Source organism: Daldinia childiae (genome assembly GCF_008694065.1).
Source record: "Daldinia childiae strain JS-1345 chromosome Unknown Scaffold5, whole genome shotgun sequence".
Classification (NCBI taxonomy): Eukaryota; Fungi; Ascomycota; class Sordariomycetes; order Xylariales; family Hypoxylaceae; genus Daldinia; species Daldinia childiae.
Window position 1 is genome coordinate 415,359 of NW_022984646.1, and position 119,086 is coordinate 534,444.

The 119,086-nt window shown below is 45.1% G+C and overlaps 28 protein-coding genes across 28 annotated transcripts; 20 read left to right on the top strand and 8 right to left on the bottom strand.

The window, feature by feature from the left end:
• Positions 1–365: 365 nt before the first annotated feature.
• GL218_05275 (uncharacterized protein) lies at positions 366–953 on the top strand (the record flags this gene model as incomplete). The annotated part of the gene is made up of 1 exon (XM_033581926.1): positions 366–953. The coding sequence occupies one exon, from the start codon at positions 366–368 to the stop codon at positions 951–953; it is 588 nt and encodes a 195-aa protein (XP_033434846.1).
• Positions 954–1,592: 639 nt separating this feature from the next.
• Positions 1,593–2,396, bottom strand: GL218_05276 (uncharacterized protein; the record flags this gene model as incomplete). The annotated part of the gene is made up of 1 exon (XM_033581927.1): positions 1,593–2,396. One exon carries the CDS (start codon positions 2,394–2,396, stop codon positions 1,593–1,595), a length of 804 nt encoding a protein of 267 aa, XP_033434847.1.
• A 2,246-nt stretch (positions 2,397–4,642) lies between these two features.
• On the top strand, positions 4,643–5,703 carry GL218_05277 (putative 4-hydroxy-2-oxoglutarate aldolase, mitochondrial; the record flags this gene model as incomplete). The annotated part of the gene is made up of 2 exons (XM_033581928.1): positions 4,643–5,094; positions 5,172–5,703. The coding sequence occupies 2 exons, from the start codon at positions 4,643–4,645 to the stop codon at positions 5,701–5,703; spliced, it is 984 nt and encodes a 327-aa protein (XP_033434848.1).
• Positions 5,704–6,180: 477 nt separating this feature from the next.
• On the top strand, positions 6,181–7,406 carry GL218_05278 (uncharacterized protein; the record flags this gene model as incomplete). The annotated part of the gene is made up of 3 exons (XM_033581929.1): positions 6,181–6,506; positions 6,614–6,855; positions 6,958–7,406. The coding sequence occupies 3 exons, from the start codon at positions 6,181–6,183 to the stop codon at positions 7,404–7,406; spliced, it is 1,017 nt and encodes a 338-aa protein (XP_033434860.1).
• A 1,411-nt stretch (positions 7,407–8,817) lies between these two features.
• GL218_05279 (putative dihydrofolate synthetase) lies at positions 8,818–10,047 on the bottom strand (the record flags this gene model as incomplete). The annotated part of the gene is made up of 1 exon (XM_033581930.1): positions 8,818–10,047. One exon carries the CDS (start codon positions 10,045–10,047, stop codon positions 8,818–8,820), a length of 1,230 nt encoding a protein of 409 aa, XP_033434861.1.
• Positions 10,048–11,099: 1,052 nt separating this feature from the next.
• On the top strand, positions 11,100–12,611 carry GL218_05280 (uncharacterized protein; the record flags this gene model as incomplete). The annotated part of the gene is made up of 2 exons (XM_033581931.1): positions 11,100–11,110; positions 11,282–12,611. 2 exons carry the CDS (start codon positions 11,100–11,102, stop codon positions 12,609–12,611), a joined length of 1,341 nt encoding a protein of 446 aa, XP_033434390.1.
• Positions 12,612–13,901: 1,290 nt separating this feature from the next.
• GL218_05281 (Cytokinesis protein sepH) lies at positions 13,902–21,592 on the top strand (the record flags this gene model as incomplete). The annotated part of the gene is made up of 16 exons (XM_033581932.1): positions 13,902–14,087; positions 14,160–14,294; positions 14,357–14,386; positions 14,450–14,514; positions 14,568–15,006; positions 15,070–15,439; positions 15,507–16,009; positions 16,067–16,552; positions 16,615–16,758; positions 16,813–17,091; positions 17,145–17,355; positions 17,405–17,861; positions 17,916–18,136; positions 20,033–20,338; positions 20,414–21,252; positions 21,335–21,592. The coding sequence occupies 16 exons, from the start codon at positions 13,902–13,904 to the stop codon at positions 21,590–21,592; spliced, it is 4,929 nt and encodes a 1,642-aa protein (XP_033434389.1).
• Positions 21,593–22,767: 1,175 nt separating this feature from the next.
• Positions 22,768–26,192, bottom strand: GL218_05282 (uncharacterized protein; the record flags this gene model as incomplete). The annotated part of the gene is made up of 4 exons (XM_033581933.1): positions 22,768–22,938; positions 22,998–23,344; positions 25,334–26,076; positions 26,140–26,192. The coding sequence occupies 4 exons, from the start codon at positions 26,190–26,192 to the stop codon at positions 22,768–22,770; spliced, it is 1,314 nt and encodes a 437-aa protein (XP_033434392.1).
• A 2,699-nt stretch (positions 26,193–28,891) lies between these two features.
• GL218_05283 (putative transporter C11D3.18C) lies at positions 28,892–36,057 on the top strand (the record flags this gene model as incomplete). The annotated part of the gene is made up of 6 exons (XM_033581934.1): positions 28,892–29,429; positions 29,493–29,583; positions 35,167–35,398; positions 35,455–35,590; positions 35,657–35,692; positions 35,774–36,057. 6 exons carry the CDS (start codon positions 28,892–28,894, stop codon positions 36,055–36,057), a joined length of 1,317 nt encoding a protein of 438 aa, XP_033434391.1.
• A 1,071-nt stretch (positions 36,058–37,128) lies between these two features.
• On the top strand, positions 37,129–38,032 carry GL218_05284 (uncharacterized protein; the record flags this gene model as incomplete). The annotated part of the gene is made up of 4 exons (XM_033581935.1): positions 37,129–37,324; positions 37,406–37,633; positions 37,698–37,767; positions 37,843–38,032. 4 exons carry the CDS (start codon positions 37,129–37,131, stop codon positions 38,030–38,032), a joined length of 684 nt encoding a protein of 227 aa, XP_033434386.1.
• Positions 38,033–41,849: 3,817 nt separating this feature from the next.
• GL218_05285 (Ferric/cupric reductase transmembrane component 7) lies at positions 41,850–43,435 on the top strand (the record flags this gene model as incomplete). Its single annotated transcript, XM_033581936.1, has 3 exons — positions 41,850–42,155; positions 42,229–43,258; positions 43,317–43,435. 3 exons carry the CDS (start codon positions 41,850–41,852, stop codon positions 43,433–43,435), a joined length of 1,455 nt encoding a protein of 484 aa, XP_033434385.1.
• Positions 43,436–44,196: 761 nt separating this feature from the next.
• GL218_05286 (Homoserine kinase) lies at positions 44,197–45,447 on the top strand (the record flags this gene model as incomplete). Its single annotated transcript, XM_033581937.1, has 3 exons — positions 44,197–44,620; positions 44,748–45,046; positions 45,106–45,447. The coding sequence occupies 3 exons, from the start codon at positions 44,197–44,199 to the stop codon at positions 45,445–45,447; spliced, it is 1,065 nt and encodes a 354-aa protein (XP_033434388.1).
• A 1,497-nt stretch (positions 45,448–46,944) lies between these two features.
• On the top strand, positions 46,945–48,512 carry GL218_05287 (Bifunctional solanapyrone synthase; the record flags this gene model as incomplete). Its single annotated transcript, XM_033581938.1, has 2 exons — positions 46,945–47,440; positions 47,494–48,512. 2 exons carry the CDS (start codon positions 46,945–46,947, stop codon positions 48,510–48,512), a joined length of 1,515 nt encoding a protein of 504 aa, XP_033434387.1.
• A 521-nt stretch (positions 48,513–49,033) lies between these two features.
• GL218_05288 (N-terminal kinase-like protein) lies at positions 49,034–51,127 on the top strand (the record flags this gene model as incomplete). The annotated part of the gene is made up of 1 exon (XM_033581939.1): positions 49,034–51,127. The coding sequence occupies one exon, from the start codon at positions 49,034–49,036 to the stop codon at positions 51,125–51,127; it is 2,094 nt and encodes a 697-aa protein (XP_033434394.1).
• Positions 51,128–51,871: 744 nt separating this feature from the next.
• On the bottom strand, positions 51,872–53,154 carry GL218_05289 (WD repeat-containing protein wat1; the record flags this gene model as incomplete). Its single annotated transcript, XM_033581940.1, has 4 exons — positions 51,872–52,375; positions 52,450–52,945; positions 53,052–53,073; positions 53,133–53,154. 4 exons carry the CDS (start codon positions 53,152–53,154, stop codon positions 51,872–51,874), a joined length of 1,044 nt encoding a protein of 347 aa, XP_033434393.1.
• A 6,774-nt stretch (positions 53,155–59,928) lies between these two features.
• GL218_05290 (putative fha domain protein) lies at positions 59,929–62,585 on the bottom strand (the record flags this gene model as incomplete). Its single annotated transcript, XM_033581941.1, has 7 exons — positions 59,929–60,570; positions 60,699–61,060; positions 61,116–61,208; positions 61,269–61,918; positions 61,970–62,178; positions 62,249–62,472; positions 62,546–62,585. The coding sequence occupies 7 exons, from the start codon at positions 62,583–62,585 to the stop codon at positions 59,929–59,931; spliced, it is 2,220 nt and encodes a 739-aa protein (XP_033434799.1).
• Positions 62,586–64,828: 2,243 nt separating this feature from the next.
• GL218_05291 (uncharacterized protein) lies at positions 64,829–66,220 on the top strand (the record flags this gene model as incomplete). Its single annotated transcript, XM_033581942.1, has 1 exon — positions 64,829–66,220. One exon carries the CDS (start codon positions 64,829–64,831, stop codon positions 66,218–66,220), a length of 1,392 nt encoding a protein of 463 aa, XP_033434800.1.
• A 3,534-nt stretch (positions 66,221–69,754) lies between these two features.
• GL218_05292 (uncharacterized protein) lies at positions 69,755–75,146 on the top strand (the record flags this gene model as incomplete). Its single annotated transcript, XM_033581943.1, has 4 exons — positions 69,755–70,484; positions 70,847–73,251; positions 73,299–75,024; positions 75,085–75,146. The coding sequence occupies 4 exons, from the start codon at positions 69,755–69,757 to the stop codon at positions 75,144–75,146; spliced, it is 4,923 nt and encodes a 1,640-aa protein (XP_033434797.1).
• Positions 75,147–76,324: 1,178 nt separating this feature from the next.
• GL218_05293 (Zinc-binding alcohol dehydrogenase domain-containing protein cipB) lies at positions 76,325–77,391 on the top strand (the record flags this gene model as incomplete). The annotated part of the gene is made up of 2 exons (XM_033581944.1): positions 76,325–76,579; positions 76,651–77,391. 2 exons carry the CDS (start codon positions 76,325–76,327, stop codon positions 77,389–77,391), a joined length of 996 nt encoding a protein of 331 aa, XP_033434798.1.
• A 1,188-nt stretch (positions 77,392–78,579) lies between these two features.
• On the bottom strand, positions 78,580–79,131 carry GL218_05294 (putative mynd finger protein; the record flags this gene model as incomplete). Its single annotated transcript, XM_033581945.1, has 1 exon — positions 78,580–79,131. The coding sequence occupies one exon, from the start codon at positions 79,129–79,131 to the stop codon at positions 78,580–78,582; it is 552 nt and encodes a 183-aa protein (XP_033434795.1).
• Positions 79,132–83,501: 4,370 nt separating this feature from the next.
• On the top strand, positions 83,502–84,518 carry GL218_05295 (putative 3-hydroxyisobutyrate dehydrogenase protein; the record flags this gene model as incomplete). Its single annotated transcript, XM_033581946.1, has 1 exon — positions 83,502–84,518. One exon carries the CDS (start codon positions 83,502–83,504, stop codon positions 84,516–84,518), a length of 1,017 nt encoding a protein of 338 aa, XP_033434796.1.
• Positions 84,519–86,335: 1,817 nt separating this feature from the next.
• On the top strand, positions 86,336–88,575 carry GL218_05296 (Protein argonaute 1A; the record flags this gene model as incomplete). Its single annotated transcript, XM_033581947.1, has 4 exons — positions 86,336–86,696; positions 86,752–86,999; positions 87,057–87,105; positions 87,170–88,575. The coding sequence occupies 4 exons, from the start codon at positions 86,336–86,338 to the stop codon at positions 88,573–88,575; spliced, it is 2,064 nt and encodes a 687-aa protein (XP_033434793.1).
• A 678-nt stretch (positions 88,576–89,253) lies between these two features.
• GL218_05297 (uncharacterized protein) lies at positions 89,254–91,650 on the top strand (the record flags this gene model as incomplete). The annotated part of the gene is made up of 1 exon (XM_033581948.1): positions 89,254–91,650. The coding sequence occupies one exon, from the start codon at positions 89,254–89,256 to the stop codon at positions 91,648–91,650; it is 2,397 nt and encodes a 798-aa protein (XP_033434794.1).
• Positions 91,651–92,230: 580 nt separating this feature from the next.
• On the top strand, positions 92,231–94,247 carry GL218_05298 (Vegetative incompatibility protein HET-E-1; the record flags this gene model as incomplete). Its single annotated transcript, XM_033581949.1, has 2 exons — positions 92,231–92,655; positions 92,705–94,247. 2 exons carry the CDS (start codon positions 92,231–92,233, stop codon positions 94,245–94,247), a joined length of 1,968 nt encoding a protein of 655 aa, XP_033434801.1.
• A 2,097-nt stretch (positions 94,248–96,344) lies between these two features.
• GL218_05299 (Endo-1,4-beta-xylanase A) lies at positions 96,345–97,187 on the top strand (the record flags this gene model as incomplete). The annotated part of the gene is made up of 3 exons (XM_033581950.1): positions 96,345–96,622; positions 96,700–97,040; positions 97,114–97,187. The coding sequence occupies 3 exons, from the start codon at positions 96,345–96,347 to the stop codon at positions 97,185–97,187; spliced, it is 693 nt and encodes a 230-aa protein (XP_033434802.1).
• A 766-nt stretch (positions 97,188–97,953) lies between these two features.
• GL218_05300 (Regulatory protein wetA) lies at positions 97,954–99,989 on the bottom strand (the record flags this gene model as incomplete). The annotated part of the gene is made up of 2 exons (XM_033581951.1): positions 97,954–98,888; positions 99,023–99,989. 2 exons carry the CDS (start codon positions 99,987–99,989, stop codon positions 97,954–97,956), a joined length of 1,902 nt encoding a protein of 633 aa, XP_033434684.1.
• Positions 99,990–105,592: 5,603 nt separating this feature from the next.
• On the top strand, positions 105,593–114,342 carry GL218_05301 (Riboflavin transporter MCH5; the record flags this gene model as incomplete). Its single annotated transcript, XM_033581952.1, has 11 exons — positions 105,593–105,863; positions 105,972–106,131; positions 106,201–106,514; positions 106,586–106,757; positions 106,823–107,605; positions 107,668–108,607; positions 112,728–112,986; positions 113,044–113,379; positions 113,442–113,659; positions 113,706–114,215; positions 114,277–114,342. 11 exons carry the CDS (start codon positions 105,593–105,595, stop codon positions 114,340–114,342), a joined length of 4,029 nt encoding a protein of 1,342 aa, XP_033434685.1.
• Positions 114,343–115,534: 1,192 nt separating this feature from the next.
• GL218_05302 (putative NADPH-dependent methylglyoxal reductase GRP2) lies at positions 115,535–116,617 on the bottom strand (the record flags this gene model as incomplete). The annotated part of the gene is made up of 3 exons (XM_033581953.1): positions 115,535–115,828; positions 115,902–116,362; positions 116,422–116,617. 3 exons carry the CDS (start codon positions 116,615–116,617, stop codon positions 115,535–115,537), a joined length of 951 nt encoding a protein of 316 aa, XP_033434686.1.
• Between the last annotated feature and the right edge of the window lie 2,469 nt (positions 116,618–119,086).

The window sequence follows — 119,086 nt, forward strand, 5'->3', positions numbered from 1 at the left end:
GCATAAATAAGGAAACCCTAATCTTTGAAAACCGGTTGGATATTTCAAGAGAAGAGGACCATTTCCGTCTAACTTTATAGATAGTATAAGGGAAATGCATATAATGAAGCATAATACTATGCTATTAGTTGCTAATGTTTGTATTAAAATATACCTCTTTTTACCTAACCTACCTACATACCTATGTACCTCCTTATACGTCGCCAAATACCCTAGGTTAGGTAAGTGGATTAATCCCCACGGCGCCAAGCCAACTAAAGTACGAAGCTGAAAGACATTATCTTCCACCATTCATTCCTTTCTAGAAAATAAAAGTAAATAGAAAATTAATCGAAAGAAGTAGCAAATATATCCTAAAGATTAAGATGCCTTTATTCGCCGACCCAGCTATCTTCCCATCATTCAATGAACTGCCATCTTCATCAACTCCCCCCGCGCCAACTGCAGACTGGTTCCTATTGGCACAGATCAAGGAGGACATGACGATCACGAAGCCGACGGTGATCGTCCGGGACCGGACCGGAGTAGAGTTCGCCGTCACCTTTGAAGACGGCGACCATCGTGGTCTCGGACAAGGCGGCGTGCGCTTCCGGAAGGGTCACACGTTAGTTGTCCCGCGCGCGACACGCACGGACCGTGGTGAGGGGAAAAAAGCTATCGTCCGCGTGCCGCCGGGGGAAGGAGCTGGTGTTCGAATCTTACCTGCTGGCTTGGATCAGGTATTTGAAATAGGGGCGATTTTAGACGGGATTGAGGGGGCCGGGCGGGGGAAGAGGTGTGCGGCGTGCGGCAAGGAAGAGGCGGAGGGAGAGGGTGAACATCCGCTAATGCGATGTACGGGATGTGGCGTTGTTGCATACTGCAGCAAAGCATGTCAAGTCCAAGGCTGGAGCGAATTAGGACACAAGGCGAATTGCAAGGTGATTCGGTCAATTAAGGAGATATGGTCGTGATATCATGTGCGGTATCATTCGCGTTGGCACTCCCCGCCAGGTGCAACCGGAAGGTTAGTGACTCAGGCTGCAACCGAAAGCCTCATATATCCGAGCAACAGATGGACCTTCAACGAAAAATACCCGCTCTGTGCAGCTGATGGTTTAATGGTAAAGACTGTCTTTCCAATTACCGGAAGCATAGACCATGGAGAGGTATTTGCCATGTTGTAACTTGACCTTTGCCACCTCATATTTGTGAGAACACACCACAGTTTGATGGATGGCGGGGCGGTTCAACAATGGCTATTTTTTTTTTATTTTTTTTTTTTGGTTTTTTTTTTTCTTGCCCGAGGATATTGTCTGTTTTATTTTAAATTTTCAATTGTTAGGAATGAAAAGTCTTAGGCAGCACTGGGATGATAATCTAAGAGGACAAAACCAGCATTTTACTTGGGCTATTTTGTAAGTTATCATTACTGGAATGTTATGCTACTAGTTGAAGTTCTAACGTATAGATCTAAACAAATTGAAATAGAGATATCCGGCCATATGGAATAAAATAAATGTTCAAGTTGTTAGCTTGAGCTAAACAGAACATCTCGGGGGTAAGCGAAGGGTGCGACGTTTTAGCTAGTGTTCACGATCGCCTCATCGAGATTAATCCCGAATAGTATACATAATATCCGTTCTCATCGTATACTTGATCCCATCCAAGACATCATCTCCCGCATGATACAGCCTCCGGTGCTGAAAGATTAGGATCCGACCAGCTTTAGGATTCACGTCGAGTTTCCGCTTTTGATTAGACGATAGGAAGGACGTCGCGCCGCCGACTAGATCAGCCGCGTCACCAACCTCCTGCTTCGAGTCGTTCAGGTATAAGTGCAAGGTATAATGCGTAAGCACCGATTTCCCATCTTCTCCAGTCTCGCCGTAAGGGGAGTCGCAATGCGGCCTGAAAAACTGGCCCTGGCCGTACTTTAAAAAGCGCATGCGCTTGTTGAGGCGCTGGAAATCCCACACCGTTCCCTTTGGCTGCTCCGACGTGAGGAGCGCGTCTTTGATCTCTGGGACTTGCTCTAGACGTGCCCAAAGACGATCGACGATGTCCTGCTGGTCCCAGATAATGCGGTCGCTGTTGCGATAATCCAATACCTCGGCCTCGTATCCATCACCAACATTGACGAGCGCAGGTGCCCAGGAAGACCCGTTTATCTTGTTTTTGTTCTTAGGGGGTACACTAGCTTCGGCCAGCTCAATGAGCTTGGCACACTCGGACGGGCTGATAACATGGTCTAGCACCACGGCGTACAGGCCCTTGTACTCTGTCAGCACGGTATCAGCGAAGTCTATCTTTTTGAAAGCGATAGGCTGTGCATCGTGCGGCTCCGAATTTAGGAAGTCTTCCGGGATGGGGATGTCGTTGGACTCGTAGGATGTTTTGACGGGTAGCTTATACATCTTGAGCCGTGTTTGTGATGATACGGAATACGCGTAAATGATTGGCTGAAATGTGTTTACAGAAACTTGAAACTTGTAACTTGATGATATCACCAATACCAAGCGGCTATGCTACCAAGACAGATCTTAAGATATCGAAATACAAGAAAGAAGAGTAAAGAACTTCCTAAGAAGTAGAATAGAATAATTCAACTCTTATTCAATAACTAAAAGGATGCCTAATTTTCTAACAGCTAAGCAAAAGCTATGACCCAATGTATTTCGTATTGGGGGCGGAAACTGAAAACACCCTAACCTACAGCTTTGGGATCAACGGTCTAGACTTCTAAGCAGACGATCATTTCTCTCTTGTATAACAGGTAAACAAAGGACAGTTCTCATAGATACCTAGGTAAACAGTTTGAGGCTCCGGATGGTGGCATGTTAAGGATATATTCAACAGCCGACTCAATCCTTGCCGTGAGAACTAGCAGGGATTCTAGTGGAATTTAGTCCAGGCAGACAGCATAAAATAAAATACCCTGTAGCACAACGAGTTGTGCTAATTGGAAAGCTTGCCGGCGAGGCTTTCCAATTAAATACGTTGAAAACCAAAGCCGATGGCTTCGGTTTTTAAGAGAGGTACGTACCTGATTTTAGACTAAACTATATTTGTACACTTCGGGTAAACTTCAGCCAATAGGGTAAATGCAAAGTCGTAAGGTTTTACTAGCGTGAAAATCCGATCCCTCTACAACTCTATATAGACAGACTAAATTTAACTTAGGAAAGCAAGCTTTCCAATAACAGATATCCATTTTGATGCACCATCTAAAGATGTTAAATAGGTAATTACTATAGCGAGATAGACATTATCATGACTAAGACTATTCAAAACATCGGAGAGGTGTAAAGCAATGATAGGTCCGTAGGTATAGAAAACCCCATATTGTCACAGCCAATTATATCCAATGGCATTAGTCGACCTGTGGATGGCGAAAGACTAGAAAAGGGGGTTTTAGAGCTATTACGGTGGACTATTAATCCAACTATGCCAAAATCAAGAAAATGGGTGGGAGCTATCCAAAAAGGGTATTTTAGTAAGCAACGTTAGGTGCACAGTATCTTGAAATACCTGAAATATAAGATTTTCTATTATTTTATTTTTTTATTATGTAGTTATCATATATATATATACGTACATACAATACGACTTATACACCAAAATAACTTTACGAATATCTTGTTTTAAAAATTATAATTGGTATTATTTTATAGCTTTAATTAATACGAAAATAATAATCTAAGTTGCATGTTTGTAAAATACGTATTGGATAGTTTGTTCGTTGTTGAAATATTTATCTATAGCATTTTCAAGGTGGTTTTAAAGGGTATCACGTGTTAGCTTTTTAACCTTATTTAATATTGATATTAGTATGAATTGTTAGTTTAGGTAAAGATATATATAAATGTAATTTAGATTAAAATTTTCGCATTAATTAAGGTTATAAAACGATATTAATTATAACTTTTAAAATAAGATATTCGTAAAGTTATTGCGATATATAAGTTGTATTTTGTATATTTACGTATTTGTAGGTATATATTTAAGGTTAAAATAAAGGTTGAATTTTATTGGTTATTATTTTTAGTTTATGGGGAAAGGGAAAGTAGCCTGCAATGTATTTAATAATGTTTATAATTATATGGTGTTTTCAATATTTTTACGAATTTAGGGTTAAGTTATATGAAATTGGGATTGAAATTTTTATTTTTTTAATAAAAATATCAATACTAATTTTAGGTAATTCGAACGTATATTAGTAAATTTATCCCTATATAAAAGGTATGTATTACCTTATAAATTGTGTATATAGTAGGAATAACCGAACTTATACTGTAATATTAATGTTACTATTACCTTATTTGATATAGTGCGATTGACTTTTTTGATTTTGGCACAGTTGGACTAATAGTCCACCGTAGCTATATTTGAACCCCATTCGTTCGCCCGAAAAAGCCGATCGCTATAGACTCTACCGAACTACCGGCGCGTCATGGTAATGCTAACTTGACCCCGCGTCATTCGTCTCTAATTTATAGGAGCGAGTGTCTGCCGTGATAGTTGACATAGAAGTATCAAGCAAGTTTATATAAATAAGTCAAGGCAATTGAGAAAAAATCTCAAGGTGTAATTATAACTAGCGAGGGAATAATCTCGTTAGATAAAGACTTACCCGGTATACGCAAAGCTCGAATCCACAAAAATGGCTGCCCCTCCCCCACATGGAATATACGTCCCCGTACCGACCTTCTTCGTGAGCAAGAAGGCGGCCAACTACGACCCCGTTGCGGCGCCGGTCGACGTTGATACGCAGGTTGCGCACTCCTTGTATCTGGCGAGAGCTGGTATTAGGGGATTGGTGATTCTGGGCAGCACGGGAGAAGCGATACATCTCACGAACAAGGAGCGCTTCGAGGTCCTGTCCGGTGTCAGGCAAGCGTTTGAAAAAGAGGGCTTTAAGGACTACCCCATCATCGCCGGCACTGCCACACAGAATGTCGAGGAGACGGTTGAGCAGTTGAAGGGCGCTAAGGAAGCCGGTGCGCAATACGGTTTAACTCTGGTACCGGGATACTTCGCTGGAGCTAGCACGCAAGAGGGTATCATCAAGTGGTTTACTGCAGTGGCTGACCGAAGCCCCATACCCGTCTTAATGTGAGTTTTCTTTCCTCGGCTATAATTGACCAGTATTGGAGAATGTGGATACTAATAGAGGGGGTTCCGGTAAATAGATACCACTACCCGGGCGTCTCGAACAACGTCAAGGTCGTCCCGGCTACGTTCGAAACTCTGTCTAAGCACCCCAACATCGTTGGCTGCAAGCTCTCGCACGGCGACGTATCATATCACACGCAAATCGCATCCAACCCCTCCATTGACCACTCTAAGTTCGCCACTTTCACGGGGCTAGGCCAGCAATTGCTCCCAGTCGTGACTATCGGCGCTGCCGGTGCCATCGACTTCCCCTCCCCCTTCCCCCCCAAAAGCGTGGTGCGTCTATACGACCTGTCGGTGAAGAACCAGCCCACAGACGACGAGATCCGCCAGCGCCGCCTTCTGCAGTTTAAGATCAGTGCTGTGGAGGAGCTGATTGCAAAGTTTGGTACCGTTGGCATCAAAGAAGCTATCAGCAGGCTGCGCAAGCTGGGTGATCCCGACGGCACGCGATTGCCCCTGTTTGGCGGTATCCCTGGTGGCGATACTGAGTGGGCTAAGTGGCAGACATTGATCGATGCGTTGGAGGAGGAAGAGCTGAAGTTGTAAGTCTTGGTGTAAAAAGGTCCGTTGGATAATGGCTTGTTGGCACTATGTAATGACGAAAAGTGGACAATTGGGTCCATAGGCTAGACCGTTGAAATACATAGCCATTCAAAATGTAAATACTATACTTTACCCACATATCAATAAGAGAAGAATGATGATATGTATCTAAGTGTAAATATGTGAAATGTCGGTTTAATTATGATGCCGTTTGGCGTGTTATTACGCTTTCGGGGATTAAATGGGCAAATTCGGATCCGAGGTGTTGCTGCCGTCCATCCATTGAACTCGTTATTCGTTATGCAGGCGCTAATCTGACGAGGAAGGTACCGATTAGTAACACTTCCATCATTAGCTACATAAACTCTCTCATGAAATAAATAGTATTAATAATGGAGACACTCTTCCTTTACTAATTTACCTTTCAATCGCCTTTACCGCTGCTGCTGGACTCAATCCCATTTGATAGTACTTCAAGAAATGGCCGAGACAAGCAACCCGGCTCCGGGCGCCGTGCCGAGTGTCTCGCGCGTTACGTTAACGGTCTCGGGCCTACAAGTCGATGTCTACGGGTTGACGGAACTACCCGCAACCGCGGCTAAGGTATCATGTCTATGGCTGCATCACGGACGACTACGAAAAAAAGAGGATATGATCCCTTTCGCAAACCAGTTTCTCTCCGCTTATCACGAGAAGTCAGAGCCTACGCGCGGTTTAATCGCTGTCGCGCTTGACCAAAGAAATCACGGTTCGCGACTCGTTGACAGGCGAGCGAATGAGTCCTGGGTGGACGGAAATGAGACTCAGTACGTAATACCAGGAGTCAAACTATTTCTATAGTATCATTGGATTTTATCACTTGGGAATGTATATAATGCTTCAGATCAGGGTTTGCTAACTCGCATCTACGTAGCGCCCAAGACATGTTCGGCCTCGTTACGGGTACCGTCATGGATACAATAAATCTGATGGACCTAATTGAGAGCCACCTATTTAGTACTGATAAACATGTACTAAGTGACGGCGGGAGAAGACGTATTGACCACAATATCGTTCTTGGTATCAGCTTAGGAGGCCATAGTGCGTGGCAGCTCTTGTTCGCAGACCCTCGAGTTACAGCGGGGGTTGTAGTGATTGGATGCCCCGATTATATGGGTAAGTGCAGACCCCCAACCCCAGTCGAATAAAAAGGGAGAAGGATATTCGTTAGAAGGTGAAGTAAGTATCGTGGCGTTAATATGTACTGACGATTAAAAGTTCTCTTGAAAGACCGTGCGCGACTATCACAGTTGCAGACATTTAACGAGTCAAAATACGGTGCTTCTTTCATCGGCAGCAAGGACTTTCCAGATGCTCTGGTAAATGCCTGCAAGAAATATGACCCCAAGGGTATCTTGTTTGGAACTGATGAGATCGTGCTGCCTACCACAGCGGAAGAACAGCAGAGGCTGCGTCCTCTACTCGAGTCTAGAGTTTCGGGCAAGAGATTCCAGATTCTTTCCGGAGGGGCGGATAAACTCGTACCATACAGCATGGGCGAACCATTCATCCGATTCTTCAAGACTGCGACCAATAGCTGGTATACAGACGGTAGAGTTTATGTAGAGGACAATGTTTATCCGACTGCAGGGCACGAGTTCAGCGCTGAAATGAGAAAGGATGCCGTACGGTTTATTCTTGATAGCGTAGCTTTAGCTAATAATTAGGGGAACCACCCTTCTATGGATGTAGGCCGATTTTGCAACTTAAGCGCTTAGATGTCGAGACCATGGGTGGGTGACTCCTTCAAGGAAGATGCTCCTCTCCCTCCCTAGCCGAAGTTGACTGTACGCCACTGCGAATCCGATCGTCTTCATTAAGGAAGAGTGTCTGAGGTATGTTCCATGGGTTTCTTTTCCTACGCTTACCAGATAGAAGCTCGCCTTTTCCATGGGGATCCTCTTTCCACTGGGTAATCGCTTCAACGATACCTTTCATAGCAGCCTCATTTGTTCCGTCGACCATGGCAGGCGGATCCACGCCGACGAAATTGGTTCGGTCTAGGGGAAATCCAATAGCACCGCAATGGCAGTCGACCAGACGCTGACGTTTAAATGCGTGGCTAACTATTGTAATCGTCGCTGGCCATTTCCCGTAGTTAGACCAAAACATGGTGAGCGAAAATAAGACGTTGCAATAAGAATCCAATGCTCGCTCTTCGCTGTGTAGCCGGTCTACAATTTCATCTTCGGTGAGGATCCCGAAGAAATCATTAGCGATAGCAAGATTTGCATAACTGCGAGCTTCAGATAGGCGTGTTTCTTTTCTCGTGGGCCCGCTAAAGAAGTACGGAGTCAGCATTAGATCGAACTGGATAATCTAAATATAGCTATCCCATGGTCTCAAAAACTGATAATTTGATATGCACTTTTTATCGCCTGAGTCTTACGCGAGGGGTCGTATTCCTCAATTATATATGAGTGGTTTAAAATAAACTCACCCGGAAACATTAAGATGGCATTCTGGCTCTCTTTCAAGACCTGTAGCCCAGTCTTGATATGCTCAATGAAAGTTGGTGTTTCGCCTTTTTGAAACCCGGCGATGAGCCATTCATTTTCGGCATGACCTCGTGCGGGACCACCAAGCCAGATTCCATGGCAGCATACGATGATTAAATGTTCGGGCGGTTTTGGGGACATCGTGTGGCTTATGATAATTGTACATTCGTTATTCGAGCTGAAGTAGAGAAAAGTCGCGTCTGGATTTGGTGTCTTGGATGGGTGATTGGCTGGCTATGTGCATACATGATATTGCAATTATAAGATCTCACCCAAACTCACCGTAAAACGTATCGTGGAGATCAGTTAAGAATCACCATCGAACACTCAATCGACTAATTAGTGTAGGTATACATCAAAAATGGCCAATGTATTGAACCGTCCCTTAGACAGGGCTGGTTTTCCTTTTTTATTTTTTTTTATTTACGAGCCGGTAAATAGTCTGAGAGCTGGGAAGAGTTGATCGTCCCTGTTTTTAGTTGTGACTTCACCACGCGCCTAACGAATTGTAGTTTACAACGTCTCTGATGAGATCATTGTAAGTTTCGCATAGGTATTATCCTAGACCCTAATATTATAGTCACTTCTGCAGTTCAGTAGACCTGAGCTGTTTGAATATTTCAGATACTAGATAGAGACTTCCTGCAATAACCAGCGGTCCTTCTTTTGCGGTCTGGCTTGCCCATTCGAGAGCCAAGCGTATATTTGTAGATGCATTGAACTGTGACGAAATCGCAACGCCACATTTGCTTGCGGTGTCAAGCAGATCCGTCGAACTTGTCGGCTGGACCCAAGGCATTTGGTCAACAGGGCCGAACTCGACTGCTGCTATAGAATCACCATCGCGTAGTATCAGTTTCAGCATTTCCGATACGTCTTTTCCTCGAGTAGCCGCAAGTACCCAAGTGACTGGCTTGTTTTGGGACCGTAGGTGCTTTTGAACAAAGCCGGCGAGTGCTTCCGCGGATTGAGGGTTATGAGCCCCATCAAGTAAAATATTACCCTTTCTATTTGTAACCTTTTCAATGCTCACCCACTGTAACCTGCCTGGCCATACTACATTCCGGGCAGCAGAAACGAGACTATCAATAGAGATAGCATGCTGCGGAAATGCCAACCTGAAGGCTTCATATACACATGCTAGATTTTGTTGTTGATGTGGTTCCAGGGTATCTCGTAATTTATTCACAAGCTCGTTGGACTCGGCATCTGCAAAAATAATGCTGCTACCTGTCTCCTCGGCATGTTTCTGTAGAGCATCTAGAACAGACTTTGAGTTGCTGCCATCAACAACACAAGGGACATCTTTCCTCATGATGCCTGCCTTTTGACGAGCAATCTCCTCAATAGTATTGCCCAGAAATGATTGGTGGTCGAGACCTATTTTGGAGATCACGGTGACACACTTGTGTTTTAATACGTTCGTAGCATCAAGGGTTCCGCCCAACCCTACTTCGATTATGCCAAACTCAACCTTTTCGGATTCGAATATCTCAAAGGCCGTGGCTGTGAGAAGCTCGAACTCGCTAGCATCGATCTTCTGCTCCGTGTTTCTCCTCTTGACTAAATCCTCAAAGTATCTGAACTTGCTCTCAGACACGATGCTATCATTAATGGTGATACAATCCCGAGGGTCTATGAGATGAGGCGAGGTAAATCTACCACATGAGATTTGGTTGGCGCGCAACATGGCAGTTAAGTATGCGCATATTGAACCCTTGCCGTTGGTTCCAGCAACATGAATGGCTTTCCATGTCTGTGGCGTCGACTTGAGCAGAGCACTAATTCGTGCTAGCCCAAGGCTCACCATGATGATGAGTGTTGACGAAGCAGAGGTTGGCTTGGCATGTAATTAGATCAAGAGTAAAACCCTGGGTGAAGTAAATAGCCTAACATCTCTATAAGATCTATAATATCTGTTGTAGAGTAAAAACACATGAAGAGATGAGTCATATGCCGAAGTATTGTATATATGGTGAGAGTGATGACTGAGAAGTTAAGGGCGCAACAGAATGGGCAAATCTCAGCCTGTGGATTTTGATACTTTTGTCATTGTAGATACATGCTTGGCGTGTTAATTGGTATCGATAGCAGGGGTCAAATAGTACGTATCTGCATAGATGCCTGCTAGACTGGACTATGTACATATGTACATATAAGCTTGAAGTTGATGGAGTTAGTGAAATACTTAAATTATAGTATAAATATATAGTGTTTAGCCTGTACTCATATAAAACGGTTTATCATCCCCCGGCACGAAGATAGGCTTAGATTGCTCGCATGAACTAACGCGCTAACATACTAAAGCACTGTCCACTTAAAGGATCGGAGAGCAACCGTCACATCTCCCGTCTCTTGACAACCAAAGACAACCTGGGCGTTCTTTCAACTTTCCCAGTCGTCTTTTTGTTTTCACTCCACAAGACCGTCAACCCGTCAACCCGTCAACCCGTCAACCCGTCAACCCGTCGACCCCACGAGGCAAGTGAAAGTTAACCTTGCACGCCCCCCGTTGCAATCGACGTTTCCCAACATTGTGCATCGTCGCGCATCATTCATATTCTATCAATTTCCCGTCTCTGATTTCCGATCAACTTCCCGATCAACTTTCTACAAACATTTGAAAACTTTTTTTTAAATTAGTACTTTGTACTTGTGACTATAACTTTGTCGCTATAACTCGTGCTGACGACGCGACAGTCTTTTCACCTTTATATTTCCGCCCTTCTATACCCTTTTACATTTACTACATTCCTTTAACTACCTACTCATCAACCTCATCCACCACTCAGGTTTATTCTATCTTGACTCGCCTGTCAACTTAGTTATATTTTGCCACACGCGCATCAACTAATACCAAAAATGGGTCTACCGTAAGTCTATTGTCGCAACGCGTTTACATATATTTGTATTATCACAAACAACACCTATGACGATTTTATGACCTATTATATTATAGCTCTACCTCTATTTTCTTTATTAATATATCTATATACATAAACCACCTAACATAGCATTTGTTCCTAACTCTTTTTCACTATTAGACTATGGGTTGAGCCTGACGAGTCTGGCTCTCGCGCCAAAACAGCGCCGAAATCATCTACTGATCCCGCAACTGGCCGATCTCCAATTCGCCGCTCAACTTCACCGCGTCGCGCTAGCAGTTCTAGAAATACTGACCGACGCCGTCAACTACGCGAGATTCGAGCTCAGCGTCTTAATATGCTCATGGCGCAGCAAGCCAATAATGCCGAAGACGAATTAAACCTCAATGGCCCAGCTGCTATCCCCGAGAGCGGTTCCAACCCCTTTCGCGTTGTAACCGCACCACAGGCACTACGCGCTCCGGATTCTGAGGTTCCTATCGACCTAGCTGCTTTCTTCCGCCCTGTTCGCCCTGGTCGCCTTGTCTACGCACCTCACCTTACTCGGGAAGATCATACCCAAGCTTTAGATGGTTCTGATGATGACGATGATGACGAAGATGAACTCCCTACCCTTGAGGAAGAGGGCGCCCCCAATTCTACTCGGGTTGGAAATACTCAACCTACTCGAACCCTTCGCTCTAACAGAGGTGACAATGGTACATCGCCAGCCGATTCAGATGACTGGGAGCCCTTTCCACCTAGGGATGATTATTATCGAAGCCGTTCTCGACGAATTTCGCCTACAACAAGAATAAATCGGTTTGTAGATCGCTTTGGACACCTCCGCGAAGAAGATCGAGAGTTTGAACCGACCCAGGACCGAGCATCTGGCAATCTCAATTCTCCTGGTTCAAGCATGGATCAGCACATTCATACGGCATTGCGAGAGATGAACGACCGCCGACGCCGATCTGGTGTCGATCGACGTCGAGCACATCGAGTTAGGTATGTCGATGGATTGGGCGATCGAGACCGCAGTCTAAGCCCAGAGGGGGATGGGGTTTGGTCTATCCTACAGTCAACTTTAACCGTCGATCCTCACCCACCTAGTGTTGGTTCCTCGTTTGCTTCTACTACAGCTTCGACTATAGCGTCTCTAAATCCTACTGTTCCTTCATCTCGTACCTCGATTACTAGTCCGACCGAAGAGACCGAACCTCCTTGTGACCCTGTCGGCGAGCCGGAAGCCACTACCGAAGGTAGTAGTGCTGATATTCAAGGAACGGATCGTTCTAGACGGCCGACACCTCATGGTAGACGATCATATGCAGCAGTTGTTGCGGACACATTATCTGGCACAGGGCTTTCATCTGACGATCCCGAATGGCTTTTGGTATGCATCGAATTGTCAGCGGGCTTGCATCTAGACAGGATATCCCTGACGAATGGTGGGAACAGGCTGGCCTCAGCCGTTCGATGTCGTTGGGATGGCCCCTTTAAATTTTGAAGAGGATGAATGGATATTAGGGGTTTCCTAGAACGATGTACGATCCCGGTTAGTGAAAGGGGCAAGTGAAGTTAGGATTTTAAGAGTTTGCATTATGGTTTATTTTGACCTGAACTTTGGCGTTGCAGGAAAAGAAAAGGATATGCGTTATGGCGTGAGGATATCGGAGGACTATGCTTAAGCGGAGTAAGCCTGAAGTTATATGGTTGGCGTTGTATTATACTTGTATGAAGGTGTTATGTGTCCATCGAGACCAAGGAAGCAAGGGGAATGAAGAAGCTAGGTTGTAACCAAGCTTGTTACGATATGAGAGTAAGGGTTCGATTGTGGCAGCTAATACGTAGCCCAAGAACTATGAGAGCCGTTTTATCTTTTACTACCTATCTATACTGTATGTTTGATTAGTGAATTCAATTCTTTTCTCCATGTGCTGTATATTTATACAGATCTTTGGTATATGCCTATGTGTGTGTCATGTTCCCTGTTTGGTATTACACATTTTTCTTATCAACAAGTCCTACTTATATATCATACACGTGGTTAGTGGCCGAGTCGACGTCACCTATTCCATTATATATGTACTGGGTAGGTAGGTACCTAGGTATGGTTTTTTTTTGTCTCATGGCAACTTGCAGTAGCCGCTTATTCTAATTCCCTGCCGAACCAGTAAAGTGGCTCTTCTAGCTGTGCCTGAATGCACCTTATCCCGGAAGGCACAATAATTCAATTTATTAGCACCAAACCAATACTAAATCAGTACTAGACCAGTACCGAACTATGCTATAAAGTGCTTAGCCAATTAAGCTGAATCCTCTTGAAACATTCCAGGAACAGCGAAGGAAAGTAACCTGAGCTATCTTGGGCGCCTAAATTCTTTCCCGCACAAATACCACAAATACAACACATGCGCTTCTCTTTCTCCCCCACATTGGGAATCCAAATTTTGGGGAATTTCATAGCAACAAAGCTTCTCAGCCCTAGTTAACCCCCGACCTCGACCTGGTCTAGTCCAACCTGACCTGACTTGACCCGACCGCCTTCTCCCTTTTGAGTAAATATTAGTTCGACTACTACCGAGTCCGATACTTGCCCAACCATCGACTGGTCCGTGCTCCGAGAGTATATATCGTCCTAACGTTGGTGGGAGAACAGCTGGAATGTGAAAAGTAACTTGGGTCTGCACCGCTGACGACGTGTGCCACCTCTTAACACATTTCTCTCTCTATATATCTTGACGGACAGTTCTTTTTTACGTCAACTAGAGGGGAATAACGTGTAGACCGCTTGGTCATGGCGCCTAGCTCCGGACACGCCCCTCACCCCTCCAATGGTTCCTCCTCGAGCGACCGACGTTACAGTCCTGCAAACGGGAAGGCCGCCGTAATAGCAAGCAGGCATGATAGGACCCCCAATACCCCGAGAAAGGAGGCCAGCAGACGCGAGGCAGCTTTACAAGATCCGGGGTTGAGAGACTACGTACGTGCATTATCTATACCTGAAGAGTATGGTTGTACATACTTTATATTAGGCTGACTGGGTTTGCTATAGCGGCTAGGAGAATGTCTAGGCAAGGGAGCATTCGGTTCCGTATACAAGGCAATCCATTGGGGTACTGGTGAAGCTGTTGCTGTTAAGCAAATCAAATTGGTCAATTTGCCAAAGAGCGAGCTCCGAATGATTGAGGTATGCCGGCATCATAGCAATATTCACTTAATAGGGGGCTAAGCTGAACTGATGTGATGTAGGCTGAAATCGACCTTTTGAAAAACTTAAACGTAAGTAACCCTATTATCGAATGGTGAGATCATGCCTCTGCTCTGTACTCTAACAATTGCTAGCATGACAATATTGTCAAGTATATTGGGTTTGTCAAATCCGTGGACTGTCTCAATATTATATTAGAGTAGGTTACCCCCTTAGATCTAGTACGGCGTTTCGGATGCTGACCAATATCAGATATTGCGAGAATGGGTCTTTGCATTCAATATGCAAGGCGTATGGGAAATTCCCGGAGAATCTGGTTGGGGTTTATATGACCCAGGTTCTCCAAGGTCTTCAATATCTACACGATCAAGGTGTGATACATAGGGATATCAAGGGAGCTAACATCCTGACAACGAAGGATGGTAAGGTAAAGCTCGCAGATTTCGGAGTGTCTACCAGCACAGTCGCCGGCCCCGATAAAGAGGCTCAAGTAGTGGGAACGCCATACTGGATGGCCCCTGAGATAATTGAGCTATCCGGTGCCACGCCGGCCTCTGATATCTGGAGTTTGGGTTGCACCGTTATTGAGCTATTGTCTGGTAAACCTCCGTATCACCATCTACAAGCTATGCCTGCTCTGTTTGCCATTGTTAACGATGACCATCCGCCACTCCCTGAGGGCGTATCTTCGGTCTGTAGTCCTGCCACAGTGTTGGGCTTGTGTTCCTAAGAGTTGAGACTGACTGTGGATTAGGCTGCGCGTGATTTTCTGATCCAATGCTTCCAGAAAGATCCCAATTTACGTGTTTCCGCAAGGAAATTACTGAAGCACAATTGGATTGTAGGTTGTCGACGGAGTGATGCGCCTGTAGCCAAAGCCCCAGGAAATTTCAGCCAAGCCGTCGAAGAAGTCAAGCAGTGGAATAAAGCCCTCACCTCTTCCGAAACCAATCTTAGAGTTTCAGCAGGGTCCGATTCGGCATTCCCTTTCCACCACGGTCTTCAAACTTCACGATTTTCATCCCAAGAACAACCTAGATCCAATGTGCCTACTCCAGCAAAGGCACCCTTTGTATTAAAGCCAAGACCCACTGCCGAGGACTTCCGTTCTCCTGAACTTGCAGGTACGTATTTGTGCATAGTTCAGTAAATCTATTAGACCTACCACATGGCAGCTTACACTTTCTTCAGATGATGATAACTGGGATGACGATTTTGCAACTGCAATTTCGCCCAGTGCCCTAAAACTCCCTCATGTTAAACCTCAGGACCACTTCGGCGGTATGCTTTCGGCTGACCGTCTGAAAGCTTTCGCGTCTATTGATAATTCGCGCGATTTTTCGACTACCTGGGAGAATGATTTTGATGGGGATCTTCTAACAACGATACATAAGCTACAATCAGTTCAAGAAGAAGATCCGCAGGAGAGGACAATTCGTCCCAATTGGAAGTTCCCAGAAAAGTTTGAGAAGTTAGCAGAACAAAAACCGCAGCCATCGAAATCATCCCCTCGCAAGCGAACAGGAAGTGGTCATCAGAGGCAAAAGTCTCAATCCAAAAGTCAGCTCGGTAACAAATTCGAACTACCCTCCCGACCCGATTTATTATATAGAGAACAGACGACAGAGGACTATTCGGATATCTTTGACGACAACGAAAGTGTCTTTAACCAACGATTGGGTCTATCTAAGAAGGTACGTATATTTAACCATATCCACTGCATTCTACCCCATCGCTCACCAAGCTTGCAGCCTGATGCTCCCCAATTATTTCACCCCTCAGATCTCACCAGTTTGCCGCGGTCTATGCAGTCGCCCGTGGCGAGTAGCATAAGGAGACCAGCTTCAGCACGACCTTCGGCTCTTCCCGACCGACCGTTTCAAAGATCTAAATCATCTATTGAAATCCAAAAGTTTGCGGAGGACGAAGAAGATGAGGACTTCTCTGATATATTTGGCCTTGCTGAAAACTTGACGGAGAAGGAGGAAAGTGACCGAGGTTCCGAGGACGGGAATCTTATGGTGTTGTCCCGACTTTCTAACAACTCTTGGTTAGGTGATGACGAGGACGAGGACGATCCATTCGCGTCTATGGATCCAGACTGGGATGAGATGGACTTGGAAGCCAATATTGCGCGTGACCGCCACGCTAGACTTGCAGAGAAGATTGAAGAACTTGTCCGCTCTCTCAAAACGACTGAGGGCGAGGACAAGTTACTCGAACTTTCAGAGGATCTGGTTAGTACCTAGCACTACCCATTCCTTTGATTTATAGCTACAATACTAACACTTAACTCTAGCTGGGATTACTTTGGGAAAATACTGAAGTTAAAACCCTAATTATCAGTGCCCATGGATTACTACCAATTCTTGAGATTCTTGACCTAGGTACCATGAAGAGCAGACAGCAATTGATCCTACAACTATTGCAAGTTGTCAATACGGTGTGTACACCCAGGATTTACGTGCAACGTTTCATTTAACTAACTATTTGCTAGATTATTCTGGATGACGTAGAACTGCAGGAGAACCTATGTTTTGTTGGCGGGATCCCGATCATCACTAAGTTTGCAGCTCGGCAATACTCGAACGAAATTCGGCTAGAAGCTGCGGCTTTTGTAAGACAGATGTATCAAACATCCACCCTTACACTGCAGATGTTTGTTAGCGCTGGTGGTCTCAACGTCCTTGTCGAATTCTTAGATGAGGATTATGATAGCGCAAGAGACTTGGTGCTTATTGGTGTGAACGGTGTTTGGAATGTCTTCGAGCTTCAAGTTGGTAACCGTCGACCTTGCTACATATACGTTTCTATTAACACTCTTTCTAGGGTCCTACTCCGAAGAACGACTTTTGCCGAATATTCTCGAGAAGCAAAATCCTCGATCCGCTAGCCCTTGTACTTCACCGCGTTCTTGACGAAGACGTCGAGAACGAATTGACAGAGCTAATTGAAGGACGTATCGTCAACATATTCTACTTGTTCTCCCAAGCCGAAAACTTCGTCAAAGAGATGGTGGCTGACCGGCAAGTCTTGAAGAGTAAGCGCCTCCGAGTTAGTACTGGTAGTCTAAGCTGACAGGCAACTAGGTGTCCTGAAGGACCTTCGACGCATGACACCTGCACATCAAATTACGATGCTTAAGTTCATTAAGAACTTATCTATGCTCTCAACAACCCTTGATGCTCTTCATTCTGCGGACGCCATTGACTTTCTCATTGAGCTGCTTAGTGGTAGTATGAAAAGAGGACATCCCCATTTCCGCGAGATCTCTAATCAAGTGCTCAATACGATGTTCAATCTCTGTCGCTTAAGCAAGGACCGTCAAGAATACGCTGCTGTAAATGGCATAATCCCCTTATTATTAAAAATTATGAAAACAGATCGGCCTCCAAAAGAATTTGCGTTACCGATCCTATGCGACATGGCCCATTCGGGAAGCAAGGGGCGGCGATTCTTATGGCAAAATAAAGGCCTCGACTTCTATGTCTCGCTCATATCAGATCAGTACTGGCAGGTCACGGCATTAGACGCTATTTATGTTTGGTAGGCAATTGTCAGATCTTAGCGAATGTTGTAGGAGTGCTAACGAATTCAAAGGTTGCAAGAGGAGACGGCAAAAGTTGAGGGCCATCTCTTGAATTGCCAATTTCCGGAGGCAATCCTATCCTGCTTCAATACCCAGAAGACGAATGCTTTTGATCCCAACCTTTTGGAACCCCTATTGAAGCTCCTCCGGTTATCACCATCTTTAGCCGCGTCCTTAGCTAAATCGGAGATGTACGCCGGAATTGAACAGAAACTCGCAGAAGAAGGCCGTCGTACGCCTAAATCTTCTTCGTCTCGTTCGGAATATACTAGAAGCACGAGAAACCGATTACTTTACGAATCTGAAAGATAAGCAACTCCGACACTTACTCGACTCAATCAAAATCCTGGCCGAGAAGGACTCTGCCGTGCTTGTGCGAAACCTAGCATCCGATCTTGTAGTTTCCCACATAGATCCCAATTCGGATCAACTCGTCCCCCCCTTATCTGCTTCAACGACATCAACCGGATCAAATCGTGTACGGTCTGGGAGACGTATATATACGCCCCCATCCCTACATTCCGCTTCCTCAACACCCCTTACACCAACACATGCGTCTCGCCAGTCCCAATCCAATGCATTTATTGAAGTAGCATCGAGTCCTAAGCGCTCAGGCGTATCACTAGCTCAAGAACGAGATCCTGTTGCATACCGTCCTAGGAGCAAAGACGGCATCTCGGGTATTCCTATCAGTTCTCCTCGTAGACTGAGCGATATCCAAGCTGGTGGTGGTTCATCCGGTGGCAAGAGCAGATTACCAAGAAACTCTGGCCTATACGCGCCACGGCCTAGTCTTAGCGCTCTTGGAATAGGTTCCCGGAGTGAAGGAATAATATCAAATAAAGAAAATGTTGGAAGCACTACAGATGAGCTTTCTAGATCTGCAAGGAGGACTTCGCCTCCGGAATCTAATGGCATGCGCAATGGAAGCGTCTCCTCACTTCTTCATCTGTATCTGGGTCAGGGAGGCCAAAGAGAAGCCGGGCGCCGAGTGAGGGGAAGCAGAAATAGAGCGCATAGTATCGCCTCATCAATTGATGACTTAGATACTAAAGTACATAAATGATTTATATGGGTGAATACCAGCCCGTCGGAGTCCAACGAAGAGCCGTATACGAGGTTTATGGAAATGATGAAAATATCGCATTTGTTTCTTCTGCTTTTATAGAAGGAAAGAAAGAAGCCTTTGCATCTCGGGGAGCATTTTAAGGGGTTCTGCTTCTACGGTTTTTTCTTCTTCTGTTTCTTCTACCGTCTTAGGGGAGTGTCTATCTGCATAGAGATATCGGCGCGGGAAGGAGTGTGGTTTACATAACAAAAAGTCAATGCAGTAGCAAGGTTCACGATGGACCTTGCTGCCTCCCAGGTGTGTTACGTAATTGCGTGGTGTTGTGTGAATGAATGACATTCATCTTGCGGATGTGATATGACAAATTGACGATAATGTATGATGATGGCAGTTATAATATGAATGAGGTTCAGGGAAACGAAGCATGATTGATGAAGGACAGGTTGATACTTGCTTATGATAATGATGAATGCATAGGAGGGGTTTTGGTAGCAAGTGAGGATAGGGTCTCTTTTTAGTATCTAATATTAGCAAGTCAACCTCTATTAGCTTTGCTATATTTCCATTTAGGGCTATCTCTATAATGAGTGCTGAAAATAGTGACTAGAGAATACTCTAATAAGTTCTAAGCAATATGATTCTCTAGATGATATTTCTTGCGAATCGTAAATCTTTCCTCACTAATTGTGGTTACACTTTAGAGGCTTCCCCCTCTCATCCCCCACATGAGAAAGAACACTTGACCTGCCTCACTGAGCCAGGAGAATTACTACGTCTTCTTGGCATCGCCATGATAAGTCAATTAATACTACCTTATCGGATTTATTTTCACTTGCGCTATGCTAAATTGTAACTATATCTGCTTGGTACCTGACGCCATTGCAGGCGTAAATTGGTGAGATGGGCGCTACCCTATGAGTGGTCATGCACTTGTGTATGAAGTATCATTTGCTTTTTGAAATGATATAGCTGATATGAGAATTTTTAAGGTATGAACTTGCTAATTACTCTTAATTACCTATTGGTATAAATGAGACGCTCGTACGTTATGTTAGCCAGGCGATTTCACGCGGTGTCATTCAAAGCGCTACTTTCCTAAGTACTGTAAACGCCCTTTTAAGATGAGTTCCTTGGCGCTCAAGCGTTGGACACTGTTCCAAACACTCTTGCTTTTATGCAGTCCTTTTGCTACCGCAGTCAACTATGGCGAGAACCACGCCCCGGTCGAGAAAGATGAGGAGCTTGTGGCAGCAAATTTCCCCAACACTAATGAGACGCTGTTCTCGCCGGCGTTTGCGGACCTAGGGAGCGTCTTACCGGGGTTTGCTAATGGTACGGATGGCCCGACTGATGATGCGACACTTGGTATGTACCTAAGGACAGAGGCCTTTATAGGTGTCTAAATATTTCACATGTAACTATTATACTAATAAAAGATAGACTTATTTCTACGCTCAATAGCAGAGCGTAATGACTGGGTGAAATATAAGGTTGCGGATTTCACCTCCGAGGAAGGGCGCGCGTTCCCCTACGTGGTTCTCTCAAGTCCGTCCTCGCAAGGTGTCAAAGAACCAAAACTCCGCGTCTGGATTCAGGGTGGTGTACATGGGAACGAGCCGGCGGGAGACCAAGCAGTCCTCGCACTACTAGGCAAGCTGGACGCAGATCACAGCTGGAGGGAACGTCTACTCGAGCGTCTGGATATCACGCTACTGCCCCGGTATAATCCTGATGGAGTCGCATACTTCCAGCGTGCTCTGGCAAGCAACTTAGATCCCAATCGCGAGCATACGAAACTTTTCCGGGAGATATCTAGGGGGCATAAGCGTCTCCTTAGTTCCTTTGCGCCGCACATCACAGTCGACATGCACGAGTTCACAGGGACCCGACCCTCCGGCAGCGGCGGGATATACAAGCACGGTATGGACGCGCTGATCGCCGCGGGCAAGAATCTCAACACGCACCCCGACATTCGGAATATCTCGGAGGTGCTCTTCTCCGCAGGTATCGGAAAGCGTCTGGTGCAGAAGGGGTTCCGATGGGAACCGTATTTTACAGGAGCGTCTACGGGAGCAGATATCGTGCTAGATGAGGCGGGGAGCGATGCGAAGAGCGGAAGGAATAATTATGCGCTGGCACAGAGTGTGACGATTCTATGTGAAGTGAGGGGGATTAGGCTTGCGGATCAGCATTTTCAGAGGAGGGTTGCTACGGCGCTGAGTATGGTTGGGGGGATATTGGATATTGCGGTGGAGAACTTTGAGGAGGTGTATCAGACGGTGAGTCTCTTTTATTTTGATCGTTACAGTTGTATGTTCCGGGGTAATTTGAGGTAGGCTCGATACTAACTAATGGCAACAGGTCGAGGGTGCCATAGACAAGTTCATCAACAGCAATGATCCTATTGTACTAACAGACTACCCCAACCCGACCAACCGCAACATTACCTTCATCAACCGCACCGACGGGCAGCTTACTCAAGTCCCTGTCACCTTTCTCAGCACAACACCCACCACCGCCAACCAAACACGCGCCCGCCCCGAAGCATACCTCATCCCACGCACATGGTCCGAACTAGCATCCCCCTTCGCGACTCCGGAGTCGTCGTCGAGACCCTGAAAGATGGGTACCGCGGCCCAGCCGAAGCACTCACGATTACATCAGCATCAGTCGCGAGGGGGTACTACGAGGGCGCGGGTGCAAGTCACAGTGACGACGGAGTCGTCGCAGAAAGAGGAGCTTGTGCTCCCGCCGGGAAGCTTCCGGGTTAGTACCAGGCAGAAGAATGCCGCGCTGGCGTTTGTCGCGCTCGAGCTGGAGAATGTCGATTCGTATGTGCGGTTTAACCTTGTGCCGGTGCAGGCGGGGGATGAGTATCCGATTTTTAGGATTCCAAGGGTGGGAAAGCTGATGCGGGTGAGATGGATGAGTTGAACTAAGAGTGAGGCATTTATTAACTTCCTGTTAAGTAGGGATTAATGGGATAAGCACCGAAGCCACGAGTATGTTAGTAATAGACTACACTCTATGTCTGTGATAGTTCGAGGCAACGATGAGGGGTTGTTATGATTGATAATTCCGATATACATAAGTGAGAGAGCTAATCCCGTCGTAGAATACCGAAGGGGCGGATATCTAAGACAGGGGTTACGAATCGACCCAGTAGTCTTAACTAACAAGCCTTTACTAGAGAAGTGTATACGTAGGCATCTAACCTGTTTATTCTAAGAAAGCAACATTTCACTTAGGTAAGTGAAAATAACTAGTCCTTTCTTAAACGTTTTTTTCTTTAAACCTGGTTGCTATATTACTGTTTTTATTATTATTTTATAATCCCCTCTTTTGGCCCCTTCTTCATCAACCTCGGATTACGTAGGTAGAACATAGGTAGGTAGGTAGGTAGCTATTTCGAACTAGATTATTAAGACATTATCGAAGATTGTAGAATATTGAAACAGCGTCATGTTTAATAGCCTTTTTCACTTTGTTTTTTATATCTCCAAAGTCGATATGTTCCAAATATTTCATCGGGATTATTATTTCTATTATAGAGTGTCAACTTATAAAGTGAATGTTGTCTCGCGTCAAGATAGAATACGGCTAAGAAGCTCGCAAAGGCAATTCGCTACCACAAAAGAAGATCAGGCCATTAAACACACGCTTTTACCAACTCAACACCACCTCAAGAAAGAAAATCAGTTCCTAACCCGACTCCGCATTAGATATCCGGCATAGCTGCATGATGTGGGCCCCCGTATCCAATTAGTACTGCCCGACGTAGTAATGACTCCGGACTAAATCTTCTTCCAGTACCACATCACTTGGGTATGTCCCTTGGGAACCTCCGTCTGCTGAGATCCCCATACATACTCCCAGACGGGTGCGATGGTCGTGTCTCTAGGGATAGTCTTAACATCGTAGTAGCAGTTGGTATCCCCGTGGCACAGGAATGCGTAGTTGAATCCCTAGTAAAGTCAGTATGTAATATAAACGTATAGTATAGTATAGTAGGAGCATGACGAACATTGATGGTATATAGAGAATCCGCAACTGAGGCTACGTAGTCTTCCCGACAGAAGTAGGAGTACGACCTAGAGCCATACGCACTGTCCGTGTTGGCCGGTTGCGTAGAGTCTCTGAACGTGCAGTTACCGGCGCTGGTGGAAAGCGTGTTGGGATAAGTGTTGAGCCTGGTGAAGGTGGCACAGTCCGACTCGGAAAAGCCGCCCTTCGCGTTTAGACACCCGATGCTATCGGCGGGAGAGGCATTCTGAAAGCTGGTACTGTTAAGGACGTAAATCTGCCCCGAGCCAGAGATGTCTTGCGGAGCAGCTGCACTAGTAGCGACTAGGGCGCTGAAGGCTGTATAAACTGCGAACTTCATGGTTACTGGTCGATGGTATAGATATTGTGCTAGAATGTGAGGAGAGGAGGCTCGTCAATGAATAATCAAGTTACCTATGCACTCATATATACTTGGATGAGGTTCGTTCTAGATCATGATAGCTATCAAAGGCTTACTCGAAAGAGCAAAGCCGCCCCATTATGTTGCCACAAGCCATACATTCACTTCCAAAGCTGATATTAATACTCTAACATTATAACTGCATAAGCAATTGCTAATCAGGTGGACCTACCGTATATATCACTTGATGGCAGGGCAGTATGTCGGTCATTCGCTTAAGACTCGCGCCATTTCACATGTGTCAAAACCCACGAACATGGTAACATCTTCCTTGATTTTGTACCGCTGATAGCCTCCCGTGCCCTCGGGGGCGGTGAGATCCAGTCAACTTAATCTTGCGTTATTACCCCTCTCAGCGCATGGCGCATATATCTGTGCGCTTACAAACAGATCCATAATGAACTTATAATAACTGGCTTGTATTTAAGATAATGTTAGAATAAGTGATGGCTTGTCGGGCGATTGCCCCTAATTGGCTACCAAATTAGAGTGATGTGCGGCAGGGGTAATTTAGAAGCTTCCTCACATAGGTTACCTACCGAGTGCGTCGCGGGCAAAGGTTGCGTACCGCCCGCGATGGAACGGAAGAGGTTCCATAATTAACCAAATCCGGACAACTGTCAAGTTGGGGGGTCTGGAACTGGACCGTGCCATGGCTTGTAACATTGTGGTTTACCAATTAGGAATGTGTAGAAATAGGTAAGTATGACGATGTCGTAGTGGGTTAACCTAGGGCGACTGAAGTTGAATTAATCGTAGTCATTATGAAAGCTGTTTATATTCAGAAGCTTGATTATTCAAGGAATGAGGGGTATATCTCTTCAAGTAAGACTATAAAGTGGGCGGAGAGTTGTTATGCGGAAATGTATGATAATAATGCGGATTAGGATAGGTTTTCGTACAGTCGAGAGGCGCATAAATGAAGCACGAATATATAAGCTGGCTTAGACCTTTGGGTTGTACTGATAGAACATAATTATCACAAGTCCACCAAGCCCGTATCTATTCCGGATGAATGAAGAATAAATATTTTCATTGGCCAGCGATCGAGTTTCATGTTCTCTCCGGTTTACTTACCCAACATCGAGTCTTAATATCGCATACGAGTTCCCTAGTAATCATCTCCCAGTTAGAATCGTCGAATTTCCGTTTACACTGAAACATGGCTGTCTCTTCATAGCCGTCAGGTAATTGTACTTCAATATCGTGTAGTCGATGCGACTCGGGAAGTACTGCTTTGTCCGTATTAGAATGAGCGTAGAAGTCACCCTCTTCAATATTTATCAGTTCTTCAATCATTCGTGCTGCTAGGTGCGAACACCAGATCCCTTCTTTATGAGTTACTGTAAGTAAGAAAACTAGGGCTTCGTGTCTAATACTGTGTACCCGGCATTTGAGAGCTACATAATAAAGGGCGGGGATAGCGCCTAGATCTGTTATAGAGCTAGACGCATCCGAGAAATGAAATACTGGGGCGAGCTGTGGGGAAAGCGAAAGACTCCGTATGTAGTCCAGCTGATCCATAACGGTCTTGAATGATTTCGTATGCGTATCGTATCTCATCTGGTCTTCTGGACGGAGACAAGTATCGACCATGATCTCGGCGATCATATAATATATTCGTAATATTATATAGGCTATGGTGCTGTGTGTGATTTTACTGGTTACGAGGCTTGCCCTAGATGCCTTAAATGCGTTGTACCACGAATCAAGTTTGGTTTTGAGGCGTCGCTGCCTAGAAGGGAGACTCCGAGGGTCTAATTTATCCAAAGGTTGCACCTGGCGACGGCATTCATGGCTTAGATAGAATATCTGACTGAGTATTCGGTCAAGATGTTGTCTTGCTTGATTGGCAGATTGGAATATTAGCGGGGTGACCGGCATATCTGAAGAACAATCCTCTTTGGTAATATTCAAGAATTGTGACCCTTGACACTGAAACTTTGCCTGCACATCAAGCCTAATGAAGGCTTGGATGATCCAGGCATCCACCGAATCGCAACACGGTTCCTGGAATAGACTGTAACTATCTATTGCACTTGAGCGGGCTTGGAACTCGTTCAGAAGTTTCAACCCGTTTTGGAGATGATCGTAGCCAGTCTTGAAATGACCCCGGAGATATTCCATTGTGACAAACATTAGACATGTGATAAGTGCAACACGGACTGACTGATTACTTCTAGAAGTGAAATGCGGCTGGAGGTGGGCTATTGCTTTGGTGTAGTGTTCCAATGTAAAATGTTCCTGCTTATCCGGAGCGACATCTGGTGAGGTATCCAAAAGAAGTCCTTCTTTCCTATGGGCTGAGCTCAAGGCGAGAATAGCATGTAAAACGGCTGGCTCGCTTGAGGCGGCTTGGAATACGAGCCTGTCCCAAAATTGAAAACTAAAAACCCCAGGAAGCTTCAAGACACTTCGGTATGTAAACCACTCGAGATATCGGGTCTCCTCTTTGTTCACCGTGTTTACTAGCGTTGGTGTGTAGAAAGATGTTAGGCTTTTGCGATTAGAGCTGATGGGACGGCAGCCGTAATCGTTACCACCTCCGCCCCATATTCCGTAACCTTCGCAGACGCGACCCGTGGAATAACATCGGAAACATACGGGCTTGCCTTCGTCGCATTTGACCTTTCGGGCTCTTTGGTAGTTAGAGTTAACAAAGCGGCTAAGGAATACGCGGCTATAACCGAAACTAACTCACTTGCAGGTTTGGCAACCCGATTTTACTTTGGACTTAATTGCGCGGGGTGCCATATGGGGGTTTGATATCTTAGGTATCTCAAGTATCTCAGGTAGGGTTTAGATCTTTGGATAGCAGCCAATGGTAGCCTTGGATTGTCATTGTAGTTGTAACTTGAACATCTAAGAAAGCTGAAAGAAGGCTGAAACATGGGGGGAATAAAATTGATGTGGAGAATTTATTCAAGACTTTATTATTCTTATTCGTTCTCTTACCGCACAGTCCCCTGTACCCTGTAAGATTTTATTAGTTAATCAACTCTCATTCTGACTTCTTTGATTGGCTATCTTTACTCAGTCCTCCTCAAAGCATCTATATGCATTTATCAAGCTAGTATATTTCCATAGACACTTAGACTGGTTATTTGCATGCAAGTTCTATCCGGTGGTTGTCTTGTATCACATTCTTGGATTTCGTTCGAGAGGCAACTACTTTAGTCTTCTCTAAAATTTCTTACCTTTGCTAATATTAGTTTTGGTATATCTTAGACTTAAGTATATATGGTAACTACCTACTCATTTAATGACTTATCTCCGTCTTAAACACTTCACCCGTACGAGTTCCAGAACTAATTCTAAAGACAACCTAGTATAAATGAATTATCTTGCTTTTCGAGCTCAGTCTCACGTAGTTTTAACTATATATGATTTCTATATTATTAGTATAAAATGGTTTGCCTTTTAATTTTTTAACACTAGGAAATTCATAATATTCATCGTCATCATATTTGTCAAACTCATATACTTCCATTGGAATACCATAAAAGAAATCGGTAATCATGTCCGTGAGATTCGCCGATGTCTCCCATTCCGGGAAAACAGATACTACTTCAACTCGTACATCTGGTTCCATCGTGTGGGGAACCACTAAAGCCAAAGAATTAGTTTCTGGTGTACGGTTCTCTCATGGGATAGTTACCAGAATGCAATTTTTGCAGACTTCTTGAAGGCTGTCGGACCCAATTACAAGGACGCCGATATAGAGCCATTACTTTACGAGCTTGATCTTGACGGGTATGATAATATAAGAAATAAGTTTGGACAGAGTGTTTACCGCTTAATCAAGGAAAAAGTTATGAGAAAATTGAAGAGAACCGCCGATAAAATGGAAATCTCCACGAATTTTAAATCTGATATAGAGTTAGTTGATTATATTTTTTCTATTTCTACTCGCGTTACTGAAATATCTAATCCTCCTAGGTCAAGTTCAATCGACCCCAAACACAATGCATTTGATCGCAAGCGGGATTCGATTGATCCAAGTGTAACATCGGAGTATACCAAATTTACACAGCCATGCCACCCCTTCCTAAAGATGCCCCAACAGAAGGTCCATGATGGAAATCTAAAAAATGCAACTTATGAGAATTCAACGTACATGAATCAGACTTCATATCCTGGTTCGCGAAACCTACGAACTTCGCATGTTTCTCATCCACCTCCGCAAAAGAACGGATGCGGAATGGCTTTTGAAGAGGCTAAGTACAAACGCGCTCGAGATTCTATGCTGAATCTTGTACTTGAGTTATCTCGTATTGAAAATGTACTCTTTGAAGCAGCATCTGCATTCAATGACCTACAACCAATCAAGGACGGTAAAAAATGGATTGATGTACTCAACAACCTAGTACAAACGTATCACGATATACTACTAGACGGGAAAGAGCTGTTCAAATTCACCAGAAGCATACGAATGGAATCATAGTGTTTTTGATATTAGCTACATGAATCTAGGATGGTAGCTTGGGGTGATCGGCCTACACTGTTGGATTAGGCTTTAGCTGATAAAGTATTGCGAGAGTTGATAGCGTTTACAGAGACACCACTAGAAGAGGTATCCTCTTTAATGTAAATCATTTGATATCTGAATGAAAAACATCTACACCTGGATGTTGCATTTGTGAGCTATCGTGATGATTGTTGGCCTTATAGGAGAATTATATGACATGTGGTCCCTGCAGAAAGGGCACTGTCAACCACAATACGACGAGAAGGCTAAAAATTCTCCGCGTATACCTCAGTATGGCTACAGAAATAGCATAGATATTGCTAGCGTTAGATATAGTAAATATTTCGACCTCTCTAGAACGTGTCCTAGGACGAATAATAGTTAGCGTAGACATGATTAGCATCCCCATGGGGACTCAACAAGTTCAGCTCCCTAGCTCGTTATATTGCCAAGCATGGGGAACTCGGGAACTAGTCCCTATTGGCATCGCTTGGATAATTTAACGTTGGGGGAGCGCCTTGGCTTGCTTGCGGGGTCGGGATCGTGAGAAAGCAGGTTTGATGCTTCATGAATAAAGGACGACGCCGTATTGCTACCCCTCGGATAAATAATATGGCCTATTTATGCAAACTACCTAGGTAATAGGATAGTATCATTTTGACTTGGAAGGACTTTGACAAGACTAGAGTACATCAATACGTCTTATTATATACACTTGGGTTTTCCAGAAGGTTAAATTGTCGCCCTCAGCGAATTCCAGGGGTGTAGGCACTGAGTGGTACATACAACCTTGGCGCGCCGCAAATGTTGGATTGGGGAAATGCCGACAGACTGTGGAATAAAATTTACTGCCGACCAGTCTAGATGGGACGTCGGGGTAGCTTGAATCCTTTTACGCATGGTATATAGCGAAGTATTCCCTTTCTGTCGAAGCTTAGCTCCGTAGATAGTTCTCCGTGAAGTCCATGCATCAAAATTGAACACCATGAGTGTCCATCGCGAGTCCGAGGATCTTCCCGCGAAGCCGGAACTTGATTCGCAGGCTCAACAGGTCGAAACCGCGACGCTTGCTGAGGATGCCGAGTTCAAGAAGCGCGAAGCCCGTGTCGTCGCGAAGCTCGACCTTTACGTCTGCCCGATCCTCGTCATACTGCAACTTATATCTTTCTTGGATAGAGGTAACATTGGATTTGCAGCGACGCAGGGCATGACTACCGACTTGAATCTCGTCGGCACGCAGCTTAACACCGCCGTATCGCTTTTTTACCCACTATACATTTTGTCGGAGTTCCCAGCCGCGCTGATCGTGAAACGCGTGGGCTTCAATCGCGTAATTCCTGCGGCTGCGGCATGCTGGGGACTGTGTTGCTTGGGAAATGGGTTTGCTAGGAATTTTGGGGATCTCATTACATGTCGCTTGTTGATGGGGATGTTTGAAGGATTCTTGATGCCTAGCTTGACCCTTATGTTGGCAAATTGGTACAAGAGAGACGAGATTGGGTTGAGGATCAGCTATCTTTTCAGTATGTTCTGACCAGAGTAAATATAACCTTTAGTTCGAGGTGTGAGCTAATATGCATTTTCAGTCGCTTCGGCTATTTCAAGTGCGTTCAGTGGTTTGATCGCCTACGGCATTCTATTCATGAATGGAGCAGCTGGATATCCGGGATGGAGATGGTACGCCATGATTCAATGAATTGCGTGAGCTTATACTAAAGACGAGTTGCTAGGTTATATAAATTGAAGGTTCAGTAACTGTCGCCGTTGCCGCCATTTGCTACTTCGTCATTCCATCATCTTATACCACAGCCTACTTTCTTAACGAGGACGACCGAGCTGTCATGAGAAAGCGAGCAGAAATCACCGAAGCATATAACGGAGGACAAGGGCACTACACTCGTACCGAGTTTATGATGGCTATAAAAGATGTGAAGACCTGGGTACATGCCACCATCCAGGTCATGTGCCTCACCATCTTATACGGTTTCAGTGTCTTCCTACCAATTATCCTACGATTCGGCTTCAACTTCAGTGTCGAACAATCTCAGTACCTCAGCATCCCTGTCTTCGCTTGGGGCTCCGTCGTTTATGGTGTGTGCGGGTACTTATCCGATCGTTTCTCACGACGGTTCCTAGCGTGTATCATCTGCGCACCGCTTGGAGCGGTAGGATATTCTATGCTTCTTGGCGGCAACCACCTTTCTGTCGGAGTAAAGTATTTCGCATGCTTCCTTATCGCAACTTGCGCGTGGACTATGGGCGGTGCAAATGTAGCTTGGCTCTCTACCAATACTGCACCTGATGGTAAGCGAGCTGCCTCAGTTGGACTTGCTTTGGCTTTAGGAAATATAGGCGGAATCATCTCGGGTCAGATATATCCACAGACTATGGCGCCTGCATTTACTCTAGGTCACGCATGGAGTCTTGGTGCGATCTGTATTTCATTCTGTTTGTGGTGGGTCCTTAGGCATATCTATTATAATCGTGAGTCACTCAAGGGGCAGATCCGTGAGGGCACAGTTTCGGAATCAGTCGACTTCTCAGATAGGGTGCCGGAATACAAGTATCAGCATTGATCTTGTAGGTTGGCATTATAGGCAGAGTATTATTTATGAAATAGAGATATAAACTGCGATAGATATACTATAATAGAAATTAACTTTATATTATGAAACAAAATTGCGATCCAAACAGCCCCCGGATTACTCTCCTACTATAAATACCTACTATAAGTCTTTAGTGGAATACGCATAGTAAACAGTATTCGCCAAGTAGTTCGACAACTGCCTTCTTACTTACCAGCAGATATAACAATGGTTTTAATCAATCGCAATTAAACATAACAAGGTTGAGTCTACTTCCACCTTATCATGGAGCTAGCCTATAAAAACTTAACTTATTATATCATATAAATAATTAGCTGAGTTAAAATATACGGTGATTTTTTAACCATACGTAGATTCAGATATTGGTTCCTTAATAAACACTGTTGTTCATTTAGATCTCCAGCACCTCATATGACTGACCGTATATATACGTCGTTCACATAAACAAAGCGAATATACCATAAGATCGTATAGTAATTATTCAAATTGTACATGAGACCATAGCTTAATATGTGTCTTACTACTATTCCTCTTCACTACAAGCTCGAGAAGATGTTACAGAAATACACTTGTTTTCCAAAGGTGACTCCAAATATGAAGTTATAATCAAAAGACCGCCATTAGATATAGTCGGTGACTCAACAGAAGCATTAATACAATTTGGACATTTCCTTTCACTCATGAAGACATTCAATTAACTATGCTGTTTATACAGCTGTTATCCGTATAAAATGTAGCAATTTAAGGCCCAACTTTCTTGTATAGCATGTAGTAAAAATTGCGGTTTTCTTAGTTTCATCAATCGTTATACTACATATCTCTAAATTTGTTTATCTACCTATTTATTATCATGTCATTATTGACAATAGCAGTACTGTTTGTATGAGTCAAATGTAGCTAATACAACCTCCTATTCATACGAGTAGGAACTGGATGAGCTGATAGCGAACGTGAGAGGTCAGATGACATATGAGCTTTTTCACGAGGTGGAACTGAACAGTATGGAAACAGCTTCCTTATTCCGCAAGGAACTCTAAACTGCCCACGAAGTTATATGTCTATACATACTAAACGTATCCTTTGTTCTGGATGAAATATTTAGAATCCTGACACTTTTGGTTTTATAAATGATGGATGTCTGAATAAAATGGGGCAATGAGATTTAGACCCGGGTAAGCGTAGCAACCTTTCTCGAGGCGGTAAGTAGAATAGGATACTCGGCTTGGGATCCACAAGCTCAATGCAAAGTTCGGTGGAAAGCATTTTATAGCTCTTTGATATTATATATCACCATTCTTAACCCATTATCCCTCGGTCCCGTACTGACTGCTTGAGAAGGACTCAACGTATCATGCCTCTACAACTGCTTACAAAGATTATCGATCGTCACGGCGAGTGATGTAAGCAGTAATATGCTCCGGCGCAACAATTCATACTGTATAATCTAATACCACCACGAATTGTTGAATAAGTCGTTGAATAAGACGATCATATATTCTTTCAGTAATTCAGAACCAGTTAGACATGTAGTGAGATATAAACTCCCATGGATACTCTTTGATGATTAGTGATGCCAAGTTAAAATGATTGTATCAGCGAGGGTTTCTTTTTTCTATGTAACATTGGCAACGGCCTCTTATATACGTGGTGCAATATATCATGATCAAATAGGAGCGGGTAATAGGCTTTTGCTATATATAAGTAATTCATTGATATGTATCAATGATATTAAGGTGCTTTAGATTTTAATCATATCACTTAGAACTTAATAAGTCAGAAGATACCAGTACCTATGTCTGGGGCATAGTTTACCCGCGGAAGTGATTCCGTCCCGTCTTGCAGGTTGACCGCATTGTTCATGATTCCGTTAACTATACGAAAACAACCAGTAATTAAGGATTGATCCAAGGTACTTCTGAACGGGTAAGTTTATTATATATTTTGAAGTATCTTCAAACAGCACTAGAATCTGTACCTTTTCCAATAATTTTCAGGTGTTGGAATAACCTTTTTTATTGGTTCGGATATATTTTTCTAGTCTAGTCTGATTTCTTCAACGGCGCAGTAGATAAAGAATCAGGAATTAATGATGGTACCTGGGTTAGGTACCTAATGAGGCACCTAATGCATAACCCCACGACAGACAACTATTCGTTAAATTTAACGTACCACCAGGTTAGAGATGCTCTTGGCGCATATGCGTTGCATTCTCGCTTCGATCTTGAAAAGGATTCAAGCACATTTAATATGGTCGTCCAATATCAGCGTTAGCTTATAGTCCTATCTGTTGTCATCCTTCTGCAAAATCTCTGATAATGCAACTTTTCGGGACCGAACTCTCATACCGGGATTTCACCGAAACAGCTTACCAACTATAGTTGACCTGATTCGTTTGGAAGAAAGCGAACCGCAAACTGCAGATGCGAGTTGATCATGCACACAGTATTTACCAAACGAGAAGTCCGGGTTTTCAGAAAAAATCTACATTCCGCAATTGGCAATCAAGTACATAAGGTTACTGCAGTCTTTACATTTACATACTGTCATTCAAAACTACAAAACTAAAATTGAAAGTTCCCTAAGGTGGCTGGCTACCTGAATATGGAAGGAAATTTTTTTAACATAGCTGATAACATACAGATGCAGTTTCAGATCCTTATCATTGGGTCGATGCATCTATTCGTCTTTGATTAATGACATCTACATCGAAGAAAAAAAAAGCTCACTAGAAATGAAAAAGGGGCGAAAGCCTCCTCATATAAGGTATAGGGGGGAGCGTCTCAAGTACGAGAAAGTCATAGTGCATGAGGGTAGGTGCATACCAAAATGGCTAAGTCGATTATAAAAAGAACAGCCTACATCAATTTGGGAAATGTATATTTTAGCTATCGTGGTATAGTGGTATAAGTAATAATCTCGAAGTATTTCACACATGAACCTATATACACAATCAGCTTGTATTGAAGACCATCTACCTTGTTAAGAGATACAGATTGAAATCAAGGTAAGATAATTAAGTAAAAACTACTGAGAACAAAAGCAATAGATAGACTTGTATTATATATCAGTATTAAGATATATCATTATTTATGAGATTTCAGATTTATATATGATTTATCTCAGAATGAATTTGGTATCTAAACTATCTAGTACTTAACTTAGGTACCTAACCTAAGGTACCTATCTATCACCTGGGTACATCTTACATAGTATAATTTAATTGATGATCTGCATGATCGTAACCCAAGCGAACTCGCCAACTGAATCTGGTGTATCCTTAGCTGCAATATCGACGCAGTTGGCATTGTTTAGCTACCATCTGAGTAAGCTAATTTGTCACAGCTCCATGCAGTGAGAATGTAACGATGATCTAACCATACGTAACCATATTCGCTAGGGTTGTCACATGTGCTTTGAATACCGTGAGATGCATAGCAACATAAGCGGCTACAGCGAGTAATGAGGCTCCGCTATACACGCTATGCATACCTATATGTTCTGTCTACCTACCTAAGCTTAGATAGTCGCGCCTCGTCACTATCACTCTACCGATCCTACTAACCCCACTAACCCGCTAGGAACTTATCCAAGAAATATCCAACCATGGAACGCTTACTGATTACCCCAGCGTTGACTAGGGCCAAGTACATTTTGGAATAGTCTCGGTGCCGACAGCTTCTATTAAAGTATCGGTACGATATGCGCGAGCTTCCGGTCGGCACGTATACTCGTCAGCGGCGCCGAGTAATTGGAGGGTGTAGTAACCAGATTCATGATTTATATATCTTTCCTTGTCTTATAAGAACCTCCTTAGATCTCAAATGTCGTTCACAATTTTTGAGGAACTATTCAGGAAAGTATCAAGAAGTGGAGATAGCCTTGTTTCTCCTTTAACTTACCACGGATTACGAAATCTTCACCAATAACAACTTGAGTCTGAAGGACTATCTACATTCAATATGACGGCTTCATTAGAGTCAACTGTGGTATTCCTTGAGAAGTTGGCCTCTAACCCCTCTAGTATAACCTCAGATGTCCTATCGGAGGATCATCTTCGGAAAAGACTCCTCCTAGTGATTCAGAAACTCGTCCCCGAATTAGAAACACCTGAGGAAGCTTGCCAACGGATTCTGTACAATGTGAGCTCACTTATTCCTTGTGAACTGTAAAACTACCCCCTTTTTCTACTAGCGACTAATAAATTTGACTAAAGGCGCTTGAAACCCCTACAGCTCGGATCGCTGTAGACCTTAAGATTTTTAATACCCTGAAGGAATCACCCAAGCCCTTGACAACAGAGGAGCTTGCAGAGAAGTCGGGTAAAAATCCCGATAGGAAATTATTAGCTCGCATCTTGAGATATCTAGCTTCTGTAAGCATGATCCGTGAAGTGAATACTGGACTTTGGACTGCAAGCCACTTTGGAAACAACCTATCAGGAAACGGACAGAGCGCAGGGGTCGCATCTATGTAAGCTATTCGAGATCTTATTTGTGCAACCCAAACGCCACAATAAGCAGCTAATCTTGACCTCTTTCTTAATTAGGGTTGATAACTGCTTTGTTTCCATGGTAAATCTTCCCGCTTTTCTCCGGCTTCATGCATACAACCCGCCCGACGCAAAAAGTGAGACAGCTTTCGCACTCGGGAATAGGGTGAGCCCTGAAGAAGCTACCTTCTTCGACTGGTTGAAAACCCGCCCGGAAAATGCTAAGCATTTCAATGTCTTTATGGGCTCCCACCGGACGGGCGTGAGGACATGGCTCGATCGCCCAGAGATTATAAACGAAATCACCGATGCGTTCAAGAAAGTGACCGCTCGGGGGGAGGTGGCGAAGAGAAAGGGGTATCTTTCGTTGATATCGGTGGCGGTATTGGCCATCAGTGTAAAGTGAGTTTAATCCCTATCGGGAAACTAGAATTAAACTAATACGAGTACTAGGCTTTCAAGAAGCGAGTACCAAACCTCAAAGGAACAATCATCCTAGAGGATCTAGAAGAGGTGGTAGCTAATGCGGAACTCGAACCTGGCATTGAAAAGCTGGGTGTTAACTTCCTCGAAGGCCAGCCCGTTAAGGGTAGGTTATCATTCACAGAAATTTCTCCTAGGAGATAGGATAGCTTAGCTAATTATCCCGATATAGGTGCGGCATCGTATTATTTCAGAAGCGTCCTACGAAGTAAGTCCCCAGCCCCTTATGAAATAGCCCTCCCTTGTATAATATACCGTTGGCTAACAAATCTGGTCCCCTCACGTTAAGACTGGCCGGACAGATACTCCCGGTCGATCCTTGGCTACGCTCGAGATGCTATGGATAAAGACTCTCTACTACTCATTGACGAAATTGTGTTACCAGATCGTGGTGCTCACAGATATGAGACACAACTGGACTTGACAATGCTCGCAATGCTCAACGCCGAAGCGAGAACTGAGACACATTGGAAGCAACTACTAGCTGAAGTAGGCATGGAAGTCAAAGATATCGTGTTCTACGAAGAAGAAACTAGAGAAGGTATCATAATTGCTAAGAAAGTGGCAACTTGAATCATGTATTTACGGAGTTAATTGTTATTGGATTAGGGCACATACATGAAAGCGTTTTCAACAAACTTAGGTATATATCGATCAATACCTAGTTGGATATAACTCAACTTAGTTTTGAACTAAATGTTTAAGCCATTCGTCGGCTGTTCAAAGGATTCGAGGCGTCATAAAGGTGAAGCGGAATATAGTGGCTTGGGATATTGCTGATTGGAAAGTTCTGACACGCATAACAACGCCTTATGCAGTTTTAGCAAGAATCGCCGTCAGCCACGACATCACTACATTCCTTTCGATGACGCGTGAAATTCAACATTAATTCCAGGATCGCTACCCCTCCCGCTGAGGGGGATTCGAGGCGTCTCTCGCCATGCATACCTAAATTATAAGGGAAGACTATCGGCTTTTTGGGGCCAATCAAACTCCTCCTGTTAACTGACCTCCAAGCCCCCTTTCCATCCTTTCCACTATGTAACAAATCATCGGACTTAGTAGATGTTGAGAGTTATCCGATTCTTGTAACATACCAAGCCAAAATAAATCCAAATTTTATACCCAAATAATATTTAAAATATTAACATTGAATTTAAAGATGTATAACTAGAGGTTTGTCTTGTGGCAAGTTTGATTAAATGCAGTACCAAACTCCACATTTCCAACTTGGTTTAACTCACTTACATAGCAGCGTTTATTTGCCCCTTTCCAAGTTGTTTGTTAAGACTTCCATTCTAAAAATCCCTAGCTAGATTAGGTATGATACATAAACTAAATCTTGCCAGTTTCATATTCTAAAACGCCTCTGAAATTATCGGGCTTTATGGTGATAAATACAATATCGCCGGGTGATGAGATTTGTAACATAAAATGTCACTTTGATCGGCCAAAGTCGCCATGGCGCTAGTTAATGACATATCCATACGTATCGATCCGCCGGCCACGGACGTACGAGTCGACTAATTTGGCCGGTAAGTAAGGTATATAACTTTCGCGATGAATTCTTTTCACGAATCTCACTTCACCACAACCTCATATTCATACAACTCCATAATTACTATACATTTTCCCACATTCACCATGCCAACTGTTCTAATTATCGGGGCCGGTCTCAACACCGGTAAGGCCACAGCCGAAACCTTTTCAGCCGCGGGGTACAAAGTTGCTGTGGCATCTAGGACTCAAAAGCTCGATTCCAAGTATCCGTACTATGCATTTGATGCTTCGAAGCCAGAGACAGTGCCGACTCTGTTTGAGAAGGTAACCGCTGATCTCGGTTCGCCCAGTGTTGTTATTTATATTTGTCCGTCGCCCCTTTCCCTACAGTAGCTCGCCCCCTATGTTGACATATTCTTAGCTGCCGCTGGTCACACCAGCCGTCCGGAAAATCCATTTGATATGGAACTAGAAGAGTTTCGAAGGGGCCAAAATATAAATACCACTTCACCTTATTATGCGGCACGAGAAGCGGTCAGGGGCTTCGAAAAACTTGGCCCTTCTGGTTTAGGCCCTGACGGGGGCTCTTTTCTGTTTGTGGGTAATGGTTTAAACACTATTGCTCTCCCGGGCTTCATGACTTTTGCCGGTAAGCCCTATGAATCTATTTATTTAGAATACTCACATGAAAGCCGCTATTAACTCTATTATAGTTCAAAAAGGTGCTACCGCACATCTGATCCATAACCTAGCGCTGGCCGAGTATGATGGAAAACCCTACAAGTAAGTGAATCCACAAGAATAAAATAGAATACGATTAGATACCTCTCGACCAATAACTTACAAGATATTGTATAGATTCTACTATCTCGACGAGAGACACGCGGATGGTTCATACGTAACCAATGACTTAAGTGGTATTGGCCACGCCAAAGAGTTCCTCAAGCTAGCAAAAGATAGCAAGCAAGGACCTTGGAATTATACCTTCGTGAGCGGAAAGGGGTACGAGAAGTTCCCACCCGTGGAGGTCATGGCCTGGAATCCATAGTGGCTTTAAAGGTGTAACTGTGATGCGGTTTGATTACCTATATCATTTAATCACTCATTACTATATATTAGATGGTTCCGTAGGGGTATGTCTAGGGTTTATGTTGTAGCCTGCGATATGGACATTCGCTATAATAACGTAAATTGACAATGACCAAGTCAGAAACAAATAGCTTGTTCAAGCAAAGTAATACAATGAAAATATGCGATTTTCAGCATAGAAATTTCCCATTAGAAACAAGTAGTTCTTTGAACAATTCATTGTACCTGTGAAGTATTTCGTATAAACACCGACTCGCATCTTCTGTATTGAACTCATAGCCATGACTAGGGCATCGCTTGAAGATATCGTGACTATTCCGGAGCCTCTATAGGAGTGCTAGATTATTTAAACCGGCGTCGTAGAGTAAGCTGTAGACAGTAGTTTTTTATCAACCAAACACTTCCACCACCACCACCATCACCATCACCATATCCATCATTGCCTTGCCATAATTTGATATTTGCCCCAAAATATCCGCAATGGCAAACAATTCTGATAAATCAAAGGTAGTAGGGGGTTATCCGAAGCCCCCGAAGCCTACAACCTACCCATCGACCGTAGTTGGAGACAATTTAGGGTCATTCTCAAAGTCGTCTGACGCTACTAAACGAACAGCGCAATCTGCACTTGAGCTGCTTAACCAATCAGGAAAGAACAAGAGCAGTGGAAAATAAGCACTGCCATCTAAGGCTATACACATCTATTGGATAGACTCCGTTTGGCCAATATGTCGAGTCAGTTAGATCTCGACTAGACTCGAAAGAGTCACAGCCCTCTTATTAGGGATTTTTTTTTAAATATGTATTATGCGATGTTTTTCGATCATTAGATCAATTCGAGATATCAACTATGTACTGGCAAGTACATAGGTAGATGAATTTAATCCACAAATCCCATGCTTTCGTAAATTCATTTTCTTGGGCCATCGTGGCTAATCCGTGTATATGAAAAGTGTAAAAGCAACTTGACATCTTAGTTTATGGAGGCCAATGACTATACCTATGAAGAGCACCATGTATTAATGTAGTATCATGTTAAAGTCTAACAAACATACTTTTTTAACTATCATAAAACTTCACCTTTACTATTACATACATGCTCTCTCCTTAATCCACACACATGTACCCGAAGATTTACTTGAAGCAAATTTCTTAAACCGCAACTCAAACATTTATTCAAGCTAATGAACACAAAGAGCCTGACATGTAACCAGGTGGAGGTAGTTTATTAATGAATGGGTTGAGAATATTTGTTATATATAGGGAACCTTTGTAGTTGAACCTTTATTATAAAGGCTAATTGTATTATTCTATAATTTCTTTTATACTTGGGGACATACATTCCCAGTCTATCCAACCCCTTGATTACCCTTCCATTGCCGTACCCAACCGATCTCCGTATCACAAAAACGATATAGTGATACAGCAGCGTGCCACAAAAGACCCAAATGGTAACACTATCCACAGCACACGTTCGGCTCCTCACTCGAACTCGTTACACCGCATCTTCGAAAAGAAGCAATTAGCAATATTATTCGGAGAGAAACATCAAATAGCATACCCTTCGCCCAAAGGTTCACAGTGGAAGATGAATGCGCCAATGTAAGCACCGACAAAGATGGATATGATGATGTAGCCGTTAAAGTACATTGCGAGTTTATCATATAAGTTAGCTAGGTGAGCATGAAGTGTCATTAGATTCACTAGATTCACTAGTTTTAGGTCCGTTAAAGTGCAACGTAGAACAAGAACGTACAACATAACGAAATACGCAACCGCAAATTGGACCATGTGTAGCAACGCTCTAATCGCCTGCTCCCAAGCCGTTGGCCTGGACCCGTTTGCTTGTAGTGCGTTTTGGTGAGTAGATGTCAAGCTTGCCATCATAGTCTCATTATTGTTATCTTTAGAAGGGGTTATAGACGCAGCCGTAGCAGTCGAAGCGTGCTTTCGAACGAGATATCTATCGTACTCCTTCGCAGTGCGGCGTAGGAGCTCCAAGGCCACGGTAAGCAGAATAACGCCGATTCAAGACCCGGCGAACATGCCGGGAGTGGTGTTGTGCCATGAGCGAGCAAGGAGACAGGAATGAATAGTGTACCAATTCCAAAGCATCTGTTCTTATTAGGTCTTAGATTCTTTACTACTAGAACAGGGTGAGTATACCGATATCTTGCAGGCATTGCCTTCTACCATCAAAGTGCCACTCATATCTATGCTTAAGTCCGTGAATATTGTCGCTACGATAATTGCTGTTTATATGGGGATCGCCTGACCACGGCCGTCGACAATATATCTATATTCATTAATAACATAGTATCTAGCCTTTACAATTAGTATATACCGCGAGCCAATGCGAAAGTTCTAGTTCCGACATTACCAAGCGTTAGCCGGAAATCTTAACGTGTCGCCTGTTGCGTCGCATACAGGACGGGACAAGAATCCCAGGCATCTGGATCTCCAATATATCCCGACAGTGAATTGTGGAATTGGGGGTAGCTGTCCATTAAAAAAAAGCTTCGCCAACTTAATTATATCTCAAGTACCTAGTATAAAGTCAAGGGCCATATGAATTTTAGGCATAATGAGATAGTGACAGGTAAGTTTATTCTTCAGCTGCCGCCTCGGGCGTCCGTGCCATGCGGAACCGGCAGAATGACAGGGACAGGGATTTAAATAGGAGTGAGCACGTTTGAGCTGATTTAGTATATGGCTCGTCACGGCTCGTGTGCCTTTGGGCATTTAAGAGATCTGGTTTCGACTATCATGATACTTTTAACGGTAATAGACTGCTTTTACTGCTCAATGTATAAAGTGTGCAGTGTACCTTGATGGTCTTGATGCTCACCATTCTAACGGTATTATATCCAACTCGTGTCCTGTAAAGAGTCGATAGGAGTATGTCACTTGCTACTATGTTTTGTATAAGACTCTAAACGCCATCCCGCATATTCGTATGCGTAACGGTAAGCGCCATACCGTCACCAGTGTAAGTCAAGTCCGAGTTTAACAAGACACTACTCTCCACATTTTGACATATGGTAACTCGAGTTTAACGTCGTTAAAAATCCTGTGCTGTTTTCTTCCATCTCTCCTAATTTAGTATAGCGTCGTAGTGTGTTACGAATAGTTTGGCCGTACGGTAATTGGGTTCCCAATACTTGCTCACAGACATTTTGCCTTAATTAACCGGCACCATACCAGCTCAAATGATTCCGCATGTATTAGCAACCAAAACCAAATACAAAATGAACTAGTCGTCACAGAAGGCGCAGCGTATTATCGCAGCGAACTTTTATTTTATCCTCCATCATCACTATTGTAGGCTCATTTGCCTCCGGAAGGTTTACCAAGATGACGGCAAGGTCGATGTCTATGCCTATGGGCGATAGCTCTACCTCGGAGAATATCACTAGCCTTCCTCTTTCGGACCCGCGGTGTAATAGCGATGCTTGCGATGCTTTCGCGACTGCCCACAAAGCTTCGCAGGCAGCGGTGTCGTACGATCACCAGTATGAGTATGGACACTATACGACTTGGTATTACCTAGCGGCGATTGGCGTTGCTATGTTCGTCTATGCCTATCGTCTGAACCGGAACCGTAGGGCTCGGCAAGGGGTTCCCGGGTTTGAAAGGTTAACGCCAACTCATAAAGTACTTGCTCTCTTCCGCGCGGTCAACTATCGACACCTCAAAGGCCGTGTGGCAGATTATTTCGGATTCCCTTCCCTCGGAGCGTTTGTATTCATTGCCGTGACATCGCTGTTCTCCTCCTAATGACTTTCTTGGTTCACCCTTACTATCGAGGCCGACGAGGCTATGGCTCTCCTCCTTTAGCTGTCCGAACTGGGTTAATGGCGCAGGCTTTGACACCCATCATTGTTGCCCTTGCTGGCAAGGTCAACTTTATCACGATACTTACCGGCATTAGCCATGAGAAGCTGAATATTTTCCACCGTTGGGTATCGTATATGTGCTTGTTCCTGAGCATTGTTCATACAGTGCCCTTCATTGTCCAACCCCTGAGAGAGGGTGGGCCTGCGGCCCTCCAGAAACAGTATTACAAACCTGGTGGCATGGAGGTATGTGATTTCCCGCCCCTTCGGATTCTTTGCCGTATGCATGCTGTGAAGACTGACACAAAATCCCGAACAGTATACAGGAACTCCACCACTGGGTATACTTGTAGGCATTGTCGTGTTATCCATTCCGTGGATTCGCCATCGGTTCTACAACTTATTCTACCGACTGCACATACCCATGTACATAGTGTATCTCGGTCTGCTCTTCTGGCATTCGAAGCAGGAGAAGGACTCGTGGGTGTATTTGTACTCGACGCTTGCAATCTGGCTCGCTTCATGTTTAGTGCGCCTCTTCTACAAGTGGCAGACATTCAGCATTTTCCGAAACTGGTTCCAAGGGTTCTCGGCGAAGCTGGAAGAATTACCAGGCGGCATGACGAAGGTGACTGTCCTTGCGCCCCTGGACTTCCAATGGCGGCCTGGTCAACACTGCTGGCTGCGAGTGCCTCACATATCGTTGCTACAGAACCACCCTTTCACAATTGCAAACTTACCTAAAGTTCGTACTTCAGGAGTGAGAGTAGATTCAGAAACCCAAGACATGATCTTTTACGTCCGTGCGCATCATGGACTGACTCTTGATTTACTTAAATCCGCCACAAACCATGATGACGCGGAAAACCGCAGTCCTTCTATTTCTATCCATATTGATGGTCCGTATGGCGGACTTATTGAGGATGTGCCCGCGTTGTACGAATCGCTAATTTTCGTTGCTGGAGGAAGTGGGATTTCCGCATGCCTTCCATGGATTCAATATGCGGCTAGGCGCATCACTGAAGGTACTTCAGTGACCAAGAATATCCACCTTGCGTGGATGGTTCGATACGCCAGCCAAATACAGTGGATAACGGAAGAATTAGAGCCACTCATCGCTGCTCATCCGGATCTGATCCAAGTGGACTTTTTCGTGACAGATTCGAGTACAGCGGCGGTGTCAAGCATAGAATCCGATAAAAACTCCGATAATGGAGTAATCAGTAGCAAGCCGAACGAGAAGAGTACAACGACGATAGTCCCGAAGCTAGGACAAGTGCATAACCAACGTCCCTACCTACCTACTCTGCTTCCGACTTTAATCACGGCGCAGCGGTCGTTTATTCTTGGTAAGTCTCACTCTCAATGATGATTTGTTAAGATATACACTGATGCGGACAACTCTAGGTTGCGGACCAGAGAGTTTAAGGACGGATTTAGCAAATGCGGCGTCAGCTGCTCAGAAGAAGGTCCTTGCTGGAGATGCCAAGATCATCACGTTGCACACTGAGTCTTTCGGTTGGTAAGTTGAGAAGTAGATGCAGGTCGGTTTTAGAGTTCCTTGTTTTTAACCCCTTGGCATTGGGTTACTGTTATATAATTTAGTCATGCTTCGTATGCGACACGAGATAGTTATTCAAAACCATGCGTTGGATAAAAATGGGAATAAATGGAAGTGAATGAACGATCTAAAGTATAAATCTATACCTGTAAGAGGTAAGAGGTAAGAGGTAGTGTAGTACATAAATAGGGGGTACATACCTGGTTAAGGTACCTAAGGTACCATCATTGTTCAAATATCGGCCAATCACAACCTTCAAGCCGCCTCATTTAGGGCAGCTACCCCGCGATAGTATGATGGGTAGGTAGATCCATCGCGGAATTGCACCTTTACATAGAAATCGCCCTGCCCTGTGTCAGCCGGACCACTTCCGGGTTACGCTACCACAAGCTCCGTCATCGGGGCTGATCTTTAGCACAAAGTTGAAAATTTCCAACTCGGTCAGCAATAAGATTTCGAGACCAGACTCATTGAGTTTAGTTTCTTATGGGATAATAGATTAGTTATATGAAATAACATTGAATATTTCCAGATAGCTTACCTGCTTCCTACTTACCTAATTGACTTTTATAATCTTTTATTTTTCAAAGTCCCCTTTCACTTAATCGGACGACTCTAATTTTAGGTCACGGACATTTTGTGTCAAAGGTCCGCCGAATAAATCGTCGTCTCGGCACCCCGAATTCATACCCCTACGTAGATCCTCTTTTTTTAAACGGAACGAGTATGGAATCTTTCACAATTCGGACGCCGTGCTCGTCGGCCAACATTGGACCCGGTTTCGATGTCATCGGCCTGGCCCTGTCTATCTATCTTGAGCTGCGCGTCACCATCGATCGCACCAAATCTTCGTCTCAAGAGCCTCTTAACTGTCGTATCACGTATGAAGGTCAAGGCGAAGATTCAGATGATGTACCACTAGATCCGTCTGCAAACCTAATCACTCGGGTTGCGCTGTATGTTCTGCGGTGCCATGACCAACGAGCATTCCCTGTTGAGACTCACGTGCACATCGTTAACCCCATCCCATTGGGCCGTGGTCTTGGCTCCTCTGGTGCCGCCGTTGTTGCCGGCGTAATGCTGGGCAAGGAAGTTGGAGGCCTGCATCATCTAACCAATGATCGGCTTTTTGACTTCTGTCTCATGATTGGTATAATTCGCCTTTCTTTTAACGCCTGACGTTCTCAGGTGTCAATCTTCTGTCTGAATTTTCTTCTTTTTCAAGTTGCTGTTGAATGTTATAGTATGCAGGAAGCTAACCTCCTTTGTCTCTCTAGAGCGTCATCCTGACAACGTGGGCGCTGCTTTGTTTGGCGGATTTGTGGGGACGTACCTAAAACCGTTGACGCCCGAGGATGTTGCGCGTGTCGAGATCCCACTTAGTGAAGTACTTCCTGCACCAGCGGGTGGTCTTGACACGGGTGAGCGACCGCCTGAACCACCGCACGGTATTGGCCATCATATCAAGTTCCCCTGGTCCAAAGAGATCAAGGCTGTCGCCATTGTGCCCAATTTCCAGGTCCCTACAGCCAAGGCACGAGAGGTACTTCCGAAAGAGTACCCACGACAGGATGTTGTAAGTCATAAGTCTTTGTCTAAGACACTCACCCCATAAACATACTGATCACGCTTTAGACCTTCAACCTGCAGCGAATAGCGTTGCTACCTGTTGCGTTAGGACAATCGCCTCCGGACCCGGATCTCATCTATCTTGCCATGCAAGACAAGTTGCACCAGCAGTACAGACAGACATTGATCCCCGGCTTAGGTGAGATCGTCGAGTCCATGTCACCAAGCACTCAGGAGGGGTTGTTAGGAGTTTGCTTATCGGGCGCCGGACCTACAATCCTAGCGTTAGCTACTAGCAACTTCGAGCAGATCGCCGAGAAGATTATAAGCAGGTTTGCGAAGGAAAACATTGACTGCCAATGGCTAATCCTGGAGCCAGCCGAGGGTACTAAGGTTATCCGCGCATGAGGGTCAAGCTGATGAGCACGTGAGCTTTAAATTAATACCCGTGTGACTACATGTCATAGTTCCGTATAGACCAACGAACGGCTGAGGTCGACTTCGGATCTTGGGAAACTTCCCCGGATTAAGCTTATTTTAGCCAAAAGACTAGCGGCGGGTTAGGAGATCTTGGGCCTCTGGATAGAGAGTGCGGCTAAAAATAGACAACTTAGTTTCGCCGATGAGTACGGTTGTTGCTGTTGTATAAATTGTATAAGTGCTGGTCTTTTTTATTAGCTTCCGAGGGCTTTCATTGTGAGGTGGGATATGGAATCTTGAAATGCCTACATCACGTCCGTTAGAATAGTAAGCGAATATCTTGTAGCGCTCCAATGATATGAGCATCCAATAGCACGCTACGGATTGGTACTCCAATCTGTACATACCTACCGAGATAGGTACCATTATGCAATCTCATCGTGCTGCAGAGCTCAGGGAACCAGGTCAAACAAATTCTTAGTTGATTCTAGTATCCATTTCCAAGCTTCTGGTGACGGCAGGCTTGCTCGATGTAACATGCGGTTATGCCGCCTTTCCCGTATCTGCCTCGATCACGAGAAGTGGTTCTGCTGCAAAGGAGGTAGATTCCTTATTTTGTAGTAGTTTGGCCGCGCACAGCAGTCAAAATCCATCATGTGAAAATAGCATCTTTTTATTAAACATGACGGTAACTTCCGATTGGACTTTTATTCTGCGCCCAAGTTAAAAAATGTGGTGCAATTTCCATCAGGCTGACGGGGTGTAGCAACAGCTGACGTACGGCGACTGGGGGAATGAAGGATTTTAAATGCAGCCCTGAATTCACGCATCTGCAGAAAATAGTGATCAGCCCCCCTGTCCTGACTATTCTGGAAGTCAGCTCGTTAGCTGGAAATATCCTAGCGACCCGAGCGGATACCTATTACATATAGGAATAACCCCGACGTCTCCGAGCGAAAACGAGATCCATCAACGCCGGGACTACAACGGGGTTGTTCCCGAATCTTGGTCTGTCATCACTTCACATGCATACATCCCTCCCCCCACACGATGTATCCACCCAGTGCCGAGGGAAGCCCCTCAAATGTCATAGTTGCCCCTATCTAGGGTGTGCGGGACCATATTCAAAACATAGTTATCGTATTCGGATGTTATTTCGAAATAGCGTAGCAGAGGCCAGCTGAGCATAGGCGCAGATAGCGAGATTGGCTGTTGTCCTGCAACTATGCGTTGCTTGTAATTTTGTGACTGTCATACGCAAACATACTATACCCTTCAGAATGTAATATAGTCTAATATAGTCTGTAGAATTTATAGGGGTAAGGATGCCGGCAGGAACTGTAGATAAATGTCGCGTAGTTCCTGCATGTAGCGATAAGTCTTAGCTGTTGCGAGGAGTCTCGTTCGTATCCACGTATCGCACTTGCACGCCTCCGGCAAATCTTGACACTTTCAAATAACTACGCGGTGGAAACAGGGTCCAACATGGCATACATGACTCTAAATAGATTCATGATATGGGCTGTTGCCCTTGCAACGTCCGTTGCTGCCCAAGACACTTGCCAGACGGTCGAAGCCCAAACCTCCATCACAATGCTCAAGTCGTTAACGCTGGACTACAACAAGGAGCAGAGTCATTACTGGTCCACGTTTTCCGGCGACCTTAAACCAACATGCATCCTCGAGCCGGAAACATCGGAGGAAGTCGCTGCTATTGTGTCAATTCTTCAGAAAAACAACGAGACCTTCGCCGTCAAATCGGGAGGACACAATCCGAATAATTACTTTGCCAGTGTTGACGGAGGACCACTCATTTCGACTAAGAGGCTTAACGAGGTCATCTTCAACGCTGACTCCGAGACCGTCAGAGTTGGCCCTGGTAACCGATGGGATGAAGTTGGCAAACAACTGGACGCCACAGGCTATACTGTAGTCGGTGGCCGTATCGGAAATGTTGGGGTTGGAGGTTATCTGCTAGGGAGTAAGAGTGGCTGAAGCCCCTTTTTCTGCAACTAGAATACTAACCGAGTCTAGACGGATTGAGCTTCATGAGTACAGAATATGGTTGGGCTGCTAACTCGGTCCTCGAATATACTGTGGTACTAGCAAATTCGTCAATCGTCACTGTTAGCGAGACTAATCATCCCGACCTCTGGATGGCTCTCAAAGGCGGCGGGAATAACTTCGGTATTGTGACGTCGTATCTACTTCAAGCATATCCTCAGGGCGATATATGGGGTGGTAACCTTGAATTCGATGCCACGCCCGAGAATACCGCCGCTATCCTAGCGGCGGTTCGTAATTTTACCGAAAACTATCCCGATAAGAAGGCTGGCATAATCGTAACGGCTGAAAGAACGTTGACCACATTACTCGATATCTGGATCTTGTTCCTTTACTACAACGGACCTGAGCCGCCGCAAGGCGTATTCGATAGCTTCCTCGCTATCGGGCCTAACATCAACACCTGCAAAACACAAAGGTATGCTGATCTCCTCAGCGGAAACAACTGGTCCGTCCTAAAGGGCAGTGTCTATACCATCGGAACAGAAACTATTCCATTGCCTAGCAAGGAAGACGGTCCCGAGGTCATGCAAGCCATCTATGACCATTGGGTGAAGGTCAGCGACACGACCAAATTTATTCCAGGACTCATTGCCAGTATCGCCCTCCAACCCATGCCAAGAGGAGTAGCAACGATAGCCAAGTCCAAGGGTGGAGATATGTTAGATTTAGATGATGACCACGACCGTCTCATTGTCGAGCTTGACTATAGCTTCTACTCCAAGTCGGATTATGATCAGGTTGACATAGCGATGCGCGCTACATATGGTGGTTTCCAGAGTATTGTTACGGGATACCAGAAAGGTGGCCTGCTTCCATCTGATGTGTATCTCCCGCTCTTTATGAACGACTGTTTCTATCCACAGGATTACTTTGGCAGGTTGAGACCTGAAAAGTTGCAGCTAGCTCAGACTGTCCAATCTCAAGTTGACCCAGACGGTTTCTGGAATGAGAGGACAGGAGGATTCAAGATAACCTCGAAGCAATAAGGATAATAATTAATTGATAAACAATTCTTATGAATTAGAAATATAATAATTAAATCAAATCAAGTCAAATCAAATCAATCACAAATATCTGTTCTTGTACCAGTATGAATTGCTGCATAGTGATGTTCCTTTAGTGATGATAAGTGGAGTTCTTTTTTCGTCTTACGATTTCACGTAAAGTCAAGTTGAACAAACCCCTGACGCGATAGCGGCTGTTAAGCTAGACTAGGTCAGGATTAGTGCGGGGCCACCTACAGACCCACTAAGCGCGCCATCCATCATCGAGATAGGGGACACTTTACAAAAATAACTTTACCAAAGTAACTTTACCTGGAAAATATCCATTGTTAACATGCATTTCCATGTATTTACAAACTACCTGGGTATTTGCACATTTATTTGCACATTCTAGATTCACGACCCATGTAAACTGTGATATACAGCCGCGTTACCTTTTTCCTTAGCTGTCTTATTGGCCTACTACTTTCCCCGTCTTTGCATGAAATAAATCAAATAGTACTATGGATTTCCTCAAATCCGCGGTCGCGTCCGCCATCTCTCAGGGGCCGCCCTTCCCCTACTCCTTTGGCGACAAAGTTGATATAGACGCTTCTATCTGGACACTTTATAATGGTACGAGACGAGCCGATGGATCCAATTGTAGCATATTTGCTTTCGATATACCCTCGAACAAAGCGCGACTCCCCCTTGCGAAGAATGCCGTCAAGAAACTGCGCACGATGCGACATCCAGGTGTTATTAAGGTCCTAGACACCGTTGAGACAGATTCATACATATATATCGCAACCGAGAGGGTAGTACCTCTAAGGTGGCATGTCAAGAGAAAGAGCTTGAGTCCCGAGACTATTAAATGGGGGTTGTACAGCATTGCGCGCACCATTAAGTTCATTAACGACGAGGGCTCCTCCGTCCACGGCAGCCTCCGGGTCGCGTCGATATACACATCGGAGAGCGGCGAATGGAAATTAGGCGGGTTTGAAGTATTAAGTAATGTAAAGGATGACGATGCGGTAGTATACACATACGGAAGTCTGGTACCGGATGCTGCAAGATACACGCCACCAGAGCTCGCGCGCTCGGGTTGGGATGCGCTCAAGAAAAGTCCACATTCAGCTGTCGATGCTTACAACTTTGGGACTACTATATTTGAGGTGTTCAATGGGGATTTCATGGGTGCTGATCAAGCAGGACAGACTAAGAGTATTCCGCCCAGTATGCATACAGGCTACAAGAGACTTGTCAATGCGAACCCCAAGGCCAGAATTACAGTAGGAGCATTCTTAGAGCAAGGACGTCGATCTGGCGGTTTCTTTGACTCGCCTTTAATAAAGTTGACCGATGGAATAGATAATCTCGGAGTCAAATCTGAAACCGAGAAGGAACAATTCTTAGATGATCTCGACCAACTTACAGACGATTTTCCTGAGGAGTTCTTTAAGATGAAGGTATTACCTGAACTACTGAAGTCAGTTGAATTCGGCGGAGGCGGACCAAAAGCATTCGGTGTTGTTATGAAAATATCTACAAAGCTATCAAATGAGGATTTTGAGTCTCGAGTTCAACCAGTTGTTGTCAGACTATTTGGCAATCCCGATAGGGCCATACGAGTTTGTCTCTTGGATAATCTACCGGTTATGATTGACAGACTATCTCAAAAGGTGGTCAATGATAAGATTTTCCCAAACATGGTATCTGGCTTCGCGGATGTAGCACCCGTGGTTCGAGAGCAAACACTAAAATCCGTTCTCGTCGTCATCTCCAAGCTATCAGACCGGACGATCAACGGCGAATTGCTAAAACAACTCGCCAAGACGGCTAACGATGAGCAGCCTGGTATTCGAACAAACACCACAATCTGCTTAGGAAAGATTGCTAAGAATCTTGGGGCTTCATCACGAACTAAGGTTCTACTCGCTGCGTTTACTCGATCACTTCGAGACCCCTTTGTACATGCTCGAAATGCCGCACTCCTAGCACTTGCAGCCACAGGCGAATATTTCACCGAAGAGGACTGCGCAGTACGACTTTTACCTGCCATATGCCCATCCTTACTCGATAAGGAAAAGCTTGTCCGAGATCAAGCCAACAAGACATTGGACATTTACTTACAGAGGGTTCGCAAGGCTGCAGACGGTATGCCTGATACAGTCCAACCGCCGCCTCAGTCAACCGAAGGTGCCGGTCCGCGAATGAGTACACCGCAGCCGAACGAGGCATCTTCTTGGGCCGGATGGGCCATTTCTTCCTTTACTAATAAGTTATCAGCCGCCTCAGGTGAAATAAATCCAACAACCTCGCGTCGTCCGGTTGTATCCCCCGACCTCGACCCCAATAGACATGTCCCGCCAACGACATCCTCAGCTTCTGCGCTCCACCGCCAGGCTGTTAAGTCCCCATCGCCCCGCCCCCCTCTGTCACGAAACTCATCTACTTCTGCGGCCGAGGCTTATTTCAAAGATCCCGATCCAGTAGAAGATGACGCAGGCGACGCTTGGGGTGACATGGGCGACATGGATGATGACGGCAATGCGTTCTACGATGCGTCCAGCGAGCCGACGAAGGCCGCGGAAGAAAGAGCCGACGGCATCACCTAAGCCATTTGATGATGGCCCAGAGCCCGACTTTGCAGGATGGTTAGCAGCACAAGCCAAGAAGAGTGGTCCTAGTGGCGGGAGCAAGCCCCTTCCAAAAGGTCTCACTAAGACAAACGGCAAAGCATCTACCACCACCCCCGCCGCTAAGAAGCCGCTCACATCCAAGCCAGCGGCGAAGGTGGTGGCAAAGAAGATTGACACGAAACCAAAGGAAACAGGTGACGATGACGGATGGGGAGATGGGTGGTAGCGTTTGGTTGGGATGTAGATAAGGAAAAGCAATGTTTGGTTGAGATGGAAGAGCGAGGACATCGCAAGGCGTTTTGGTGTACGGGTTATAGGCTCGGACTTAGATATCCGAGGGTTGATTGCTTTCTAGCATACTGGGCATCGAGGTGTTGTTGCTGAATCTAAGCTCTAATACCAAAGAGTGGCGATATAAACATAATAAATATCTTTAAAGTGAACCATGCAGAACATTTCGCTGATATCTAGAACAAGTCACAGAACAGGGTTTTACCGTACGAAATAGACACGAATAAAAGTCAAAATAAAGCTGCATAACAAAACCAACCGTAGGAGCCCCGTGTAAAACTCCAACGCCAGAGGATAGGTACCTACCTAGGTATATAGAAAAGCAGGCTCATGCCAAGAACCACCTCCACCTCGTCTTCATGTATCTATCTATCTATTCGGCATTTGTACGCCTATGAAGCACGTCCTCCCCTTCGTCAGACTTATCAATCACCGCGCCTCGGAGTAATCGTTAAGAGCAACGCAGACCGCGCCGCGGTGGTGGCCGTTGTACTGGCGAATAACCTGTTGACTATGCAGCTCCCACAGCCGCGCATAGTGGTCCGAGCACGCCGTAACTAGGTATGCCGAATCAGCGCTGAACGCGCAGTCCCAGACCCAGCGCTGGTGGCCTGTCAGCGTCGCCTCTAGGGGATAAGGTCTAGGCTCTCCGCTCGCGACGTCTCCGCCGGCTTTAGGCTTGTCGTGGCCGTTGATGCCGTTAGCGGGGGCGTTAGATAGGGATGACGAAGAGGACTCGTCGGATGGGGTTCCTGTCACGTTGGTGACTTCCCAGATCTTGGCCGTGTGGTCCGCCGAGCAGGTCGCGAGCTTCTTGACATCGGGGGAGAGCAGGATTCGCGTGATGTACTCTTTGTGCGCGGAGAAGTGCGTTACGGGGAGGAGATTTGTACGTTCGTAGGTTTGGATTAGTTGCCAGACGAAGACATTGCCCTAAGTGATGGTGTTTGTTAGTATGAGAGGGTATGAGGTAGGAGTACATGGGGTAAAGAAGCAGAGTAACATACAGCATTGTTAGCAGCGCAGAGGAGAGAACCGTCACTCGCGACAGTAACACTAGAGACGGAGACATCTTCCTCGGGAATGAGCTGATGAGAGCAGTTATTCTCAGCAAGATCCCAGACCCTGACGCTTCCGCTCCGATCGCAGCTTATGATCTCGCCCTGATTAGGGTGTATAACGACATCGTTTACTGCAGAACCATGGTTATAGCTACGCTGGATAGTGCCGGAGCGCGTCTCCCATATCTTGACGCTGCCATCTTCAGAACTCGTCACCATCCATTTCCCCTCGCAGTGGAACGCGACTCCCGTCACGTTTCCCGTGTGGCCTTCGAAGGTAAGTAAGGGGTTCGGATTCGTCGACTTGATATCGTAGAGCTTAACCGTATGGTGACCGGCCGCTGCCAGGAACCGCTTGTCCGGCGAGATGCATAGTCGATTTACCTGCGAGTCCGGATGTTGAATTGTTCGCGAGCAGATTCCTGATAACGCCTCCCAGAACCTTTATGTTTTTTGAAAACAGCTAGTTAGTTATCAATGCAATTATAGGATTAGGATTAGGATCTCGATCTCGATCTTGATAACCGGGCCGAGCCGTAAGCGCATACCTAATTGTGTGATCGTACCCAGCTATATTAATCGACAGGTGAGTTGCAGAACAGTGGCGGTGGGGTGGGAATTGGGCCTACCGGTACAAAGAATAACAGACATTACGGCGTCAGCAGTGGCCCATCAAAGCGATAGGCCAGCTGAGGGTGAGGGATTAACAAGATTGGAGAATAAAATATGTTATTCCAAGTTGCTATCGAATCAGGTGTAAAAGGTTACGATAAGTTCGCGGAAAGAAGCTGATGTCAATGCTGAAGGCATTATTAGCTTTATCGATAAGATATGTAGCTTCGGGACATAAAATAATTAACGCGAACTGAATTATGCAATAACAGAGGTAGTCACAAAGTACCACTAATGGAATAGGGGTCATGAAGGGTCATGAATTCCTTGAGAATCTACCCGACAGTAATGTTGCCTACCTAATTCATTAGATTCATGGGCCTATTGACTTCTTCAAAAGCCGACCGTCGATCAATCCATGATGTCAATTCACAGACAGTGAATCAAAATAACCACGTTAATTCAATGTCAGTCTCAAAATTCATAGTGATACCCATTGGATGGTCAAAGAATTTTGACCATATTCATTAGCATACCCAAAGAAAGTATTGGATAAAGTTGGCTTTCTCTTAGGAACCAGTTCTACAGTATAATAAGCTTAAAATAAGAAAGAAAATAGCATAGATTTTTGAGATAGTATGAAAGTATTCTCAGTCTTGGATATGGAAACCTATTCCATCCTTATATCTCCTTGATTAGACCTCAAATAGCATCTTGAAAACAGACAGAACTATTCCTCTCTAAACCATATACTAGCTAAAGCAGGGAGGACTCCAGGTGCCTCTCCAGCTTATAGAAACAGATACAGCCGATTTTCCAGCGATGGAGATAACGGTAGGGCAGTGTGACATTGAGTCCTTCTATAGTTCTCGCGCTGGTACGTCTATCTCTTAGAGTCCCGGCATATAGAAGATCCTCCTCTAGAGCTCCCGCGTCCTGAACTAGACCCTCCAGATGAGGTCGTGTGGTTTCTGTCTCGCTGGCCGCCAGCTGCGCTGATGCCTGGAACACCTAGCATCCCAGTGGCGCCGCAGTGAGCACAATTGATTCGACTATATCAATAAGTTAAACCTTCTTTCAATTTCCTTCTATAGTAGTAAGCTTTACGTACTCTCTTGGGTTGCCTTTGCAGTTAGGACAGAGGGAAGGCATGTCACGGTTCGGCCCGAGGCCGTATATAGCTCGGTCCTCGTCGAAAGAGTATGCGCCAGTATAGTATCCGTATGTGGTATCCGCTTTCTGTGCCATTGTCTAATTATTTTGACTTATGAGTTATGTGTAAGCTATGGTATTCTTGTGTGTATGCTTTTGAGTGGATTATCGTTGACCCCTTTTCCTCGAGGACGTGGAGGGTGTCTCTGGCAAGATTTATGAACATCTTAAAAGCCACCATTACGCCATTATAAGATCCGAAAGCTTGGCTATGGGTACAGAACTTCCAAGCCTCGAGGCTCACCGCCTCATTGAATGTCACTGGTCCTACCGGATGGCGCCTTGAAACTTGCCCTAAGAGCATCGGGTAGGAAAAAATCCGATAATAGGACATAGCCATGGCTCTACCCGGCTGTCCTTGAGAAACAATAAATGAAAGAAGTCCTAGTATTAGATCCTCTTATCTATTAAATCTCCAATCATATGACAGTTTCTCTCTTGGAGCACTCAACTGTTTAGGCTTGTAATACTCTCTGTGTTATAACTTTAAGGCCCGATAGTGACACAAGATTTCTAATATCAGCGAATCGAGAGTCTCTTTTCTTAACCATACGTGGAATATTCTTTGCCTACTGCCTGGCTCTTACTAGTGAATTAATAGAAGCTTCCGCTGTCATACCTCAACCCCCTTCCCGCTTGTTACTGTTAAGAATCCAGACCATCGGAATTCATCGAACTCTACCAAACGTTGTTTCAGATTAGGTAAATACCTCGTAATTTACCCTGACATACAAGCCGACAGTCCACTGATCCGATGTAGCATTCTATACCTGCGGGTATCCGGGCCACAGCTGACAACTTGTTCTCCCCGCAAACCTGGGATAGCCACGTATTTTACTGATGAGGCTTGTACTTCCGAGACCCCGGAAATTGTAGTTTATGAGTATTGCCGATTCTCCGAAGACGACTACATTTTGACGTGATATCTACGTAGATATGTCGTGCCGGGTTTCCTCGGGTGTGCAGGTTATAGCGAGGTAGATCTCGGCCCGCGCTCTTATGGGACTTATCTTGCATACAGTATATTTCAAAATGACGTGTCGGATATCCCGATCCGCTAATGTAGCTGTGACGTCGATCAACTAGGTTATGCCAAAAATAGTAGTATTCGTCCGATGATTTGATCGAACCCTAGACGCGATCTTATCGCATTCATATAACACTGCAGCGTGCATCCGGTGGCCCTACAATATACCCTAGTCTTCTATTGACACTTCTAGATGCTTTTAATCGTCAAGTTGTTAGATATATTACCAAAATCTACAGAAAGTCTCCTATTGTGTTTCTTCAAGTCTGTGAGCTTGTCCTTCTCATATATAATGCCATCATATACCTGTCATATGCTCGTACTTCGCTAGATATTATCCCGAGCCCTATCTCTTATTAGCTTATCCAGCATAGTACATCTGCAGTTACCCGTCACAGATTAATTTCTTCTAAGGCTAGAAATTCCCCGAGTCAGAATTCGTTGCAACTCTTACCGCTGATCTATCTCAAGCCCATTCAATATCACTCGTTCGTGACTTCGGAACTAGTAGTGACTAACGCAGAAGCATATATACTCGGAACGTACCGTATCTCTCGTGATTCGAGACTTGGAGCATCCCCGGCTATCCGCACAGGTGTCGGAGGTCTTATCATGATGAATGTAGTCCCCAGATCAGGATTGTTTACACCCGCTTCCGTATATCGGATCCTATCCTGGCTCTTGGCCCTTTCTTCCTTGCTAGAATCCTACATCAACACACGATCCCACAACGTGTACTACCCTTAGTATTACAATACAAAAATTAAATGAAAGAGGTATTGTTTTTGGTTAATAGATTTTACATCAAATGCTACGAAGGTGGTTATGTGCTACGAGATAAGTTGTAGAGATTGCTTAAAGTGTTTACCGGCACTGAGTTCAACGTGGAGTAACCATATATAGAAGCTTATAATGAGAAAGTTTCAATTGAAATATTAATATACAGATGAGTTATAATAAAAATATATGTAACACAATACACATTGATGATCTGACAATGGTTTCACCCCCCCGGCTAACCTCTCGGCCTCAATCCATCATCAATATTCTCCCCATAGGTTGTTGTTGCTTAGCTCGTGTTACCTTGTACACACATGATCTTTCGTTTAAATTCACGATCCGTAGCACGAGGTACCCATAAATATGTTAATACAAAACTCGTATACTTACCTATCACTAAGACTAACTACAAGCATCGTATTAAGAAATAATGAACTAGAGACATATTCTATAGAAATATACATGTAGTGCTATCTATCTCCACGAGCCGATTCGACAATGAGACAATATCAGTAAGCGGCGCCTACTTAATGCATCATGCGACTTGTGTTTCCACTACACCGACCTCCTTTAAGAAAGAGACAGGTGGGGTCTAGCAACCCTCTAAGGTTTGAGGACCATTCCTCAGTTACATAAGCTATAATATAAAGTTAACTCTATAGATCTAGGATATGCCAAATATTGGGTCATGTACATCCGGAGACAAGCTAAGCGGCTCTCCGCGGCTAGTCTACCCAGTGTTTCTCACCGGCGCCGGCGTAGCCCCACTACCCGGCCGGTTTGATATGGGCGGCATGTCAACGAGATTATTCAACTATGGTATATGTGAATATAAGTTTAAAGAATTCTAGCACGTGTAAAGACTTATTGAGGTAACAATTAAATATTAATTTCGCATGTGATCAACGTAACGGTGACTTCATGCTCACTAATTCTCATTTACATAGTGAGGGATAATTTGGTCCCACTTTTCTCTAAGTGGTACCCTATCTCAGGGGCTCAATCAACACATTGCTTATGGGTGATATGAAGTGATAACTATGAGAAGATCATACTGATGGTATTATGTTTTAATAGGCTTCTGAGCTTGTTGGTAACCTTTGCAGCACTCTTTACATGCAAGGAATAAACAAGCAAAGGGATATATTCCTAGTTTGAATCCTTGTTCGTGATTGATAATAGTGTTATTAGCCCACATATATTTTATAATTGTTAGTGCCAACAGTCTGGCCTTATCGCAATGCTGGACCCTTGTTGAACCGACTGTTGTTCCTCGATCAGCTACCTCCTCGGTTTCCGATATTGTTAGCTCATATTTCAACCAAGAAGATATGCGGGTTCCTACGCCAATATGACAGCAGAAGCTATGAAGAGTTAATCAAATCACTATGCGCAAGCGACCCGCGGATAAGAAGGTCCATCATAAACAAACCACCGCCGCCAGCAAAAGTTTGGAAGCCGTGGTGTCGGGCCAAGGTCCGGGTGCTTGCACTTCAGTTCGGCCCGGATGGGTCCGTTAGTCTTCCCACCGAGTATACCAACGCGTCTACCCTTGCTACTAGCCTCAAGCAGGATGCAGCATTAGCCAGTCATTCGTCGCGATCCGTATACCTACTCGAAGGGCTCTCCAGGGATTTTGTCCACGTTCTCGGTGACCACTTTCAGCTCCATCCTTCTCTATTCGCAGACCACGAGAGGTTAGCACCTCTTGGCGACCGGCAAACTGGGGAAAATGGAGGTCTTCCATTCTTACCATCCGCAATCTGCGGGAGAGATCATGTCTCGCTCAAATATCATGAGCCGCTAGTCCTATCGCAGCGGCCAGTCGGTTTCCGCTGCCTCTGCGACACATCCGGGAGACATATCGCTATGACAAGGCTTATGGGCGAGATGTCGAAAGTCGGCGTTAGTAGGCGTAAGTGTACATTTTGGAGTAGAACGACAGACTCCGGTGGCTGGAAATGTACGTGTTTTCCCATCACTCAAGTCTTTCTATGTGAATGAAGGGCCTTGATAGAATTTATGTTACTGATGATGCCAGGTCTTATTATATGTGATCCCCCTATCCGCCGGATCCTCACAGATCATACCGGGCGATCGGGATTTGATGTTATGACGAGTGATTTTAACTCTGGATATATGGATTTCGTGCCACTATCAAATCAAATGAAGGCACGGTCCGGTCCTCCTAGATCCTCATTAGTAGAAGATTTATTATTCTATTTACAAAAGCACTCCGATACATTAGACCTCAGTCATCCTAAATCTCTACGTATCTTCGTCGAGAAGATTATCGCCAGCCACTTTCTCAAGTTGGCCGAGTTCCTACAGTCTAACACTGAAGTCGTATTATGGCATCTGTCAAGGAGACGTGATTTAACACCTTTCGGTGTCGCTACAGCCGAAGAACTCTGGAGCGATGTCCAGTCATGGAAGCGTCGGGTTGCCGAGTACCAAGATGATCTAGAAGGAACTATGTTACAGCTTGGTGTTCAACTTACGCGGTCCCCCGATACCAGCCGCACTGAGAGCTGGACTGACAGCACCGCAGATTTCCAGCACCTATTACATCGCTACCGTCAAATCGAGAAGCGTGTAAACGAGTTAGGCAGTGCTATTAATACCTTAGCTAGTCTTGCAGGCAACCGCGTTTCTGTTAGGACAGGAAACTATCGCTTCAGGAGGCAGAGCGAGCAGGTCGTGAAAGTAGAAGTGTTAAGGCTTACGGTCCTGGGTATCATATTCCTCCCCTTATCATTCTCAGCTTCTATATTCAGCATGGCAGATTCGGTATGTATAAAGTTTCCCGGTTTGATTCGCTAGCTCTTTACTCTTAGTACATATTTTACAGCCGTCACTAACATTTAACAGTAAGTAATATCATCCTATCATCCACTTCGGACACATCACCACTCCTATAGAGAAACCGTGGAACTTTAAAAAGTAAGTTTTAGTAGCTAACTTGAAAACAACCCCATATATTAGTTACCTTCCAGGGAGCTCACAGTTTTGGGTATACTTTGCGCTGTCAATTCCGCTACTCGGATTTGTCATACTTGTATTTTCCGTCATAGAACTAGGGTATATGGACGGTGGAACTCGGTGGTCTCCTGGGTTGGGGATAGAGAATATAAGACAGAACCTAATACGAGGAAAGATTAGAAATAGGGCACTATAACTCACGTACGTAGTACAGGTAGCTGCAAGGTAGCAGCAATTGCATCTCACACACATCAAGCCAGTACTACTAGCATTCATTATCCTTAATATAAATCTAACAGAAAATCCTGGAAAAGCCAGCATGGAGCTTAAATTAGCAGCCACGTTAAACATATTAAAATGAAAGTAGTCATTAATAAATTCATACGAATGCCCAAGACGGATTATTGAAATCAAGACGTATTGCTGCTAGTTTACACATGCCGACGTTCAGTGAAACTGAGCGAGAGTCCACCGTAATAGCTAAACAAAGAAATGACGCCAAGCCAAACCGTAGCCTATCCTTAACCTCGGGCAGCCAATGTGCTATTCGAATCACCTTCCCTTGGCATCTCCCGACTCGCCCTTTGCGAACAACCATATAAATGCAACGAGATGTGCTAAGCTTAATCCACCTAAACAAAGAACCGCAACGCCGCTTCCGGTCTCATCTACACCTTTCACAACATATTTAGGACTGAGAATACTTGTAACTCTCAGCCGCAACTTAAACTTCGTAAGGTGTCGCCCATGGGAATTCCTAGAGTGAAAAATATGCACGGACATAGACGATAAATTACCATTGCCTAATATGTTTAGAGGACGGGCGCGGTAGAGACCATGTAAGTGAATGCAGCTGCACCGCCAAGAGCAACATAGGCCGCTGCCTGGGCAAAGCGGCGTCGTTTCGACGGCTGGACGTTGTCTCGGCGCGCGGGAATAATAGCGGGTTGAGCTTCGATGCTGTCTTGTTCAGGGGTCTCGGGGGCAGTAGCCTCATTTGACTCAACGTTGGTCACTTCGTCATTCCGAGTTCGCCTGTTTGACGACATGGACTTAGATTTGTCGTCCTCCCGAGAGATACATTCTTCATTCAATCCAATTACATCTTCATCATTGCTAAAGGCATCATCAAAGGAACGCTTCAGGTTAGGTTCCGGTACGCATTCACTAGTTGGCAGTGGGGCAGAGGATGCTGTGCTGAAAATGTGCGGAGTAATGGGGTCATCATTTGTATTGTTATCCCCGTTTGGTTCCTGCGTAAGTAGATCTTGAATCTCGACGCGCCTGGGCTTACTTGCAAGACTAGCAGCGCTGGTCTCACTGGCAATCTTGCTTAGTTGAAAAGTATATGCGCTGGTCATATCGAAATCAGGACTCTGAGGCCGTTCGGGATTTGAAGGGAGCTCCTCAATTCGAGGATGGTTGAGGAATCGCTCCCCAGATACTGACCATGGCTGCCATGTGGGATCCGGAATCGGCTCTTCACTGAGGATGGTCGTGGGGCCGTTGGGGTTGGGTTCGGGGCATTGTTGACGTCGGCAGCCCCCCCAGTTGAACTCTTTTGTCCATCATCAACTCGAACCACTGGTAAAGCTGTGTGAGAGGCATGATCGGATTCCACATCGGTAATATGCTGATCAGTATCAGCATCGGCGGCCAAGGTTTCTCGGATAGCAGACACAGGCGGCGGAGAATTCCAGTCCAAATTCATTCGGTTACTCTCCCTAGCCGCGAAAAATGCGTGCTTGCCCGATTTCTCTCCCAAAGCTTGTGCCCTAGAAATGCTTGCAGTTCTGTCAAGCACGGGATGGCTCTTGAACATAGCAGCATCAGATGGACTTGGTTCTCTCGGTTGGACAACCGATGCCCCTTGTTGCGTAGAGGTGGTAAATAAGAACGGAGCCACAAAGACGTCCTCTGTATTGGTCGACTCGGCAAAGGTATCTGAGTTTTAACCCGTTCGGAAGAGGTGGGTTAGGTGATGAGAAGGGAGACGAACTAGGCGCTCGTGAGCTCGAGTTGGATAATGGATCCATCATCTCATCGTCTGATGAGGAACTATCATCATCAGACTCTGAGTATGGCAAGATACCTGAGCAGGAAACGTCAGTGAATTTATTCGGAAATATATAACGAAAGAATATTGACTTACTTTCGTTATCACTCCCCCAGCTATCAGATCGGACCACGTCATCGTTAAACATAGAAGCAGGCGAGTCGTCATCGTCGGAATCTTCGTCCATGCTACTCATGTCGTCCCCTCTGATAAGAATTGAGCCATCTTCGGAATCAGTCAAATGGATATCCTCGCTACCCATGTCCTCGTCGTGTGGGAAGCTATAATCATGTTCGGAGGATGCATCGGGTTCAACATCAAGAGCCGTATGTTTCTCAGACTGCTCCATACCTGCTAGCAACTCATGGTTATAAGAAGCAAACGCAGTTACTAGTGCCGGGATCGATGGTACATCTATTGTGGCAGATGCGGAAGAGTGGCTAGGACATCTATCATGGATTTCATGGTCCGAATGTTCATCAGGCTCCGATGTTAGATCGATAACATCCGAGTTAAAGTGATTCGGGGCCGTGGCGTTGGAAGCAACGTGCTGGTCCTCATCCGAGTCGTCTTCATCTTGGGTAAGATCAATAGATAGGCCACGTTGAATGTTGGTATTCCGCGAGGGCGGCATACATGTCTCGACTACGCTTTCATCGTCATCGTCTTCATCATCGAGATCGTCATCTGGAATAGTAAAGGTTCGGTTGGGAGATTGATTGGTAGTCGGTACATCCTGACTACACCTATACGAGGGAGTTAGTATTAAGCAAGAGCCAATGCAATGGTCAACTTACGGCTCATGTTCTTGTCCTACCATATAAAACTCGACAGAATACGGCGGGAATGTTTCCTTGGCTCTGAAGATGTCGGTTCCAAAACGGAGGGAGTCGCCGTTTGACAGCCTAACAGGCCGCTGTTGTTCGAGCCTCATCTCCTTCCCAACTCCGTCGTGGGGTATATGGAAAGTGCCGTGAAGTGATCCGATATCTTTGATGACCACAGACTTGATAATACAATTAGCGCGGGCAACGCAAAGGGCAAGTTTGCTGGAGAGGCTGCTCGAGTAAGCTTACCTTAGGGATGCTGTCAAGGTCGAGGACGAGTTCTGCGTGATTCCGCGACATGACAGGACTATCAAACCATGCGTTATCTATAGAGGCAACAAAACCCTTTGTAGGAACCTTAGATGCTCGGCCGATTCGGATAGACGGGTTCTCGTTGCTGAGGATAAATTGACGTTTGGGGAAGGCGGATATTTGAGAGTCATGAGGTCGACAGACCAGTGTGACAATAATGACTATTTAGACAAATATGTCAATCAAGAATACGCTCGGTGATTTTGGAGTTTGGGCTGCGGGTTCCCGTCTTACCTTCATCGTCGTTTCGACTGAAATGGCCCGTAGCCGCCATTTTGCTCAGACTTACTATTCAGCAGCAGAATATTTATCCTCAAACCTTGAGTATCAAAATGATACCCGAGGCTTTCAGGAATGCGATGGGAATTGTTACAACCCTAACGAAGATAAATGATAAGTTCGTTAATAAAAGAGCTTATTAGAAGAGACTATTTTACTAATAAGTAGACGAACCGAAATGGCGGAATCTGATGTCGGGTAGTTGCTTTGAGAGCTGCAGCGAGAGTAGTAGTGGATGGAATGGGAGATGATAAGAAGAGCGAGTAGGAGGGGGAAGTGTGTCAGAATGGTGTGTCGGTGCGATGTGTTGAACAGCGAACGAACCTTGGCCTACTTGGTGCCTATTTGGTACATATACAAGGTGGAAAGTGCAAAAGGTAACACTTGGTTGGTAGTTTCTATATTAAATACTCAGGAGTGACTTTGGGAAATGACTATGGGTAGGTAGGTGCGGTTAGGCGGGGCAAGTAATAAGCAAGCACTATAAACTTTAAAACGGAAGTCGAAAAATCCTATAAAATACCTGAACTCACTATATAGAATATAAATAGTTACCTCTAATGTAATTAGGTAATATATTGGAATATTAGGTTACTGTTTCAGTTCCTCTTGCGATTATTATATTCTTGACCAAGTAAATATAGCTTATCTGGAGAGATACCTATGGTCGACATTGATATACCTACGGAGGAGGAGCTAGGTCTGATGTACCTAAGTTAATACATGTAGCCTACATGGGCTTCACGGACAAGTTGGAGCGGGGCTCTGGCTGCCTAATAGCACGGTAAGCCTGATAAGTCTTATCAGCTATGTATGTCTCCCCCACCCTCGATCTAACACTGTAATACACGAATTAAGGCTGAGGTTCTTCACATTGCCTTCAACTTCATAAAAGCACGATATAGTTAACTATTACTATTTTTTTACTCCTTTACATATTATATTCGCTTCCCTAACAACTACGCACAATGCCTAACTCAAACAACATATAATGCGAAAGGTACCCCTCGATTGTGTATGAAAGCCCTTGTCTGACGTATAATTGAGATTGCAAGGATTATGAGCTGAGCTAGTGGGGCCGATGGACTAACATTAGTGGGATGGCGGGGTTGAGCTAAGATACCTAAGGTATTAGAAAGTGCATGCATATCGTCACATACTGACAGATCGTATGCTATCTCAGGTAGGCTGAGTTTGGTGCGCGGCTTGAACAGGTACCTCATACAATAGAATTACAACAGAGCAAACATCCGACTTCTACTATGTACATACCTTAATTAAGGCACCAAGTACCTAAGGGTTTGAAACTATCTACAATTAGTTCAACCCTTCCCTTTTATTAGACTTAGACTTAGACTTAGCCATTATCGCCCGGCTAAGATGTCGATGAATGTCTAGCGCTACTACCCATGAATTTATTATACATATTTGACGCTTCCGTGGATGCTTTCTAATAGAAACAGGTTCAAGCTGCCCGGTTCTAACACTGTCCGAAGTATCCCGAAATACCCTTGCTCTAGGTTAATTGAATAGACACGTGCCAACGCGAGTAGCGCAGAAGTATACATGCTTTATTTTATAGAAGAAGTCCCACTAAATGTCAAAAGAGTACCTATCGTTACTTCATAATAGGTATGTCCTTAGTGGCGGTAGATTAATTAGGCTGGGGAACATTAAGATCCCGCGACTGTCGACTGTTCATATGACGAGTTGTATCTTGGGGTTTTAGAGCCATTGCTTTCCTGATGACGCGCGCTTTCTACTGTGTAGAACTCTTGTGTCTGCTTAAATAAGAATTTCGATTTTTCTTTTCCTTTTCCATCCACTTCGCCACTGATTCGTTTAAACACCTACACATATTTTTGTCATTTTGTTCAAAACCCTGGTGCGCCGGTGAAATCCTTTAATTCACCGCCCCATTTCCGTAACGTTATTTATTATATCGTCCTTTATTGTTTCTCGGTTGCACCAAGCTACCAGAACATAATCTTACAAACCTTTTCGCGACTATCTACACAAAGGCCTTCCGGAAAGCCTACACGTCACACACAGTAGCGGGTCTTAAACCATCCTCATGGAATTCAAGTCGAAAACAAACCCATCGTTTCATCGTTCGCATACAAGAGGATTTAAGACTTGATACGAGCGAGCTCTATTGCTCTATATTTATAAGCAACCTACCCACCCGCAACGGCATTACCATATTAGCACAACATATTCGCCGAGCACACCACCGAAATGCATGATTTGCGCAAGAAGATTTTTGAGAGCGGCAAGACTGTCTCTAGAAAGGCGCGCTCGCGACAACAATCAGCACAGGCTTCGCCAGCTAGTTCGCGCGCTGCCTCACGAGCTGCGAGTCGTCATGCGTCAGAGGAGGAAGATTCAAGCGATAATGAATATAATGAGAGCCTAGCTAGTTCTATTATAAACTCGGAGGATGGCGAGGAATTGGGCTCGACGCCGCCGGGGGAAATCTTACACAATCGCATCGTGGATTTGCTAGATCAGAAGCGTGACGGTGGCCAAGATCGAGAGGAAAAGTTAACTGCATATACCGAACTAATTCGACATCATCCCAGTACCGAGGAAATCGATGCGCAGATGAATGAGCTTATTCCTATGTTATTAAAGACTATACGTGGCCGCAGAACTCCCCATGGAGTGTTGTGGGCACTAAGAGCTCTTATGATAACCATCCTTACGACTGGGGACGAAAGCATTCATGATCGTGTCTTCCCAACGTTGAAGAGTGTCTCTCAGGATACAAATTATGACGACGATGATGAGTTGATTAAAGTAGCTGCTATTAAGGCAATGGGCATCTCTACAATGTGCGGCGGAGGATCAGTAACTGCTGCCGAAGAACTTTTAGAGTTTCTTATTGAGATTATTGAAAGTGATGGTCACATTGTGGAAGCTGGTGATAATGGACCAGTTGTTGCCGCAGCACTGAATACGTGGGGATTTGTTGCCAGCGGCCTTGACGATCTCGAAGAGCAAAGTATGCAGGCTCTAGAAGCCTTTACAGAACAGCTCGAGAGCAGCGACGTAGATGTTCAAGTCGCTGCTGGGTCGAATATTGCTTTTCTTATGGAGGCTGCGCGTGAATATGAGGAAGAGAGCGGCGAGACCTGGAACTTGCGCTTTGATCAGGATGGACTCCTTCGGCGATTGAATGCTCTCACTCGAGAGTCCTCCAAGGCTATATCTAAGAGGGATAGAAGACAGCTTCACAACAGTTTTAACAGTATCGTGACCTCCCTTGAGCACGGCAAGGGCCCGGGATACTCGACTGCGCGTCGCTTTGCAAGCAACCCTCACACGGGAGGTAACCGGGCAGACTTCAATGACGACTATCGGGAGTACGGTTATCGGCAAAAATTCCGAATCCAGAACATCACCATCACCATCGATAGTTGGTCTTTGTCGGCTCGGTTAGAAATGCTCAAGTCAGTTCTTGGGGGTGGTCTCGCCAGCCATTACCTGAATAACTCGGTGGTAAGAGATTTGCTGAGCGGCGCTAAGACTGAGTACCTGTCATCACCACCAAAGGACAGGATATCTCCGTCAAAATCAGCATTGAAGTTAGGCCACGGGAAGAAAGCCGCGAAGAATGTTTCTGATTAAGCATTATAAGACATCCGGCGGAAGGATCATTTCTCTTCGCGGGAAGACTTAGACTTTTCACCAACGTAATACTCTCACACCATTCGTTTTCTTTCTGTTCGACCATTCAAATTTTATGGATATTCTTCTACTTGTGTTGGTTATTAGATACTAGTTCTATGCTCTCTAGTAATATCGTTACTATCGCATTTATAGGTATTTATCTAGACTTTCGTTCTACATTCCCTATATTGTTCATGTTGTTCACAATCATGTACATACGTAGACCTGCCCAACTTCCGGAATACCTAAACAGGAGACCTCGGTGACACGCACGCGGTTACCCGCATTTTCCGTATTACCATACGTATGAGATGAGCCAGCCAAAGTTCAGCCTCGATAATGTCTCGAAATGTAGCCCTCAAATTGATTGTTCTATTACATGCACAATCCGGGCGAGAAACCGGGATGACGCAGGGGCGCGGGAATATTTGAACGAGACGGGCTTACCCCTATAAAAATTATTTTATTTTCACTTTATATATCTTGATCAATATAATATCATCTTCTACCTGAATCTTCTACCTGAACGTCGTTCCTTGCATAGCGAAGTGAAAGGCTACGTGCATATCGTAAGACGCTTCGGTAAGATGGTTGGGTGGGTGGTACAAATGGTTCAAGAGTCATCATACCTAACTCGTTCTAGTTGTACGTACGTGTATGCCTACTTCTTAAAGTACTATGTATAACATGTTTGCTTAATGCAACCACTTAAAGTAATACGGCGAGAAAATGTGGCTTTGGATTGCGCATTTGAACCCTGGAGGCGTAAGCCAGTAACGGTGTAGTCCGAGAGGTTGCCAATCATCTATTATCCTATATACGGCAATAGTAAGAACCCAGGCTTAGAGAGAGAAGATACGCACTTATTCGCCACAACTATCGGTTTATACCGTATAGACGTATGTATATCAGAGTGGTAGAATGGGTGTGGCGATGTTGAATCCCGCTGTTCAAGGTTTAGATTACCGTAATTATATTGAACTTGAATGAAATAGCTGCCTCATTTCTTCATTCCTCATTGCCTTATTCCGAACCACTGGGGTTTATACATGAATTATTCCGCACGGCGGAGACGGAACAGATGCAAGGCAGTCCCGTAGACCCCCAGGATATGCACGATTATAGGTACCGAAAACTCAAGTAGTATTACATGCCTCTGGACGCAGATCGGATGGCAACGTGATTATGCATCTTATTGTGATTAGGTAGCTTCAAGTCTAGGTCTACACATTATCTATCCTAATAGGTAGAGCGGCTCCTAGTACAGCTCTGTAAGGTCCTTTTTCGGCTTAGTAGTGGTGAGCTAAACGTGGGATTGAGATATAAAATCAGAAAATAAGTCGGTGAGTATTCAACATATGTAGGGCTCTCTGTATGTAGGAGCACTGCGAAGCACGATGTGATCATCATCCCATACCGGGAAAAAAAAACAAGGATGAACCATGGAGCGCCAGTTTTTAGCAGCTTGATGAACCGAATTTGCATACTTTTTAGTAACTCGATTTACCACTAATCAGGCATAGTGGATATGATTAAGACCCAATGTGCCGAGGGTGTTGACCAAGTTGTGGTCCAGGCGGAACCGGATCCAAGGTGGAGTGCACATCATCGTGCCGCAGTAAAACCAGATCGTCACCCGGCCAAAGGGGCGCAAGAGCCACTTTGCGGGACCATTTCCGTTCCATTGGACTTCACTAAACTGCTTGAGTCGACGGATGTAAATAATAATGTAGAAGAAGGAAATAATAAATTGGGCTACAAACGGAACCGTGTCGCTGGTAGATGGTTAGTTAAATATACCAACCTCTTATTATTGATAAGTGGATATTCCGATGAAGATACTAAGAAAATCAAGCGCCATCGGTTGAGCTGTTTCATCAATATGAAATTATATACCTACCTAGATAAGATAAAGAGATATGATACTATTTCTTTAACTAATATTGGTTGAATTGGATCTTGGTGAACAAAAAGTAGAAGGTCGTATTAAACCTTGATGTGATTAATTACAACGGACGAATAATGTTAATATGTTAATATCATTTGACGGAAGATTGCAGGTGTAAATCGGTGTTTAGAAGGAGGAGGTACATACCTACCTCACATGTCGCCTTCCTCTATGTTAGAGGGGCTGAGGGGAAGGAGACCTAAGCAGTAAAGGCTTTTAAAATCTGTTAGGGCAGTTCCGCCCCCGACCTCCCTTGTCATCCCATGTCATTTGTACTATGTAGCCGGACCGTGCCTGTCAGCTTCTATCATGACCCCGTCTCTTACCCGTCTTCTATAATTTTATTGGTCAGTCTCTTCAAGCAAAGCCAACGCATCAAACTCCCACCCCAGCAAGTTTCCCTAGCAGAGCCCCCCTCCTCAAGCTCTAGTCCACTATTATTCAACCACTCCTACTTGCCAGGTCTTTTTTTTTTTCTTGAATAATAACAAAGCCTCATAAGCCTATTATCACCCATTTCTCCCTCCACCTTACGACTCGTAACCCTCTACCGCTAAATCGAGGAGGGAGCCTCAGGCCTGCACCTGTCTGACGATAGTCCTGGTGGCATCGGAAAAACACGTCCAGTATATAATCGATTGTATTGGACGAGAGAAGGGTCGCACGCATCGTCCTGCAAGAAAGAGAGGCATATTCTTTTCGGCCAACCAGCATATTCATTTTTGCTGCACCGGACGAGAATCCATAAAAGGGGATGTAAGATAATACCTACATTTGGGTACTCAACTTCCAGAACATAGAACAACATTTACATCGCATGTTCTGACGTCCCTCGAAAGTATGTATCAAGTTGTCTCATAAAATCTATCAATTCTTCGTTTTGGTTGTATTTCGACATGGATTATTGTTCCTCTGCGCGCGTATTCGCATAGTTGCAGGGTTTCGATTGTGCCGCCAATTCAAGCGCAATTGAGGGGGCTGGGATTCGACAGAAGAAACTGAAGCTTTTATTTTTCCATCCATCTCATTCCATCTCCATCCCATCTCTTACTATCAACAACCAAAACAACAAAATTTATTTTCGGTCTTCTTGCAATTTCATTTTATTTTCCTTTTCATGTTACTATCTTTTCCTTGGAATCGAATATTTATCTATTCGTAAAATTTATTCTCTGCGACGCTATTAGCCAATTGTTATCATTATTCCTATCATCATACTCAATTTTTGTATGATCTTGTTGTATAGACCACTCACCACTGGTTAGCCCTATATTAACCTTCACATTACACATAGATCCCACGGTGTCTTTTCGCCTCCTATACTTGGGCCAATGTTTGCGCAAAACGTCGGCTCTTCCTAGTCGCGGACCCCTGTCCGCATTCAGCTCTCTCTCTCGACCGCAATTGTTTACCGTTCACCGCTTGACCAGTAGCTGGGGTGAACACAACGCAGCAAGGAGAGGATTGGTTAAAGGAGGAAGCGGCCAATCAACCAGAGGCGTGGCCGCATACTTTGACAACTGGTCGCTTTCTCGGGCAGCAAAATGGGAGTGAGTGTAGACACCAGCAGTGTTCCCCCGTTACCCGCCCCGACCGAGACCGAGTCCCTTACCACACCTACCGAACTTGCACCCTCCGATGTTTCTAGACCTGCCGACGACGATAGATCACATTATTCACTCCCTGACGACGGAACACCTGTGACAATCAAAACCCGCAGCCATAAACCGAATCGCTCACAGACTTCACTGCTCATTGAATATTTCGAAGGCGGAAAGACTAGTAGTACCGTCGGTTCGGGTACCTCTGAGCGCAAGCCGAGCGTCCGTGTCCGTCTGACTCCCTCCAAGACTCGAGGCAGAAACGACCATATTCAGATCACCGAGACTAAGAGTACGAGAAAGAGGTCAGTTTCGAGGAAACCAACCGCAAGCTCGAATATTACTCGGAGCGAACTGGATATGACGGACCCAGAAGAAGTAAGGAGTTTACACTCCTATGCATCAGCGACTGAGGAGTCCAATGTCTCCCGGAACCCGATTGAGGTTGAGATAGAACCAAGAAGCCATCATCGGCGACGAAAAGTATCAAGCCCGCTCATTCCCGCTGCTGATAGCAAGGTTTCTTATCCACCGCCCAACATGTCCGATATCTCGGCCATTCCCTCTGACAGTTTTTTGGACGGCAATTCGGGTGGTAACTCACTCACACAAAATGAGAAACGTGCAAAAAGCCCAGTGAGGAATGAATCCACCCTTTCGGAAAAGACACATCGTAAGGTCAGGAGCGCCAGTCATGACCGGAGTGTCATGCAAAAAGCTGTTGAGAAAGCAAGCAAACCTGAACGAAGACATAAGTCGAAGAGTAGAATAGGCAGCTCTGGGGACAAGGAAAATGAAAGACGTAGGTCCAAAGGGAGTAATAAGGAATCCGTTGTCTCAGTTGCCGATTCGAGCATGCTCTCATCGCAAATAACCTCCAGCCATCGTTCTTACGATACACATTCCTCCTCTAAGGTATCAATTAATAATCCGAAACTCCTTGAAACTGTAGAGGACGCCATCCGACGGCTCATTTTACCGGAGTTGGATGCTATCAAGAGAGAAAGGAGTCAACGCGCTCTCGGAGACCTAAAGATCGGGAGTCGCTCTCAAGTCTTACCTCGGTGTCTCGCGAAGAGATCTCTGTTCCGAACAAAAGGAAGTCAGCCGACACAGCCCAATCGACGAAGTCAAAGGAACGGCGCGATAGAGAAGCAAGAAACGATTTATCACCTCAGAGTAGCATTGAGCAAGTCTCTGTTCTAGATGATATACCAGATGAGGAGCTTACCCCACGTCGTGATCATGATAAGATTACCGATGCCGCCTTGGGCGCTGCAGTTACTGGTGCTGCACTCCGGTCCAGAGGTGATGAAAAGAGACAGCGGCGGAGGAGACGCGCAGAAACTCCCAAGCACGATGTCGATGAGAGGTACGGGGATGCATATGAAGAAGCAGAGCACAAGGTAGTGCCACCCATGCCACTTCAGAGCGAAATAAACCCATCCGATATGACGCGAACATCGATATTATCGGCAGAAACAGATAGACCTCACTCTGCTAGTGAAGAAATGACTCCAGTCAGGGAGGCCACAAGAGGTATCGTCTCAATCGAGCCCATTCAGGAGACCCCTTCGCCGTCAAGGTCTCCTATCCACAACATCCAGGGCCTGGGTGCGCAACACGCCAACGTCTCCCATGGCGACCTCAAAGCTCTCCCTCGCAAAGGCAATGCTGACTACCAGGAGGATTACAAGAATGATGACTATGGGAACCGGTACGATGACGAGTATGATGAAAACAGTCAACTTTCAGAGCCTGGTCTATATGATGACGAATCGTCACCCATACAATCTTTCTATGGATCACAGGATGTTCCGGCTCCTTTGCGTTATGTTCCGTACCAGCAGGAACGGCGTGGCTTAAGTCCAATTCAGAGCGTATCAGGGTTTACGGAAGGAGAAAGCGATATCCACGGACTCCGAGATTCAAGAACTATACATACCACGAGCGAGCTCTCATCTCCCGAGAAGTCGCCGTATGATCGTGATCTTCATTCACCTAGTTCAGTCCCGAGCAATCTTCGGGGTCGCGAGTTTGTTGATGAGGCTAGCAGCCTAATGAGCTCAGGTATAGGCTATAGAGACCCTACATACACTGAGGATAGCGAATTGGACAGGGTGACTTCGGGGCAAGCAGTTCATGCCGTTGGAGGAAACGCTGAGATGGTGCACCAGAACTTCCCCCCTGAATCTGCTGTAGCATCACTGGTCGAGGGTTCGCAGCTCGATCCTTCTTTCATGAGTGGATCTACGGGTTTCAGACAAGATTACCGCGACTCCCAAATTTCTTATGACGAGCCCGCAAGATCAAGGGGAATGAGTCCAGCTAAGCGCTCAACAGAGAGCCGTCACGAAACGGCTGAGCAGCAACATGACCAATCACCGACCGCATCCCAGGATCGTGACCCTTCAACTGCTTCTAGGGAATTTGTAGAATACGATCTCAACGAGTACGGTCAAAAAGTTGCTCGATCTAACTACCGCAACTCCCCTACTGCTTCCGAAAGTGCTATCACGAGCGGTGCCCTTCAGAGAGCTCTTGCCCTGAAGCAACAAAATGAGGGCCAACAGATCTCCACTGAAAACAAGGAATTTACTGGCAGGGGTGGAGCGCAAAACCAGTCCTTCAAAGAACGAGCGAAGGATGGTTACCGTCCTAACGCTACTCCGCGTCATAGCGTCGATCGACTTTCAGATTATGAACATCCAAAGATGGGAGCTAGCGGCATCCCAGATTTTAATGATCCTATGCCGGAAATCGGATATGTCGACGACCAAGCCTCCTCTATTGTAGATGGGCCACTTGGTGGACCACAGGACGGAACTAGAGAACATTGGCCAGAACAGTCAACGCCAACTCACGAAAGATCATATGCCTACGATCGTGCCGTGACGCCCAAAGCAAATAGGCCAGATAATAGCCACGATATTTCAATGAACGACGTGGCAGCAGCAGCAGCTACCCTAGCAACCGCAGGAGCTTTAGCTACATCGCACAGCCGGCAACCCAGCCAGGACCAGGATGACGAGTGGCAGAGGACATCTTGTGACCGCAAACGAGATACCTTAGTCACAAACCCTTATGAGGGAACTAGCCCGATTGCCAATCTTCCTGGCCTGGATGGGAACATGCTTGGTGCAACTGGTTTTGGAGCAGACGTTTACCGTGGTGGCTTCAACACAGGCAGTCCAGGAATCCCTGGCGCCGATGAGGGTTACATCTCCGCAGCGCCGAACGATATCCGCGACGCATCTAATATACAGGGTAAGGACGTGGGGTTGTTGAATGGAGAATCTGAAGATCCGTTTTACGCACCTAAAGACACGAGGCAGCTCGCAGGCCTGTCCCAAGCAATGGGCACTCCGCTTTACGATCCCTCTACTGGAACTGGAATTGACAGGATCCAATCGAAAGACATCATTGCTTTGATGGAACACGTATGTATGACTCCGACATGCTTGAAATTTTACTAACTGGTATGCAGCTTATGGTTCGCGATGCGCAACGAAGTGCGCGAGATACTGAGATACTTGTTACATTAGTGCGGTCGGCGGCTGAAATGCGGAACTCCTTCGAAGACCTCAAGAGGATGTTAGTGGACAACGCGGATCGAGTCGTTGATGAAGTTAAAGAAGATACAGAGAAGACAGTCAAACGCCATATAGGCGGACCTCGACCTTTCCCCGGCAGCAGTGCGCGATCAATTCAAGGAGGATCTCAGGCCGGCACAGAGGACGTGAACACGAAGAAGCGCAACATCCTTCGACGTGCACTCCAGGGACTCAGTTCCAAGGGTGCTAATGATCTAACCAGAATAGAAGATTTACTCAACCAGCTACTTGACGATGTTAACGTCCTCAAGCACCAGACCGCCGGCCCAGTAGGCACAAGCACTCGGGCTCAGTCGATTGAGGGTATCCAACCGGATGTTCAGTATGAGCAAGATCGAGGCTACGAGCCCGAAGGCCATGCCGGGACCTCGACGGCTAGTCACGCAAGCCAGTCGGGACACCTATCGATACCCCAGTCTCGCGGGACCTCCAACAGATTAGCTAGCGAGCGAAAGTTTTCAGACCATCGTATCAGCACAGTACCCGAAGACGAGGGTGAGTACAATGACCATTCCATGCCGCCACCAAGCCAATATGAGATGCATGGAGGAATGCTCTCACCCAGCTCCGAAAGGTCTAGAGGTGGTTCAGTACCTCTTGGAACGCCACCTCAGACCGCATCTCAGGCGCAGAATTATTCGATGAGCAACGAGAACACCCCTCGAACCGAAGAGAGCAAGAAGCATAAATCGCGGGGCTCATCCAGTCTCTTCCCCAAAATCTCACGGTGGTCCGAGACGACGACATCGAGTATAGGAAGAGTCTTCCGTAGCAGTGGGGCTTCTAAGAAGCACGACCCTCCTGAGGAGTTCCTACGACACCCTCCATCTCGATCTGGCTCGGACTTAGCCAATTATGATCAATTCCAACCTCAGAACGTATATGAAGGAGATAAGCTACACTCGGGCTTTTCGGAACAAGAGCTCCGCGCACCCTCTGTGGTCGAGAACCAACCTGATACAACCAATATGCAGCAACCCCAGCCAGCTGCGTATACTCAACCCGAGCCTGCTGCCTACTATACTCCCGAGGATCCCAAATACAGGGTTCATCGCAACTCACTAAACTTGCAGCACCCACAGCCACGACAAGGACAGACGGAGCGATTCAGAACGGCGCTAGAGACCTCAGCACAAGACTACGACAATGCGATGTCTCCAGGGTCAGCCGACTGGGCTGGCTCAGCTACCTCCCTCCACAGGCTTCCTATGCACAGTACCAATCGGTATAGCGACAACAGTGCCATAAATTCCGGCAATGGAGATGATTATAACTGGCAACAGGAGATGCCATCGCCCAGTCCTCTAGGACCACCGCGACCTCCAAAAGAGCCATTAGATAGCTCATCGCCCGCTCAACATGACAGGGTGAACAAGCTTCAAAACAAGCACGGCAGCCCCTTGCCGTTCCACAGCGTCGAAAGTGGCTATGGCACAGCTACGGCCACGCACGCCGGAAGTTATCACTCCAGCAGTCCGAAGCCGGAAAATAGGAACCTAAGTGGAGCTCTAGGAGTTCCGGCTCGAAGGCCCAGCGGACCTAGGGCTATGACCCCTAGCCGGGGTAGCGACGACGGAGAGGAGAGGCGACGCAAGCGAGGTAAATACTTTCTACCATATTCCCATGACAAAGAGTTCATTCCACTGACTGTTTTAATAGATACATTCGGCACAATAGCCAGTCCTTCCAGCGTTATCAGCCAGGAGTCCGAGACGTTTTAAACCCCATTTCGAGTTGATTTCAGAAGCTAAATTCACGAGTGAATGAATGCACGGTTAATAATATGTGGCTGCTGGATCGCCGCAATTTAGATATAGTAATTACCCCTTCACAGGCGTTCGGATTTTGGTATTATTACATTATGACCCAATCTCATCTTCTATAGAGAAGGATGGAGGAAAAGGATCAATAGGTCATTTCATGTTTCTTCGGGGAGCTTGACATAAAAGCACGGCATCACAGGGTATAGCAAATATTGCGGCCGACACGGCGGCAGGTTGGTTTGATCGGACCGGATTTTTTGGTTGGTTATGGGGCTGTCGAGCGAGAGATACCAAAGACATGAGCGATATCCTGAGCTAAATCGAACGTACTTTATATGTTGAGTTATACCATATACCCGCGTTTTGGTGGTCGGCTTGAGTTGTGTTGTGGGCTGAGAGTTATAATTATGTGATATAAGTGCTTTGAACCTTGATTAGCTGGTTCATTATAACAGATCTGAATATTATTCTAGTTGCTTGCATCTAATAGAGACCATCGGTCGTGCTTGTGGTCCCTCCCTATTAATGACGAACCCACACCTAAGTGTAACTGGCTGAAATTAGCTTGTCTACGAAACTACTCCGGTGATAAAGCATAGAACGGACATATTATCTGCGAGTACGTTGTTCGAAGGATATATCGGAGACAAGCATATTGAAATTAACTCCCGCGCATTTCTGTATCTCAGTAGTCCTAATATCATAACATGGTAAGTCCTCAATGTACGAAGTGCGATGTCCCTATCGGGATACTCTACGGCTGGTTAAGTCCGTATTGTGCGTGGAACAAGTTTATCTACGTTGTCATCGAAAACAATCCAAACCGCCTTTTACGATCTGTACCTCGAAAATCCACCTACTCCATCCTATTTTGGTCATTGTAAACTCCACACATGTGAATGACTCTGGTCCTTAGACATCCATGTTGATCGTTTGTTCCCTAGGAAAACCCCTAGGAGAAAATGCATCATGGCTTTTAATACATTATTGGCGCTGGGTATATTAACTAGGTAGCTTTTCCACTTGGCCAAAATATATATCATTTTCTACGTAATACATTTTCATTTCGTCTCACCACAAGTATATTTAAGCAGTATCTCGACTTTATTTTCGTATCTCAACATCAACTCATAACAATGTCTCCAACCACCAACCGTTCCTTCTGGCAAGACAAAGCCGGCGTCCCAGGCACCATCCGCGAGACCGCTATCCCTTCCACCTTCTCTGAGGATGAAGTACTTGTAAAAGTTCGCGCCTGGGGTTTAAACCCCGTCGACGCCTTTATCCAGAACCACCCCCTTCCGTTTTTCAAGTACCCCCTGATCCCAGGCCAGGATATCGCCGGAACCATCGAGCGCGTGGGCTTAGGATCCAACTCTCGGCGATTCAAAGTAGGTGAGCGTGTCCTCGGCTACGCGATGGCACATCATCCCTGGGTAAACCTGAAAACGGCGCGTTCCAGGACTACGTGGTGCTAGATCCCGCCCTAGCTGTTAAGATCCCAGACTCACTATCCTTCGCCGAAGCAGCCGTGTTCCCGCTCTGCTTGGCTACGGCCGGCCACGCGCTCTTCGGACCCAAGTATCCGCTCTTCTCTTCCCCCTCCAAGGCTTCCGGCGCCCCGAGAACCGGGAAATCGGTCCTGATCTGGGGCGGCGCTTCCGGCGTCGGCAGCAACGCGATACAGTTAGCGAAAGCAGCCGGATTCAACGTTCTCGCTACATGCTCGCCGCGGAACTTTGAATATGTGCTTGGTCTGGGCGCGGATATGGTGTTTGACTATAACAGTGCGACGGTCATCGACGACATAGTGGCTGAACTCGATAAAAGTAGTTGCGCGGGGATCTTCCAAGCCGCGGGAATGACCGGCGATGCCATTGCGCCGTGCTGCCAGATCTCGCACCGCTTGCGGCAGAAGCCATTCGTCGCGTGCGCCAACGTTATTCCGGAGGGGGCGGTGCCGGAGGGTGTTGAAGCGAAGTTTGTATTTGGCGGGGAGGATGGGAGGGGCATGTATTATGATACTAGCTCTCAGCTTTTCGGTGGGTTTCTGGAGGAGGCGCTGGGACTGGGAACGTATAAGGTTGCGCCTACGCCGGAGGTGGTGGCTACTAAGGGGTTGGAAGGGATTCAGGAGGGGTTGGATGTTGTGAGGAAGGGCGTTTCGGCGAAGAAGATTGTTGTTTTGGCGGGAGGCTTGTAGAGATTTTCCTGTGTTCAGGAGTGAATCACTTTGTGTGGCGTTTTGATAATTAAGATTTATGAGGTAGCTAATTCTACCCCTATTCCACTCCTATTTCTAAGATTCCTGAACGATAGTCTGGCATGTTTATATTTAGTCCTGCACCTACTAATGAAAATTCATTTATAACTCTAGCATTAAAATAGTAGTAGAATACTGATGTATGTACGATCTTATACGAAATTTATATGCAAATGATGGTCCTGATAAAACCCTGTATACCCGGCAATAACTTCGAATTTAGTCTCTTAATAGTTTTAATAATGCCTTCACATCAGCTGTAACTGAGTAACACCTATACTATATAGACCCAATCATATGAGCCCCAATTCATGCATACATGTTGGTGGATTAAATCGCAGTTTATACCTAACCGGACTTATCGGCCATAGCTATCATAAACCCAGAATGTGGTACACATGTAAGACCGGAGCCTCATATATTTCAGGAGATAACATTAACCAGAATCAGTAAGCTGATTAAAATTTCGAACATTATCACTTGAGCTAAAGCCCGGTATGCATACCTCTAGGTACCTGCTTGTACAGCTCCCAATAGGGATTGACATGCATGAACATTAGTACTAGCTTTCTTACACTACTAAGGGGATAACGCCTATGATTATCACCGCGTATCGGGGACAAAAGGAACTTTCGGGTACGGGTGATATTCCAGTAATACAGCTGAGCCCCGAAATCAAGGCTCTTGACGTGTATACAGGTTCAAACGCATGGCTACCTGTAATAGTTAAGATGCGGGGGCTCTTTATGGTATAGTACAAGAAACAAGGGGTTCAGCAAGTATGGCGTAAGTCATAGTAGGAAAGGAAATAGCGAGATTGGTGAAAATTATTCTTGATAATATCTATCGTAGCTATCTTTTATCTTCGCTAGTCATTTTTCATTATCAGTCTGCTTCATTTCCCGCTTTTCTATCATTGCTAACCACTAACAAGTCGTTTGTTTCCTTCCAACCATTATCTAGTACACGTACCAATATCCTGAATGCTCTTCTGCAGTTGATATGTCTCGCTCCATGATTCCCGAAAGAAAGCATCAGTAGCAAAAGAAACCTACTGGCGCCGTAATCTCCAACATCCCATTGTAGTATGACGGGTTATCAACGTTTTAGCTCTAGGCACGGTATTGTCTAGTGGTCGGAGTGTAAAACGGTAAACATACGGACTGCTTTAAGTACAGGAGGGCACTCAAACCACGACTTACACGTCAGCGTAAACATGACGATGAGCTCTTCCGGTGAGCCTGCCTCGAAATTATGTCCGGGAACCCCAGTAAACAAAGCATCAGGGTTCTTCAGGGTAGGCCAGTATTTTGGGTTGCGTTTCTCAATTCGCTCATGTAACTGGGCGAACTGTGCACCTAGGGACTTCTTGATGTCACTCCAATCATCCCGTTCCACAATGTCTTGTCGTCCAAAGAGTATATCGCTGACAGCATGTTTACACAGCCACTCCATCTTTGTCTCGTAACTGGCGGGGCTACCGTGTTTCTTGGCTTCACGCTCTAACATGCGAATGTCTAGAAGGAGCTTGAGTTTCACCTGCGCGATGAAGATAAGGTGGCTTGTAATGATTGGGTAATCAAGAAAGATACTGACGCTCTCAAATGCATCCTCTTTGTGGTAGTTAAGAAGTTGCTCGGAAAGGTTTGACCATTTGAAGTCCCCCAGGTGAGGGAGCATGTACCATTTCACGAAGTCGTAAGCATCTTGGTCTCTTCCTAGGCGCAGATAGAGTCCTGGCACCTAGCCCCGTACGCAATGCTGGTCCCGATTGTCCAGCCTCAACACCTCGAGACAATGGTGTAACATAGCCTCGACGGCTATGCCGTCGCGAATATCTCTTAAAGAAATTATGACCCTACAACGCTGTAATAAGTAGGGGAACGTGGCGTCATAAAACGAAAATCGACCCAGGATCGTCTCAAAGGGGTTGGCAGGTAAGTCGTCATCACCTGGATGTGCTCGTAGCTTTTCCTCCTCCTCGGCCATATTCTTTAGTGCTTTTTTTACACGGGAGCAAATCTCCTTGTGAAGGGGAAAGTCTTTGATTTGATGGTCCCTGCAGCAGTAGGCAGCGGCTTTGCAATCGTTGCATACCAACAATCCATCACGCTTTACACAGAATCTTTCCGCACAAAATCCCCATTGAAGGAGAAGGTTGGATCTGTTGTTGAATCCATTGGGTTGTGGTTTTATGGTTTGTTTGTGTAATTCAGTTATTCTGTGCTGGATGAGCGCTTGTAATTCCTGTATCCGTAGAATGTCCTTTTCATTAGCTATGCATTTATCGGATGTTTTTTCATCAGGTTTATTTTCTTTGGGTTCGTTGTCATCAAGTTCGTTTTCTCTGGGATTGTCTTCTTTAGGATCGTCTTCTTTGGGCTTGTCTTCGCTAGGTTCGTCTTCCTCGAGTTCGTCCTCTATGGGCTCGTTTTCTTTGGATTCGTTGTCACTGGAAGTATTTTCGGTTGGTATTTTCTTTTTGTTTTTATTTCTACGCTTGTTCTTACTCCTCTTCTTCGCCATGACGTCTTAGGTGTAATCGATGTTGGTAATACAGCTCGAAGTCTTCATATATTCCTCAATATATACCTCTTATCTGCTTGATAGACTCAATTGATGGGAATATGTTCATACGAAAAGGGATATATGATGCTTTGTTTAATTTGTTGCATTTAAAGATTAGGTAGGTAGATGGGTTATCAATACATCCACAATGCAACAATGCTATTTCCTTCGCCTTTTCTTTTCAAACTTAAAATTATACGGGTATCACGACCTTGATCGATCGTGCATCGTGATCTCCAAAGGATTCAGGGGTAATCGACAATGATACTATGATGGTTAAATACATAAGACATAATACCCTATAAACCAATACATCCCTCTAGTTAATGTATTCCCCGCACAATTACATTCACATTGAAGTTCCGTATTACAACCTACTGAGCATGTAATATCACCAAGGACCTAAATACAGAGGCAGTACATCATGGACTTAATAGCAATTCTCAAGTTGAATACCATCGATTGGACTGGCGAAATACAACTCATCATATGGACCTGTTTTTACTATCATTATGTTCGTTATAGCACTTCCATATCTTCATATCATACCCTATAGCTGTAAGAATATTAGTGCTAATATTAACACCAGTGTTAAATCTATCATGATGATCAGCGACAAATTAATCTACTCTCCAGCGTACAATTCCGCCGTAAATCATTTCGTTTCATATATTTATCAGCCGTCTCCGCGATTGAGAAAAGGTCCGGTTGGACCATCTGCTTAGCGTTTGTCCATCGTATCGACATTAGTCTAAGATCTTTACCTAAATTGCTACGGCTGAGATTTTAGCTAGTTTTCATCAACAAGAAAGGGCAGACGGAATGGAGGGCAGCTAAAAAAAAATGGCTAGGATGTTTTCAAGGAATAGAATATATTAATCCAGCAGACCTTTTGGACCAAGGTAGCATCTTTTGATTCCTTTACGTCTATATATAGAATTTTATACTGGTTGACGATAAACTAGTGTTAGGCACCACTGGAATGCTTGACTTCTATATTATATCATATATATATCATTTAAATGATATATATCTACATTGAATTATATGCACCAGTTATATGCACCAGTCGTATACACTAATGGTCATTTACGTCTGATAGATCTTTCACTGAGGTACCTAGGCTATGAAATTAAGGACTTGTCTGCGGTATGAGACTAACTTCATAGGCGTTTTCTTTCGAGGCATAGGGAACTAGTCATGTAATATTTTATTACTTAGCATGATGGGGGCTGCTTAGTATCATGCGATCAAGTACTATCCACGCAATCTCAGTAATATGCGACAGCCTTGTCTAACCATTCACGCTAAGTCATCACAAATAAGAATAGCCGTGTCATATTGATGATCATGACTGGTCACATAGGGTTGGGGGCAATATGTGGTAGCATTGCAAACAGGCAGCTATAATGCAACTAAGTGCGCTATTTACACAGCGCGTGCTTCATCATCAATTGTATTTGGTCAGAAACGCGTATCATTACTTCCTAGCGTGCACGAAGGATTTTCTAACGGTACTTAGGCTTCACAGCTGAGGTCTGTTTAGTATATTTCAGGTATATTCATAGCAGGATATTCGTCAAAACTGCTCCTAAGCCTAAACCCGTTTTGATATGAAGGCAAATATTATTTATACTGCATTCCTGAGTATTAGGATGGCCGTCTGTCTGTATATAGCTGCATTAGGCTTGTTTTCAGCCCCTGAGTCTGTTATTTAAATGTTCTGCCCCAATAGAAATTAATAAGCCTTTGCACAATAGGATGTCTTTAATTTCTATACTTTCTCGTATTAGAACATCGGTTAACAGACCTCGGGAAAGCGAAGACTTCTTTGAAATCCTTTCCCTTGGCTAAATAGCCATTAGTTGCTCTAAAACTCCAAACCTGCAAATAACCTCGACAACATGTTAGCCAAGACTCTACGCCATAAGGATGCCCTGGGAAGATACAAATTAATCAAGGACAAATATGATGTCCAAGAGCATTCTTACGTCCAGAGGATGGAAGACTGGCCCCGTTAACTGTGCAAGGCGTTAAAAACACAGTTAGCTATAGCCATGCGCCTATTGGAGGTAGAAACTGGGGCTTTAAAGGAGAACCGAAACGGCGCATTCCGATCATCATGAGACTAGTTTGTTGGATGTATTCTTTCAGGTATAAGGACGGGCACAGAGAAGCGAGATATGTCTGCAGATGGGACCGATTTTCTGCTTTTTCTCGTCTGTCTGCTCCCATGCTGCACATCCCTAGCGTTGCTGTAAGGCTACGGACACCACCTGTTAACCAATATGGACTTGCATTGACGACTTTATAGCTCATCATACCACAGAGCCTCGAAGGTCAATTTAGAAACCAGGGATTCTACGACCCTATCCTCTATCGAGACTGGCGTTACCCAAGAGTATCGCGAAACCGCTACGAGGGACAAAACAAAGATGAATCCGAAGAAGAGGAAAGGACCAGCATAGACCTAGAGACATAGAAGCAAGAGCAATCTCTCGCCCGATAACGACTGCACGTGAAAGACCTAGCGCGACTAACGGCGATAGCGACGGATTATTACCTCGACATTTCGGCCCTAGGTATTTATGCTTCGTTACAGATGGTCATGAACAGAGTGGCGCCGAATTCAAGACCTGCAAGGTGTCGGATTGGATCAGAGATCACGGAGAGCACGCGTATAACGGTTTTGTATTCCTTTCGTATACGCGACATCAGTTCTGCGTAGATTCTGAAGGAGAGATCTACGATCCAACTAGGTGGACGGGCCTTTCCGAAGATCAAAGAGGAGAGCTCGTACCAATAGCGAAGAAAGACCGACAAGCTTTATTAAAACAAGGAGTAGAGGCTGCCCGTTCAGCTAATAGGGTGGCTTTCTGGTAGACTTTGAGTGTATTCGATGTCGACTCTCAGTCAGGGGCTACTGGAGAGAATAAAGCTAACAGCAAGAGCGATGATGTGTACCGAATTGCGATATTTGGAGCAGCACATTCGATGGTTATTCTCGTGGGACCTTCCCTCGAAAGTAAAATTCAAGGCACCCCAGAGACATATAATGAGGCCATCACGATCAAGTGGCTACAGGCATATGGTGATCGTCTTTGGACCCTCCCGGAAATTTTACTATGTCCATCAGAGTTCCGGATCAAGTTGTACTTTTACGGTAAACCTGGGCTACCCGAAGAGTTAGCCAAACGCGACTTTCCATCTCGGGCCGTGTGGAAAGACGCTGATCGTGTGAGGGAGCTTGTCGACCATTTCGAATCAACAATTCACTTGTCCCCTTTAGAATTAGTTAGCATCGGTCTGGAATGTCTAGCAGAACGGAATACGCAGAAGTTTAGGGAGGGTGATATCGCATATGCTCTCATGGGACTTCTGCGCCGAAGACCAATAACTAACGACAAGGATTCCAGTTTGAGGCATTCGCTAGGTTATCCCTAGCTAACGTCAATGATGCACTACTGGAACGACTCATATGCATGCAACCACTTCATCGGAACGCTCCGTGGTACCAGATCGAAGACGCTTTTGGAGTACGACTCTGGGATATCGAACCGCGGTGCCAAGTAGCTGGTATTGTTGATGACCAGTCTGTTACGTTAGATGGTGCGGTTGGAGCCTCGATTCAGTGGGATCGTATGGATCAGGTTGCCTTTTTTAAGAGACCGACAACCGCTCGTACCTTCGCGAAGGTAGCGCTTCGAACAATGCCAGCTTACCTATTCGGTGGTATCTTGATGGTATCAATTGTGGCTGCTACACTTTCACAAATGCAGTCATTATCTTACAATGGTGTTAGTTTAGAAGGGCTGGGTGCGGGTATGCAGGTCACCCTTGCTATAGGAATTGTCTTTCTTGTGCCAGGGGCAATTATCTTCCTTCTTGCTCCATACATGATATTTGAGCTCTACCGCGGCGAGTTTTGGTCTACCCAGGCCATGTTCATTGGTATTGAGGGTGTCCCATCTAACCTAGGCTGGGTTGAACGTAACATCTTCGGCTTGAACCAGGGACGGTTGAAGTGGAGTGTCGCAGGAAGTACGTTATCGCAACACAAACTCTCGACGTATGATGAGTGCGAGGCTCTCCCGCCCAAAGAGAGTACCCCTGCATTGAATCCCACAAACAGAAACAAGACGAATTACACCAATGGGGAGGAGAGGCCATTTACACTGATCGATACATACACGCGTACAGCCACAGTGTTTTATGCAGTACGACCACCCACCGCTCTTATAGTATGTGGGCAAGAAGGGGGAATGCAGCGAGCAGTGCTTTGCTCGTATGACTGGCAGAGAGGCACATTTTCACGGGAGGCTGTGGTGCGGGTGAAGACGATTGTGCTGGAGAGGATGTTTAGGGTTGACCGCTTCCGATTTGCTCTTAACCGAAAAATATGGGAAAAGAATCCAGAATCGTTACATTCAAAGTCCGAGACGGGCTCGAGCGACGGGCAGCGGAGAGGGTTCCTAGAGGATCAATGCGATACTGATTAGTTACATTGTATTTGAGAATCGGGAGGCGATCGAATTGGTGAGTTGGTGAGTTGGCATAAGAGGTAGGCTGAGTGGTTTAAACAATTCTGAGCATTGTATTTGGTAGGTTAGGTTAGATACATCCTAAAGGTACATGTATGTTAGGTAGGTCTTGGAGCCGTAATCTTATGCATTTAGGTACCATTGAATATGTACATGACATCAATGGAACCATGCCAGCAAGAGCTTATAATCACGTGTTACATGGACAGCCGTATTATCTCAGACATTTCTCATCTGGATATTATGTTTATTTTTATTTTATTTTACATATATTTTATTTTCGAGATTTACAGGGATTAATTGTATTTATCTCATTGTTGACCTATTGATTTAAGATTAGCATATATATAGAGATATACCGTATAAGAGGTCTTTACATGTAGGTAAGAGGTACCTACCTATACTTATACGAAATACTTCTAGCATTATGTCATATCATATTACCTTCCAATGGGTTAGCGTACTCCCCACGCTGTGTAACCCCTCGACGACTTGCATAGGTAGGTACCTACTGCACCATACATGTAGCTGCATGGCAAAAAAAAAGCGAGCCTGGCAAGAACAAACGTGCACCCTGTCTGCCTTAATAATACCTAGCATTCCTAATTCTAATAATTTTATTATCTTACTTCCCTCAGACAACCTTTTTCTTCCTTCCAACTTTCTCCTCTTCATCACTTTACTTAGGTACCTATATCACACTTAACAGTCATCACTACCTACTATGTCTGGCCGTGGCAGAGGTGATAGAGGTGGCGGAGGCGGCAGAGGCAGAGGTAGAGGTGGAGGCGGAGGTCGAGGTGGTCCATTTCAAGGAGGTGGTGGCGGTTCGTTCCAAGGTGGCCGTGGTGGGTCGTTCCAGAGTGGTCGTGGAGGTTCATACCAAGGCGGTCGCGGCGGCGGCGGCGGCGGTGGAGGTGGTTCCGGGGCCTCGGGCCTCCCTGTATACCCGTAAGTGCCCCTTACTCCTTCAAAGCATATACGATATACTTATATACTTCAAAGTGGTTCAAATGGAATCCCAGCACCAGATCAGAATGTGTCGAGAGTCGAGGACGCCATCCAAGCTAGCAAAGCATCTGTCAACCTCTCAAACCTTAGCCTTACTGACAATTTTCCTTGTCGGCCCAACTATGGCACAAAGGGATCAGGTGTCGTACTATGGGCAAACTACTTTGCCCTCACAGCTTCGCCTAAGCTGGTACTTTACCGTTACGACATATCAGAAATAAAACCTGTTGCCACGGGTAGGAAGAAGGCTCGAATAATTCACTTACTTCTCGACACACCCCAGTTGTCACCTTTCAAGAACGATATAGTGACAGACTTTAAGTCAACGCTCATTTCCCGACAGAAGTTTGAAGACCAGGACATAGTGATTACATATCGAGGAGAAGACGAAGATGATCCTCGCGATGGTGCTCAGCAGTATACTGTTAAGATGCAATTTACCAATGTCCTATCGGTTTCTGCGTTAACTGACTTTCTCACATCCACCAATTTTTCGGCTCAATATAATGAGAAGCAACCCACAATTCAAGGAATCAATATTTTCCTGAATCATTATGCGAAATCCACCGGGAATCTTGCTACAATCGGCTCATCCAAGACTTTCTCTTTGAGCGAGAGATCCGACACCTATGATCTTGGTAGTTGTCTGGTAGCTATGCGTGGTTTCTTCCGCTAGTGTCCGTGCGGCAACAGCTCGCATCCTTGTCAACGTCAATGTGAGCCATGGCGCCTTCTACCCCGAAGGCCCACTGGACCAGCTCATCATGAAATTCGGGTCTCAAAGGGGCCTATTCAAGTTAAACGACTTCCTGAAGATAAGAGTCAAGAGTACTCATCTAAAAGAAAGACGGAATAAGTCTGGCAAAGTCATTGAACGAATCAAATCTATCTACGGTCTTGCCAATAGGAATGATGGTTATAATAGCCCCCATCCCCCCATTGTGAGAGCGTTCGGAGCCGGAGCCAAGGACGTGCAGTTTTGGCTTGACGAAAATCCATCGTCGAAGCCACCGTCTGACGCTTCACCCACGGGCAAGAAGAAAGGTGGAAAGGCACCGAAGCCTCAGGGCAAGCCTGGTGCTGCTGGCGGAAAGTACATATCTGTTTTCGATCATTTCCTTACGTGTAAGCTATCGGACGTTTGAAGTAGCTAAGACATTCACCACTGACAATTGTATAGCACATGGAATTCGTATAGACAACACAAACCTGCCAGTCGTCAATGTCGGGAATAGGGAAAACCCCTCGTACCTACCCGCCCAAGTCTGCTATGTTGTACCAGGTCAGCCAGCTAAAACAAAACTTGACCCGTCCGAGACCCAGAATATGATTAAGTTTGCCGTTCGTAAACCTGTAGATAATGCTTTATCTATCGTCGGAAAAGGCCTGCAGACTGCGGGACTATCTCCCGATACAAACCCTCTTCTGGCAAGTCGCTGTTGTATTCATTTATTGTTGCTATGCTAACTAGGATATTCCTCGCAGAAGCAATACGGTATTTCTGTGTCTCCTGACCTCATTACCGTCCACGGTCGTGTTCTCCAGGGGCCGAGAGTCGTCTATAAACAAAACCAGCCTGCCCAAATGATGGCCGGTAGCTGGAAACATGGTGCCCCGTAACGCCGCGAGCCTCAAGTTCCACACTAGCACGGCATTGGAGAAATGGTCTTGTTTGTATGTTGACATGCCTGGATACCCGAGAGCCCAGACGTTCACGTCCGATAGTCTTAGGGAGCTTGTTCGTAAGCTTCACTTGGTGCTAATTGACGCTGGCATTGCTGCAAAGCAACCACTTCAGGTGCAGCGGGTTTCTTTGAGAGATACAGATGATTCTGCGCTTGAAGACTTCATTAAACAAGCAGCATCGTCGTTGAACCTCCTTTTTATTATTCTACCAGCGACCCCTATTCCACTGTACTACCGTATTAAACAGCTCGGCGACGTCAAGTATGGTATTCACACCATCTGTAGTGTCGGCAGCAAGATTGCTAAGCCTCAGGGGCAAGATCAATACTTCCGCAATTTGGCCCTGAAAGTCAATCTAAAATTGGGTGGTGACAACCAGGTTATCACTCCTGCCAACTTGGGAATAATTGGCGAAAACAAGACGATGGTAGTGGGTATTGATGTGACCCATCCATCCCCAGGATCAAGCAAGGTAGCGCCAAGCGTTGCTGGTATGGTAGCCAGCATCGATAACAAGCTCGGACAATGGCCTGGTATGCTGCGTGTCCAGAAGGGACGAGAAGAGATGGTGAAAGACCTCAAAGACATGCTCAAGTCACGCCTTCGTCTATGGCGTGAGAAGGGAAAACACGCAACACTTCCAGAGAACATTCTAGTATATCGCGATGGTGTCTCTGAAGGGCAATATCAGAAGGTCCTCGACGAGGAGCTACCACTACTACGTGCTGCATGTGCAGAGGTGTATCCGCCCCCAGACCAGAAAAAGGGGCTTCCGCGTCTAACTATGGTTGTAGTTGGAAAGCGTCATCACACGAGATTCTATCCGACTAAAGAAGCCGACGCAGACCGCTCGGGCAACACCAAGCCGGGGACTGTTGTAGATCGCGGGGTAACCGAGGCCCGCAGCTGGGATTTCTTTTTACAAGCACACGCAGCGCTCCAGGGGACAGCGCGGCCGGGGCATTATTTCGTCGTGATCGATGAGATCTTTCGCCAACGATATGGCGCTACGGGTGGCAAGTCCAAAACGCCAGGTGCTACGAAGAACGTAGCCGATGAACTACAGGAATTAACCCAAAGCATGTGCTACGTGTTCGGCCGTGCTACCAAGGCTGTCAGTTACTGTACGCCTGCGTACTATGCTGATATCTTGTGCGAGCGTGCTCGGAACTATCTTCATAATGTGTTTGATTCCCCGAGCAACTCAGCGGCGCCTTCCATGGCGGGCAGTACCAGTGGAGCTGGTGCAGGTACCGGACCCTCCCAGCAGGACGTGAAGATTCATCCGAAGTTGGAGAATAGTATGTTCTACTTGTGATTCTAGTTAAATATGGCAATCCCCTTTCCTACCTAGGTAGATAAAGGTGCAAGGTGTTGATTAGTATGCTTAAAGCTAAGGTGTATACCTACGAAAATATTGTATTGGTATCCGCCTCAAGAATGAATATCAAAGTACTCATTTAAACGCCCAAGCACCTAATGTGACTCGTTTGATAAACTCACGTGTAATTACTATAAGGTATCGTGCTCTAATCTCTTGCTATATATTATTTAAAGCCAACCTTGGCTCTCATAACTGAAGTTTTTCTACAGGTGGCTAGTATGGACTCACGAGCCCCTCAATTGGCTCTGTGAATATGAGAGATGATCGGTTAAATATTGTTTCATACCAATTTACTTCAGATTCTAACAACAATACGCACTAATTTATAAGTACCTGATATACCTATGCAGCTATTAAATTCTATGAATTCAATGATAAATAGTTTACGAGCCGGAAGCACGGCAGACTTGAGATAGGATTCTAATTAGTTGATGGATATAGGGGCAGTGCTATCCCCCGCTCGTGTGATCCCTGTCAAGGTCGAACTGAAGCTGACAATCCAACAGGTTCGCTTAATAAATAACAACAACATTCGCCGATAATAAGAGTAAGCTAGCTATTATGAAATCTTACTTTTGAAATTCATATCGTTATTGTCGAGAAACTTGGGTCATGGCCGAGAGTTATCAAGCTTCAATCGCTCTAGCACCGCCGAACGCTGAGGGAGGGATTATCTGCGATAAGTGCAAGGCCATAGATTTCCGTAAAGCCTTGGCAGTACCGCCGGCCAACCTCCGCGAGGCCATAGGCCGGAAATGCGGTGTTCTGCTTGATACGGACGCTTCGCGGTATGCGCGCTCGCTAAACACCGACTGTAGGCTTTGCCGCATTTTGCGTTCCACGATATGCTGGTATCATGGCCAGTGGTCGGATCCTGATATGCAGGCCGGACAGGATACTATCGACAAGTTTGAGTTATACGCGTTCGCTTCCTCGAGAAATGTGCCCTGGGGATTTAGAAAACCAGGACCCGATCAAGATTGTCATATCCTCATTACCCTTCCTGCTGGCTTCTTTGCTAGTTTCGGGGATCATTCTAGGGAGTGTGGCCGGGGTGACGCAGGATATGTATTCTGCTTTGCGGAACCTACTAAGCCGGGTCTCTTTAGGCCCCAAATAATTCCCCGACAATTTGATTATCAACGTGCCCGTCTCTGGTTGGAATTTTGTAAGAAATATCATGCGCAGCAATGTTGTAGTACGGTGGAGATTGTGCCGGGAATGGAATTGATTGATTGTGAGGCTTGGACAATCGTGAAGGCGGAGCCGGGCATGCGATGGGTAGCCCTGAGCTACCTCTGGAGACAGGAAGAGAGAACCGAGGTGCCTTTAGAAGCTAGTCACGAGTCTTCGTCCTCATGGCTCCCCTCTTCTGTTCCTAACTCCATTAAAGACGCTGCTACAGTAGTGAAACAGCTCGGGTTACGATATCTTTGGGTAGACCGCTATTGTATCAACCAAAGTAATGCGGAAGAAAAAGCTTTTCACATTTCGCAGATGGATGCGATCTACCGTGGTGCAGAACTGGTTATTATCACCGCGGCTGGGTCCGATGAACGCTACGGGTTGCCGGGGGTTGGATCTACGCCTCGCCTACAACAAGAAATTGTTCAACTTGAGTCCTCTACGATCTTCACTACCAGTCCCGACCCCCGCTGGCACGTGCAGGAGCATTCTCGGTGGTGGACAAGAGGATGGACGTTTCAAGAAGGGCTACTAGCTAATCGACGCCTTGTGTTTACTGAGCATCAGGCATATTTTGAATGCCATTGCGCAACTTGGATGGAATCGGTAGGCGGTCTCGAATTCATCCCAAACCCAGAGAATATCAGCTTATCGAGTATGAAATCGGCGCGCAAACGCTTATTCAAATCTTTGGGGAATACTATATCCGACAGACCGGACATACCCCCGAGCGTCAGTGAGGAGGGAACTGAGAAGTCCAATGGGGATTACCTAGTTGCAATTCGAATTAGAGAGTGGTGTCACTTGGTTCAGCGGTATACAGCACGGACACTAAGCCACGACTCAGATTCGCTGAATGCTTTCGCGGGAATCGCACGGGTGCTGAGTAAACTCGAACCTGCTACTCTTCACCTCATCGGTCTCCCATATGTCCTATCAGCAGATGATACCGAGCTCATCGAGAAGTATTTCTTGATATCTTTCTGCTGGCATCATAGAGGAGATAGTACTCCCAGGCGAAGACCAAATTTCCCCTCTTGGACTTGGGCCGGCTGGGAGGGATCCGTGGCATGGATGGGCGCTTGGATACTTAAAAGCAGGGAGGAGTGTTTCCCTAAGTGGCGTAATGTGCGTATTCAGCACTCAACGGACCAGCCTCGCCCCATTTCGGAGTACTTGGCGCAACACCGTTCGGCAGACTATGGTATTGCGCCACCCCTTTCAATCAGCTTCGAAGCTAGGGTGGTCCCTTCGTCGCTTTTCCAGTTTAATGTCAGAGAGCCTGGTGACGGCCGGCTGGCTTTCTCTAACAGAGGAAGCGAAGAAAACGCAAGCGACACTGATAGCGAGGACGACGATGAAGATGATAATAGCAATGATAGTGAGGGTGAATCTCACCGCGACGGCAACAATAGCAACGATGATGGTAGTAATGATGAAACCCAGAACGATGACGAAGACGACGATGAGGATAATGAAGACTCGCTAGAAAACGATACAGTTGTCGCCGATCCGAATGACTGGGTCTTGTGGACCATCGATAGACACGGCGTGCCCGATCGGATAGCAAAGCCTACGAACACGCCGAGGGAGTTTCTTGATCACTTAGATGATGGTACCTGGACGTGTCTCCTGATTGGAGATTTCTGGGGGAATAACGGATTCACACACGAGAGGTTTCTCTTGGTCGTGGAATGGTTGGATGAGAATACGGCAACCCGGGTTGGCGCCCTTGTACTCGAACAGCATCCTTATTTAGATGCTGCTTATCCTGATTTATTTGATGAGACTGGTCTGGATTGGAGAAGTGTTCGGTTGGTTTAACGGTGTTGAGTACCTAAGGGAGTGAGAACGGGATATTTCGTTGAGTGTACATGTATAACCGCCATATTTCGGTTTTCTACTTGTTCTTATATTGTCATATAACATCTTTATAAGAGGAACAAGTACACATAGACTATTTTCAAGGTTGTACAACATAATGCTTCTGGGTACCTAATTCGATTATACTAATAGCGCTTAAGGCGACTAGGGAAACAGATGTAGGTATACAAGCCAGACCTTAGGTAAATTGCCTAGTAATATGTAAAAGGTTTTAATACCTACGTCATAAGGCCGTATTCTTTTTCTTTTCGATCATGATCAGTATGAGGCTTAGCGACAGCCACCAAATATATTTATAGTTAGGATTGGATGTGGATTAGGTATCTGTTAGGCAATAAATAATTGTGGTGGCTATGTCTTAATCTACGAATGACAGCAAGTCTATAGCACAGCTGTGATTATAAGCGGGGTACCTATTTCAACATCTCACCGTCGCGTAGCCTTACGTTCGTTTACTATCATCATTACAGATAGAGCTCTTCACAGATAAAATAATTATTAATATTTTCTCAATATTAACATGGAGGCGTTAGCTGCGTTTGGTCTGGCCGCTAATATTGCACAGTTCGTTGTTATTGCTGGACAGACCATTGAAAAAACAGTATATCTTTCAACTAAGCAGCAAAGTTTGCTGGCCGAGAATGCAGACCTTGAAAAAATAATCCAGGAGTTCGTCGGCGCGGTTCCGATGATACAGCGATTGGACTCAAATATTGTTGGAAGTGACCCTAGACTCAAGACACTAGCAGAGGATGGCAAACGCATAGCAGATGAGATCCAGGGAAGGTTCGACAGTATTAAAGCACGAAGAGCTAAACGGAGGCGCACTGAGCGCCTATTTGCGACCTTAAAGGAGTTAAGAATGAAAGATGAACTAGATTCGTTAAGCAGTCGACTCGCAGCTTTCCGAAGCGAGATTACACTACATATTAGCTTAAAACTCCTGTAAGTTAGACGTTATTGAAACTTGGTAATAGAAGGCTTATCAGAATAGGGATCATCAAGAGCAAATAAGGCAGAATTTAAATGGGTATACTGATAGCAATCATGCTTATAAAAGTCGCATTGAAGCCCAATTAGGAGAACTCACTGAGAAGATAGACAGTCTCACATTTACCGAGTCTCTTGATGAAGGGGACGAGAAAGTCTGGAGGGGTACCTCGAAGCAGCTCGGAGAGCTTGTAATAGGGTTTAACTCTTGGTATCCCCAGATGCTAGACTTCCAGAAAACCCAGAGGATCATCAACAGTCTAGAGTTTAGTCAGATTGAAGAGCGGCGAAACGCCATTCTAGATGCACACAAAAACACTTATAAATGGGTCTTTGATGGCGACGTTGCGAATCTAAAATCTTGGCTTACGGCGGAAGACGCTCCCATATATTGGATAACTGGAAATGCCGGCTCTGGAAAGTCAACACTAATGAAATACATCCGCGAACACCCCCGACTAACTGCTCGACTCAGGACCTGGGCTGGAAGCCGGAAACTCTATGTCGCGTGCCATTTCTTCTGGGGCGCGGGCACTCCGATGCAGCAGTCACAAGAAGGGCTGCTTCGTACACTACTTTTCCAGGTCTTGCTCGAATGTCCGAATCTAGTCTCTCGGGTATTTCCTGAACAATATGGAAGACCACTACGTCATTGGGAAGTCTCTAGAGTGCTTAGGTGGACAGCTAAGGAGCTCCTTGATGCATTGATTTTGCTCCCCTCAGTTATAAGTCCAGACTGTCTGTTCATCTTCATCGACGGCCTGGATGAATATAGCGGGGAGCACGATTCACTGCTGGAAATAATCAAGTCCCTTGGTAAAGTGCAGAATATCAAGCTGTGCGTTGCTAGCCGTCCTTGGCTTGACTTTATCGATGCTTTCGAAGGCAGTCCCTGGAAATTATATCTACAGAATCTAACAATGCCTGATATCGAAACTTACGTTCACGACCATCTAGGATCGCATTCTCGATTCAAGCAACTGAGCATCCGGGATGAGGATGCCGCTCGGGGACTTGTAGATAAAATCACTAAAAGAGCTCAGGGGGTGTTTCTATGGGTCTACCTAGTCGTCAAATCCATGATTAGAGGACTGATCAATGCAGACAGTATGAAAGATTTGCACCGCAGGTTGGATGACTTACCTCAACAGCTGGAAGACTTTTTCGACCGAATACTGGCTTCCATTGACGACTTCTACAAAACCCGAACGGCCCGGGTATTTCTGGTATTAGCCCATGCTCGGACTCCTATGACTCTCATTTCCTTCTATTTTCTTGACCGTGAAGAAGGACTACCTTTCGATCCGGAGTCATTCCTTCTAGAATGGCCAGCAGTGAATGAGACAGAGCTCGAAGTGATAACGACGAAGAAAAGACAATTAATTGCGCAATGCAAGGATCTAATACAAATAATCGAGCGACCAAAGGATCCTATTATGTTTAACTTCACCGCTAGCTTCCTGCATCGTACAGTTATCGACTTTATCAGCCAACCGCGCATCCATGGAAATCTTGTTGAGGCTGCCGGAGCAGGTTTCAGCCCATAACGACACTTTTTGAGACCAATGCTAGACAGTTCGAATCCTTAATCCATCTACTACCAAGGGTATATTTAAAGCCGTACTTACGAAACTGGTACCTGGCTTCTATTTTTACGCTCGCGAAATAGAAGTGTCCCTTGGTATATCGGAAACACAACAGCTGGACCGGATAAACGAATCACTTATCAGCTATTTGGGAGCGAGGGGCATGACAACTTATTCATTCAATCAAGCACTTTCTAAACTCTTTGATGGCCAAAATAGCTTTGATAATATTCCATCTTTTGGCTCCTTTCTTGACCTTGCAGTTCATTGTGGGTTACGCCTCTATGTTAGCGACAAAGAGAAGAAAATGGATACCTTACTTAAGTCACTTGATCCGACGCTGTGTATTGAACAAGCTTCGGGCTTTTTAATTAGTCGAGTCCCTAATGAGTTACAATCACGGCGGCGTCCGACTATTCCCGGTAGACAACCCTACAGCAACACTTTCCACATGTTTACTGCAATAGAGGCAGAGCTGTATAACTACCAACTGAAGATGTCACAATCGATAAATCCAGTGAGAGTCCGGGTAGAACAGACATCTGAATTATCGGAGCCTAAAATGACGCCAGTTACCGTGCTGCAGGAAGAGCCCAAGACGAGGGGGTTCAAAAGGCTATTACTAAAGTTACGACGATAAACGAGATACTCCAGATACATTTCCTTGTTGACACTATATTACTCTCACCCATACCCTTAATATATCGAGCTGTGCGTACATACTATAACCAGCTTAAAATGTATATTAATGTTTCCAAATATAATGGCAAGTGTATTAGAGTCAGGATGAAGAAGCATCTTATTCATTGAAGGGCTTCGGATTAATCTCATTTGCATAACAATACGTTAAGCAGCATGTCTCTAGTACATAACTCGGTAGTCCTTTATATCACATAGGCATGGTTTTATCAGCCCCTATAGACCCCACGATTGATACAAAGCTTAATCTAATGTATAATGTAGTATATTTGCGCAGGTACACTCAATGGATACCCCATCATATAATCTAAAGGATTATATAGTATCTCAAGGGCACCAGCTTTATTTCGATAACGAGAATACTTACCAGTCCCTAAATTTATATATTTGGCCAAACAGACCAGGTTCCTGGAATGCATGCCTGCATTAGATCATAACTTCTACTAGTAATTACTTCATACATCGATTATGAGTGCCTGGTTTATTTTATCCGCTGTCCATCATGATGCCCTTCATGAAATAGCTGACGTGCAGATAGCCTGGCATCCATACGTGATACTGTGTTGCCGAACCCCATTCCCCCCTCCCTTAAGAGACGGACTATCTACCCCGTAAGCTAAGGAGGCAATATTCAATCTTAATATGATCATCCCATGACCTAATTTATTGCCTACCATTCACATCGCAGCCCCCAAAGCTCACTAACTACAGTACTTTAGTAATACAAAGAAAGCCATAATAAAGATCAACGAGGCCTAGGTGTGGTGATTTTAATATAATTACCTGTATTTTGGTCTATACTGGGATGTTATATTGTCTTCAACCTTCCTGCCCTCTTACTTTGATATTCTTAGAAATAGTTTTGAGGCGCTTAATGTAGTCTTGTGTGACATCTAAGCATACACCATAGCACACCGGCTATATTAATCTGCCAACCAGTCAAATCGCTTTGCCCCGGATTGATTGGGGAGCCGTGGAGATTAACCTGGAGAAAGCGGTATTGCCTCCTTGGTCTCGAACCCTGTACCCCAGGTCTATTCCGATTGTCCGGGGCTAGATCTGGCAGTTGACTGTGGAGAATCATGTAGGCCATAAAGAAATAAGTTTTGGTTTCCTATACCAAGCTTAGGGAGGAAATTCCCAATTGGTCCTGGTAATCAGGTGCGGCAAACCCAATTTAGTGAGCATCTTACCCGAGACTAATCCCAGAAGCCCACGAGGTTTTCAGGCTAAACATGATCCCCTACATGGATGCAGAGAGGTAGTGAAAGCTTCCCGTAATAAGAAGTATATAAAGAGCAAGTCAGCATCTCATAAAGTGAAGACGGCGAGATCCTCAACTGTACTAAGTTTATCACCATGTTGCCCTCCTTTCTTCTCACGGCTGCCACCCTATTCACAGGGGCTCTCACAGCGCCCTCGGGGTTCCTCCCTCAAATTGGAGACCTTTTCCATGGAAGTAACAGCAATGCCATCCAGACCCGACAAGGTGGTTACTTCTGGTCTTCCTGGTCGGAGGGTGGCGGTACATTTCGGTGCAACAACGGTGGCGGCAGTGCGTATAGCGTAACCTGGCAAAGCAGCGGTGGCTCAAGCGGCTTCGTCTGTGGAAAGGGATGGAGCCCAGGTGGCAACAGGTAAGTAGTTTACTAATAGTCAAATATTTGAACAGATATGTTGTAGTAATTGTACCTATATTAACATAACTCTCTAGAGCCGTCACATACTCTGGCACATACGAGCCCAAGGGACCGAGCTACCTAGCCGTATACGGTTGGACCCGCAACCCACTAATCGAGTATTACATCATGGATGCCCATGGAGATCTTCTCCCTAATGAGCCCTGGACTTCCAAGGGCAACTTCACCATCGACGAGGGAACGTACGAAGTATTCACTAGTACTCGTGTGAACAAGCCTTCTATCATTGGAACGACAACCTTTCAGCAGTATTGGTCTGTCCGTACCGAGCAAAGAGTCGGTGGAACCATTAGCACCGGAAAGCACTTTGATGCGTGGTCTAAACTCGGCCTCAGGCTGGGAGGTCATGACTACAGTGAGAATACCCTGCTTCTGATAAGATTCACATCTCTTCGCCGGTATTAGTACTAACACTTTCAATCTTATAGTGATTCTCGCGACAGAAGGATACACTAGTGGGTCTACTACAAGCAACGGAACTTCCTCTATTACTCTGGGTTAGGAGATGATATTTCGGTCACTTGTCCAACTTACGGATTACATGAAATCACTGTCCTGCTTTACTGGTAGGCTCGTATATTAGCTTTAAAAGAACTTGAATCACCAATGTTAAATCCTACCATAATTGAGTGATCCTATTATAATCACAGCGGTAATTCGGTACCTATTTCATAAGGCTACTGGAAATCCCTAACAAATTTACAGCCCAATTACCAGATTATCAATGGTGTATTCTTCGTACATTGTATACATAACACCGAAATCTCATTTTAATCATACCATATTCTATCTTACATGCTTTCACACCGAATAGACATGATCAATTACGAATAATAACCCGTTTTTTTAACTCAATACCTTAAGACAAAATACCCCCAGCCCAAATAGCCGCTATACATTAGGTAAATAGGAGGTGGGGGATAATGGGTGTAGTCTCCACTATAGGGGGAGGGGGCGACGATATGCAGCACTCATACGCGACGGAGTTTTCATCGCTATTAGTACACTTCAACAGATAGGAGGTAAGTACCTATTCAACCATGTCTTCCGCCCGAGCCCAACTCCTTTCCACATACCTATCCGCTTGCTTCCAGACTAGTCACAGTGTGACCACATACAAGCACAAGAAAGCAGCTAAGTAAAGAGTAAACAATCCTGGCCAACCAAGTCCGCCAGGGTTTACATGGCGACCTTCCCTTATTATGTTCCTCTCAAAACTCCTTATTAGACAGGCATCCAACTAGCACGGATATAAATCAGCTCAATGGCTACTTGGTGAAGAGGAAACCGTTCTGACGCAACTTTTCCACATCGACCCCCGCAGCACGAATTGCCTCCACGTACTTTTCATTTTTCTCTTGGGCCTCGCGCTCGCGTCGCGCTTTGGTCTTACTCGACCCGCTCGGCGCCACACCATTCATTAGCACCTTCTTGTCGCTCGGCGTGTAGTTGCAAAACTCAATGGATAAGCTTCCGCCGCCGCCGCCGCCGCCGCCATGGTCGTAACCCGCCGACCGGCAGGATGATGACCGCACGCGGCCGCTGCTAGGCGTTCGTGGCTCGCCGCCCTTGCGGTGTTGCCGGCTCCATGATCGCTGCTTGCGCAGGGCTAGAGAGGAACTTGAAGAGGAGGAGGAGGTCCGTTGGCGTGGGAGAGGCGTCGGCGATATCGATTCTTCGCGCAGTGTATAACATGCTGCTGATGAGGATACTTTGCGTGGCGAAGTCATCGGGCCGCCGTAGTGGCTGCTACTGCCGTAATGACGGGCGCCAGATGAGGGAGCGCGAGGTCGCGGCCGGCGGTGGTCGCTGTGGTGCCCATGGTGGTATTGCGATGAGCTTGACGAGTTTCGACGGCCACCGGAGTGAGGATGATGATAGTAGGAAGATGATGGTGAAGGCATTATGAGTGAGTCGTTTATATTGGAACTTAGTACTGCGGCTTGTGGCGCCCGGGGTTGCGGCATGTGAATCATGAGTCCCGATATGTCTGCGCCAGTGCTGTACTCGTATGGAAGCTCTGCCTGCTGGTTATGCATTGAGAGATTGAGTGATACGTTGTTATGCATTGAGCTGCTGCTGTGGCTATGGCTATGGCTCCGACCACCGTGCTGGCGGTGACCGTTCGCTTGTTGTGGCGTATCCCACCACCCCGGGCTTGACATACCGCCCCCATTATCGGAAACGTACGACGGCCCTGCGCCTGGAGAGACGATGTAGGCCAAATGCCGTTTTGGCTATCATTACTAAGAATGCCTTCCATCGGCCACTCTGCCGAGCTTGTACTCCGCAGTTTGGGCTGTGATTTCTGCTGATGGAGCGAGGTTTCGTTTGAACCTATTAGATCAAGTGTCTGTTGATAGAAGATATCGTCGTCCAGCGCCGGGGTTGCCATGGGTGTGTTCAAGTCAATGTCGTGTCCTTTGCCTGCGGAGTCGATACTAGTAGACGGAGCTAGCACATCATCGCAGAACGGGTCATCGAAATGACCGCTTACGAAATTCATTATATCGTCCGAGTTATGATCGGTAGGTATCCGACCGGTGAGTGGCGGTGATAAGGGTAGATTATTCGAAATGGACGTTTCTTCTAGTTTAACATCACCTAATCCGCTTAGATCAAAGTCCACTGGGAGATCGTAACAGGCACTATCATCTGTCTTCAACGAATCTCCCATTATTGCCGTGCTTACTTCCATCGGGGGTCCTTGATGCTTATGTGGCTTCGACCAATGCGTCGCTCGGCGTAATGCGGAGCAGACCGAGCTCAAAACACGATTATGCTTACGTGGGCTTAGGGAACCTTGGTTTGCAAGAGGTGAATCTTGAGGTGCTGTAGCATTTCCTTTAGGTGACTCTATGGAGAGTCTAGAGATGCCCTCCAAGCGAAGTAGTTCGGAGTCTGAAATCGAACCGTTGGACAATATAGGATCTGATATGAGAGGGGCAGCGAGCTCTAATGGTACTGACTTGCTTTGTTCTGAAGAGGATGGTATCGAGGAAAAGTCTAGCGAAATGGATGAGCCAGATGTTTCGCTTCGAGACTGTCCAGATTGCGTGTCCTGATCGGTGGACGACGAATTGGACAAGTCAGCATCGAGATTCTCGAGTAGGATAGACGGACTGGGCGGATTTGCGAGTAAGTCATTGCCACCACCAAGAGCCGAGGTTTCTGAAGAATCAAAGGCAAGGAACTGTTCAAAGAAGTTGTTATCGCTTGCCACCCCCAGCTCCTCACTCTCAGGCCAGTAAGATGCTTGGTTTTGGTCTTTGTCTGTCGGGTAGTGCACTGCCGTGAAGGCCATAACGTCGAAAGGCGGGGAGCGCAGCTCCAAAATTGAGTATTCACACGGAAAATTAGAGCTGTTGCTGCTTGGAGCTTGAAAAAAACGTGGAAAGCTTTCTCAAGAAAGAGGTTTGATGGCACAACCAGTGCCCTTGTATCTTGAGATATGGAAGTCAACAAAACATGAGAAGTCTGGCACAGCAACGACAGGTATGCAAATAATGTAAGCCACGATTAAGGCTGAGGCTAAAAGGTGATCATCTCCGGCATCAAAAACAACGAGTGAAAATAGGTAAATGGTATGAAGGAATGTGTGTGAAGCATCAAGTAAATCGGGGCCTAAGGCAACCCATTCCATGGGGGAGGGTCCTTTAAAGATGAACAGCATCGTCCACATCTCTCAATCCCTTCAATAGACAACGAAGCACCCCCACATAGGGGGTTCCTATACACACCATAACGTCCCATCGCGCGAGTAAAATAACAAAGAGAGCTCTCAAAGAAAGTAACCATGGCCGTTGTTGACCGATGAATAGTTATAATGAAGCTCAAGTCCATCGAAAAAGATAGTTCCGCGGGTGGGGCTAACACAAAGAGTCGTTGGAATGTAAGTTCATCTTATGGAGGAACGAGTAGGTCATACCCAAAAAAGGCATCGTCAACCATCTAAAACCTCTCTCTTGGCTCGCTTCTTCACTGGGTCGGTCTTCCCCGACCGTTGAAGAAGCGCCACAGATGTGCGTAATTGATTAATCAGGGGCAATTTGAGCAATGCGGCTCAAATCCTAGACATTCAAGATGCCGACAATAACCCCAACTCAACTACCAGTGCATATTACACATTAGCACTCATTAATATTCAGAAAGTTGTCTAACTTTAGTTTTCAATTTACCTAGGTATGCATCGTTTGGAAAGTGTTGGAACATTTATTCTTTGTGTTCTTTTCAAAATCTTCTATTCATAGTCCCTATGAGAAGGTATTCTTTTAACACAAAGCCGATACACAGTCGAGGGACAAGCGGATTTCCGAAAACAATGCAGTATTCGCACAGACCACCAACTAAGATGACTAGGTACCTAAGGTAATGAAGGATAGTCTTCGGCCGTAACAACCTCAACCTTAAAATTAACTATAGCATCAAGGAATATTCCTATAGCAACCTCGGAATTATCCGCTATGGCATATGTGTATTTGGATATGTGTTAAGATAATTGGACAATAGGCCCCCAGACTAATATTTCATCTTGTCTCATCTGAAGGTATTTTATTACACCAAGTATAACTAAGTCAATAGTTACTAGTATAGACTTTAGCTAGTTAAGGACGCTTCGTTTTTTTCCACAACCCCCTGAAGCATATAACTATCTCCATCAGAAATATTACTAGTACCATCGCTTCCACGTTGACCACGTGCAAAAAATGCAGGGATCGACAAGGTTTTCGACGCTAGATATGATGATACTTGCTAAGTATAAAGATGTTATCATAAAGCCCTTTGTACAGCAATCATGGACATCTACAATGAGAATACGCCACGAACATTTCGTCCGCACCACACCATCTCTATCATCATTCATGTCGCTACGGTTAGCCTTGTTAGTGTTAGCTAGTAGTACTGTGTATGCTTCCTATACAATCATTATTACCAACAATATCGCCAAAGACACTGCTATTATCTTGATGTAATAGCATGCAGGCTCTCATCTTACCAACGGGCATAAAACTATCTTGGGAAGTTGTGTGCCATGAGAGGCTTATATGAGTTTTTCAAAAACCGTCGATGATCAGATACATATTGGCAATTGTATAAAGACTCTCGATACCCTATAATGTTATCAATACAAAAGAAGTTCATATCTTTACCGTCCCTCGTTTGTTTCTTACTAACAAAGCAGTCATAATAGAGACCACGTAACTCTGCCCTCCGTAGTAAAATTGGCGATTGACTACCACTTGTTTTATCTTATTTCTACTCTTGATTGGCCTCTTTCGATGAGATCAGGGCCTTCGCGCGATTAGAAAAAGATGACCCCATTACTTAGGTAGTAAGTAACCCTAGTCCGGCAAAAAAGTCCATGATCTCAAGATATAATAAAGATTGAAATAACTAGGGATAGAAAAACTAAGGTAATCCGAGCGGAGCGGGTTCCGATGTGACATCATTTCAAGGGATGAAAAATATAGCTTTCAAATATCATTAAGGGCTCTCGCCCCGAACCTACCGCAATTATGGGGATTCTTTATTAAAGATACCAAGGGAGATCGGTTCTCGCATAGCGGTCATCACTACCATCGAAAAACTACTTTGGATGATTTACATTTCCGTATACTTCCGTACACCGAGCCGAGCCGGCCTAGAAGTGTGGGTTCCTTGCTCCGAGGTACAATACCGCTACGGAATATCATTTAGTGCAAATACGCGGTACAAATCTGTATCATATATGCATTTAAAGGAATTATTAAAAATAGATAGACTAGCATTTATTACCTAATCCTAGCATTTCCGGACGGATTAAGGTTCAGCCTTATTTAGTTCCCGTCTCATGCAGTTCGGCTCTTACCGGTTTAACCTTAACATTAAACTTACGGTAACGTTAACAAAGTTATGTGGAGTTAAGTTTCAAAGTTGGGGTCTCGCATTGCATTATTGCGCATGAAGACCAACCTCATCATCCACTCGGAATAGTGTCAAAATAAACGACACCTCTTATTAACAATTACGCGATTCCTGAGCGCCTATACTTGACTACTTCTTATACTCTTATACTATATTTCAGATTATTAAACTCCACATGGTTGGCGTCGCAGGAAAGTCGCAGGCTTGCAATACCTGCAGACTGAAGCGATTGAAGGTACGCGATTAATAGCACATGACGTAATCAACAATCAATACGGGTGTCGATCCGGATACTTTTGATATCCCTTATCCCTACTTTGATATTTCCAGGGATGATGGATGAGCTTATAATCTATACTAACTATTCTCTATTCTGCTAAACTGCTAAACTCGCTAGCATTTATATTGGTAGACTTTGCTGACGCCATGCCATGATAGTGTGATATGACACGACCCTTTTGTTTAAAATGCATCAAATCAAAACGACAATGTACTGGTTATGGTCGAGATCTGATCTTCGTCAATCGGACTCCTTCATGTCCGTCGACTACTGCGATGTCGGTATTGTCGGGGCTCAGAGCGCAAGAGGTGCCGAAAAGCGCTTCGCCTAATCCAAAAGCAGAAGCAACCTTGCACCAACTGTTCTCCGAGTCTTCGCACAATTGCCGGGAGTTTCGGATGTACGCTGTCGAGCTACTGGAAGCTATGTATCTCCCAAAACAGTCCGTGTCTAGTGAGGGGAGCTTTTCATGGGTCTACCATGTAACAGATCTCAATGAGCCTAGCAAATCACTCGATACCGCCCTCTTCGCATTCTGTCTCGCCCAGCTCCATGTTACTGGTACAGGAGGTCCTTCATTATATCAATGTCTTGACCATTATAACACTGCCCTACAGCATCTCTACTCCGATTTAGCCGACTCGGAAAGGAGGTTTCGAGAAGAAACATTGGCCGCTATAGTGGTACTGTCGACATGTGAAGTACGTACAGAGGATATCTTGAAGTACCCTAGCAAGACTTGAGTAGCCTTTGAGCCAAGATATTATCTAATATATCTCTTAGTACCATACTTCCTTCTTGATCATAGCATTGCTGACAAAGATTATAGCTCTTTGTATGTCCTGCAGAAAATGGCTGGAGTGTCCACGCACGCGGTATCGCAGAGATCCTTCGATTGCGTGACCCGGGAATGAAGAGTACTCCAGCATGGCGACATCTGTTTTCGCGTATGAGGATTGTCTGCGTAAGTATAAGGAAGGAAGCCTTCCAGTTTCTTTTCTAACTATCTAGCAGACCCTAGAAGCTCTGACGAAGAGGCAAGCACAAATTCTCGAAAACGATATATGGCGACAAATTGTAACCGAGTCAGGTTTAACCGTAGCTCTTGACGAGGTTTATAGGATGATTGCCGACTTCCCTGGCATTCTTGAACGAGCAGTTGCCCTCCCTTCAATTAACGACCAGAGTGTTCTTCTAAAGGAATCGGCGGCAGTTACGCAGTCAATATTAGCCATGGTGGAGTCGGTAGAATCATGGCACGATGCATTCTGGAAAGCTTCACCGACTCCTCGATCCTGGTCTGTAACAAGTCGCGCGGTGAATCCGGCCGATGCCGACCCTTCAAACAAGATCTTTCCTTTCTGCTTTGAGTTCGAATCACTCGGCGTCGCAGTCCCTGTCGTCATGTGCTGGTCGGTTGGTACTCAGCTATATAGCACTGTTATTCAAATACATAACCTTGTTCAAGCAAGGCTAGGCCGGCAGATTGATCTCAAAGATCTCCTATCTCAAGCTTGTCCCACAGTGATAGACGCAGCGAGCCCATCGGAATCTCCAAACCAGAGCACTCTGTTACCTAATACAGGTACTAGCCGTTCGATACAAGATATTCAAGGCGAGGGGACAAGGATGGCACGTTATGTTTGCCAGTCAATGGAGTATTTCCATCGCATAGAAATGGGAACATATGGTGGCCACGCGACAACCTATCCATCCTGGAGCGCTCGACAGTATTTTCGGCTCCATCCGGGACACGAGCGGGAATGGTTGTGGATACAGAATATGCACATGATGGAAGGTCCCAATACACGTTGGGGACTGTCGATGATGACATTTGCGGACATTGCTGAGCCATTAGGTGGCTGGTCGAGATAGGGCTTGAGTAGAATCTCACCCAATTTTACTTTGTACAAAAATTGTGATTCATCGAATTAGCACTAGTATACCCCTACGAGAGATGCAAGCGAGGCCAAAGAACCTTGGCTTATAAAAGTTTTTAAAAAGTATAGGAGTTCTTGAAATGGGAGTGAATTAGGAGGTTAGTAAAATGATCAAACCACCATAAATAGCCAACCTAGAGAATGATTAAATATTTATCAAACGTACAGCTTCTAAATATCTCCAATGCCTTAATACACTACCATGCGCGAGGAATACTAGCGATTGGTAGAATGTTGCTAAATACGGTAGTTATGAAGCATTTTAGTAAAGAGTATTCAAGCTACCCCTTTTATTTATTGATGCAGACAGCTTCACAACTATCATATTAATAGTCTCTATCTCTATATCTACCTCTATTAAAATGAAACCTCGGCTTAATAGTTACCTACCTAAATACATGATACAAGAGTAAATAAAACACTTGGTGTTCTCTCAATACCATGATCGTCCTTTGGTTGATGGTTAAAGGGGGAAGGTGAACTCTAGCAATACAGAAGATTTGTCTTATATTTTGAGCTGGGGTATAAACGAAATAACATAGCGTTCTGGGGTTTCCCCGCGTGTAAGATTAGCTACCCTGGCCGACTACGTCGATACCAATGCAACAGTGTATCAACCCGGCTGCAGGAATCTGAGCTGAGCCCCTGTACCAATCAGGCATCTAATCGACCCCTCCTTCATCAGCTACAGATTTATTCCGCCATGTAGTGTATAATTTCGCGTCTGCATTCCATCGATTCCAGCCTGTATAAACTCGTAAATTATCCAAGTTGGACACAGCGATGCCACCATTCTTCGGCCGAAAAGATGAGTACGATGACGAACAGCCGCCCTCTGAACTGGACCGGGATATGTGGGACCTTTTATACAATGCGCCCAGCTTCAAGATAGGCCCTTTTCGAGGGCCTGCGAGATTACCGGCCTGGTTAGAAGCCCTGAAATTTAACCCCGACGAGGCGGGAGACTCTCAGAAGCGTCCACCCATGAAATATTCGAGGGCAATGGAATACCTTAGTGTTGTATATGAGAAACCAATAAATCGAGGAGAGGGCGGTATGTAACCTGAAGAAGGTCGTTCCTCTTTTTATTTCTCCGTAATACGTACGGGTAGCCATCAGCGTGGCTGAAATATACCGTGTAACTGATCCGCAAAGTCGATAGAATCTGAAGTCGCGTATTCAGACGATGGTAGCCTCTCGGAAACCGAAGCGTGGTTTGGCTGGCACGTCCCGCCGTGGCGAGACGAAAATTTCTTTGAAGCTATCCCAGACCTCTTCACGCTGGACCTCGATCACCCTACTACGGAATTCGACGAGTGCAGGTATTCCACCTGCCAACTGTGGGTTCCTTCAATGCGCAGACGATATAAACATACCATCTTTGTTGCCAGACGCGCTGACGATGAAGCTACTCTCCAGTTCTACCAATCCTATGGCCTCAAATGGCCCGAAAGGCTTCGAGAATCTACGCCAAATCTTTCGCCCGTAACGGCGCCGTCAGACTTCCCGTCTCTTCCGTCTTCTGTAGAACCGTCAGAGCACTCAGAACCGTTGAAATGTCTCTATGACCCGGGTTTCGTTCTTTGCCTCGGTCGAGACGAACCCCTGGGTGTCCCGAGCGTAAATAACAGAGTTCATATCCAAATCCAGGGTACCCAAATCCAGAGCGAGGATACTACCTTCACCATCAGGTCTTTTTCGTCAGGTGAGTCGCAACTGCGGAATGGTGCCAGCAAAGGCGCAATATGACAGGTTCGGACTTATAGATCCCTTCAGATGATCTTAGCTCGGAAAACTTCTCTTCTACTATCGGGGGCGTTGAAACTAAGTATGCCAGTGACGGGATCTGGGACAAGGCAAGAGAGTGTCTTGTAGAGTGTCGCGCGAATCACGGGAGATGCCGGCAGCGCGATGCTTCCTCACGGCAAAGTGCCTTCAAGCCTACCAGGTTAATCGAGGTTAGCCAAGATGGCGGCGGTGGTCAACTTCGACTTGTGACTAGAGCATATCTAGATCTAAGTATGATTTCGGTGGTTATGTGGCACTTAGCTATTGCTGGGGCGGCAATAACGAGTACAAGACAACCAGTGCCAACGTTGAGAGCCGTCACAAGGAAGGATTCCCTATCAAGGTCCAACCGCAAACAATCCAAGATGCCATCATGGTTACCAGGACAATGGGCCTCCAATATATCTGGATCGATGGCCTTTGTATTGTCCAGGATAACCCCGCCGACGTTAGCCACGAGATGAGTCAGATGAATCAAGTCTATCAACATGCGGACTTACTTGTCTCGGCCAGTCGTGCGGCAACGGCAACCGAGGGATTCCTAGATGACATTGTACCCGAGGAGGTCGAATATACCGAGCTAAATTTCTGCGTGCCATTCAAATACCGGTTCCGAGGAGAGACGGGGCGCGTGGTGCTCGAGAAATGGTTCGAAGAGCGTAATGATCTGCCGGAAGAGCCGATCCACTCACGCGGTTGGGCAATGCAGGAACATCTGGTATCCAAGCGGGTATTGGCTTTTGGCCGGACGGGCATGAGCTGGCAGTGTTTAGAGGACTCTTTATTTGGATCATGGAAGAAGAGCGCGCTGGCGGATTCGACGCAGATGCTGTCGTCTATGTCTAATATGGCTTGTCGCAATACTGTGTTGCTTGTCGGCGAGGATGGCCAAAACCTTGTGCATCGCATCATGGCGAATTATCCCTGGGAATTTGAGAAGCCACTCGAGGAATGGATCAGACTGCGTGACAACTACTCCCTACGGAATTTAACGAACTCGAGCGATAGGTGAGTGATTCGTTTATGATGATCCTCTTGTCCCCTGCAAAGTCTACATTTCCTGACGGGAGTCGCACATTGAGATTGCCTGCTTTCTCTGCTATACCGAAACAATTCGCCCCCTACTTTGGTAACCCGCAAGACTATATTGCCGGTCACTGGCGCGCCCATCTACCCGTCGATCTGTTATGGCAAAATGATAGGTTGAGCAGAGACCGCCAAGATACCAATTTCCCAACCTGGTCCTGGGCTTCGGCTGGATACACCGAGTCGCCGTTTGACCTTAGTCTTCTACCCAGAGAAAACATCCCTTACCTTGTCACCGATGAACACAATGTCTTTTTAAAGATCCGCGACGTCGACGTAGTGCTCGCCAATCCCGAAGACCCTTTTGGTGACGTTCAGCAAGCTCGGCTTCTGCTGTCGGGGCATTTAATAAAAGTGCGTCTTCGATTCGAGAGTAGCGAAGATGGTAACGAAATAGCTCCACACGACCTGTTTCCCAATTGCACTTGGCATCTTGATGGGGAGTACCGTAACGCATCTGCCGAAGAATTTCACATGCTTATGTGTGCGTCGTGCCATCGCCATTACTTGCTGGAGGTTATCAGAGGCGATGAGACATCGAAGGGCTTGATATTGCAGGAGCAGCACCGGTCTGGGTCTGACGATAAGCAAAAAACGTTTATTCGGATCGGGACATTTGAGATACAATTATGGTTGTATCAAGATCAAGACGACCAAGACGACCAAGACGACCAAGACCCACAATCAGTGTACGATGATGATAATTCCGAGTACGTTATCGACTATAAGTTGAATGATTGGGGTGGAGACCTCCTAACCCACCCGGATGAAATTAAGAAGAGGAACAACAACGATCGTAGTCAGCCCAGAAATAGCGTCATCAATGATATTGATGATGATGGCCTACACGAAGACAATGTCATAATAGGTCTGGGGGAAATTGACGATGATAATAGTAGCGTCGCAAGTGATTCTAGTAGCGCTGTTAGTAGTTATAGTCGGAGGAACGGCTCACTATATCAAGGGCCGTATAGCCCCTTTATAACTTGCTCTCGAAGAAGGTTTTGGTTGGTATAGCATGTCTTATCATACATCCTACCCTATGCTTCGTATCTTATTCGGGTTCACAGTCAGGCGCAGGGTAGTGCAAATGTCTCATAGTACAACTTTAAACGGTAATTCTAGTTTATACGATGCAGATACTAAATAATTAAGTAAATTCAATGCCTTCTGTCCCGTACCTGGCAGTGTGTAAACCCCATGGACTGCGAGCCACCGTTATAATGACACGCTAATGAATTTTGACTAATGTTTTGCGTAAATATCTAGGAAATAGTATCTTCCTATTATACGCCCTGTACTGTCTTAGTTAGAGCATTGCATGTATGCCTTTATTGAAACCATAGATAGGGAATAGCTGTTAGGCAAGCCAGGAAAAGAAGTTTACCAGTTGCTATAGGATTTACAATTACACTAACAATGCATTTATTGAACTAAAAGATATAACCGAATATACATTGTGTGGAATCAAAAAAGCTAAATGAAGATAGAAAATAAGCTAGGAAATAGAAGCGCATTGTAAATATAGATCGTGTAACCGATGAAGATATGATATTCGATCTTATTGAAAATAAGGAATATGATGCAAATCGTAGGTACCTACCTACCTAGGTAAAGGGGTTACGCCAAGATGCGAAGAGAGAAAACCGCATCAGCTTCGTCATAAAAAAGCAAGGCAGTAACTGGGGTGAATTATTATCATAGATAGCAAAGCTATATTGAAGTGTGTAGCAACATATTATTACATATATGCGCTTTACAAAATACTTTAATTAATTTGTTCTCGCTTAGTTCGGACTTTATAACCTCGTATTCTCTTCGTATTATGTACCGAGGTACCTAATATTTGAGGGTAATCTCTATATTGTGATATTTACGATTCGAATAATTTCTTTGTTAGAATTTAACGTACTAATTACTAATACTAAAATCACTTAAAGGAAAACCAAAGGTTGCTGAAATAAGTGACGAATCTTGTGAAACAACAAAATAATATTCCGGAGTTAAGATGAGTTTGTGTGACAGATGAGTTAGAGGTTATCTTGGTATATTTCAAGCCGCCCCTTTATGCATGTCTTGTTTTATCAATAGCTGAACCATGTATCCGAGCTGTGTTGAATCGCTTTTGTGTAACAAGAGTTACTATCTGTAAGGGATTTGGCCAAGCGCCTCTCAGATTATTTCAACATATAACCATGGTCAGCCACAGATCGGCGCTGGGATCACTCGGGATCGTAATCTTTGTTGAGTAGTGTGTTCACGTAAGCTGCTGTTTCACAGCAGTTAGTTATCCGATATGATTTTCCATGACATTGGTGTGTATTGGTGTATATTACAAGTGTCTTAAACAAGAATATGGATAAGGCTTGTAAAGTAATTGTAGGTAGTATTTAGATCACATGAAGACTTCTGTCCTTTAATTCCGCGGAAGGCTATTACTGAAAACTTAGGATATATATGCCGAAGATGATAGATGACGGCAGCTGACCTACTTAACAAGTCTTATATTTTATAGAGAAGTATTTTATAATGCAACATTATAAATTTTCCTTATCTTTGTTTTATATGAAGTTCGATCTTACCAGACTTATAGGGTGTGACGATTTTATCTTCATGTATGTGAGTATGTGAGTATTGGTGGTAGCTATATCAGTCTTAAAATTTGGACGTTTTATATTTATATTCAATTTCATATAAGCTGACGCTTTCAATTTACATAGTTACCTCACTACGACTTCGTGCTTATTTGTAAGCCGTGTTCTTCATCTCGGCCTTCGCAATAAACTTCGCCATGCACCTAAATGCTTTCGGTTAGTCATCGCCTCATGATGCCGTGAGATAAGACAATGCACCGCCTTTATCAATGAGTTATCACTTGCGGGGTATGTATTATATAATAGAAAACTTGTCATGAGAAACCATTTCTTGGTATCTTGGCATCTAAATTTGATACCCAAAGCATCACTCATCTTACATGATTGCGCACCATGATTTTTCCTTGCCCCACAAGTCTGGAAACTTCAATCTTCCTGATATCAAGGTAGGAGATGTTTACCATAGCGGAGGTGGGGGTTTTCAGAGAATGGTTATTTTTGGGGAACGGTTCCCTAATAGGGAACGTTCCCTTGATTCCAGGCCTTTTATTGGCTAAATCCGGAAATAAGTGGGTCTAGATTTGGGATTTTTGGACCCACCTTGGATCCCATGTTCTTAGTGCCAAGAACCATTCCCTCTTATAGAACCGTTCCCTTTTTGGGAAGCATTCTCGTCAATTTTACCTAAAAAAAAAAAAAAAAAACCCTTTTTGGTCGAAAAGGCTAAGTACGGGAGGGATTACCCTGTAGTTTAAAAGAAAAAAGCTTTTTACAAAAACAATTTTGTAAAAAATTTTTTTTTTTTCATTAAAGTTTTTTTTTAATAAAATAATATTTCGGAAGTAAAGGTTATAATGGCTAAAAACAAGGAAAATTTCACAATGAACTAATTCGATGAGATTGGCCACCTCGTCCCATTAGCTCAAACGTTTACACTTTAAACTTTAACCTTAATGGTGGGGTTCATGGTTACACAAACGCAAGAGCTGTGGGTTCGAGGACCAGTCTTTTCCTTTTTTTTGACTTTTTTGACTTTCGCCCCACTTTTTCACGTGAAAGTCACGTGAAATGGCGAAAATTCCACGATTTGGGAACCGTTCCCTTTTTGAGAACCATTCTCACGATAGGGAACGAGGCAACTGTTATGGTATGAAAACATTTCAGGGAACGTTTTTCTAAATAGGGAACGGTTCCCTGTACCCACACACTCCCGCTATGGTATGTAATAAGCTAGGAACGGCAAGATGATTCGATGCTTATAACCAAGAATAAAGGCGCAACATGCATCTAAATGTGGTAATTGGCTAATTTAGATTGCTCAGATACGGAGTCACGGTGAGTATATATAGATGATAGGTAACTAAGGCATCAGATGATAAGTAGGCGATGTGGTTAATGACCATTGCTGCGCTCTTGAAGCATTAACCTACGAGGAGTTGAGATAACTATACAGATCAACTGCATAGGATGTTTGATGTCGCGTGTTATCATAGGTGGTATGTTGCGAGTGTAGCGATTTTTTAAGAGGGGTAAGGTTGGGTAAATAATTAGGCCGACTGCTATAAGGAGATTGGCTGCTTACCTCATATGTACTATGTAGGTACAATGCATGAATAGTAAAACCCAAAAACTGGCTGGTAGCGCTAATTAAGTACCCAAGTACCTATATAAGGTACCTAATGCATCTAAATTGCAGTGCAGGATCTGACCTTTCGACAATCGGCCTTCCCGCAAGGTGTCAGTACTTTAACTTTAATGATCTGACGGCGTCAAGACGCGCACAGGGGTCAGAATTGCCACCGGGAACTGATAAAACTGTTACACAACACCATATGTAACTGCAGCTTTTTTACAGTTCTTATATACAGTTTATAGACCTTATTAAGCCACGTTGTGTGAACTTTGTTTATAATTTGGTTGTGTCGCATCTGTGTGTATACCTGTTAAGCCTGTTTATATGTAGGTAAGCTTAATAATTGCGTGGCTTATTTTAATTAAGAGGTAACTATCTAGACTTAATCTATTAAGAAAACTAATTTGCGGGAAGTATTAAAATAGTATAGATTGAGTTTTACCTAATCTCATCCGTTTCGGAATATTATGTTATCAATTGCGGGATCTACCTTATTTGTTCACGTGTACCTACGTATATTCCGTAATAGGTTGGTTCATTGGACATCTGCCGCACTTTTGCAGCGCCGATGCGGCTCTTCCCTGCGCCAAGATTTTCACCGAAAGATGATGCCGTATAGGGATTAGCATACTTATCTGCGCCAAGTATTCTTTCGACGAAAGATGGTTCCGAATGAGGATTAGAGCGGTGTCCGAATATACTACATTTCTAATCATTTACCGATTATAAGTACATGACACAGGAGTCACTCTTGAAATTCCCGACTTTGTCGACAATTAATTCCTTAACTCTTCCCTTACCCTTCGCTTGTCAATAGCAAGTCAAGATGAAGTCTAACGTGGATATTGAGTCTCAGGCCCCGACTGTCCTCGACGACTCGAGCGATCGCAAATCAGAAAAGTTCGAGAACGGCTCACCCGAGAATGGATATACTTCGGATCCGGCGTCAGAGCAAGCTGAGAACACGCCTCCCTCTGGCCCTGATCCAAACGCGTTCCCAGATGGAGGTTTTGAGGCATGGTTCTGCATTGCTGGTGGATTTTGTACAGTTTTCTCCAGTTTTGGTTGGGTGAATTGTAGGGTTCCAATGCTTATGGAGACTAATATAACATCAAAGCTGACTAAGATAATAGGTATTGGTGTTTTCCAGGACTATTATCAAGCCAATCAACTCGCAGCCTATACGCCTAGCGATGTGTATGGATACCAGCCGCAGAATCATTCATGCTTTTCTTCCTCGTGGGACCATGATAGTACGCCTTTTTTATTTGCTCTATTGCTAATCATTTCACAGGGTTTAATTTCTGGCAAAGTAGCTGACAACTATGGCCCACGATGGCCACTGCTTTTCGGATCCATTCTGCATGTTTTAGGAATGATGATGATCTCGATATCTAAAGAGTACTACCAATTCTTCCTTGCTCAGGCCATATGCAGTGGAATTGGAACCAGTTTTCTATTTTACCCTAGTAAGTAATATCTGCATAACTAACCTGTACGAAAACGAAACTTGTAAGTTAACAGCGCTTAGCTATTGCTGCGGCCGGAACTTGGTTCAAGAGACACCGAGCATTGGCATTCGGTATCATGGTCTCTGGATCTAGTCTTGGCGGCGGCGTGGTGCTTCCAATTATGGTTCAGCACTTGATTGTGGAGGTCGGCTTCGGATGGGCAATGCGTATTGTTGCTTTCCTCATCCTTGGACTTCTGATCTTCGGCAACATTGCGATCAAGTCCCGTCTCCCCCCTGTTCGAAAGCCTTTCACTATTAAGGGATTTTGTTCCCTTTACTGAGTTACCGTACCTACTTCTCGCCGTAGGTTCCTTCTTCGTCTACTTCGGTGCCTTCCTCCCGTTCAACTTCATTATTGTTGAGGCGAAGGAAGCAGGCATGTCGCCCGACCTTGCGAACTATCTTGTTCCGATCATTAATGCGGCAAGTATTTTTGGAAGAATCTTCCCGGCTCATCTTGGAGATGTATACGGAGTTTTCAACGTCTGCATTATCTTCACGCTTTTCTCTGGAATCATCACCCTTGCTCTGTGGCTCCCAGCGGCTGCGGTTGCTCCAATTATCGTCTATGCGGTACTGTATGGATTCGCTTCGGGATTAACACTAGCGATCATCCCCGCATTGGTGGCTTCCATATCTGATATCCAGAAGTTGGGCTTCCGAGTTGGCACACTGTATGCTTTCTCCTCATTCGGAGCCCTATTCGGCAGCCCTATCGCTGGAGCCATTGTGACTGCCCAGGGCGGCGCCTATTCTGGCCTCAAGATCTTCTGTGGTGTCTCACTGCTTGTAGTAAGTATATCTAACGAAAAAAAAAAAATAATAACTATGTGCAAATGGCTAACGTTCGTAGGGTGGCGCGGCTATTATTTTCTCGCGTGTTAGATTGGTAGGTCCTAGACTACTAGTCAAGAAATAAGGATTGTATCCAGATTTACGTAGGTTAATGTACCCGAGGGACAAAGGGACGTTTTGGGTAGTTCTCATAAAAGATAGAGATGTAAGGGAAAGCTAAGGAATATTCATTTGACTACATTAAAGCGACATATATCCAACTAGAGCATAATAAGGCTTATGGTAGAGGGCTATGCATAGGGCGGCATAGTATAATTCAAATTGCTTGGAATTTAGTTTACCCCAGTGGCTTGTACATGAAAGTGACCTAATGCACATCATTAAAAGACATAGCATTAATAACTAAAGGAGGAAGTAGATCAGAGGTATATCCACCACATTGCGCAAGTTTTGTTTATATAAGTGGTCTAGAGGAGTCGAATCCTGTTCAGGGATGATTGGTGAAAGCCTATGCTTCCGAGACCCTGGTCAAAATAAGCTGTGCCACGGCTATACATAACAGGAGTTGAACCAAGACACTCAAGCTATATACTTTGTAGATCAATTTTCTTACATTGCATGATTATTAAAACGATGTGGTTTTATAGTACCTAGTTATATTTTCCTCTTAATTATGTTTCTTATAGCATAGTAGGTAATGAATATTCCATTTATGTACAATTTTCATATTCTATTACTTCGTTATCGTCAACTAAGTACCTAAGGTACCTGTTACATTTTCTTTACACGGGTTCTTCAATGCCCATGTACCTACTTAGGTACCTAGGTACTATGCTGCAGGACACGAAGCTTGCCGGGATCTGTTTATAAGGCTAGTAGGGATCTGCAATGCACTCCTACAAAACCCAGATGGCAGACAGGGTTTATTAAGTACAGGCGGATGACAAATAATATACGTAAGTCACGCAAGTCCCTTAACTTCAACCTTACCAGGCTGCCACGCTACTAGGCTGTCACAGGCGTCACAGGAACGCCTAATTGCACGTCAGCGTCCCACTAAGGTACTTTAATACGAAGTCTCAAGCGACATACATTATAATTTATCTCCGAAGTTTAACCTATTTTTAACGCTAAAAACCGATCTAATGCTAGCACGTTTTATTATACAGATGACCGTTATCAAAACACTTGACTATGTATTTCGAGCTAAGACTCAGAAAGGTAGTTGCATTTAAAATATGCTACAGCGTAGATTCTAGAATCTTTAGGCTACATCAATTTGCTGCAGAAAACTTTAGGTACCTAATCACCTAATCTTACAGCAGTCCCTTGATGCTATCCACAACGCCAACAACGGATTCCTTGAATGTCCTATACTTTAAGCCAAGAACCTCAATACTCTTTCTGTTGTCGTACCCATTCACTCCCGTAGCAGGCCTCTCGCCAGGCTTCAAGGCCTCGCCAACTGGCATCTTATCCTTATACTCAGGATATTCTTCGCCTATAATCTGAGCGGCTTCGGCATTGCTGTAGTTTCCTGCAGTAACTAGGAAGCGCTGGCCTGCTGCCTCTGGTTTCTCCAAAGCTCCGGACGTGTGCCAAAGCCAAGTCTCGCACGTCCACGAAAAGATAGTTGACTGTAGGGGGGCAAGGGGTTGTGGGGCTACCTTTGAGTAGGCTCACGAATCGAGCATTGCTAGTGTTAATCGAGTCAAGGGAGGAGAGCGCGTGAATGACAGGGCCGTAGACCATGGGTGGGTTGATAGTGGTGAGGTCAAATCCAGGCTTTTCATCCTTCACGAAATCCCAAGCTGCCTTCTCGGAAAAGGTCTTGCTTGCCAGATAAGCGAATGGGGCACTTGAATAAGCCTGCTCTTCAGTGATTGGGTTCCAATCTACTTCGCTATAGACATGTGTCAACGGCTTGCCGTAGTCGACCATAGCCGCGTACGAAGAAGTGATAACCACGCGCTTCACTGTGGGGGCATGAGCCTTGATGGCCTTAAGGATACCAGTTGTACCATTAATAGCGGTACTGATAAGTTGATGGATCTCATCACGTGTTTTGGCGTTGAAGTGATATGGACTGGCACAATGAACAGCTGCGTCGAACGGTGGGTCCGATACTACAGCCGAATCGAAAGCTATTGATACTATATTAGTATATTGCCTATAATACTTATTTGGGGAAGATGTAACATACCTCCAGGCTTCTCGATATCTTCGACGACGACGTAGTTGAGTTTATCTTTGCCATATTGCTTGTGCGAGTCAAGAATTTGTTGACCTTTCTGTGCTGATCGAACAGTAGTCACAACAGAGTAGCCATGCTCCAGCAGACTCTCTAAAATATGAGCGGCGATAAAGCCTGATCCACCGGTGAGAAGTACACGAGTCATCTTTGTGTCGGAATGAAGTGTGGTTGTTGATTTCTTCCGACCTGATGTTCTGATAGATAAGGGCTTTTAAAATACTCGAGGAGGGGAAGACGGTAACATCTTGCCGGTCTATCATCCTTCTGTTGACGGAAACATGATGCGAATACGGCGCGTAGGAAGCCGTCTAAGGATGAGACTTCCTCACGAAACCAAGATGTGGATTACCTATACACTGCCCAGTAACATAGTATTGACCGCAACTTGATGATAATGCAGGTGTTTAGCGTAGGATCATGTCTTACAATGCATGGTAGTATCAAAAGGTAGTATCCACATTCCCATCCCTGTGGCCAAAGGGATTGACTTCAAATGATTCCCCCCCACTTAATAAAAGTTATAAACGTAATTGAGGCTGATCTCAAAGCCCGAAAATGGTGAAGTCTTTATTTAAGAATTCAAATAACGGGATTACAGGTTCATGCATATAATTCTGTGTAAGCAATGCATTTGACATGCAGAATCAAGCTACATAATATACAGAATAAACTAACTAAATATTTTATTTAACTAGGTACACTGCTAAGCATTGTGATATACTATAGGACGGCGCCGGCCCGCTCCGTATTCCGATTTGCATTCGAATGACCTGGGCGTAAGCGCTATAAAAACCGGGATGATCGTCCTTTGAATGCAAACTACCGGGTATCACATCAAGTTAGCCAGACAACTAGTAAATGTGTCAAGCTTTGCATTCCGTATTGGCGCTTCGGGAGTCGTGGGGGCGCCGGCATGGCATACATGATACCCCTAGCGCGGACGGGCAAACGGGAAGGAATCACAATATCTAGGATCGAGCTAATCAACGTGCTCAGGATTGATGATAGCAGCGCCCGCCAAGATCCAATAGGTTCACCATGTTGAAAAGGGACCATGGGTACTCACGAACCCTAGTTTTTTAGACATATAAGTGGCTAAGTTCAAAAAGAGGCTAAAAATCCAGAATGCAGAATACCAAGCCAGAGCAGCGGGTGCACCAATACTACATTAGGTTCTCAAAAGACCCATGCTGCAAGCGAGACCGTGGCGGTGGGTGACATCGGCATGGGAGGAACCGGAGGATGAAGACAGGGAGGCAAAAGCCGCATATGCTTAGTCGTGGATAGGAACAAGGATTATAATATAAGCTTTGAGAAGGATTTAGCACAATATTTCGAAACAGAGATTTGCGAAACATACAACGATCACTGTCACATTTGCGAAGCTCGGTTGGACGGCATTTTCCGTTTAAGATAGACCATCGCAGGAACAAGAACAAAATCTCAACATTATAGTAGATATAGACTAGGAAGATAGGCCTAATAGGAATCCTACACTGCATGTAGGCCTTGATTCTGCAGATACGGACTAGGCGTCGGCACATTAATGTATCAGGTAATCATGCAATGTACGTCGGTGATACTATTCGGAACAATTAGTATGCAGTCCCGTTCGATCCTTACAAGTCTACCCATTCCAGATTATACTAAGTGATTACGAAGCTATACTAGTTAGTATATCTTCCTTGATGAGGTGAAGGTGGTCTGATAACCATCAAGGCTAAGAAAATTGATTATGCACAACTTGACGATCAGACATGTGAATAAAAAAAATAAGCAAAGGTGGCTTAGCATGTGAGATGTTTTAGTTACACGCAAAGTAATACATATAATATTTCTATGAGCTCAAATATGTATGACATCATTAGCAGTTGCAGCGTTAGTTACCAAATTAGGTAGTTTCTTTATTGTAATATTTAGAAAAGTAAGTATGCAAATATAATTTAGTTGTTTACGACAAATATCATCAGTATTGACTTACTAATAGTATAAAACAAGTGCGTAAGGTAAGAAATTTTGATATAGTATAAGATATCGGAAACGAATACCTAGTAACCCGAGTAGCCGATGTTACCATCATGCTTACTGTTTTCGCCATTATAAGTCATCTTCCTTAATAAGCTATACCGAGTCGATTCGGAGTTTCAAGTTACGCGGAGATATGGAAGCAGCTGTAGATAATCTTTCCGAAGTTCCCACTAATACCTGTAAGATCCATGACCCATTTATATCAGCACATCAAGACTCAACTAAGACTTAGTTTATACTCTTTCAGGAATGTAATTATAAGCTCAACCAATCAGACTTGATGGCAAAAGTACCTGCAGATACACCTAAGCTTCGGGATAATGGGATATCTTGTTGCCGATTCTGACATCACGTCCAAGCCTAGCTCAACCATAACGAATTGTTGAAAGGATGGGATCGTGCAGGTCTTCTGGACCTTATCGTCGCAGCTCACATTTCCCAAAACGTGTTGTGTTCCCCTGTTGATCTGCAAAGAAGGATGGACCTATCAGGTAGTTATCCGTGTAAGTGCTATCGTCTTCAGCCTCGCAACATAATGCGATATCGCAAGAAGGAAGACATCTAGGCAGACGGGTCTCAGTCTATC